Here is a 143,657-nt window from a genome sequence, read left to right as displayed (position 1 = left end):
TTCCTGCTTCTCCCCTGAGTATTCCAATTTTTTTTTTTTTTTTAATCTATCATATGGTTCCAAAAATATGAGCCTTTTTATCTTCACAAATTGTTATGGTCTTTACCAAAGAGCTGGTGCTCACAGGGTAATTACGCAGAGCATCCTAAAGACTTGCTCCAGATAATCTTGTGAGCCATGCCCCATTGGAAAAGACCATAAAAATTAGCACTAAATAACAATTCCCATATCTCTGGAATCGAATGGTGGATTAAAAAAAAAATCAGCAGAATTAAAAAAGACCAAAAACGGATAACTTTTTACTTGGTGACAGGGGTTCTTTAAGTAGTGCGTCTACGTTAAAAGGCAGCACCAAAACTGGAATGCAGTTATTATGAACAATTTTTTTTAACTGTTATTACTATTTTAACTTTTTTCTTTCAAAAAATGTGTTTTCAGTAAAACTTGATGTATTTTCTTCATAATGAAGGATATTTTGATAAAAAAATGTTTTGTGCTCGAAAATGGTACCAGTAAAAACGTTAACTCGTGCCGCAAAAAGCAAGCCGTCACGTCTCTGTCAACCAAAATATGAAAAAATTATAGGTCTCAAAATATGATGATATAAAAAACTTTGTTTTGTAAAAAAATTACTTCAGTGTGTGATAGAAGCTAAACATAAAAAAAACTATATAAATCTGGTATCGCTGTAATCACACACCACCAGAAGAATAAAGTCACCTAATCACTTATACCGCACAAGGAACGGCGTAAAAACTAAATAAAATTAATTATTCACTTGCTGTTGATTTATTCATTCCTCCTAAAGATAGCAGGAAGACTCGGCTGACATTTATCCTGCGTTCTACACTGAGCACTTACACTGGGGTTTCTGTGTAAATCTCCGAAAAACATGATTCGGACAGAACCCTTCGGTGGAAGCTTCCCTATAATGCGGCAGATGGAGGCACTGTCGACGAAGTCTTGCCTATGATTCGGCAGTGTGCACCTCCAAAAGATAGGACACCACAGAACAGAGACCAGATGTAGTCCAGAGTAACTCTGCAGCCTCACTATAGAGAATGGATTTCTCAGGGCTTTCATCTGAATCACGTCACTCAGAGATTTAGATGGAAGCCCCGATATAAGTGCTCAGCGTAGAGCGCCAGATAAAAGTGATGAAAAATTTTATGTAAAATGTTCCCAATAAAAGCTTCAAATCAATCCACAATAAAATGCAAGTCCCCACTCAGGTCTGTCATCTGTTAACGGAAATATAGGGGGCTTCCACATTACTGTTAGTAAAAAGGTTCTAGAAAAATGCTATGGCTCCTCACCCTACAAACGAAATTCAGCGAATACTGCGCTTCCAAATCACTTCTGAGCCCCAATATGCCTTATCCATATTAAGAGTCCACATGTTTGGCATTTCTGTAGCGATAAGCTTAATTTTAAGGTGTGTCTCTCCAGAAGCACCAGCTGTGCATAATATACTGGGTACTACAATGTATTGGGAACGAAAATGTATTTGGCACTAAAACGGCAGATTTATCATTTTCATTTGGGAACATCCACTGCTGCTTGTTTCTGGAAAACACCCATGTAGTCAAAATCTGCGGATTTAAAATCATCACTACACCTTTTTATAAATTCCCAGAGGGGTGTAGTTTCCAAAATGGGGTCACTAGAGGGGTGATTCTGCTCTTGTGACACTTAGAGGCTCTGTATATGGAGTCCACAAACTATTCTAATACAGGCCTGCAAGGGTAAAATTGTTTTAAAAGTAAGAGGTGATTTTTATATACCGTATATACTTGAGTATAAGCCGAGATTTTCAGCCAAAAAAAATGGGCTGAAAGTGCCCCTCTCGGCTTATACCGGAGTCATGGAAGGCGGGGGGGTCGGCGGGTGAGGGGGAGCGACGCCTGTCACATACTCACCTGCTCCCAGCGCTCCTGGCGTGGTCCCTGCATGTCCCATGTCTCCGGGAGCGGCAGCTTCTTCCCCTGTTCAGCGGTCACTGGTTGTTGTGAATTCCGCTCTTGGGCTCCCTCCGGTTGTTGTAAGTAGCACTTTTGTGAATTCTGCTCTTGGGCTCCCTCCTGTGGTTTTGAGTGGTATAGCTGCTTCTTGGATTTAGCATCAGCAGCTGCTTCCACTGATCATCTTTCTGGCTCGGCTATTTTAGTCTGGCCTTATCCCTCAATCAATGCCAGTTGCCAATTGTTCCTGCTTGGAGTCACTGCTCTTTTGGATTTCTGTTGTGATCCGCTTTTTGGGCTCCCCTAGTGGTGGCTGGTGGTACTGGAGACTTGTGTGTTCTTTTCTGCCTCAGCTCACCTGCTTCCATCAGTTTTGGGAGTTCCCTATTTAGCCTTGCTCTCCAGTCATTTCCTTGCCGGTCATCATTGTAACCTGAGTCTTTCAGTTGCATGTTCCTGCTACCAGTCTGCTGATCAGCTAAGTGGACTCTTGTCCTTTTTGTTTTGTATTTTTTGTCCAGTTTACAGTTTGTCATTTCCTGTTACTGGAAGCTCTTGTGGACTGAAATTGCCACTCCTGTGTCATGAGTTGACACAGGAGTCTTAAAGTAATTTCAGGATGGGTTTTTGAAAGGGTTTTTCAGCTGACCGTGAAGTCCTCTTTTGTATCCTTCCTCTATCTAGTAAGTGGACCTCGCTTTGCTAAATCTACCTTCATACTGTGTATGTATTTTCCTCTGAACTCACTGTTAATATATGTGGGGGCTACTATCATCTTTGGGGAATTTCACTAGAGGTAAGCCAGGTCTGTTCCTTCCTCTTCCAGGCGTAGTTAGTTCTCCGGCTGGCGCATGGCATCTAGGCAGCCGTAGGAATGCTTCCTGGCTACTGTTAGTTGTGTGGTAGATTTAGGTCACGGTCAGCTTGAGTTTCCATCACCCGAGGGCTAGTCTGTTATTTTGTGTTTCTGATGTTCCCATGCCATTGGGGAATCATGACAGATTTCCCTGACACTCTGTCCAGTTCAGCAAAGATAAGTCCTTGCTTGTCCTTTTGCAGTCCACTTGTTGTGGACTTTATTGTTCAGCACATTCTATGTTTTGCTCATTTGTCCAGCTTATCAGTATGGATCTATTCAGCTAAGCTGGAAGCTCTGGGCTGCAGATTTTGCCCTCCACACCTTTAGTCAGGTGTGGAGATTTTTGCATATCTCTGCGGAGGACTTTTTCTAGTTTTTATTACTGACCGCACAGTGTTCTTTCCTGTACTATCTATCTAGCTAGAAGTGGCCTCCTTTGCTAAATCTTGTTTCATACTACGTATGTCATTTCCTTCTCCTCTCACAGTCATTATTTGTGGGGGGCTGTCCTATCCTTTGGGGATTTTCTCTGAGGCAAGATAGCTTTCCTATTTCTACCTTTAGGGGTAGCTAGTTCTCCGGCTGTGACGAGGTGTCCAGGGAGTGACAGGAACATCCCACGGCTACTGCTAGTGTTGTGTTAAGATCAGGAACTGCGGTCTGTATAGTTACCACCTGCTCAGAGCTAGTCGCATGTCGCTCCTAATTTACCAGTCCATAACAGTGCAACTGGCCAAAAATGAGTTGAATGCATCTCAAAAGAAGGAAAAGAAAAAGAGCTCTGAGCCATTTTTTTTTTCTTTAGTCTGTTTTGTCTTTTTCCTTCCTCTTAATCTCTGGGTGGATTTGGGCGCGGACATGGATGTTCAGGGTTTGTTTTCTCGTGTGGATCAGCTTGCTGCAAGAGTTCAGAGTATCCAAGATTATGTTGTTCAGACTCCAGCCTTAGAGCCTAGAATTCCTATTCCAGATTTGTTTTATGGGGATAGATCTAAGTTTTTGAACTTTAAAAATAACTGCAAATTGTTTTTTGCTCTGAAACCCCGTTCCTCTGGTGACCCCACTCAGCAAGTTAAAATAGTTATTTCTCTGCTGCGTGGTGACCCTCAGGACTGGGCATTCTCCCTTGAGTCAGGGGATCCGGCATTGCTTAATGTAGATGCATTTTTTCAATCGCTCGGATTATTGTATGACGAACCTAACTCTGTGGATCATGCAGAAAAAAACTTGTTGGCCCTGTGCCAGGGTCAGGAAGCGGCAGAATTATACTACCAGAAATTTAGAAAATGGTCTGTGCTCACTAAATGGAATGAGGACGCTCTGGCAGCAATTTTCAGAAAGGGTCTTTCTGAAGCCCTTAAAGATGTTATGGTGGGGTTCCCCACGCCTGTTGGTCTGAGCGAATCTATGTCTCTAGCCATTCAGATTGATCGGCGCCTGCGCGAGCGCAAAGTGGTGCACCATATGGCAGCATCCTCTGAACAGAGTCCTGAGCCTATGCAAAGGATAGGACAGCCCCCCACAAATAATGACTGTGAGAGGAGAAGGAAATGACATACGTAGTATGAGACAGGATTTAGCAAAGGAGGCCACTTCTAGCTAGATAGATAGTACAGGAAAGAACACTGTGCGGTCAGTAATAAAAACTAGAAAAAGTCCACCGCAGAGATATGCAAAAATCTCCACACCTGACTAAAGGTGTGGAGGGCAAAATCTGCAGCCCAGAGCTTCCAGCTTAGCTGAATAGATCCATACTGATAAGCTGGACAAATGAGCAAAACATAGAATGTGCTGAACAATAAAGTCCACAACAAGTGGACTGCAAAAGGACAAGCAAGGACTTATCTTTGCTGAACTGGACAGAGTGTCAGGGAAATCCAAAAGAGCAGTGACTCCAAGCAGGAACAATTGGCAACTGGCATTGATTGAGGGATAAGGCCAGACTAAAATAGCCGAGCCAGAAAGACGATCAGTGGAAGCAGCTGCTGATGCTAAATCCAAGAAGCAGCTATACCACTCAAAACCACAGGAGGGAGCCCAAGAGCAGAATTCACAAAAGTGCTACTTACAACAACCGGAGGGAGCCCAAGAGCGGAATCCACAACACTGATACCGCTCATTAAAGTTATGAATATGGACTCCACTCCCATAGGGGTGGAGCCGCATATTCATTACTGTAATGAGCGGTACCATGTGTCCGCTCACTACAGGAAGAAGCTGCCGCTCCCGGAGACGTGGGACATGCAGGGACCGCGTCAGGAGCAGGTGAGTATATCATATTCACCTTTCCGCGTTCCACCGCCGCCTCGTCTTCCACATCCTCTGCAGTGACTGTTCAGGTCAGAGGGCGCGATTACATATTAGTGTGCGCGCCGCCCTCTGCCTGAACAGTCAGTGCGGAGAGACGGGACGCTGAGGAGCAGCGGGCAGCGACGAGAGGTATGTCTTTTTTTTTTTTAGTGCAGCAGCAGCAGCATTTCATGTGGCACAATGCTATATGGAGCGTCTATGGGGCCATAAAGAACTGCATGGAGCATTATATGGGGCATTATATGGGGCATCTATGTGATGCACAAAATAATAAGTTTTCATGTCTCCTTTAATAAGATGTGTAGTAGAGGGGTGACAAGGACACTAAACTTCAGGAGGGCAAATTTCCAACGGATGAGAGAGGATCTTGGTGCAATTAACTGGGACGATATCCTGAGACATAAAAGTACACAAAGAAAATGGGAGACTTTATTAGCATCCTGGATAGGACCTGTGCACAGTATATACCGTATGGGAATAAACATACTAGAAATAGGAGGAAACCAATATGGCTAAATAGAGCTGTAAGGGGCGCAATAAGTGACAAAAAGAAAGCATTTAGAGAATTAAAGGAAGTAGGTAGTGAGGAGGCATTAAATAAATACAAAAAATTAAATAAATTCTGTAAAAAGCAAATCAAGGCAGCAAAGATTGAGACAGAGAGACTCATTGCCAGAGAGAGCAAAAATAACCCCAAAATATTCTTTAACTACATAAATAGTAAGAAACTAAAAAATGATAGTGTTGGCCCCCTTAAAAATAGTCTGGGTGAAATGGTGGATGAGGATGAGGAAAAAGCCAATATGCTAAATGACTTTTTTTCATCAGTATTTACAAAAGAAAATCCCATGGCAGCCAATATGACTAGTGATAAAAATTCCCAATTAAATGTTACCTGCTTAACCCAGCAGGAAGTACGGCGGCGTCTAAAAATCACAAAAATTGGCAAATCTCCGGGCCCGGATGGAATACACCCCCGAGTACTGCAGAAATTAAGTACAGTCATTGATAGACCATTATTTTTAATCTTTAAAGAGTCCATAATAAAAGGGTCTGTACCACAGGACTGGCGTATAGCAAATGTGGTGCCAATATTCAAAAAGGGGACAAAAACTGAACTCGGAAATTATAGGCCAGTAAGCTTAACCTCTTCTGTGGGTAAAATCCTGGAGGGCATTCTAAGGGATGCTATACTGGAGTATCTGAAGAGGAATAACCTCATGACCCAATATCAACATGGGTTTACTAGGGACCGTTCATGTCAGACTAATTTGATCAGCTTCTATGAAGAGGTAAGTTCCGGACTGGACCAAGGGAACCCAGTAGATGTAGTGTATATGGACTTTTCAAAAGCTTTTGATACGGTGCCACACAAAAGGTTGATACATAAAATGAGAATAATGAGGATAGGGGAAAATATGTGCAAGTGGGTTGAGAGCTGGCTCAGGGATAGGAAACAAAGGGTGGTTATTAATGGAGCACACTCAGACTGGGTCGCGGTTAGTAGTGGGGTTACCACAGGGGTCAGTATTGGGCCCTCTTCTTTTTAACATATTTATTAATGACCTTGTAGGGGGCATTCAGAGTAGAATTTCAATATTTGCAGATGACACTAAACTCTGCAGGGTAATCAATACAGAGGAGGACAATTTTATATTACAGGATGATTTATGTAAACTAGAAGCTTGGGCTGATAAATGGCAAATGAGCTTTAATGGGGATAAATGTAAGGTCATGCACTTGGGTAGAAGTAATAAGATGTATAACTATGTGCTTAATTCTAAAACTCTGGGCAAAACCGTCAATGAAAAAGACCTGGGTGTATGGGTGGATGACAAACTCATATTCAGTGGCCAGTGTCAGGCAGCTGCTACAAAGGCAAATAAAATAATGGGATGCATTAAAAGAGGCATAGGTGCTCATGAGGAGAACATAATTTTACCTCTATACAAGTCACTAGTGCGACCACACTTAGAATACTGTGCACAGTTCTGGTCTCCGGTGTATAAGAAAGACATAGCTGAACTGGAGCAGGTGCAGAGAAGAGCGACCAAGGTTATTAGAGGACTGGGGGGTCTGCAATACCAAGATAGGTTATTACACTTGGGGCTATTTAGTTTGGAAAAACGAAGGCTAAGGGGTGATCTTATGTTAATGTATAAATATATGAGGGGACAGTACAAAGGCCTTTCTGATGATCTTTTTAATCATAGACCTGAGACATGGACAAGGGGGCATCCTCTACGTCTGGAGGAAAAAAGGTTTAAGCATAATAACAGACGCGGATTCTTTACTGTAAGAGCTGTGAGACTATGGAACTCTCTGCCGTATGATGTTGTAATGAGTGATTCATTACTTAAATTTAAGAGGGGACTGGATACCTTTCTGGAAAAGAATAATGTTACAGGGTATATACACTAGATTCCTTGATAAGGCGTTGATCCAGGGAACTAGTCTGATTGCCGTATGTGGAGTCGGGAAGGAATTTTTTTCCCCATGGTGGAGCTTACTCTTACCACATGGGTTTTTTTTGCCTTCCCCTGGATCAACATGTTAGGGCATGTTAGGTTAGGCTTTGGGTTGAACTAGATGGACTTAAAGTCTTCCTTCAACCTTAATAACTATATAACTATGTAGCCATAAAGGACTGCATGGAGCATTATATGGGGCATCTATGGGGCCAGAACTGCATGGAGCAATATATGGGGCATCTATGGGGCCATAACTGCATGGAGCATTATATGGGGCATCTATGGGGCCATAACTGCATGGAGCATTATATGGGGCCATAACTGCATGGAGCATTATATGGGGCATCTATGGGGCCAGAACTGCATGGAGCAATATATGGGGCATCTATGGGGCCATAACTGCATGGAGCATTATATGGGGCATCTATGGGGCCATAACTGCATGGAGCATTATATGGGGCCATAACTGCATGGAGCATTATATGGGTTATCTATGGGGCCATAACTGCATGGAGCATTATATGGGGCATCTATGGGGCCATAACTGCATGGAGCATTATATGGGCTATCTATGGGCCCATAACTGCATGGAGCATTATATGGGGCATCTAAGGGGACATAACTGAATGGAGTATTATATGGGGCATCTATGGGGACATAACTGCATGGAGCATTATATGGAGCATCTATGGGGCCATAACTGCATGGAACATTATATGGAGCATCTATGGGGACATAACTGCATGGAGCATTATATGGGGCATCTATGGGGCCATAATGAACTGCGTGGAGCATTATATGGAGCATTACATGGGGCCATAAAGAACTGCATGGAGCATTATATGGAGCATCTATGGGGCCATAAAGAACTGCATGGAGCATTATATGGGGCATCTTATGGGGCCATAATGAACTGTATTGAGCTTTATATGGGGCCTATTTCGTATGGAGCATCTTATGGGGCCATAATGAACTGTATGGAGCATTATATGGGGCTCCTGATTCAATATGGATATTCAAAACCACTTAACCTACTGATGTCTCAATTAATTTTACTTTTATTGGTATCTATTTTTATTTTTGACATTTACCGGTAACTGCTGCATTTTCCACCCTAGGCTTATACTCGAGTCAATAAGTTTTCCCAGTTTTTTGTTGCAAAATTAGGGGGGTCGGCTTATACTCGGGTCGGCTTATACTCGAGTATATACGGTACTTTTGATTGCAGAACTCAGTAAAAAATATAGAAAAAAATTCCATCATGTACAGTTTTTTTTAGCAAACACTGACTCCATAGGCTTTTTCTTTTGAACCCTTTGCGTCACCTTTGGTAGATGATTTTGGTGTCATTAGATTGGTTAGAAATTGATGGACACACTTCTGTGATTAGCTGCGGTGGGCAGAGAAGATGTTCTTAACCCAGCTTCCAAAGAGTGGGGTGGCGTCCATAGCCTCCATTCATACAAATCTTTAATTTTACCTCAACAGTACAAGAAATTAAAACTTTTAGGCCTTAGACTAAACCAAAAGAACCTGCTAGTTCCTGGTATCTGTTTTTCAGAATACAGAAGCAAAGAAAATTAATTCCTTCCATACTTTTCTCAAGACAGTGCGCTAGTGTATTGCAGTGATGTTTCTGGGCTGAACATTGATACAATGTGAGCGAGTGGAGACTATTAATGCATAAAAAGTCTGAAAGCTGTGCTACTGCACAATGGCAGCAAGTATACTTCAGTGCCTGTAGAACATTCTGTGCACTTGAAGGAAATCTATGAGAATTTAGACTTTATTCTCAAGAAACTTAAATACGAGGATCAAGGATGGTCAATATGTAGTGAACTGAAAATCCTCTCTTTACTCCTTGGGCAGCAATTAATATACACAAAGTACCCATGCTTTTTGTGTGAATGGGACATCCCAGATAGGACTTATCACTGAAGCCAAAAAATTGGCCAACGAGAACATATTTGCAACCTGGACTCAAGAATATAGATATGGAAAATTTAGTTGATCCAACTAAAGTTTTCCACATTAAACTTGGACTGATGAAGCAGTTTGTGAAAGTTCTACTGAAAGAAGGAAAGACTTTTAAGTACTGTCTGAAGCAAAACTGAAGGAAGGCATTTTTGTGGGTCCAGATTTTTGGAAACTCATGAAGGACGATGTGTTTGAAACAAAAAATTAAAGGTTTTAAGAAAAAGGCTTGGGATTCCTTTAACCCCTTCACCCCCAAGGGTGGTTTGCACGTTAATGACCGGGCCAATTTTTACAATTCTGACCACTGTCCCTTTATGAGGTTATAACTCTGGAACGCTTCAACGGATCTTGGCGATTCTGACAATGTTTTCTCGTGACATATTGTACTTCATGATAGTGGTAAAATTTCTTCGATATAACTTGCGTTTATTTGTGAAAAAAACGAATATTTGGCGAAAATTTTGAAAATGTCGCAATTTTCCAACTTTGAATTTTTATGCCCTTAAATCACAGACATATGTCACGCAAAATACTTAATAAGTAACATTTCCCACATGTCTACTTTACATCAGCACAATTTTGGAACCAAAATTTTTTTTTGTGACGGAGTTATAAGGGTTAAAAGTTGACCAGCAATTTCTCATTTTTACAACACCATTTTTTTTTAGGGACCACATCTCATTTGAAGTCATTTTGAGGGGTCTATATGATAGAAAATACCCAAGTGTGACACCATTCTAAAAACTGCACCCCACAAGGTACTCAAAACCACTTTCAAGAAGTTTATTAACCCTTCAGGTGTTTCACAGGAATTTTTGGAATGTTTAAATAAAAATAAACATTTAACTTTTTTTCACACAAAATTTGTTTCAGCTCCAATTTGTTTTATTTTACCAAGGGTAACAGGAGAAAATAGACCCCAAAATTTGTTGTACAATTCGTCCTGAGTACGCTGATACCCCATATGTGGGTGTAAACCATTGTTTGGGCGCAGGGCAGAGCTCGGAAGGAAAGGAGCGCCATTTGACTTTTCAATGCAAAATTGACTGGAATTGAGATGGGACGCCATGTTGCATTTGGAGAGCCCCTGATGTGCCTAAACATTGAAACCCCCCACAAGTGACACCATTTTGGAAAGTAGACCCCCTAAGGATCTTATCTAGATGTGTGGTGAGCACTTTGACCCAACAAGTGCTTCACAGAAGTTTATAATGCAGAGCCGTAAAAATAAAAAATCATATTTTTTCACAAAAATGATCTTTTCGCCCCCAATTTTTTATTTTCCCAAGGGTAAGAGAAGAAATTAGACCACAAAAGTTGTTGTGCAATTTGTCCTGAGTACGACGATACCCCATATGTGGGGGTAAACCACTGTTTGGGCGCATAGCAGAGCTCGGAAGGGAAGGAGCGCTATTTTACTTTTCAATGCAAAATTGACTGGAATTAAGATGGGATGCCATGTTGCGTTTGGAGAGCCCCTGATGTGCCTAAACATTAAAAACCCCCACAAGTGACACCATTTTGGAAAGTAGACCCCCTAAGGAACTTATCTAGATGTGTGGTGAGCACTTTGACCCAACAAGTGCTTCACAGAAGTTTATAATGCAGAGCCGTAAAAATAAAAAATCATATTTTTTCACAAAAATGATCTTTTCGCCCCCAATTTTTTATTTTCCCAAGGGTAAGAGAAGAAATTGGACCCCAAAAATTGTTGTGCAATTTGTCCTGAGTATGCTGATACCCCATATGTGGGTGTAAACCATTGTTTGGGCGCAGGGCAGAGCTCGGAAGTGAAGGAGCGCCATTTGACTTTTCAATGCAAAATTGACTGGAATTGAGATGGGACGCCATGTTGCGTTTGGAGAGCCCCTGATGTGCCTAAACATTGAAACCCCCCACAAATGACACCATTTTGGAAAGTAGACCCCTTAGGGACTTATCTAGATGTGTGTTGAGCACTTTGACCCTACAAGTGCTTCACAGAAGTTTATAACGCAGAGCCGTAAAAATAAAAATCATATTTTTTCACAAAAATGATCTTTTCGCCCCCATTTTTTTATTTCCCCAAGGGTAAGAGAAGAAATTAGACCACAAAAGTTGTTGTGCAATTTGTCCTGAGTACGACGATACCCCATATGTGGGGGTAAACCACTGTTTGGGCGCATAGCAGAGCTCGGAAGGGAAGGAGCGCTATTTTACTTTTCAATGCAAAATTGACTGGAATTAAGATGGGATGCCATGTTGCGTTTGGAGAGCCCCTGATGTGCCTAACCATTAAAAACCCCCACAAGTGACACCATTTTGGAAAGTAGACTCCCTAAGGAACTTATCTAGATGTGTTTTGATAGCTTTGAACCCCCAAGTGTTTCACTACAGTTTATAACGCAGAGCCGTGAAAATAAAAATTCCTTTTTTTTTTTCACAAAAATGATTTTTAGCCCCCAGTTTTGTATTTTCACAAGGGTATCAGGATAAATTGGACCCCAAACTTTGTTGTCCAATTTGTCCTGAGTACGCTGATACCCCATATGTGGGGGGGAACCACTATTTGGGCGCATGACAGAGCTCGGAAGGGAAGGAGCGCCATTTGGAATGCAGACTTAAATGGATTGGTCTGCAGGCGTCACGTTGCATTTGCAGAGCCCCTGATGTACCCAAACAGTACAAACCCCCTCACAAGTGACCCCATATTGGAAACTAGACCCCCCAAGGAACTTATCTAGATGTGTTGTGAGAACTTTGAACCCCCAAGTGTTTCACTACAGTTTATAACGCAGAGCCGTGAAAATAAAAATTCCTTTTTTTTCACAAAAATGATTTTTTTAGCCCCCAGTTTTGTATTTTCACAAGGGTATCAGGATAAATTGGGCTCCAAAAGTTGTTGTCCAATTTGTCCTGAGTACGTTGATACCCCATATGTGGGGGGGAACCACTGTTTGGGTGCATGACAGAGCTCGGAAGGGAAGGAGCGTCATTTGGAATGCAGACTTAAATGGATTGATCTGCAGGCATCACGTTGCATTTGCAGAGCCCCTGATGTACCCAAACAGTACAAACCCCCCACAAGTGACCCCATATCGGAAACTAGACCCCCCAAGGAACTTATCTAGATGTGTTGTGAGAACTTTGAACCCCCAAGTGTTTCACTACAGTTTACAACGCAGAGCCGTGAAAATAAAAAATCTTTTTTTTCCCACAAAACTTATTTTTTGGCCCCCAGTTTTGTATTTTCCCAAGGGTAGCAGGAGAAATTGGACCCCAAACGATGATGTCCAATTTGTCCTGAGTACGCTGATACCCCATATGTTGGGGTAAACCCCTGTTTGGGCACACGGGAGAGCTCTGAAGGGAAGGAGCACTGTTTTACTTTTTCAACGCAGAATTGGCTGGAATTCAGATCGGATGCCATGTCCCGTTTGGAGAGCCCCTGATGTGCCTAAACAGTGGAAACCCCCCAATTATAACTGAAACCCTAATCCAAACACATCCCTAACCCTAATCCCAACGGTAACCCTAACCACTCCTCTAACCCAGACACACCCAACCCTATTCCCAACCGTAAATGTAATCCAAACCCTAACCCTATCTTTAGCCCCAACCCTAACTGTAGCTCCAACCCTAGCCCCAACCCTAGCCCTAACCCTAGCAATAACCCTAGCCCTATCACTAGCCCTAACACTAGCCGTAACACTAGCCCTAGCCCTAACCCTAGCCCTAACCCTAGCCCCAACCCTAGCCCCAACCCTAGCCCTAACCCTAGCCCTAACCCTAGCCCCAACCCTAGCCCTAACCCTAGTCCTAACCCTTGCCCTAACCCTAACCCTAGCCCTAACTCTAGTCCTAACTCTAGCCCTAACCCTAGCCCCAACCCTAGCCCTAACCCTAGCCCTAACCCTTGCCCTAACCCTAGCCCTAACTCTAGTCCTAACTCTAGCCCTAACCCTAACCCTAACCCTAATGGGAAAATGGAAATAAATACATTTTTTAATTTTTTAATTTTTCCCTAACTAAGGGGGTGATGAAGGGGGGTTTGATTTACTTTTATAGCGGGTTATTTAGCGGATTTTTATGATTGGCAGCTGTCACACACTGAAAGACGCTTTTCATTGCAAAAAATATTTTTTGCGTTACCACATTTTGAGAGCTGTAATTTTTCCATATTTGAGTCCACAGAGTTATGTGAGATCTTGTTTTTTGCGGGACGCGTTGACATTTTTATTGGTAACAATTTCAGACACGTGACATTTTTTGATCGCTTTTTATTCCGATTTTTGTGAGGCAGAGTGATCAAAAACCAGCTATTCATGAATTTCTTTTGGGGGAGGCGTTTATACCGTTCCGCGTTTGGTAAAATTGATAAAGCAGTTTTATTCGTCGGGTCAGTACAATTACAGCGATATCTCATTTATATCATTTTTTTATGTTTTGGCACTTTTATACGATAAAAACTATTTTATAGAAAAAATAATTATTTTGGTATCGCTTTATTCTCAGGACTATAACTTTTTTATTTTTTTGCTGATGATGCTGTTTGGCAGCTCGTTTTTTGCGGGACAAGATGACGTTTTCAGCGGTACCATGGTTATTTATATCAGTCTTTTTGATCGCGTGTTATTCCACTTTTTGTTCGGCGGTATGGTAATAAAGCGTTGTTTTTTGCCTCGTTTTTTTTTTTTTTTTCTTACGGTGTTTACTGAAGGGGTTAACTAGTGGGGCAGTTTTATAGGTTGGGTCGTTACGGACGCGGCGATACTAAATATGTGTACTTTTATTGTTTTTTTTATTTTATTTAGCTAAAGAAATGTATTTATGGGAATATTTTTTTTTTTTTTTTCTTTATTTAGGATATTTTTTTTATTTTTTTTTTACACACATGTGGGGAATTTTTTTTTTAACTTTTTTACTTTGTCCCAGGGGGGGACATCACAGATCATTGATCTGGCAGTGTGCACAGCACTCTGCCAGATCGACGATCTGCTGTGCAGGGCTGCAGGCTTACCAAGTGTCTGCTCTGAGCAGACACTCGGTAAGCCACCTCCCTCCCTGCAGGACCCGGATGCCGCGGCCATTTTGAATCCGGGACCTGCGGCGAGGAGGGAGGTAGGAGACCCTCAGAGCAACGCGATCACATCGCGTTGCTCCGGGGGTCTCAGGGAAGCCCGCAGGGAGCCCCCTCCCTGCGCGATGCTTCCCTATACCGCCGGTACACCGCGATCATGTTTGATCGCGGTGTGCCGGGGGTTAATGTGCCGGGGGCGGTCTGTGACCGCTCCTGGCACATAGTGCCGGATGTCAGCTGCGATATGCAGCTGACACCCGGCCGCGATCGGCCGCGCTCCCCCCGTGAGCGCGGCCGATCGGCTATGACGTACTATCCCGTCGAGGGTCAGATAGGCCCAGGTCACCTCGACGGGATAGTACGTCTAAGGTCACAGAGGGGTTAAAGAATTCATGAAGAAATTTCTTTGTAACAACAAAGATACAAAATTTAAGTCTATCATGGAGAACATGCTGAAACATTTCAAAGCCTTGGGTTGTCTGATGAATTTGAAGTTAGATTTTTTACATTCCCATTTGGGCTACTTTCCTGAAAACCTTGGTGCTGTTAGCGAAGAAAAAGGAGAAAGATTTCATCAGGATATCAAGGAGATGTAACAGCGATACCAAGGTAGATGGAACATGAACATGATGGTGGATTACTGCTGGATGCGTCACAGAGAAGATTTACATGCCTTCTATAAGAGAAAAGGTATCAAGAGATGCTTTGAAGAGAAGGCGCAAGAATTAATTTCCTGTAAAGTTGCAGAATGAGTGTTCAATTTATTTTTATATATAATATTGTGTACATTTATAAAGATTTTTCATGTTCATCTCATTTGTACAAAATTTCACTCGCATTTTTTGCAAAATCCATATGTGATGGTTAAAAATAGATTTTTTTTTTAAATCAGGGCCTAAGAAAACATAGGAATCAGCCATCGGATTTAAAAAAAAAATCATAAACTCAAATTTTGCATACCTGTGTTATTTGTTCTTCAAGAGTCAAATTAAATTACGCTACTTCCATCCTGAGTCTCACCATGTGGCTAAGCAGTACTGTACAGCCACATGTGGGGTATTACCATGTTCAGTAGGTATCGTGTAACACATTTTGGTATGATTTACCCATTTACTCCTTTGAAAATGTAAAATCTGAGGCTAAAACAAAATTTTTGTCGTAAAATTGTAATTATTTTTTCTCTGCTGCCCAATGGTATATAAGTTTGTGACAAATCAATTCTGTGGTGTCAATATGATCACTACACTCTTATATGAATTGATTGAGAGGTGTAGTTTGTAATATGAGGTCACTTATAAGAAGCTTCTTTTGCACAGTTTGGTGGCAGAAGAAACTTGTGAGAGTAGATTATATGGGGTAATTCAACTTTTATCTACACAGAACATGAGTTACATGCATCAGCTTCTTAATACAGCATAATAGGAAGTTTTAAGGATCTTTTACCAGAGAGAAAGTGAAACCAAAGTACAACAAGTATATGCATTACATTCAACTAAGCATATAACAGTAATAACATCGCAATCTACTGTCAGAAAAGTGTAAACTCCTCCTATGCAAAAATAAGTCTGTATCTGTTGCATATCTGCCAACAGCTTCCACTGATTTAGGCTCTCAGGAGGCTCTGCTAATTTGACGTGGCACCCTCAAGTCATTCCAGCAAAATCTGAACTCCAATATGGCGATTTTAACTTCTGAGCTTTGTATTGTTCATTTTCTCCTATTATCCCTTTTGAAAATTAAAAACTTGTAGCAGAAGCAACATTTTAGTGTAAACATTTTAATTTTCCATTTACTCAGCCCAATATTATACAATTCTGTGAGTCGCCTGAGGGTTAAAAATGTTCACTACACCCTTAGATGAATTCCCCGAGAGGTGTAATTTTCAACATCACATCAGCTGTGAGGGTTTCTGCTGTTTCGGCAAGTCAGGGGCTCTTCAAACGGGTCATGGCATCCACTATCTATTTCAGCCAAAATTGCACTCCAGAATTTAATTGGCTCTCCTTTCCTTTCAAGCCCTGCCGTGCGCCCAAACATTAGTTTTCCACCACATATGGGGTATCGGCATACTGAGGAGAAATTGCACAACAAATTGTATGGTCCATTTTCACCTGATACCCTTGTGAAAATGAAAAATGTGGGACTAAAGCAACATTTTTGCGGGAAAAAATTATTTTTTCATTTTCACGGCTCAACCTTATAAAATTCTGTTAAGCATCTGGGGATTCAAAGTGCTCACCACACATCTATATATCTAGCTTCCAAAATGAGGTCACTTGTGTGGGTTATCCACTGTTTAGGTGCATCAGGGGCTCTGCAAAAGCAACATGGTGTCTGCTATCTATTCCAGAGAATTTTGCGAACTATAAGTAAAATGGTGCTCTTTCCCTTCAATGCTCTGCCGTGTGCCCAAACAGTAGTTTTCTACCTCATACGGGATATGGACGTAATCGGGAGGAATTGCACAACAAATTGTATGGTTCATTTTCTACTGATATATTTGTGAAAATGAAACATTTGGGCTAAAGCAATACATTTGTGGGAAAAAAGAAAAATGTTCGTTTTTACCTTCCACATGTGAAGCACCTAAACTTCTTGAAAGTGGTTTTGAGCACTTTGAGGGTGCAGTTTTTAAAATAGTGTCACTTCTGTCATATAGGCCCCCAAAGTCACTTAAAATGTGATGAAGTCCCTGAGAAAAATGGGTTTGTACATTTTGTTGGAAAAATTAGAAATTGCTGCTAAACGTTTAACCTTTCTAACTTCCTAACAAAAAAATTATGTTTAAAAAATAATACAGATGCTAAGTAGACATGATAAATGTTATTTATTATCTATTTTGTTTAGTATAACTATTTGGTTTAACCCCTTCACGACACGCCCCGTACTAGTCGGCACATGTCGTGTCTCCCCTTTGATGTGGGCACCGGCGCTGAGCCCACATCACAGTCGTGACATGTCAGCTGTTATGTACAGCTGACATGTGCGCGCAATAGTGGCAGGTGGAATCGCGATCCACCTGCCGCTATTAAACTGTTAAATGCCGCTGTCAAGCATTTAACTACCGCTTCCGGCCGCGCGGCCGGAAATGATCGCATTGCTGACCCCCGTCACATGATCGGGGGTCGGCGATGCATCAGGATGGTAACCATAGAGGTCCTTGAGACCTATATGGTTACTGATGCCGGCCTGCTGTGAGCGCCACCCTGTGGTCGGCGCTCATAGCAAGCCTGCAATTCAGCTACATAGCAGCGATCTGATGATCGCTGCTATGTAGCTGAGCCGATCGAGTTGTGCCAGCTTCTAGCCTTCAATGGAGGCTATTGGAGAATGGCAAAAGTTAAAAAAAAGTTTTAAAAAATATGAAAAAAAAAATAAAAAATAAAAGTTTAACCCCTTCCCGACCTTTGACGCAGCGTATGCGTCATGAAAACCCGTGCCAATCCGACCTGTGACGCAGCATATGCGTCATGGCCGGATCGCGTCCCTGCAGGCCGGGTGAAAGGGTTAACTCCAATTTCACCCGACATGCAGGGACAGGGGGAGTGGTACTACAGCCCAGGGGGCCTTTTACCTGCGGATTTTTCAAAAATGGTGCGGAAAAATCCCACACGAATCCGCAACGTGGGCACATAGCCTTAGGGTTGGAATTAGAGTTAGGGTTAGAATTAGGGCTAGGGTTGAAAATAGGGTTAAGAATAGGCTTGTCGTTAGGGTTATGGTTAGGGGTGTGTTGGGGTTAAAGTTGTGGTTAGGGTTGGGGTTAGGGTTGGGATTAGGGTTAGGGTTGGGATTAGGAATAGGGTTGTGGTTAGGAGTGCGTTGGGGTTAGGGTTGTGATTAGGGTTATGGCTAGAGTTGGTATTAGGGTTAGGGGTGTGTTGGGGTTAGTGTTGGAGTTAGAATTGAGGGGTTTCCACTGTTTAGGCACATCAGGGGTCTCCAAACGCAACATGGCGCCACCATTGATTCCAGCCAATCTTGCGTTCAAAAAGTCAAATGGTGCTCCCTCCCTTCCGAGCCCTGACGTGCGCCCAAACAGTGGTTTACCCCCACATATGGGGTACGAGCATACTCAGGACAAACTGGGCAACAACTACTGGGGTCCAATTTCTCCTGTTACCCTTGCGAAAATAAAAAATTGCTTGCTAATACATAATTTTTGAGTAAAGAAAAATTATTTTTTATTTTCACGGCTCTGCGTTATAAACTTCTGTGAAGCACTTGGGGGTTCAAAGTGCTCACCACACATCTAGATAAGTTCCTTGGGGGGTCTAGTTTCCAAACTGAGGTCACTTTTGGGGGGTTTCTAATGTTTAGGCACATCAGGGGCTCCGCAAACGCAACGTGGCGCCCGCAGACCATTCTATCAAAGTCTGCATTTCAAAACGTCACTACTTCCTTTCCGAGCCCCGACGTGTGCCCAAGCAGTGGTTTACCCCCACATATGGGGTATCAGTGTACTCAGGACAAACTGGGCAACAAATATTGGGGTCCACTGCTCCTGTTACCCTTGTGAAAATAAAAAATTGTTTGCTAAAACATCATTTTTGAGGAAAGAAAAATGATTTTTTATTTTCACGGCTCTGCATTGTAAACTTGTGTGAAGCACTTGGGGGTTCAAAGTGCTCACCACATATCTAGATAAGTTCCTTGGGGGGTCTAGTTTCCAAAATGGGGTCACTTTTGGGGGGTTTCTACTGTTTAGGCACATCAGGGGCTCCGCAAACGCAACGTGATGCCCGCAGACCATTCCATCAAAGTCTGCATTTCAAAACAAAAATTTGAGAAAAGAAAAATTATTTTTTATTTTCATGGCTCTGCGTTATAAACTTCTGTGAAGCACATGGGGGTTCAAAGTGCTCACCACACATCTAGATTAGTTCCTTGGGAGGTCTAGTTTACAAAATGGGGTCACTTGTGGGGGCGCTCCAATGTTTAGGCACACAGGGGCTCTCCAAACGTGACATGGTGTCCGCTAATGATTGGAGCTAATTTTCCATTCAAAAAGCCAAATGGCGTGCCTTCCCTTCCGAGCCCTGCCTTGCGCCCAAACAGTGGTTTACCCCCACATATGGGGTATCATCGTACTCAGGACAAACTGGACAACAACATTTGGGGTCCAATTTCTCCTGTTACCCTTGGGAAAATAAAAAATTCCGGGCTAAAAATCATTTTTGAGGAAAGAAAAATTATTTTTTATTTTCACGGCTCTGCGTTATAAACTTCTGTGAAGCACCTGGGGGTTTAAAGTGCTCACTATGCTTCTAGATAAGTTCCTTGGGGGGTCTAGTTTCCAAAATAGGGTCACTTGTGGGGGAGCTCCAATGTTTAGGCAAACAGGGGCTTTCCAAACGCGACATGGTGTCCGCTAACGATGGAGATAATTTTTCATTCAAAAAGTCAAATGGCGCTCCTTCCCTTCCGAGCCTTACCATGTGCCCAAACAGTGGTTTACCCCCACATGTGAGGTATCGGTGTACTCAGGAGAAATTGCTCAACAAATTTTAGGATCCATTTTATCCTGTTGCCCATGTGAAAATGAAAAAATTGAGGCTAAAAGAAATTTTGTGTGAAAAAAAAGTACTTTTTCATTTTTACGGATCAATTTGTGAAGCACCTGAGGGTTTAAAGTGCTCACTATGCTTCTAGATAAGTTCCTTGGGGGGTCTGTTATGACCTGGTGGTTAAGGAGCAACATGGGACGTGCTCTGGAGAAGGTGGTACCTGTACTGACCGCAGTTCCTGAGCTTAACACAACACTAGAAGTAGCCGTGGGATGTTCCTGTCACTCCCTAGACACCTCGTCACAGCCGGAGGACTAACTACCCCTAAAGATAGAAACAGGAAAGCTATCTTGCCTCAGAGAAAATCCCCAAAGGATAGGACAGCCCCCCACAAATATTGACTGTGAGTGGAGAGGGAAATGACATACGCAGAATGAAACCAGGATGTAGCAAAGGAGGCCAGTCTAGCTAGATAGATAGAACAGGACAGAATACTGTGCGGTCAGTATTAAAAACTAGACAAATCCACCACAGAGTTTACAAAAATCTCCACACCTGACTAAAGGTTTGGAGGGTAAATCTGCTTCCCAGAGCTTCCAGCTTAACTGAATAAATCCATACTGACAAGCTGGACTAGAAAAAACATAGAAAGTGCAGAAAGATTAAGTCCACAACAAGTGGACTGCAAAAGAACAAAGCAAGGACTTATCTTTGCTGAACTGGTCATAATATCAGGGAAATCCAAGCAGAGATGTGAATCCAACCAGGAACCATTGACAACTGGCACAGGCTGAAGGATAGAACCAGGCTAAATAGCCGAGCCAGAAAGACAAACAGTGGAAGCAGCTGCTGACTACTAAATCCAAGGAGCCGCAGTACCACTTAAAACCACCGGAGGGAGCCCAAGAGCAGAACTCACAAAAGTGCCACTTACAACCACTGGAGGGAGCCCAAGAGCGGAATTCACAACAGGGGTCTAGTTTCCAAAATGGGGTCACTTGTGGGGGAGCTCCAATGTTTAGGCACACGGGGGCTTTCCAAACGCAACATGGTGTCCGCTAAAGATTGGAGCCAATTTTTCATTCAAAAAGTCAAATGGCGCTCCTTCCCTTCCGAGCCCTGCCGTGCGCCCAAACAGTGGTTTATCCCCACATATGAGGTATCAGCGTACTCAGGACAAATTGGACAGCAATGTTCATGGTCCAGTTTCTCCTTTTACCCTTGGGAAAATAAAAAAATTGTTGCAAAAAATCATTTTTGTGACTAAAAAGTTAAATGTTCATTTTTTCCTTCCATGTTGCTTCTGCTGCTGGGAAACACCTGAAGGGTTAATAAACTTCTTGAATGTGGTTTTGAGCACCTTGAGGGGTGCAGTTTTTAGAATGGTGTCACTTTTGGGTATTTTCAGCCGTATAGAACCCTGAAACTGACTTCAAATGTGAGGTGGTCCCTAAAAAAAATGGTTTTGTAAATTTTGTTGTAAAAATGAGAAATCACTGGTCAAATTTTAACCCTTGTAACTTCCTAGCAAAAAAAAAATTTGTTTCCAAAATTGTGCTGATGTAAAGTAGACATATGGGAAATGTTATTTATTAACTATTTTGTGTCACATAACTCTCTGGTTTAACAGAATAAAAATTCAAAATGTGAAAATTGCGAAATTTTCAAAATTTTCGCCAAATTTCCGTTTTTTTCACAAATAAACTAAAAAATTATCGACCTAAATTTACCACTAACATGAAACCCAATATGTCACGAAAAAACAATCTCAGAACCGCTAGGATCCGTTGAAGCGTTCCTGAGTTATTACCTCATAAAGGGACACTGGTCAGAATTGCAAAAAACGGCCAGGTCATTAAGGTCAAAATAGGCTGGGTCATGAAGGGGTTAAATCACCCCCAATTAACAGCAAAGTCAGCCCTTTAAATCCTAGTAAAACTTAGCATTTATTAATACACCTAAAAATAAAAACATAATTCAAAATTGTATACATAAAGTGCTCATGATTAACAGTGCACTAGATAAAAAATGGCACAATCTCACCCAAATTGTTAGCTGGCCCTCAGATACTGCTCCATATACCAAGAGACCAGATGATGGGGAGAAAGGACATCAAGACCAAATAAATGACATAGGGGGGGGAGTGGGGAACACGGGGGCCTCTTTTACCCTGTCGTGCCCTCTGCAATCAGCTCCCGCCCTTACAAGGGCAGTACCCAAGTGTGAGCCTATTTTTCAGTGCCCCTGGTCAGATATAGCCTCCCTGAACAAAAGTGTGTATCTTCCCTACGCGTTTCCCCACCCGTTTGGGGGGTTCATCAGGGGAAGTTTAACCGGGCTAAAGAAAACCGAACGAAGTCACCTGCAGTGGCAGGGTATGACCTCTCTGTATGCCGAGATACTGTGTATAAGAAAAAATGGTCTCGGGTGGGGAAACGCGTAGGGAAGATACACACTTTTGTTCAGGGAGGCTATATCTGACCAGGGGCACTGAAAAATAGGCTCACACTTGGGTACTGCCCTTGTAAGGGCGGGAGCTGATTGCAGAGGGCACGACAGGGTAAAAGAGGCCCCCGTGTCCCCCACTCCCCCCCCTATGTCGTTTATTTGGTCTTGATGTCCTTTCTCCCCATCATCTGGTCTCTTGGTATATGGAGCAGTATCTGAGGGCCAGCTAACAATTTGGGTGAGATTGCGCCATTTTTTATCTAGTGCACTGTTAATCATGAGCACTTTATGTATACAATTTTGAATTATGTTTTTATTTTTAGGTGTATTAATAAATGCTAAGTTTTACTAGGATTTAAAGGGCTGACTTTGCTGTTAATTGTTTGATATTTAGTCAGAGACATTCAGAGTAGATCTTCTGGGTGATTACATTGCTTATTCTGTTAAATCACCCTCCTTTCACCCCATCCAAAATAAAACAATAAAAAAAAATCAAACCTACACATATTTGGTATTGCCGCATTCAGAATCGCCCGATCTATCAATTAAAAAAAAAGCATCAACCTGATTGCTAAACAGCGTAGCGAAAAAAAAATTTGAAAAGCCAGAATTACGTTTTTTTGGTCGCCGCGACATTGCATTAAAATGCAATAACGGGCGACCAAAAGAACGTATCTGCACAAAAGTGGTATCATTAAAAACATCAGCTCGGCATGCAAAAAATAAGCCCGCACCCGACCCCAGATCACGAAAAATAGAGGCGCTACGGGTATCGGAAAATGGCGCAATTTTTTTTTAAGCAAAGTTTTGAATTTTTTTTCACCACTTAGAAAAAAATAACCTAGACATGTTAGGTGTCTATGAACTCATAATGACCTGGAGAATCACAATGGCAGGTTAGTTTTAGCATTTAGCGAACCTAGCAAAAAAGCCAAACAAAAAATAAGTGTGGGATTGCACTTTTTTTGCAATTTCACCACACTTGGAATTATTTTCCCGCTTTCTAGTACAAGGCATGGTAAAACCAATGGTGTCGTTCAAAAGTACAACTTGTCTCGCAAAAAATAAGCCCTCACATGACCATATTGACGGAAAAATAAAAAAAGTTATGGCTCTGGGAAAAAGGGGAGCGAAAAACGAAATCGCAAAAATGAAAAAGGGCCGCGGCGTGAAGGGGTTAAGGGCATAAAAATTCAAAGTTTGAAAATTGCAAAAAAATGTTGTCAAATTCTCAATATTTTCATAAATAAATGCAAATCATATCAACCAAAATGTACCACAAAAATGAGGTACAACATTTCACAAAAAAGAAAAACAGTCTCAGAATCACTGGGATATGTTGAAGCGTTCCAGTGTTATTACCACATAAAGTAACACTGGTCAGAACTGTCAAATTTGGCCTTGACAGTAACGTGAAATTAGGCTCGGGGCTGAAGGTGATAACCAACGCAGATTAGGCTTTCAACAGTACCACATTTCTGTTTTGTATTCAACTGGTAAGATGTATTCTTTAAGATGTAGGTCAAGGCGAGCAGCACAAGAAGCACGAACAGAGGTGATGATGCAATGGAACTAGACTGGACAGCATGTGGATCAGCGAGGTCAGCAGGGTATGCAGCAAAGCTGGAAACACTAGATGCAGCTGAGCTAGATGTATGGATTGTACATAAAATAGCTAAGATGTATAGGCAAACTTGTTTCCTGCAGCAGAGAGCGGTTACACACACAGGAACAGCAGAGTGATAAGTTTGGGAAGCACCAGAATAGTTAAAATGAGTTGTTTATTAGGCAAGCAGTACTGTACAGAACAGAACAGCAGAATCAAACAAATAAACAGGCACCTTGATAGCAGTGATGAAGGTGTGCACAGTACCAAGAACAGTTAGCTATATGGTACCTTGATAGCAGAGATTAAGGTGTGAATAATAGCAAGAATAGTTGAGAGAAGTTGGTAATCTGTAATGTTGATTCAGCAGGGTTGTGGGTGTGGACAACACTTACAGGAGATGGACTGAGCTTGGTAGTAAATGCAAGTAGCTGGACAAAAGTCAGGAGTAGCTAAGGAGATAATTAGACCCCTGGCTGAAGATGAGCCAAGTAGAAGCTAAAGCTAAATCCTGAAAAACATGTGGCAGATGACTATACTACCTCAATACTCGACTCCACATATGGCAATCAGACTAGTTCCCTGGATCAACGCCCTATCAAGGAATCTAGTATATATACCCTGTAACATTATACTTTTCCAGAAAGGTATCCAGTCCCCTCTTAAATTTAAGTAATGAATCACTCATTACAACATCATACGGCAGAGAGTTCCATAGTCTCACTGCTCTTACAGTAAAGAATCCGCGTCTGTTATTATGCTTAAACCTTCTTTCCTCCAGACGTAGAGAATGCCCCCTTGTCCCTGTCTCAGGTCTATGATTAAAAGATCATCAGAAAGGTCTTTGTACTGTCCCCTCATATATTTATACATTAAAATAAGATCACCCCTTAGTCTTCGTTTTTCCAAACTAAATAGCCCCAAGTGTAATAACCTATCTTGGTATTGCAGACCCCCCAGTCCTCTAATAACCTTGGTCGCTCTTCTCTGCACCTGCTCTAGTTCAGCTATGTCTGAGGTATGTGAGGTAAAATTATGTTCTCATGAGCATCTATGCCTCTTTTAATGCATCGCATTATTTTATTTGCCTTTGTAGCAGCTGCCTGACACTGGCCACTGAATATGAGTTTGTCATCCACCCATACACCCAGGTCTTTTTCATTGACGGTTTTGCCCAGAGTTTTATAATTAAGCACATAGTTATTCATTTTATTACTTCTACCCAAGTGCATGACCTTACATTTATCCCCATTAAAGCTCATTTGCCATTTATCAGCCCAAGCTTCTAGTTTACATAAATCATCCTGTAATATAAAATTGTCCTCCCCTGTATTGATTACCCTGCAGAGTTTACTGTCATCTGCAAATATTGAAATTCTGCTCCGTATGCCCCCTACAAGGTCATTAATAAATATGTTAAAAAAAAGAGGGCCCAATACTGACCCCTGTGGTACCCCACTACTAACCGCGACCCAGTCCGAGTGTGCTCCAGTAATAACCACCCTTTGTTTCCTATCCCTGAGCCAGCTCTTAACCCACTTACACATATTTTCCCCTATCCCCATTATTCTCATTTTATGTATCAACCTTTTGTGTGGCACCGTATCAAAAGCTTTTGAAAAGTCCATATATACTACATCCACTGGGTTCCCTTGGTCCAGTCCGGAACTTACCTCTTCTTAGAAATTGATCAAATTAGTCTGACATGAACGGTCCCTAGTAAACCCGTGCTGATACTGGGTCATGAGGTTATTCCTCTTCAGATACTCCAGCATAGCATCCCTTAGAATGCCCTCCAGGATTTTACCCACAGTAGAGGTTAAGCTTACTGGCCTATAATTTCCGAGTTCAGTTTTTGTCCCCTTTTTGAATATTGGCACCACATTTGTTATACGCCAGTCTTGTGGTACAGACCCTTTTATTATGGACTCTTTAAAGATTACAAATAATGGTCTATCAATGACTGTACTTAGTTCCTGCAGTACTCGGGGGTGTATCCCATCCGGGCCTGGAGATTTGTCAATTTTAGTGATTTTTAGATACCGCCGTACTACCTGCTGGGTTAAGCAGGTGACATTTAATGGGGAATTTTTGTTATCACTGATCATTTTGTCTGCCATGGGATTTTCTTGTGTAAATACTGATGAAAAAAAAGTCATTTAGCTTATTGGCTTTTTCCTCATCCTCATCCACCATTTCACCCAGACTATTTTTAAAGGGGCCAACACTATCATTTTTTAGTTTATTACTATTTACATAGTTAAAGAATATTTTGGGATTATTTTTACTCTCTCTGGCAATGAGTCTCTCTGTCTCAATCTTTGCTGCCTTGATTTGCTTTTTACAGAATTTATTTAATTTTCTGTATTTATTTAAAGCCTCCTCACTACCCACTTCCTTTAATTCTCTAAATGCTTTCTTTTTGTCCCTTATTGCGCCCCTTACAGCTCTATTTAGCCATATTGGTTTCCTCCTATTTCTAGTATGTTTATTCCCATACGGTATATACTGTGCACAGGTCCTATCCAGGATGCTAATAAACGTCTCCCATTTTCTTTGTGTATTTTTATGTCTCAGGGTCTTTTTTTCTTTGTTCTTGCTGTCCAACTGCATTCACTCATAAAAAAGAACCATGCAAGTCATTGGACATTTGCAGGAGCATTGCATGCTGGCAACTAAAGGAAAGGAAGTTCAAGAACCTGTAGTGCTTGCCGAATGCTAGTGTAAATAAACCAGCCACTTAAAAAGAGTGCATGGCGAATTGCAGAGCAAAATAATTGGGATAGTTCCCTAACATATTAAACTGATGTGTGCACGTAGCACTGTTTTATCATGTTGTAGGATGAGGGAGGCAAGTCCATGCTTAGCTACATGTTTTGTTTGATTGTATACTTTAAGATATCATTACACCGTTGTGTTAGCACAATTCAGGGAAAATAAGTGAAGCTCTAGAATTTTATATTGCAATCTCATCTGTAAACACCAGATGGCGGCATAGAATTAATTTACATAATGACATTACAGGAAACATTGTGTGCCATTGAAGGGAAAGTGGGTGTAAGATAACACCCCTCATCTTCAGTTTCCACATTCTCACCCCTTTAAGGCAATGAGAGTCTGGTTTTCTTAACCCCTACATATGACTCATGCAAAGTCAGAATTAAATACCTCAGACCCACGTCCCTAAGGATTGAAGACCATCTATTTGGGGTCTATGAGCTTAATTCAGCATTTTAGGAGTTTTGTAAGTCACTCTTCTTTTTTTATCTTGCTGTATTCGCTGTTGTTTTTTATGGCAAATCAACAAAATGGATTGTGTGCAAAGTCAAGAGTGGTATTTTTTCTGTTTTCAACTCCTTCACTTCCATACTGTTTTCACCTTCTTGACCAGGCCAATTTTTACAATTCTGACTAGTGTCACTTTATGTAGTAATAACTCTGGAACGCTTTAATGGATCCCAGTCATACTGAGATTGTTTTTTTTTTCCATGACATGTTGTACTTTATATCAGTGATAAATTTAGGTCTATATGACTTGTGTTTATTTATGAAAATATCTAAAATTTGACAACAAAAAAAGTGAAAATCTTGCAATTTTCAAACTTTAAATGCTTATGCCCTTAACCCAGATAGTTCTACCACACAAAATATTTCATAAATAACATTCCCCACATGTCTACTTCACATCTGCATCATTTTTTAAACATTTTTTTTGTTAGGAAGTTAGAAGGGTTACAAGTAAAAGCGATTTCTCATTTTCCAACAAAATTTAGAAAACCATTTTTTTAGCACCACATTACATTTGTAGTGACTTTGAGGGGCCTATATGACAGAAAATACCCAAAATATATACCATTCTAAAACCTCAAAATCACATTCAATAAGTTTATTAACACTTTTGGCGCTTCACCGGAATTAAAACCATGTCGAAGGATAAACTGAAAATTGTTCTTTTTCCCACCAAAATATTGACTTAGCCTCAAATTTTTCATTGTCAAAATGGACCATAAAATTTGTTGTGCCGTTTCTACTGAGTACACCGATATCCCATATGCTGTGGAAAACTACTGTTTGGTACACGACAGGGCTCGGAAGGGAAGGAGCACCCTTCAACATTTTGAGCACAAACTTGGCTGGAATAGAAAGATGATGTGATGTCGAATTTCCAACGACTGATGTGCCTAAACCCCCCACAAGTGACCCCATTTTGGAAACTACACCCCTCAGGGAACTTGTGTTGTACAATATCTCCATATGTGGTGGAAAACTACTGTTTGGGTGCATGACAGGGCTTGGAATAGAAGGAGAATCTATTGAATTCTGGAGCACAATTCTGGCTGGAATAGATTGTGCATGCCATGTCATATTTAAAGAGCTCCTCAAATGCTAAAACAGCAGAAACCCCCACAGGGGACCCCATTTTAGAAAGTACACTTCTTGGGGAATTCATCTAGGGGTGTAGTGAGCATTATTAACCCACAGGTGGTTCACAGAATTGTATTATATTGGGCTGAGTTAATGAAAAATTACTATTTTTTCCACTAAAATGTTGCTATGGCACTAAATTTTTAATTTTCAAAAGGGATAATAGAAGTAAATGGACCACACTATTTCTTACACAACTTCTCTGAGTACGCCAATTTCTCATATATGGTCGAAAACTACTTTTGAGGCACAGTTCAAAGCTTAGAAGTGAAGGAGTGCCATTTTGGAGTTCAGATTTTGATGGAGTGTTTTGCTGGTGACATGTCACATTGGCAGAGCCCCTGAGGTGCCAGAACACCAGAAACCCACCATAAGTGAACTCATTTTACAAACTGCACCCCCTAGTAAATTAATCTAGAGGTGCAGTGAGCATGTTGACACCACATGTGCCTCACAGAATTTTATACCATTGGGCAGTGAAGAAAGAATAATTACAATTTTACCACTAATTTGTTGTTTTAGCCCCAAGTTTCTAATTTTTATAAATGGACTTCTCAGTTTGTTGTGCAGAATCTACTGAATGCGCCAATACCCTCCATGTAATCGGGAAATACTTTTCAGGCACAATTAAAAGCACAGAAGGGAAGGAGCGTCATATTATAATGCAGATTTGGCGGTTATGGTTTGCGGGTGCAATGACCAACTGTAAGAGCCCCTGATGTGCCAGAACAGCAGAAACCTTCCCCCCATAAGTGACCCCATTTTACATACTAAACCTCTCAATTAATTAATCTACGGGTCAAGTGATCATATTGACACCACAGGTGTATCACAGAATTTTATACCATTGGGCTGTAAAGAAAAAATAATCACATTTTTACCACAAAAATTTAGTTTTAGCACCAAATTTTACATTGTCACATGGGAAAATTAGTAAAATTGGCACCAACATTTGTCACACAATTTCTGGTGAAAGTGGCAATAATGTGGCTGTACAGTACTGCTTAGCCACACGGCGAGACTCAGGAGGGAAGGAGCGCTTTTTAACTCTTGAAGAACAAATTATCGTAGAATAGTTTGCGGTCTTCATATACAAAGCCCTTAAGTGCTAAAAGAGCAGAATTCTCAAGTGACCCCATTTTGGAGATTACACACCTCTGGGAATTTATCTACACGTGGTGATTTTGACTCTATGGGTATCTTCCAGAAACCAGCAGCAGTGGATGTTGCTGAGTGAAAATTGCAAATCTGCCAGGGTAGTGCCCAATACATTGTAGTGCCCAGTACTTTGTAGTGCTCAGTGTGGTGTAGTGTACATACGCTGTGGTGACCATATACTGTGCCAGCTAGTACTTATGGAAACATGGACACTGTAAATTAAGCGGGCTTTCATTGCTACATAAATGCCAAACAAGTGAATGCTAAAGGAGGGAGAGAGGGGCATTTGGATTTGGGAGGCTGAATTCATGGGATTTCTTTTAGGCCTTCTTCACAAGTCCGTGTTTTGTGTCCATATGCGATCCATTTTTTTAAGGGCTGAAAATACGGACAGAAGCACACCTATTGTATTCAATGGTGGTGTGCACATGTCAGGTTTTTCATAAGGACCATGTGTGTCCATGTGAAAAACCTGCATGTCAGGGTTTTTTTGCGCAGCACGGACAAAATGTATGCTGCACACCTACACACTGATGACACACGGATGACATGCATGTGTCATCAGCAGGACATGTATCGGTACCTGGGAAGAAGCAGTACAGTTTGCGCTGTTCCCAGGTGCCGGCAAGCTGCTGAAGGCAGCTCCCATCATTGTCTTCTGCTTGCGCGGAAATCAGAGCGACCAGGAGACAATGATGGGAGTTGTATTCAGCAGCAGTGTAAAATAAAGAATTAAAAACAGACATGGGCTCTCGCGCAATTTTCATAACCATCAGATGAAAAGCCCACGGCTGGCGGTTGATGTTAATAATCTGGGAAAAGGGGCAATATAACATAAGGTTCCCAGGCTATTAATAACAGCTCACAGCTATCAGGTTAGCCTTTCCTTGTAAACTTACTGGGACCCCAGAACAAAAATCTCTCTATAAATTCAAACCAGCAAAGGTTAAACAGGCAGCGGTGGGTTGATATTAATAGGCCGGGAAGGGGTCAGAGATATTGTCCCTCCCCCAAGCTACCAACATCAGTCTTCAGTCACTGCAGAAATGGTGCATTCTTAAGATGTGCCAAATCTGGCACTTAGCTTCCCTCTTCCCACTTGTCCTGAGGCGTTGGCAATTGTGGTAAAAGGGTTGGGGATGATGTCACCTTTGTATTGTCAGGTGAAATCAAGTAAGGTGTTAGTAATGGAGAGGCATCTATAAGACTCCTCCATAACTAACTCCATAGTAAGTTTGGAAATAAACACACAGCAAGAATAAAATCCTTTATTTGAAATAAAGCAAAACACCCTGTTTTACACATTTATTTTAAAATAAAAAAGCACACTTATAATCACATTATGCCTATTTCATTGAAGCCCATGTCCCTTGTAAAAAAACAAACAGAAAATAATAAACAAAAATCCTCACCTTACGCCTAATCCACCAATGCCCATGTCCCCTGTAAAAAAAAACCAAAGATAATAAACAACCATATCCCTCACCTTTCCTAAGTGAAGATAAGCCATACTGTCCCATGGCGTAATCCAGCTCCGCGATATCTGTTTTTCAACATGATCTGGCGAGCGCAGTTCACTGTGAGCGGCTGGATGAACTTTCTCTAAGGACGGTGTCATATTTGCATGTGCAAAGCGAGAAACTCGCATCAATTCCTGGCACTGCCGCCAGCACTCGTGACCGGAGCGTTCAGCTGCATAGAAATACATGCAGCCGCACACTTCATATTACACCGGCCTAAGATGTACACCCCATTTAAGTAGAATCTATTGCCAGATATTAGAGGGTGCGTATCCTGCACATATCTGGGGGCAGCTCCATGCGTTTACATACAGACATATATACTGTAGATATATTGTCTGCTCATATGCCGGATAAAGGTTTGTTTGTCTTTCCATAAATCCTGTTAGAATACTGGGGCTCACATCAGGGAAAACTTCAAAGGAAACTTTTTTCCCTTACTGAAATAGCTGATAACAATATCACAAATGCAAAGTTCCAGAATGAAAGATCAAAGGAGCTGAACACAGGTTTGGGGCCGGTTCGTGTTACCTTCATATTTGTCTTCATCTGAACACTTGTGACTTGTCCAGGAAATATCACCTGGGTCCTGTGCATAGTGACAATGTCTGCGAAGGGAGGAGACGCCACGCAGGAAACAGCTCCTCTCTGTCACTGATCTTCACAGGCAGAGTCACCTGAGACACCTGGGAGCAAGGTAAACTCTGCAGTCTTATGTCCCATCCTCAGGGCTTTCCATTATTACCTGATCGGATGGATTTATTACCCAGGTTTATACAAATCTCTATGTAATCTATATACTAACCTCTGATCAATGGCTTCTATATGAGCAGGACAACAATGTATCTAGTCCTATCCTGTGTGATACTGTCTGCTTAGTTGTGTATCTAATCTTATCATGTGTGATACTGCCTGCTGAGCTGTGTATCTAATCCTATCACGTGTGATACTGTCTGCTGAGCTGTGTATCTAATCCTATCAGGTGTGATACTGTCTGCTGAGCTGTGTATCTAATCCTATCATGTTAGATACTGCCTGCTGAGCTGTGTATTTAATCCTAGCATGTGTGATACTGTCTATTGAGCTGTGTATCTAAGCCTACCATATGTGATATGTGAGTCGGTGTATCTAAGTCTACCATGTGTGTCACTGCCTTGAAAGTTGGTGTATCTAACCCTACCATGTTTTGTACTGCTTTGTGAGTTGATGTATCTAACCTTACCATGTGTGGTACTGCCTTGAAGTTAGTGTATCTAACCCTACCATGTGTGGTACTGCCTTGTGAGTTGGTGTATCTAACCCTACCATGTGTGGTACTGCCTTGTTAGTTTGTGTATCTATCCCAACCATGTGTGGTACCGCCTTGTTAGTTTGTGTATCTATCCCAACCATGTGTGGTACTGCCTTGAGTTAGTGTATCTAAACCTACCATGTGTGATACTGCATTTGTGAGTTGTATCTAACCCTACCATGTTTTGTGGCACTGCCTTGTGAATTGGTGTATCTAACCCTACCATGTGTGATACTGCATTTGTGAGTTGGTGCATCTAACCCTACCATGTGTGGTACTACCTTGTGAGTTGGTGTATATAACCCTACCATGTGTGATACTGCATTTGTGAGTTGGTGTATCTAACCCTACCATGTGTGATACTGCATTTGTGAGTTGGTGCATCTAACCCTACCATGTGTGGTACTACCTTGTGAGCTGGTGTATCTAACCCTACCATGTGTCATACTGCATTTATGAGTTGGTGTATCTAACCCTACTGTGTGTGGTACTGCCTTGTGAGTTGGTAAATCCTACCACGTCTGAAACTGCCTTGTGAGTTGGTGTATCTAACCCTACCACGTGTGGTACTGCCTTGAGTTAGTGCATCTAAACCTACCATGTGTGATACTCCATTTATGAGTTGGTGTCTCTAACCCTACCATGTGTGATACTGCCTTGTGAGTTGTTGTATCTAGTTCTATTATGTGTGGTACTGCCTTGCGAGTTGGTGTCTCTAACCCTACCATGTGTGGTACTGCCTTGAGTTAGTGCATCTAAACCTACCATGTGTGATACTCCATTTATGAGTTGGTGTCTCTAACCCTACCATGTGTGATACTGCCTTGTGAGTTGTTGTATCTAGTTCTATTATGTGTGGTACTGCCTTGTGAGTTGGTGTCTCTAACCCTACCATGTGTGGTACTGCCTTGAGTTAGTGCATCTAAACCTACCATGTGTGATACTCCATTTATGAGTTGGTGTCTCTAACCCTACCATGTGTGATACTGCCTTGTGAGTTGTTGTATCTAGTTCTATTATGTGTGGTACTGCCTTGTGAGTTGGTGTCTCTAACCCTACCATGTGTGATACTGCCTTGTGAGTTGTTGTATCTAGTTCTATTATGTGTGGTACTGCCTTGCGAGTTGGTGTCTCTAACCCTACCATGTGTGGTACTGCCTTGAGTTAGTGCATCTAAACCTACCATGTGTGATACTCCATTTATGAGTTGGTGTCTCTAACCCTACCATGTGTGATACTGCCTTGTGAGTTGTTGTATCTAGTTCTATTATGTGTGGTACTGCCTTGTGAGTTGGTGTCTCTAACCCTACCATGTGTGGTACTGCCTTGAGTTAGTGCATCTAAACCTACCATGTGTGATACTCCATTTATGAGTTGGTGTCTCTAACCCTACCATGTGTGATACTGCCTTGTGAGTTGTTGTATCTAGTTCTATTATGTGTGGTACTGCCTTGTGAGTTGGTGCATCTAACCCTACCATGTGTGGTACTACCTTGTGAGCTGGTGTATCTAACCCTACCATGTGTCATACTGCATTTATGAGTTGGTGTATCTAACCCTACTGTGTGTGGTACTGCCTTGTGAGTTGGTAAATCCTACCACGTCTGAAACTGCCTTGTGAGTTGGTGTATCTAACCCTACCACGTGTGGTACTGCCTTGAGTTAGTGCATCTAAACCTACCATGTGTGATACTCCATTTATGAGTTGGTGTCTCTAACCCTACCATGTGTGATACTGCCTTGTGAGTTGTTGTATCTAGTTCTATTATGTGTGGTACTGCCTTGCGAGTTGGTGTCTCTAACCCTACCATGTGTGGTACTGCCTTGAGTTAGTGCATCTAAACCTACCATGTGTGATACTCCATTTATGAGTTGGTGTCTCTAACCCTACCATGTGTGATACTGCCTTGTGAGTTGTTGTATCTAGTTCTATTATGTGTGGTACTGCCTTGTGAGTTGGTGTCTCTAACCCTACCATGTGTGGTACTGCCTTGAGTTAGTGCATCTAAACCTACCATGTGTGATACTCCATTTATGAGTTGGTGTCTCTAACCCTACCATGTGTGATACTGCCTTGTGAGTTGTTGTATCTAGTTCTATTATGTGTGGTACTGCCTTGTGAGTTGGTGTCTCTAACCCTACCATGTGTGATACTGCCTTGTGAGTTGTTGTATCTAGTTCTATTATGTGTGGTACTGCCTTGCGAGTTGGTGTCTCTAACCCTACCATGTGTGGTACTGCCTTGAGTTAGTGCATCTAAACCTACCATGTGTGATACTCCATTTATGAGTTGGTGTCTCTAACCCTACCATGTGTGATACTGCCTTGTGAGTTGTTGTATCTAGTTCTATTATGTGTGGTACTGCCTTGTGAGTTGGTGTCTCTAACCCTACCATGTGTGGTACTGCCTTGAGTTAGTGCATCTAAACCTACCATGTGTGATACTCCATTTATGAGTTGGTGTCTCTAACCCTACCATGTGTGATACTGCCTTGTGAGTTGTTGTATCTAGTTCTATTATGTGTGGTACTGCCTTGTGAGTTGGTGTCTCTAACCCTACCATGTGTGATACTGCTTTGTGACAGAATGTATCATGTGAAATGTGGCAATACACATGAATGATGAGAGCGCTGGTCGGTGTAGACATGCGGCTGGTGTAATGTCAGTGATCTGTGGCGGCATTATTCGGGCATTCCAGTATTAGTACCATGGTGGTGAATGAATGGTGGGCAGATGGTGAGCTCCAGACCCCAGTAATGTCTATTTTCAAGCAATGGGCTCTGCCACACACATTATTAATATCTGTATATATACACTTACACTACACCCAAAACCACAACACGTTGCAGTACAATTTATCTCAGCTATGTCTTACACAACAATGACATTTCCTCTCATATTAAAGTAAACGAGCTCCCGGACATGTTTTACAGCGACGTAACCTGCAGCCCTTCTTCTCTAATTTACTGAATGCATTGGGATTAGTGATGAGAGAATATACTTGTTACTCAAGATTTCCTGAGCATGCTCGGGTGTCCTCCGAGTATTTTTTAGTGCTCGGAGATTTAGTTTTTCTTGCCGCAGCTGAATGATTTACATCTGTTAGCCAGCATAAGTACATGTGGGGGTTGCCTGGTTGCTAGGGAATCCCCACATGTACTTATGCTGGCTAACAGATGTAAATCATTCAGCTGCGGCAAGAAAAACTAAATCTCTGAGCACTAAAAAATACTCGGAGGACACCAGAGCATGCTCAGGAAATCTCGAGTAACGAGTATATTCTCTCATCACTAATTGGGATCTTTTCACCAAATTATCAGCCTCCGATGGCTGTCATACAGCAGCATCGGTCACAAGGACCAAAGAAAAAAATACTGGCACTACCAACCACACCCAGTTCCAAGGAAAAATAAGACCAAAGAAAATATATCCCGACTAGAAGGTGGCCCGATTCTAACACATCGGGTATTCTAGAATATGCATGTCCACGTAGTATATTGCCCAGCCACGTAGTATATTGCCCAGCCACATAGTATATTACCCAGCCATGTAGTATATTGCCCAGCCACATAGTATATTGCCCAGCCACGTAGTATATTGCCCAGCCTCGTAGTATATTGCCGCCCAGCCACGTAGTATATTGCCCAGTCACGTAGTATATTGCCCAGCCATGTAGTATATTGCCCAGCCACGTAGTATATTGCCCAGTCACGTAGTGTATTGCCCAGCCACGTAGTATATTGCCCAGTCACGTAGTATATTGCCCAGCCATGTAGTATATTGCCCAGTCATGTAGTATATTGCCCAGTCACGTAGTATATTGCCCAGCCATGTAGTATATTGCCCAGTCATGTAGTATATTGCCCAGTCATGTAGTATATTGCCCAGTCACGTAGTATATTGCCCAGCCACGTAGTATATTGCCCAGCCACGTAGTATATTGCCCAGCCACGTAGTATATTGCCCAGCCACGTAGTATATTGCCCAGCCACATAGTATATTACCCAGCCATGTAGTATATTGCCCAGCCACATAGTATATTGCCCAGCCACGTAGTATATTGCCCAGCCTCGTAGTATATTGCCGCCCAGCCACGTAGTATATTGCCCAGTCACGTAGTATATTGCCCAGCCATGTAGTATATTGCCCAGCCACATAGTATATTGCCCAGTCACGTAGTGTATTGCCCAGCCACGTAGTATATTGCCCAGTCACGTAGTATATTGCCCAGCCATGTAGTATATTGCCCAGTCATGTAGTATATTGCCCAGTCACATAGTATATTGCCCAGCCATGTAGTATATTGCCCAGCCACGTAGTATATTGCCCAGTAACGTAGTGTATTGCCCAGCCACGTAGTATATTGCCCAGTCATGTAGTATATTGCCCAGTCATGTAGTATATTGCCCAGTCACGTAGTATATTGCCCAGCCACGTAGTATATTGCCCAGCCACGTAGGTATATTGCCCAGCCACATAGTATATTACCCAGCCATGTAGTATATTGCCCAGCCACATAGTATATTGCCCAGCCACGTAGTATATTGCCCAGCCTCGTAGTATATTGCCGCCCAGCCACGTAGTATATTGCCCAGTCACGTAGTATATTGCCCAGCCATGTAGTATATTGCCCAGCCACCTAGTATATTGCCCAGCCACGTAGTATATTGCCCAGTCACGTAGTGTATTGCCCAGCCACGTAGTATATTGCCCAGTCACGTAGTGTATTGCCGAGCCACGTAGTATATTGCCCAGTCATGTAGTATATTGCCCAGTCATGTAGTATATTGCCCAGTCACGTAGTATATTGCCCAGCCACGTAGTATATTGCCCAGCCACGTAGTATATTGCCCAGCCACGTAGTATATTGCCCAGCCACATAGTATATTACCCAGCCATGTAGTATATTGCCCAGCCACATAGTATATTGCCCAGCCACGTAGTATATTGCCCAGCCTCGTAGTATATTGCCGCCCAGCCATGTAGTATATTGCCCAGTCACGTAGTATATTGCCCAGCCATGTAGTATATTGCCCAGCCACCTAGTATATTGCCCAGCCACGTAGTATATTGCCCAGTCACGTAGTGTATTGCCCAGCCACGTAGTATATTGCCCAGTCACGTAGTATATTGCCCAGCCATGTAGTATATTGCCCAGTCATGTAGTATATTGCCCAGTCACGTAGTATGTTGCCCAGCCATGTAGTATATTGCCCAGCCACGTAGTATATTGCCCAGCCACGTAGTATATTGCCCAGTCACATAGTGTATTGCCCAGCCACGTAGTATATTGCCCAGTCACGTAGTGTATTGCCCAGCCACGTAGTATATTGCCCAGTCACGTAGTATATTGCCCAGCCATGTAGTATATTGCCCAGTCATGTAGTATATTGCCCAGTCACGTAGTATGTTGCCCAGCCATGTAGTATATTGCCCAGCCACGTAGTATATTGCCCAGTCACATAGTGTATTGCCCAGCCACGTAGTATATTGCCCAGTCACGTAGTATATTGCCCAGCCACGTAGTATATTGCCCAGCCACGTAGTATATTGCCCAGCCACGTAGTGTTGTGAATTTGCTTTTTGCTCCCTCTAGTGGTTACTAGTTTTTTGACTCTGGTTTTTCTGTCATTCCTTTTATCCGCACCTGGGTCGTTAGTTAGGGGTGTTGCTATATAAGCTCCCTGGACCTTCAGTTCAATGCCTGGCAACGTAGTTATCAGAGCTAGTCTGCTGTGCTCTTGTCTACTGATCCTGGTTCCAGTTATATCAGCTAAGTCTGCCTTTTGCTTTTTGCTATTTGTTTTGGTTTTGTATTTTTGTCCAGCTTGTTCCAAATCTATATCCTGACCTTTGCTGGAAGCTCTAGGGGGCTGGTGTTCTCCCCCCGGACCGTTAGACGGTTCGGGGGTTCTTGAATTTCCAGTGTGGATTTTGATAGGGTTTTTGTTGACCATATAAGTTACCTTTCTTTATTCTGCTATCAGTAAGCGGGCCTCTCTGTGCTAAACCTGGTTCATTTCTGTGTTTGTCATTTCCTCTTACCTCACCGTCATTATTTGTGGGGGGCTTCTATCCAGCTTTGGGGTCCCCTTCTCTGGAGGCAAGAAAGGTCTTTGTTTTCCTCTACTAGGGGTAGCTAGATTCTCCGGCTGGCGCGTGTCATCTAGAATCAACGTAGGAATGATCCCCGGCTACTTCTAGTGTTGGCGTTAGGAGTAGATATATGGTCAACCCAGTTACCACTGCCCTATGAGCTGGATTTTTGTATTCTGCAGACTTCCACGTTCCTCTGAGACCCTCGCCATTGGGGTCATAACAGTACTGTTATGACCCCAATGGCGAGGGTCTCAGAGGAACGTGGAAGTCTGCAGAATACAAAAATCCAGCTCATAGGGCAGTGGTAACTGGGTTGACCATATATCTACTCCTAACGCCAACACTAGAAGTAGCCGGGGATCATTCCTACGTTGATTCTAGATGACACGCGCCAGCCGGAGAATCTAGCTACCCCTAGTAGAGGAAAACAAAGACCTTTCTTGCCTCCAGAGAAGGGGACCCCAAAGCTGGATAGAAGCCCCCCACAAATAATGACGGTGAGGTAAGAGGACATGACAAACACAGAAATGAACCAGGTTTAGCACAGAGAGGCCCGCTTACTGATAGCAGAATAAAGAAAGGTAACTTATATGGTCAACAAAAACCCTATCAAAATCCACACTGGAAATTCAAGAACCCCCGAACCGTCTAACGGTCCGGGGGGAGAACACCAGCCCCCTAGAGCTTCCAGCAAAGGTCAGGATATAGATTTGGAACAAGATGGACAAAAATACAAAACCAAAACAAATAGCAAAAAGCAAAAGGCAGACTTAGCTGATATAACTGGAACCAGGATCAGTAGACAAGAGCACAGCAGACTAGCTCTGATAACTACGTTGCCAGGCATTGAACTGAAGGTCCAGGGAGCTTATATAGCAACACCCCTAACTAACGACCCAGGTGCGGATAAAAGGAATGACAGAAAAACCAGAGTCAAAAAACTAGTAACCACTAGAGGGAGCAAAAAGCAAATTCACAACAACGTAGTATATTGCCCAGCCACGTAGTATATTGCCCAGTCACGTAGTATATTGCCCAGCCACGTAGTATATGTAGTATATTGCCCAGCCACGTAGTATATTGCCCAGTCATGTAGTATATTGCCCAGCCACGTAGTATATTGCCCAGTCACGTAGTATATTGCCCAGCCATAATAATAATAATCTTTATTTTTATATAGCGCTAACATATTCCGCAGCGCTTGACAGTTTGCACACATTATCATCACTGTCCCCGATGGGGCTCACAATCTAAATTCTCTATCAGTATGTCTTTGGAATGTGGGAGGAAACCGGAGTACCCGGAGGAAACCCACGCAAACACGGGGAGAACATACAAACTCCTTGCAGATGTTGTCCAAGGTGGGATTAGAACCCTGGACTCCAGCACTGCAATGCTATCCACTGCCCCACCGTGCTGCCCAGCATGTAGTATATTGCACAGCGACATAGTATACATCACAGACACGAAGTATACTGCCCAGTCAAGTAGTATATTGCCCAGACACGTAGTATATTGCCTAGTCACGTAGTATATTGGACAGTCACATTGTATATTGCACAGTCCCGTTGTATATTGCCCAGCTACATAGTATGTAGCACAGAGATGTAGTATATAACAGAGCCCACGCAGTATGTAACACAGCCCACGTAGTATATAGCAATGTGGCCACTATATGCATGGTTAAAAAACACTTAAAATAAAAATAAACATATACTCACCTTCCGAAGGCCCCTTGAAGTCCTGGAGCCTGTGTGCGGAGCACGCGGCAGCTTCCAGTCCCAGGGTTAGTATGAGCGCAGGACCTGTGATGACGTCGCGGTCACATGACCACGACGTCATGGAAGGTCCTTCTCGCATAGCATCCTTGGCACCGGAACCTGCCACTTGCACTGCCGAGGACAGCGGGCAACGTCGGAGGGTGGGAATAACCTTTTTTTTTTATTATTATTCTTATTTGTAACATTAGATCTTTTTACTATTGATGCTGCATACACAGCATCAATAGTAAAAAGTTGGTCACACAGGGTTAATAGCTGCATAACCGGAGTGCGTTACACCGCGCTCTGGTAACGCTGGCATTAACCCTGTGTGAGGGCTGACTGGAGGGGAGTATGGAGCGGGCACTGACTGAGGGGAGGAAAGAGCGGCCATTTTGTCGCCGGACTGTGCCCGTCGCTGATTGGTCGTGGACGTTTTGCCACGACCAATCAGCAACTTGGATTTCCATGAGAGACAGAAAGACAGACAGACAGACGGAAGTGACCCTTAGACAATTATATAGTAGATAATAGCCATGTCTTGTGGTGCTCAGCTTGATACTTGTAAATGATCATGAAAATTCAGAAGAAAGCATGAGAAGCGGCACAGAAACATCAGTGAAATGAGATTGTGCTTATTGTGGTATCCTTCCTCCACCAAATCGAAAAACTTGCACAAAGCAGTCAGGCGGGTAACGTTCTCCTTGTATTCACCAACCCCAGACTCGTTCATCAGATGCCAGAGAAGTGTGATCCATCTCTGCACAGAACACGTTTGCTCCAGAGTCCAGTGGTGGCGGCTTTGTACCACTCCATCCAACGCTCAGCATTGTGCTTGGTGATGTAAGGCTGCATGCAGCTACTAGGCCATGAAGCTCCGGCCGAGGAGCAGTGTTGCACTGATTGTAATACCAGAGGAGGTCTGAACTCTGCAGTTATGGGATCTTCAACGGAGTGATCTCGACTTTTCTGTCTTCTGCTCCTCAGCATTCGGCCCCCCGCTCTGTAACATTACGGGGTCTCCACTTCAGGGCTGAGTTGCTGCGGTTCCTTCCACTTCTCAATAATATCACTCACAGGTGATGGGGGAAGATTTAGGAGGAAGAAATGTCATGAATAGTGATGAGCGAGTGTACTCGTTGCTCGGGTTTTTCCGAGCATGCTCGGGTGACCTCCGAGTATTTATGACTGCTCAGAGATTAAGTTTTCATCTCAGCAGCTGAATGATTTATAGCTACTAGCCAGCTTGATTACATGTGGGGATTCCCTAGCAACCAGGCAACCCCCACATGTACTTAGGCTGGCTACTAGCTGTAAATCATTCAGCTGCTGCTGATGAAAACTAAATCTCCGGAGGTCACCCGAGCGTGCTTGGAAAACCCGAGTAACGAGTACACTCGCTCATCACTAGTAATTAATATTAGTGTATCAATTACATAGTCCTGGGAAGTACTGCTTGCTAACCAATACAAAACAAATATATTAAAGTACAAGTGGTATTATATAAAGTACACCATAACTTAATTTCACATAAGATATATCCATGTATATAATAAGGATCTGTTGTAGTAAGATACAATGTCATGTGGTCCAAACCATTATTATAGTACAGGTAATAAACCCAGGCATTAACAATGTTTACTGATCAAATGAACCATTGCATATTTACTTCACACTAATGGTAATCCAGGTGCCCACTACACCCGACGCGCGTTTCGCCCAGAAAGCTTTGTCCAGGGGTGATGGGCAACTGGCTAAGGTACTTTTTAAAGCATCATTGGCCAATGAGGCAGAAGCAAATGATCTTCTGTTGATTGATTACCTAAACGCGCAAAATCGACACCCAGCTTCCCGGTCACGGTGTGTGACATAACGCATAAGTCACTTGACACAGTCACGTGTCTGCAGCATCATGGGGTACATTCATGCAGCCGCGACATGCATACCGAGAGACAACATACCTAATACACAAAGAAATCCCACCTGTACAGCACCGGACTTCCTGGTCACGGTGAATGTACTATAATAATGGTTTGGACCACATGACATTGTATCTTACTACAACAAGTCCTTATTATATACTGTACATGGATATATCTTATGTGAAATTAAGTTATGATGTACGTTATATAAGACCACTTGCACTTTAATATATTTGTTTTGTATCTGTTAGCAAGCAGTACTTCCCAGGACTATGCAATTGATACACTAATATTAATTACCCATTGCTCTCTGTATCCAGGTGTTCCCACCTTTGGTTTCTTGTACCTGTTTATGTGTTTCCTCCTGCTGTTATTCATTGGAAATGAAAAGAAAATAAAACCAAATGTTCACAATTGCAGGCTTGAGCTTTACATGAACTGATACAACCCTCAAAAAACACAGTGAAATTCCAGGTTGTGAGGTAGCAAAACATGAAAAATGCCAAGGGGGTGAATGCTTTCGCAAGCCACTGTATGGCATTTGCAATTAACAGTGATGAAGCCCATCTTATGGCAACCACAGAACAGCTCTTGTGTGTCTGTGATTTCATCATTCTTGGGGGAACTGTTGTAGTGAGAGGGGGTTGTCAAAACTGAATACTGTAATCCCTTTAAAAGTGCCCATAAATGCCACCTATCTTTTCAAATATCAATGGAAGTTACTTTATGACCAGTGGCATAACTTGAAGCTCATGGGTCCCAGTGCAAAAGCTCCAATGAGGCCCCCAATTATTGCAGGCTTTTAATAGTAATGGTCTTTTCAAATGGGCCAAAAGGACCTATTGGGCCTCCTAGGCTACAGGGCCCAGGAGCAATTGCAATCCCTTTACACATTATATTTACGCCCCTGTCTATGACATTCGCCAAAGGCTTCCATTGGAGGTATACAGCAGGAAATCTTCCAGACATACTGTATACTGCTGATGATGTAATATGCACAGAGACTGTACAGAAGCATAGGCGCAAAGGCTTGGTGACAACTCTTTAGGGAACAGTACTGATCAGTGGTTGTCACCCAGCTTCTGTTAGGCATGTAAAAAATAAAAGCGGATGTCTAACATAACATATGAAAAATACAAAGCCCCATCCCCACAAAGGATTTCCATACTTTATAAAAAGACTAAAAGAGTAAATAAAACAGGAACAGATACTTAAAATCTTACCAATAAAAAGAGAAGTGATACCGTGCGTTTAGCTTTGCAAGCGCTAAACATATAACCAAAAGACAAACTATGAATGGATGATTTATAGAAAACAAGATGAAAATTATAAAAACGAGTTTGTGGACACGACTTACCCCATACACTTGAGCGTATTATGGACGCATTTACGCACCCATATTAAGGCTGTTTTTACGGCTATTACCCTAATTTGACAATTTTCTGTCCTGGGTGTGTTAGTTATCAGAATTTTACTACTGTAACTTGACGTTAATTTGCTAAAACCTGATCACACACCAATGAAAATCACATTAACATATATGTCTGCTGCCAAAGTGAACACCCAAAACCAGAACACTCAACCACTTCTAAAACTTGTCTTCATGGAGTCCCTCTATTTGTCTCAACTTCTGCTGTCAGCCATATTGGCACTTATGGAGCTAATGTCTCTGTCACAGGGTCACCGAAAACCCCCCTTAGGCTCAATCACAATCATATCATCCTGCAGTCCACCCCTAAAGACATGCCAAACTAAATATGGTACCTAAATGTCACGATTGGTCACGATTCTGCCAGCGATTCTGCTGCTTCATGCCACAAGAGTAACTATTCCTATTGTGGGCTGCTCTGTCTACAGGGCGTGACTGACAACGTCATGCTGATTGACAGCTGTCTTCCCGCAGTTAGGTAGCTGGGAAGTGGCTGTGACGTTGGCAGTCACGCCTCGTCAACAGAGCAGCCCGGAAGAGGATGAGCTGCTCTTACCGCGTGAAGCAGCAGAATTGCCAGCAGAGCGGAAGAGAAGGAACTGCTCTGTTGACAGGAAATCAGCTGAAGCCATAGAGTTGACTGCAGGAGCGGTCTGTGACCACTCTGAGGTTACAGAGATCAGCGGCAGGTAAAACAGGCAGGAAGTTAAGCAACTACCTACCTGTTAGTAAAGAAATAAAAAATTGTCCTGGATAACCCCTTTAAGTCTTATTCACATGTCAGGGATCCTTTTTCTTTTCGCTCGCACCAAAAAAACACAGTTTTTCATCAGTGAGCTCAATCCATTTTTTTAAACTGTTTTGGGCCATGTGTCTGTTTTTAACATCTGATTCTCAGCAATTTAAGAAAGATGAAGGTCTACCAAGCTAATCTTAGCAACCAGTCAGTGAAAAATGGACAGCAGGAGGATTACACCTGTGTGCTGCCTTTTCTGATTACTTACTTATTCACTTGAATGTACGTGATCTGTCTACAAAATGGACCAGAGTAGGAGAAACACTGACATGTGTACCCTTCGCTGAGCTCTGTGGCCTGACCATTAATAACGTAGGCCCTCGACACTTCTATTAGACATACAGTACATGGCTTCTTCTGTTTTCCTTTCCACTTATTCTTTTCATTGGTCTCCATAACACTTACACATGTAGTGTTTCTGAGCTTGACAACCATGGTGTGAAACAATTACAGTGCGACTAAACAATCTGAATAGTACGGGCACTCATTTACTTTGTATTGTTGTGCCCACATTACGCATATAGCATATGAACCATCGGTGCTCGAAATCTTTGTGTAATGTTGATCATTCAGGTTAGGAATGTTACATCTGTAGATTACTTGGGTATTTGGATCACCCCCTTCTACAATGACCAATTAACCTACACATCATTCACCACTTGTCATACTAGTCACCAATAACTATTTCTTGGCAAAATTGACATCACTGAAATGACTCCCAATATCCAGAATGCTCCAAAAAGTTCCTTTACCTCATTTTCACTTTACCTAGCGCTGCCCTATAATACTGTTATATCTCTTTTAGAAGCGCCTCCTATCTTATATCTGGAGGGAACACCGCCCCCGATACCTCTCTGTACTGAACTACATACAAGCAGAAATGGCGTCTTGGGGTCCCAAACCTTTCCTACTCCTACTCCTATTACCAATCAGTTATTATAGTGCAACTCACTAGATTAAAGGAAACCCATCAAGGGGATTTACCCTTATAATGTATAAGAAGCGCTTTATCATTCTTCATGCCTTATTGCACCCACACTGTGTGCAGAATTATTAAGATAGTGAGTATTTTGACCATATCATCACTTTTATGCAATTTTTCCAACTCTGAGCTGTATAAACTTGACTGCTCATTGGATGGAGCAGATCAGATTATGTGCATTTGTGTAATGAGGGAGGGTGTGAATTAAGGATACAAAGAGCTTTATCAGGATGTGCAGAATTATTAGGCAAAATGGTTCAAAGAAGATTTAATTGACTCTGAAAAGAATGAAATTATTACCAGTCTTACATTGGAGGCAGCACTCTTCACACTGCTCAGATATTGGTGCCATCATAGAACCATCAAAAGTTTTGTTGCAAATAGTCACTAGGATCGCAAGAAAAATGTTGAGAAAAAATATGAGATTAACTGCCAAAGATTTGAGAAGAATCAACTGTGAAGGCAACAGAAAGCCATTATCCTCAAGTGCTGTCATATTCCAGAACTGCAACTTCCCTGGAGGCCAGAAGTACAGTGATCAGTGCTCAGAGACATGACCAAGGTGAGGAGGCTGAGCCCGACCACTACTGAGCAAGACACAGAAGTACAAGGTGTTCAGTGCTAAGAGACATGGCCAAGGTTAGGGAGGCTGAACCCGAAAACCACTGAGCAAGAGACAGAAGTACAAGGTGTTCAGTGCTCAGAGGCATGACCAAGGTGAGGAGGCTGAGCCCGACCACCACTGATCAAGACACAGAAGTACAATGTGTTCAGTGCTAAGAGACATGGCCAAGGTTAGGGAGGCTGAACCTGACCATCACATAGCAAGAGACAGAAGTACAAGGTGTTCAGTGCTAAGAGACATGACCAAGGTGAGGAGGCTGAACCTGACCACTACTGAGCAAGACACAGAAGTACAGTGATCAGTGCTAAGAGACATGGCCGATGTAAGGAGGCTGAAACTGACCACCAGCGAGCAACACAGAGAAGTGCAAGGTGTTCAGTGCTAAGAAACATGACCAAGGTGAGGAGGCTGAACCTGACCATCACTTAGCAAGAGACAGAAGTACAAGGTGTTCAGTTCTAAGAGACATGGCCAAGGTGAGGAGGCTTAACGCGACCACCACTGAGCAAGACACAGAAGTACAAGGTGTTCAGTGCTCAGAGACATGACCGAGGTGAGGAGGCTGAACCCGACCACCACTGAGCAAGAGACAGAAGTACAAGGTGTTCAGTGCTCAGAGACATGTCCGAGGTGAGGAGGCTGAACCCGACCACCACTGAGCAAGACACAGAAGTGAAAGTTATTCACTACTCAGAAACATGGCTGAAGTAAGGGAGGCTGAACCTGACCACTACTGAGCAAGACTCAAAAGTACAAGATGTTCACTACTCAGAGATATGGCCGAGGTAAGAGAGGCTGAACCTGACCATCTCTGGGCAAGAGACAGAAGTACAAGGTGTTCAGTACTCAGAGACAAGACCAAGGTGAGGAGGCTGAGCCCGACCGCTACTGAGCAAGACACAGAAGTACAAGGTGATCAGTACTCAGAGACATAGCCGAGGTGAGGAGGCTAGACTCGACTATCACTGAGCAAGAAACATAAGCTTGGCTGCCAGCAACGGCCTAAAAGATGAAGGAACAATAACATGCCTCCTTCTTCACCTGACCTAAACTTTATTAGAAATTTGGGGTCCTTCTTAAACGGGAGATTTATAGTGAAGAAAATCAGTCACCTCTCTGATCAGTGTCTGGGGTCTGTGGTTGGCGCTGCCCAAAAGGTTGATCGTCAACAGATGAAGAAACTGACAAACTGGAGCTTATGACTCTTATTGAAAAGAAGGGCAACTATATTACTATATTGGTCATTCATATTTTTTTGCAAATGTCAGAAAAGTATTTTTGTACATTTTGAGTTGTTTGGTTCATAGTCTCACTATAACATGATAATAAACCATTGAAGTGGAAAATTTACGTTTATTGACCTTTTGGATTGACCGACAGCACTGGAGTTGTTCAATAATAAAATTAATCTTCAAAAATACTAATTCTCTAGTAGCTGTGCACACAAAGTACAGTAAGTTAGTACAGTGTGTGTAAACACGTTTAATCCCTGCTCTTGTGTATCCAGACTAGTCCACGAGCGCCATCATATCCCTGCATTGCACTTGTATTACGTCCACAGTCACGTGATTGACAAACTGGGTAATTGACCAGAGCTCAATGGGTATAAAACTTTCTTAATCCTCTAAACTTTGCATGCAAAGCATTTTGTGCAGTGTATATAAAGAACAAACCATATGGGATTCCTAGGGAACGCTTGCACTTGTGTTACGGAATGAGGAAGCTTAAATTGTTCTGTATCATTGTGTAATTCGTAATCCCTATAATAGCCTGATTGCATGTGGGAAACTTCTATGGGGCGATACTCTCGAGACGGAAGTTGGGATAGTTAATAAAGGACAAATGTGCGTGTCATAACTTGTCATGACTCCATTGTACATTGGGACAAGTTGAGTCAATATTGTTAAAGGCAAAAACAAACCAGACAACAGACGCTTCGTAGAAAACTGCATATTAACTAAAATAAGAGTAATAACAGTTTTAAGTTTTGCTACTGCTGGACCTTGCCATTGGTTACTATGAGAAGAACTTGCCCTAGTGGTCATGAAAAGTGGAAGCGTACGCAATTTAAAAGTCCTTTCCGCTATCAAACTTTTGTTGCCCAATTATCTCACAGTGTCCTATAATGTCATTTGCTGATATTAGAAAGGAAAACCCGTCACCTCCCGGCAGGAGTCATGAGACTCGAGCACCATTATTGTGGTCCAGCAGCGATGGCTTCTTCTCTACCAGCCACACATCCCATAGGCTACTAACTCAATGCCTAGTGCTTCATTAAAGACTGTGGATGAAGCTAATGCAATTTTTATAGGCGGACCCAACGCACAGTAGCCGAGAATGTGTAGAGGAGAAGAGCAGTGGATCCCAATCTACAGGACTGATAGATCAGCACAGAAGCCCAGCCAAGTTGGCTTCTGAGTCACTGAGGCCATAAAGGAGACCATGACCAGACCTGACAGCAGGGGGGTAGAGTATCACAGAACATTCAGCCAAAACTACAGACACAACCTACCACATAAACCCCAGAATGTCAACCAACGTCATTGGGAAGCTTCCGAATAATGGCAGAAAAATAATTTTCAACAATAAAAGTTAGGAGCAAATCAAGTAGAAATGCTATTGCTCTGTGATTTAGTTATTTTTTACCTTTAAATATCAATTCCATTTACAGGAACATCCATCCCAAAAGAGCTAGGGCCTCTCATTTTCATCAACAATTTTTTAGTTTCTTGACGATGAATATTTTCAATTTCAATTCATCATAGCACGAATAAAAAAAAACAACGCATTTCCTTTAATAGTGGTCACATCGGAATTAATCGCATAAAGATCTGGGAAATATTATCAATATTGCTATTGTAATTAGTGCTTTTATTTGCTTTTCATACATGTCTGTAATAACGGATATGATAAGCAAATTGCTCTAGATGGGATACAGTATTGAGAATGGTGGGGGAGTCTCGCACAGGCCTGAGCATAAACACGCATCACATGGTGAAGAATTAAGACTTTTTGAAGTTTTTATTCAAGCTCTTTCAATTAACATGACAAAACTGAATTATCGGGGTTTCAGAAGATCTGCTTAAAGTGTGCTGTGTTTGAGAAGCTCAGGGTCATAGGATTCCCACTGTAAGGCTATGTGCACACGTTGCGGATTTGCCTGTGGAATTATGGTCTCTGAATGCTCCAAATCTGAAAGCCAAATTCATTGGTCTGTTGGGAGCAGATTTGCCTCTTCAGCTATGATGTTCCCACGATCTGTATTTGCTGAGTTTTTGATATTGTAGGTTTTCTACAGTGCTTCTGTACCAATTAAGTAAATTAGGTTACTTTTTTGTTTTGGTTTTTTTTTGTGTGTGTGTGTTTTTTTATTATTTGTTTTTGATGTTGTGTTTTTTGTCTCTTTTTGATATGTTATGTTTTACATAAATCTACTTTGTTTTTGATACTTCCTGGTATTTGGCATTGACAAAACTTTACCTATACTATCATGTGCAAATTACATGGGTTTTTATTGCTTTTCTGCAGCAGAAACACAGTATATGTGCTTTTTACCTAAGGTTTTCCTTCACCTAATAAAATTCTATGGAGAAAATCTGCACATAAATCTCTGTGCACCTGCAAGAGAAATTGATATGAACAATAGGAAAGAAACAAGTATTTTGTACAATGCAATACAATAGAAACATGATAATCTGATGACAGTAAGCACTTGTTCACACAATTCATCGAGACTGGCGTAGTGCACAATGGCATTATCCAAGTTGTGCAGATGTAGAAGGCACCAAATTTATTAAGAGGCACATGTTGCTTAATAAATTTGGCGCCTCTCCTACATAATAGTTTTTATTTCTATAGCGCCAACATAAGGGGCATGCGCCTCTGGGTGCTACTCCAGAAATGCTACTCCAGTTGGGGTGCAGGATGTCAGAATCACCCCCAGATCTGCTTTGATGTGTACTGCCTCCCACCCTCATAGATCTTTTGCTTGATGATACTCCAAAGGTTCTCTATAGGGTTGAGGCCAGGGGAGATTGATGGCCACACCATGAGTTTATCTCCTTTTATGACCAGACTCAGAGGTATTCTTTGCAGCGTGAGATGGTGCATTGTCAGCATGAAGATGATTTTGCTAAGGATGGCACGGTTCTTATTGTGGAAGAACATGGCAGTCAAAAACTCTACATACGAGTTCGTACTTTGCCAAGGTCATATTCACACCTTCAGTGGTTCTACAGCTCTCTCCCCATTATCCCAACCCTAAACATAACTCCGCCATCTCCTTGCTGACGTTGTAGCTTTGTTGGTATCTGGTGGCAATCCACCAACCATCCATTACTCCATCCATCCAGGGTGGCACAGATCTCATGAGTAAACAAGACTGTTTTTAAATTAGTCTTCTTGTATGTCAGGCCCCACTGCAATCATTTCTGCTTGTGAGCACTGTTTACGGGTGGCTGAATACCGTGTTTCCCCGAAAATAAGCCACCCCCGATAATAAGCCGTAGTGGGGGGTAGAGAAGGGGCGGCTAATATAAGCCATACCCCGAAAATAAGCCGTAGTGGGAAACACGTGGAAAATATAAGCCATGGTACCTTTTGACTGCCTCGGTCCCCTCTGTCCTCTCTCTAGTGGCCCCGAGTGCAGGGTTAACTTTCTGTGTGCCCCGGTCGGCGGGTGAGGGGGAGAGGGCGCCGAGGCATACTCACCTAGTCCTGGCGTTCCTGTCGCTCCCCCTGCCTGTCACACTGTCTTCGGTGCCGCAGCCTCTTCCCCTGAGCGGTCACGTGGGACCGCTCATTAGAGAAATGAATAGGCTGCTCCACCTCCCATAGGGGCGGAGCCGCATAATTCATTTCTCTAATCAGCGGTGCCGGTGACCGCTGACAGAGGAAGAGGCTGCGGCACCGAAGACCAGCTGTCCGGGGGAAGGAGCGGGACGCCGGGAGCAGGTAAGTATGACATATTCACCTGTCCGCGTTCCACACGCCGGGCGTCGCGCCATCTTCCCGGCGTCTCTCCTCACTGACTGTGCAGGTCAGAGGGCGCGATGACGGATATAGTGTGCGCGCCGCCCTCTGCCTGATCAGTCAGTGCGGAGGGACGCCGGGAAGATGGCGCCGAGGAGCTGCAAGAGAGGTGAGTATGTGTTTTATTATTTTTATTGCAGCAGCAGCAGCACAGCTATGGGGCAATAATGGACGGTGCAGAGCACTATATGGCACAGCTATGGGGCAATAATGGTGCAGAGCACTATATGGCACAGCTATGGGGCAATAATGGACGGTGCAGAGCACTGTATGGCACAGCTATGGGGCAATAATGGACGGTGCAGAGCACTGTATGGCACAGCTATGGGGCAATAATGGACGGTGCAGAGCACTGTATGGCACAGCTATGGGGCAATAAGGGACGGTGCAGAGCACTATATGGCACAGCTATGGGGCAATAATGGTGCAGAGCACTGTATGGCACAGCTATGGGGCAATAATGGACGGTGCAGAGCACTATATGGCACAGCTATGGGGCAATAATGGTGCAGAGCACTGTATGGCACAGCTATGGGGCAATAATGGTGCAGAGCACTGTATGGCACAGCTATGGGGCAATAATGGTGCAGAGCACTAACTTTTTGGTTTTTTTGGCTAATATAAGCCATACCCCGAAAATAAGCCATAGTGGGACTTTTGGGGGTAAAAAGAATATAAGACACTGGATTATATTCGGGGAAACACGGTAGTAGGTTTATGCACAACTGCAGCCTCTGTAGGATCCTTCATCTTGAGGTTTGTAGGAATGCAGAGGCATCAGCAGCTTTGAATACCTGAATACCTGTTTGTTGCTTTGTATTTTAGTAGCTGCTCTCTTAATCTGATGAATTTGACAGGCAGAGACCTTCCTCATTATGCCTTTATCTGCATGAACCCATCTGTGCTCTGTATCAGCCACAAATCTCTTCACATTATGATGATCATGCTTACGTTTTTGTGAAATAGCTTATGTATGGCTACTGGTGTCATGCTGATTGACAGCAATCTCTCTGTGGCCTAATTGAGGGAAGCCAGCTTTCAATCAGCATGACACCAGTAGTCCCGCCCTGTCAATAGGAAGAGAAACTGCTGCTCTATTGACAGGGAGCAGCTGAATCTGTGGTAGGAGTGGTCAGTGACTGGCACGGCATACAACAAGCAGGTAGTTGCCTCTGTTAGCAACTACTACATGTTTTTTTGTTTGTTTTTTTTGTATTTCCGGATATCCCCTTTAGGTAGTTTTCTTTTAATTTGCTTACCTGGCAAACTAATTATCACATGTATTTTAGATTGATTTTAGTGATCCAAAGAGCCCTGAGACACAAACAATCCATGAGTTTATATGAAAAACCCAAAAATATGAAACTTAAATGCAATTTGCTTAATAATTTGGAAAGCAGTGTAAGAGAGAATACAGGTAGAAATTGGAAGCATATTAAAATATACGTCACTTTCACATCAATATAGATAATCGTCAGTCAAGTACTATCACACATTCGTCTTCCATAGAAAATCTCTAAATAATATGTAAACTGATTGGAACAATCCTACACCATACATAAACTTCTATCTCTCTTGCATTATGGCATCCCATATCTACAGATCAACAAATACATATTTATCCATACAGGGCTTATCAGAAAAACTTCCACCAATCTGACCAAACTAAGCTAGAAAATAAGGGATTAAACCATTGAAATTTTCCACTTTCCCACAGTGCCAGCAATATCTTCATGTAGACACCATCCCATATTCTGAAAGGGTTTAACAACGTCCACGATCTCAGATTTATTAGGAAGTGGCACATAAAAGGACTTCTATTTGATAAAGAATCTTTTGGCTTGAGAAGTTTATACTTTTTTGGTTTCCTATTGATCCATCCGCAAGTAATATTTAACTTGGTTAAGAACATCCGAATCCCGAGGAGTGCGCAGCTATAACCAGTGCACCACAAGGCATCTTATAGCAGCTAATGGTAGAATATGTAATGCTTGTGAAATACGTACTTCGCTCATGAAAAAGCAAAATGTGGTTTCGTAGCCTTTAGTTCCATGTTTTTTTTGTGTGCAGAATGTAGATTATTTTCAGCATTTTTTATTGATGTTTTCCCCATTGAGATGAAATAGAGTTAACATAAAAAAGCATAAAAAAATCTCAACAAAATACATAGAAAAAAGAGGCAGAACCCCAACCCCCCCCCCCCCCTCCCCCTCCCACAACAAACATGTTTAATTTCCATTGTGGTTTTCTAGTTATTTTTCATGCAGAAAAAAAGCTAGGTGTGAACATACTCTTAAAGTGGTAGATTTTTTTTGTTTTTCTTGATTGCTAGATATTTTAAGAGCATTCCCAGGTACTCACAGAATTGGAGCACAATGAGGCATTGTCTGTTGGAGCAAACATACTTCCGTACCTCTGTGTTCTTTTCCCGGTCCAACTTCTTAATTAAAAATCAACTGAAATTGAATGTGTAACCAGATTTTACAATAAAAAAATTCAGGAATTATTAAATAGATCTCTTAACCCTGATGAGGCCGTTATACTTACTATGAAAATCCTCATATTACAATGACCATTTTATGAGTCCAGCCAAGGCATATTTTAAAATCAGGCAGATTTCAAAACTTTCAAAACGTATACAGCCGTTCTGAGATTAATTTTCTAATAAGTGCAACAGCCTCATCAGGTCTAAGAGATCCATTTAATAATGTATGGAGTTTGCTTTGTCAAAGCTGGTAACAGATCATCTTTTAAAAAACAATTTCAGCAATAATTAGGCTGTACATATGAACGGTGATGAGGGGTAAGGAGGAAGGGGTTATGTACTATCATCTGCTCTCACTTCCCCTTCCATACACGAGTGAAAGGGTGTAGGTGTTTTGAATGATGGGCCTTACCTCATAGCATTATTAGGAAAAAGGGCTTTTGGGAAACCAAATTTAAGGGGTTTTCTGTTTTTGTTATTTTTGTCTTGTTTCTAATTATTTTTATGCATACTTGACCAGTGTTAAAGTAACTAGTCCCATATCTGCAAGGACCACAGAAAGAAGCAGCACTGTAGCCCGAGGGATTTAAGGCGTAAGCGATGTTTAATTCTTTATTTTATAAGATGGCCAAATTTTAATAAATAGAAAACCCCTTTAATGACAGAATGTAAAAATACAATAATTTTCAGAATAATCATCAAAAATAATACACAGAAAACTTAAGAAAATCTACGATTGAAATAAAAAAAAGTCTAGGCACTTCTTCCTTATAAGTGTAAACGGTTGGTTTCTTTGCAGGTTTGGTACCGATCCAAAATAAATTACGTGATACAAAGCTTTACTTAGGTTGGGCAAGAATCTCGTGTGATGAAAGCCTCTGGAAACAAGGGAGGGTTTTGGATCTTAAAGTGAACGGCGGCAGGTAGTGGATCTTCTACAGCTGGACTAAAGTGTCTACAAGAGTCGCCTTAAAGGGAATCTGTCAGTAGGATAATCCCTCTAAGCCGTCTATATGGGCATGTAGATCCTAGGAAGTGGAATGTGGGAGACATGTAGATCATCAGATGGTTTAATATACTCTGGATGTTGAGCTTTTTCAGTGCCCGTATTTATATTCTACTATTTAGTGCTGATACATCACACACAAGTCGGATTACAAAAATATTTAAACATTGATTGTAATGTAACAAAATAGGAAAAAAAAGCAAAGGGGGTGAATACTTTTGCAAGCCACTGTAGGGCTGTAAATGTCACTTAGGTCATGACAGAGGAACGTCCGCAATGGAAAAGCTATGTGGGAATCTACAAAAAAGGGCTTAACTTTGTTTGCCCAAAGTATGTACAAGTATAAACTAATGTCTATCATCAACTAACCATAAAGATACTAATGACCAAAGTCCCATAAAAAAATATTTTCGGTCATCTGTTGCTGTTGCTCTCGTTCATTCATCCAGATGACTAATTCTATCTTCCACAGTGGGCTGCGATGGGCCACAGCCTTCTGTTGTGTGTTTTTTTATGTGGCACGTCTCACATTTGTCTGCACTTTGGGAGGACTTCTTCAGGCTGATGTACATGCCTGGAGCCAGTTTACTGTGTTTTATATGAAACAGTATGGTAGCTGGGCTTGGAAAGCTGCAGACCGATCAAACTGCACTGCCATCTCAACAAGTGGGCAGAGAACGGAGCATTTTCTGTCATTGACATACAGTTGTGTGAAAAAGTGATTGCCCCCCTCCCGCCAAACATAAAATAACTCTGGTTAATCACATGTTGGGAAGCTGAGTTCAAATTCCCTAGCCACATCCAGACCCCATTGCTGCCACACCTGCTCGCAATCAAAAAATCACGTAAATAGGACCTGCCCAACAAAGTGAAGTAGACCAAAAGGTCCTCAACAGCTAGGCATCATGCCGCAAAACTGCATTTTGTGTTTACTTGTGTTATCTTTGTCTAATATTTACATTTGTTTGGTTATTAGAAACATTAAAGTGTGACAAACATGCAAAGGAATAGGAAATGAGGAAGGGGTAAACACTTTTTCACGCAACTGTATATAAATTTAGCTGTTGGTAATAAAACTAAATTTTTTCTTAGCCACAATCCCTTTAAGTGTTGGACAGTGAACAACACTGTAATGTAAAGAGTCGTCAGGCAGATATGTAAGGAATCCAGGCAAAGCTTCAACAATAAGGAGGGGAACCAGACTTGAAGCAAAACAGGAGCCAAAGCTGGCTGGATCTAAATTTGATGCAAAGGTCAAAAACAGAAACCAAGTAACAGTACCTATATTTGGCAGCACAGTAGAATCCTCGGGGAGGAGGATTTAAATAATGGATTGCAGCACACAAAGGGTTAAAGGGAATCTGTCACCAGGTTTGTGCCCCCCAATCTGAGAGCACCATGATGTAGAAGCAGATATCCTGATTCCAGCAATGTGTCACTTACTGTCATTTTGATAAAATCAGTTTTCTTTGCTGCAGATCTAGTTCTCTGAAAGCTCTGTACAACCCCACCCACACAACTAATTGGCAGCTTTCTGTGTGCACTGTGCATAGCCAGAAATCTGCTAATCAGTGCTGGGGTGGGGTTACACAGAGATAATGAATATGGCAGATTACATAACAGCAGATTTTTTAGTCCTCTAGTGATAATCACCTGCCAGTAAAACAGGGATTTTATCAAAACTACAGCAATCAGCCCAGTAAGTGACACATCGCTGGAATTAGGGTCTCTGCCCCTACATTATACTGCTGTTAGATTATGTGGCAAAACCTGCTGACAGATTCTCTAATAATAATGAGGCTAAACTGCAATACTAGACATAGCGCCCAGACAAAAGCGGAGCCTTTTTACGAAAGAAAGTAGACATGTTTATCCAATCTCATAAAACCATGTTAGAATAAGGAGGGGGAATAAACAACTATATTCCTCACCTGTCCAACGAGAAGAAAATAATCCATAATGTCCCACGATCCTAATGACTTTGACCAGCAGAGGCACAGCTGGCTACACACTGCGTAGTTAATCGCTCCTGCAGTGTCTAGCGCTGAGAAAATTCAACAGAGTTCATCATCTGATGAGCCCCAGTGATCTCACTGACGGCACTGCTGCATGATAACTTTCTCATGCAGCTGATGAACTCCGGTGAACTTTATCACCACAGCTCAGTGCTACATACTGCAGAAGTGATTACACGCTCCTGTCAGTGTGTAGTCGGCTGCCAGGTAGAGCAGTTGTAGCGCCCCCACTGCCGCAGGGCCGAGGGGTACCCGGTACCGGGCCTCTGAGTCTCTGCTCTGGGGTTGTCACGGTGGCTAGGCCCGGTCCGTGACCCTGCTGAGGGGCGTACAGTGAATGATAGTTGTGGAGGGTGGTGGTGGAGCGGTGTAGTGCCGGTCGCAGTAAATAACGAGGACACCAAGTAGCAGTCTCTTTACCTCTTTACTGAAGATCTCTGGGTCCTCAGTCCGGAATACGGTTCACCAGGCTGCGCAAGTCCGGCCGGTCCAATGGCACTTCCAGAGTTCTCTTCACAGGTGGAAATCTGTGCCTTCCTGCTTGCGCTATGTGTTGTGGTCCTTCCCTGCTGTGCTTACAGAAAGTCCCCACAACTGTTGTGTCTGTTTCTTAAGTTCCCTCACAACTCGATTAGATGATGTTCTGCTAATCCTCCGTCCCTCCCTGATGTTCTGGTTGGGACGGCACCCGTTTGACGGGTAGGCTCGGAGCTCTTCCGGGACCCTAGAGTCGCCCCTCTCCACAAGTTGCCCCCCAAGACTGCATAGGTGATTTAAGTTAGACAGCCCGCCTTAGACTGACTGTCCTGCCGCTGTTTAGAGTATTGCTTGAAGCTGGATATTATGATACTCTCTCGGCGTTCCGGCCACCGGTTGTGCGCCTCAGTAGGATGTTGCCTCGGTCTTACAGCACGACTCCTACTGGTGTTCTCCTATTGCGTTGATCTCGTTTCTCACTCAGCACAATCTATCTCGCTTCTGATCCTTCCTTGGGCACCGCCGCTATCCTGAGCAGGCACGGTCCCGTTACGTTCACTCAAGTTGCCAAGCCTCTGTCAGGATCCCACCCCTGACAGAGACCCTACTGTATCTTCCCCTACAACACCCTCTGCCACAAGGTGTTGCCTGGTTCCAACCCAGTCAGCTTCTCATCTAACTTCCTGCCTGACCCCCAGTTTACCCACTATGGTGGGGAGTGGCCTAGTGAATAGAACCCTTAGCTCCCCCCGGAGGCCCAGCTGTGAAATGTATTGGTGTCTGTGATACCTGGTCAGATGAACTCCTTCAGTGCCATCAGACGTGCCATAGCTCCCCTTAGTGGCGGAGCCACAGTACTGCAACGACCAGGACTCTGGGGCGCTGCACTCCCCCCTAGTTAAACACAGTACTCCGGGACTGGGAAGAAAACAACAATACAAGTTAGCAAAAAGACATACAATTTTGTTGAGTGCAATAACAATAAGTAAGCTTGAACAGAGCTTCCCTTTATGGGAGGTGAGGACGCTTGAACGTTACAAACATGGTTAACATGATAAATTACAGGCTACAAATAACTCCTGTTACCCAACCGGGTATTCTACTTAGTGCAAACGTTTGCATAATAAGTTAACATTGTCCTTAAGGATGTACACTCTAAATCCGCTAAAGACCTTCTTATAATCACATTATAAGGCAATTTAACTTTTACATTCTCCTTCTTTAAATCTGCAGGGCCGCCTGTCCTAACGGCACCAGACCTACTGCCTCTCCTTTCTTACAGGACCGCTCCTTTCAGCCCGAGCCTTCTGTCTTTTCAACTACTATACACAGTATAGAACATAACATTACTTTCAATTTAAGAGCACTGAGCCATCTCTATATGGCTCCTATGAGGACTCAGGGTTTACCTTCTATCCTCATTATCTATCCACATTATCAAACATTTTCTATAGAACATTAAACCTTCTCATTATCTTTCTCACTAACATGCACGCTGGACACTTCACTGCGTCCTTTTTTTCTAGCTTTCTCTTTCTCTCAGGGAACATCATCAGCATTTCTTTACAATTAACTAGTTGGATACATATAACTTTTTCTCGCAAACATTATCATCGCTTTCTTTTTGTCAAGACGTTATCGCTATCTCTCAGTCTTAAAGCAATACCATTCTTTAAATGCAACAAGTGAACATCCCCTTTAAGAGGGGACCAAGTCTCTATGAGGTAGTATATCTTCTCAAGCTACCAGTCCATACTCAGCAAAGGCTCCGGTACGGTAACTTCACAAAGAGTCCTTCTTTAAGTAAAACCAGTAGGGAGCACCTTTAAGAAGGTGCAAACTATTTACAAGCAGTTTGTATCATGCACTGTTCATGATTGCGGCAGTTCTGGAAACTTGTGCAAAAACTTAGAAAAAAGCAAACAAAACAATAGGGATCCCGGGTCAACAAAGGGATCCCTTTAAGAGTTAACCCTGGACAGGTTTTAGTAGCAAAAAGCAGGGAAACAAACAGTTAACTATGTACAGTTTCAGGTTTCCGAGGTTTAGTTGGACGGCTTCCAGGGCTGCACCTGGCACTTAACCCTTCCTGGCCTGGGAAAGGTGAGGTCCAGGGTTACACCCAGTGCTGGACAAACGCCGTTAATCCGTCTTTCATGTACGGTTAAATCATGCGCAGCGATGGAGGTCTGCACAGCTTGAGTAGGGGCATTTGCTGCAGCAGAGGTAGCGGCTGCTGCAAGATCAGTCACTGGAACGGAGTCAGCAGCTGTGGCACTAGCAGTCACTGGAGGGGTGTCGGTCGTCAGGGCAGGGTCGTCCTTCATACCTGCTTCAGATGCGGTTCCTCCGGTGCCGGTCTGCTCTGCCTCTGCTGGGGTCTGGAATGCTGGCTGCAGGGCCTCGTGCTGCGACGTTGTCATCTCTGCTTGCAGCATCTCGCTTTCCGGCAGGGCCTTGCTTTCTGGCTTCGGAGCGCTGGAGCTTCTCTCATGCTCCGGACCAGATGAGGCTGCCGACAGGCGCCTGATGAGGTTCCCGATGAAGGTCTTCTTCCACCCGGCCTCAGTGCTCAGCGGCGTCCGCCGGGGTCGGTCGCTGAGCTCGTCCACTCCGGCCTGCAGGAATTCGGCATCGGCGGTGGAGGCCTGGTTGCGGTGCCCCTCCGGGTGGCTGGGGGAGTCCTCTGCTCCTACCCCACGCTCCGACTCCGGGTGGCTCGCCATGGCATCCTCCATGTCGCTGACTCCTTCTTCCTGGTCCTTTTCCCGCTCTCTCCTTCGGGGGCGGTTTCGTTTTCTCTGTCTCTGCCCACCATTGAGGATCAGGAGGCGGATCTTGGCTGCTGACGGACACGTCCTCAAGGGGCCGAGATATTTAGACTGGGCGGCCATTGTCTTTCGCGCTCTTCAGCTTGTTCACGCCCACTTCCACGCCCTTCTTCTTCTTCGGTGTAGCAATGGCGGCGGTTTTTGGCGGGAACTTTTGGCGGCAAACGGCACAGCACAGTCTTTATAATAAAGTACCGTCCAAGCACAATAAATCACAGTTCCAAGGCACACATGACCTGATTCTTCAGGCTTAAGTAGATCCTGTTCGTGACGCCAAGTTTGTAGCGCCCCCACTGCCGCAGGGCCGAGGGGTACCCGGTACCGGGCCTCTGAGTCTCTGCTCTGGGGTTGTCACGGTGGCTAGGCCCGGTCCGTGACCCTGCTGAGGGGTGTACAGTGAATGATAGTTGTGGAGGGTGGTGGTGGAGCGGTGTAGTGCCGGTCGCAGTAAATAACGAGGACACCAAGTAGCAGTCTCTTTACCTCTTTACTGAAGATCTCTGGGTCCTCAGTCCGGAATACGGTTCACCAGGCTGCGGAAGTCTGGCCGGTCCAATGGCACTTCCAGAGTTCTCTTCACAGGTGGAAATCTGTGCCTTCCTGCTTGCGCTATGTGTTGTGGTCCTTCCCTGCTGTGCTTACAGAAAGTCCCCACAACTGTTGTGTCTGTTTCTTAAGTTCCCTCACAACTCGATTAGATGATGTTCTGCTAATCCTCCGTCCCTCCCTGATGTTCTGGTTGGGACGGCACCCGTTTGACGGGTAGGCTCGGAGCTCTTCCGGGACCCTAGAGTCGCCCCTCTCCACAAGTTGCCCCCCAAGACTGCATAGGTGATTTAAGTTAGACAGCCCGCCTTAGACTGACTGTCCTGCCGCTGTTTAGAGTATTGCTTGAAGCTGGATATTATGATACTCTCTCGGCGTTCCGGCCACCGGTTGTGCGCCTCAGTAGGATGTTGCCTCGGTCTTACAGCACGACTCCTACTGGTGTTCTCCTATTGCGTTGATCTCGTTTCTCACTCAGCACAATCTATCTCGCTTCTGATCCTTCCTTGGGCACCGCCGCTATCCTGAGCAGGCACGGTCCCGTTACGTTCACTCAAGTTGCCAAGCCTCTGTCAGGATCCCACCCCTGACAGAGACCCTACTGTATCTTCCCCTACAACACCCTCTGCCACAAGGTGTTGCCTGGTTCCAACCCAGTCAGCTTCTCATCTAACTTCCTGCCTGACCCCCAGTTTACCCACTATGGTGGGGAGTGGCCTAGTGAATTGAACCCTTAGCTCTCCCCGGAGGCCCAGCTGTGAAATGTATTGGTGTCTGTGATACCTGGTCAGATGAACTCCTTCAGTGCCATCAGACGTGCCATAGCTCCCCTTAGTGGCGGAGCCACAGTACTGCAACGACCAGGACTCTGGGGCGCTGCACAGTCGCATCAGCTGATATGACTGCTCTACAAATCATCTGAATCATCACGGGACAGTATGGATTATGGCAGATAGGTGAGGGATATGGTGGTTTATTATTTTTTCCCTTTTCCAGGTAACTATCTTACAGGCGGTAATGTTACCACTGATCAGAACCGCCGTGCCGATGTTTCTCGCGGTGTCACAGAGATGACAGCGTGGGAAACACCCAATATGAAGTTCATAAAAATGCAAGTAAAAACTCAGCAAAATCCACAAACAGTTTTATGCCTGTGTTGTTACTGCATATCTGACTGAAGTCAATGGGTAAAAACGAGGCAAAAGCGTACAAAAGATTGACATGCTGCAGATTTAAAAGCAGCACAAATTCTGAAATGAATATTACTGATCGTGTGCACAGAACTTCAGGATAATCATTGACTTTGTCGGCATAAGGATTCCCTAGCGTTTTTGGGCCATTTCAGTGCAGAAAAAAAAACGCTGCAAAAACGCACTGTATGCACACAGCCTAAAACTGACTGACATCAAATTAATAAGATCTTTTCTCACATGCGTCACCTGCAGTCTTATTATTGCCGGTTGACCTTTTTGACATCTTCAGATATCACGTGTCTTTTGGAATTGTCCCTCAACCCTCTTATATTCCAAGGTACAAAATTAACAGTCACACCCATTTACTAAAATAGTGAATAAATGCAACTCTCCTTGTCAATGTTACCCATTCCAGATATTTTACCCACCATATAATCCAGACTTCAGCAGGTTTGTGCAGCAGCTAGTCTCCCCCAACCCAGCTAACAAACACCCCTTTCCCTCCCCTCCTCCGAACAGTATGGACCCACGCTTACCAGTAAGGAATGGGGCCTGAAGCAGCTCACAACCATTGGGTGCATGCTCCACCATAAAAAAAAAACCAGAAATAAAAATATTCTGTATCAACTCTCTCCAACATAGAGCCCACCGCACTAAAGATAAACCAGATAGCTTGCATATATGTGTCATTAATAGTGATCAGCGCAAGTGCTTGTTACTAGAGTTGGTTCATGAGAGTCCAGCCATATCAGGGCGTCCTTAGGGGAATCAAAGACAGAAGTGGAACCCAGTATGATCACTCGCAGTTTCGCTGGGTAAATCATGGAATATTGATCTGGACCCATGGAAGCGTGTATAACGTGAAACGGCCGTCGTCCTGTTTCTCCGCCTGTACCATCTGCCCTGTACCTGCTTGCATTACCTTGTCCATGCAATTCGCTTGAAATAAAGGACTAAGGTTTTTTCGTCACTGGATTTTGAAGTGTTGCTGCATTTTTTCTTTCTTCCAATGGAAATCATGGAATTTTGCAGCCCAAGTGTCCTCAGTCTTCTTTTAATATATACTGGACGTACAGGGATCTCTTACTCTGGATTTCCACAGAAGTCTGGAAAAAAGGATACTGACCTCCAAGTGATATGTCCTGCTTCTCCGGTGCCATCCTTAGTACGATATTCCGGTATTTGTAATGCATGATTTTTATTAGGATAAGCCAGGGAGGTCTGCCCACTCGGCCGGGCCTCGTAGGAATCCTGTGGGCCCCCATTCACTCTAGGATCGAGCGCTATCTGTCACAAAATAAGGCCGTACCCAAGACGTAAAATTCACTGTTGCATGAATGTTGTTGCACCCAGCTCATGGCCATATTATGGGTGTGTTATTTTCACAGTACCAGTAACAACGCTAGTATGAATTTTAGAGAGGGGTCAGTGTCGGACTGGGATGCCAAGAGCCCAACAGTAACCAACTCCAGGGCCCCACTTTTCAGATACATCCAAATGTGACATTATCCTCAATCACAAATTTATATAACAATGAATGGGGTAGATTGTTAAATAAGATGCTGCCTTTGTCTGTATATAGTAACTCAAGTATATAGTGCCAAGCACTGCTCATATAAGAGGGTGGTGGCCCACCGGTGGATTCTCCTGTTCTCCGCTGGTCCAGTCTGAGCCTGGGTAAAGTAACTGTATAGTTAGTCTAAAATGCATTTTGGGTGTCAAAGACTCTCTTTACTAGATATGTTTAGAGTCTTTCCTGGAAACATATACAGCCATTAGTTACTTTGGCCTCTCACGCCTTTATTCTTATTTTTATGAATCAGAGTAGAGATATTTTTAATTTCTTCATGTGATCAGCCCGGGAGCTGCCCTCCTCTTCCTTCCTGTGCCTTGGGGGACTAGCAGACGTTCATAAACAGCAGTATACTTCCTTACAGTGTCTTAGCCTTCTGACGGCGCGTGGATACACTTCTGCTTCAATCCCGCATTCTTTATACGTCTCCACATTCCAGGCTGTTTGTGCCCAAAAAAAGTTTTCGTAGTGAGGAAAGTTGCCAGGCTGGGCTCAGGCTGTGCAGGATGTGTCAGACAGCAACAGGTGAGAGATGTGCTCCTAATCATATGTGGCAGAGTTTGACAGGGGGATGAAGTTTTCGATTTCAACATGTAGAAAACAAATATAATGCACCGCAAAAGTTAAAAAAGAAAGTGTATTTTTTATGAGGTACATATATAAAGATGTGTGTTTGTAGCAAGCTACTAAGTGGAAAAGCTGACACTTGGCAGCTGCTCATCTGTACACATTGGATAACACTTGTCAATGTAGGAAGTGTCAGAGTGGAAGAACGTGAGATGGGGCAGGAAGGTGGAGTAGATTATTAATAATGAAGGTCAGGGTGGACGAGGCTTCTTACACTCGGGCTAATGTACAACCTCCCTGGATAGTGCGCTGCACCGTTCTGGTACTTGGAATTCCATCTCACTTCTCCTTAGGCAAATACTTTAAAAATACTTCTAAATAGGAATGACTTTGTTGGTTGTCAGCGCAAGTGTTCATCAAACTCAGAACGTGTTTTTTTTAGAGTCTATTAGACTATATAAAAGATATAAGGAATTTTTATTTTTACATAAATTCCAAATAATTTTTTACAATAGGATTTTCTTACGGAGACTGCCTCTCGTGACCACTTACACACTCATCTACTCGCCTATTGCAATAGTAGGGTAACAATGAGCTGAGCCACTTCACACATCCACACCACGCTTCTTGCTGCCACTACTCACCATTTTGATAGTCCACCGTGACGCCTGCCCTGGGTGACACACTAATACACACACCCTAGCACCAAACAAGGTTAACTACTTACACTCCGGTATAAACATGGTAACACAACCAGGTTATACGTTCCCTCTTTGAGGTTGTGGGTACTTTTAGAGCAGCAAGAAACAAACATATCAGATTTTAGATTTCATATATGAAAAAAGCACAGTTCTTTTAAAGCTACAAAAAGATGAACTTTTCGAGGTAAATTACATGAAATTCTCACCATTTGTCAGTAAGAATCCATTCAGTTCGCACAGGCAAAGAGATCCAAACATAGATGTCCCTAAATGAAGTTATGTGTAATAATGAGAAATGACCAGGGGAAAAAGTATTGAGCAAGCTTACTGAAATGTAATGTACAAAAGCCTTTGCTGGTGATGACAGCTTCAAGATGCCTCCTCTATGGAGAAACTAGTCACAGGCATTGCTCAGGTGTGATTTTGGCCCATTCTTCCACACAAACACTCTTCATGTCCTGAAGGTTTCATGGGTTCCTTCTGTGGACTCTGAGCTGTAGTTACTTCCATAAATGTGGCACAGAGGTTGTAGAAATATTTCAATATTTTTAATGAAATCTGTTGGGTTATGGATTAGATAAATAAAAATCCGACATCACTGGACAAATGGCCGCATCTCCTCTGTGAGCTTATGACCTGTAGTGGCAGAAAGTACAAAAGTTTTCTGCATATTTTTCTTGTTAGAAAAGGAGTGCTAAAATATGAGGAAGAAAAATAACGGCCCCTTAGGTAGATATGGTATGTCTCTTGCATACCAGGGACATCACATGGAAAAGCAATATTTTGATGCCATATCGTTAACAATCTGATATCAACACCATAGATGTATCTGCAATCGAGGGACATCATCACTTTTATGGATTCAAGTGCCAGGTTTTTTGGAACACAGAAAAGTAATAGCGTGAATTATGGATACATCATAGTTGTGTTTGGTGCCTAGGATGGTGATGGTGAAAGTATGCTCAGAATTATGGTGGTCATATTATTCCACTAAGAGGTTCCTGTGGGAAAATATGCTGTAAATTAGAATCATATCCTTGCAATTATCTTTCTGTGCATATAATTTGCCATCCTCCTCTCATCCGACCACAAGGAAGGGTGAACGGTCTTGATGACTCACCTTGTAATATCTCATCCAGAAAAAATCATGGTCAGACTCAGGAGAGACCCTTAAATTGTAGATCTGTCCCAATTTCAGCAGCAATCTCCTCTGACAAAAGGTCTCACAGATTCCATCTGTATTGTATCTCTTATTTTTGTACTGTTTTTGCCTCGTGTGTACAGCCAGTGAAATAAGTATTGAACACGTCACCAAATTTCTAAGTAAATATATTTCTAAAGGTGCTATTGACATGAAATTCTCACCAGATGTCAGTAACAACTCATCCAATCCATACAGGCAAATAAATCATACCATAGATGTCCGTATTTTTTGGATTATAAGATGCACTTTTTTCCCCCTCAAATTAAGAAGAAAATGGGATGCATTTTATAATCCAATAATAGCTTACCAGGGAATGGAGGCGGTGGAGTTGGGTCACAGGAAGCAGGGTCATTGCTTAAGGAGGCTGCCGGTGGCAGGCGTGGGGCCATGCTGCCGGCCCTGGCCTGGGAGGAGGAGGTGTCTCGACACTGTGAGGCTGCGGGCCCTGGACTCTCCTAAGATGTTGATGCTGAGTGGAGTCCTCCTTCCCATTGATTTCCCTAGACCTTGGGAAAATGGAGGCAGAGCATGCGCAGATTAAGTTCTTGAGAGACGCCCACCACAGGAAAAATAAATGGCAAGGTGGACTCCTCTCAGCACCGATACCTTAGGAAAGTCCATGGCCAGCAGTCTAGTAGCGCCAAGACATTCCCTCCAACCAACCTGAAATTCGCAGCATCGCCCCACTCCTGCTGCCACCGGCCTCCTGACTGAAGCAGTGACCCTGCCTCTTGTGACCCCGTTCTACTGCAGCCGACCCCTGGTAAGCTACCGTAAAATGGGACTATAATACGCACCACAATTTATTTAAAAAACATTTTTTCAGATTTTCCTCAACAAAATTTGGGGTGCATCTTATGGTCCTGTGCGTCTTATAGTTCACAAAACATGGTAGCTGGCTGCAGAAAGACTTAACTGTGAATCTGCCACAGAGTTTATGAACCTAATGTTACTTCTTCTGAACTTTTTTCTCAGCTGATTTATAACCACATCAAAGTTATACCATGATAAACAAAGGTTGTAAATGCTGAACGCTTATTTTTTTTTTTTGCAAATAAAACCCTATTGCAAAAATGACAACCACAATGTATGCATTTAGGTAAAAAAAAAAGTTGTCTACATCCTTTAACGTCAATGAAATTCTGATTTTACATAAAGTTTGGCTACTTCTAGGCGAAAGAGAAGACCATACACAATGACGGCACTGTAACATGTTATCAGGATTAGTTCTGGCATTTCCACCATTTCTTTCCAGCATTGGATCATTGTATTTCCACATTTTTTTTCTTTGTCATGTAAATATAAGGGGAATTTATCAGGACTGGTATTTCATATGCCAGTCTTAAAGGGAACCTGTCAGCAGATTTTGACGCTATAAGATGTGGCCACTGCCTTTCAGGGCTTATCTACAGCATTCTATAATGCTGTAGATAAGCCCCCGATCCGACCTGAAAGATAAGAAAAACATGTTATATTATACTCACCCGGGGGGCGGTCTGGTCCAATGGGTGACGCAGATCAGGGTCCAGCGCCTCCCATCTTCTTGCAACGCCGCCCTCCTGCTTCTTCCTCGCTCCCTGGCATCGCGCTACGGCACAGGCGTACTTCCCCGTCCCGTTGAGGGCAGAGTTAAGTACTGCAGTGCGCAGGCGCCGGGAAAGGTCAGAGAAGCCCAGTGCCTGCGCACTGCAGTACTTTACTCTGCCCTCAACAGGACAGATAAGTACGCCTGCGCAGGAGCGCTGATGCCGGAGAGCGAGGAAGAAGCAGGAGGGTGGCGTCACAAGAAGATGGGAGGCGCTGGACCCGGACCTGCGACACCCATCGGACCGGACTGCCCTGCAGGTGAGTATAATAAAACTTTTTTCTTATCTTTCAGGTCGGACCGGGGGCTTATCTACAGCATTAAAGAATGCTGTAGATAAGCCCTGAAAGGCAGTGGCCGAATCTTATAGCGGCAAAGTCTGCTGAGAGGTTTCCATTAAATCCAAAGGCCCACCAGTATCCAACTCCAGGGCTGTTGTGAATTCTGCTCTAGGGCTCCCTCCAGTGGTTGTAAGTGGTAGCGCTGCTGTCTCTGAATCTCAGCATTTATCAGGTGTGTTCACTTTTTGCAATTGTGACTGGGCTATTTAGTCTTGCTTCACCCTTTAGTCAGTGCCAGTTGTCCATTGTTCCTGGAGGATTCACATCTCTGCCTGGTCTCTCCTGCTTTGCAGTTCTTTTCAACAAAGATAAGTTCTAGCCTTGATTTTTTGCTGTCCACATGCCGTGGCCTTATTGTTCAGTTCTTTTCCATGTTTTTGTCTTGTCCAGCTTGGTTTGTATAAGGATTTGTTTAGCCAAGCTGGTATCTCTGGAGATGCAGATATACCCTCCATATCTTTAGTTAGCTGTGGAGTTTTGGTATTTTCTGTGGTGGATATTTTCTAGTGTTTTAATACTGACCGCATAGTACTCTGTCCTATCCTTTCTATTTAGCTAGAAGTGGCCTCCTTTGCTAAATTCTGATTTCAGTCTGTGTATGTTTTTTCCCTCTCCTCTCATAGTCAATATTTGTGGGGGGCTGTCTGTCCTTTGGGAATTTTCTCTGAGGCAACATAGTTTTCCCTTTTCTATCTCTAGGGGTAATTAGTCCTCTGGCTGTGTCGAGATGTCCAGGGAGTGCTAGGTACATTCCACGGCTACTTCTAGTTGCGGTGTTAAGTTCAGGGTCTGCGGTCAGTACAGGTACCACCTTCTCCAGAGTACGTCTCATGCTGCTCTTAGGCCACCAGCTCATAACAGTACAACTGGCCAACAATGAGTTAACCGCATCTCAGAAGAAGGGAAGGAAAGTCCTGAGCCATTTTTTTTTCTGTAGTCTGTTGTGTTTTTTTTTTTTTTCTTCCCTCTTTACCTCTGGGTGGCTCAGGAGTTCGGCGCTGGTATGGATGTTCAGGGATTGGCTTCTCGTGTGGATCAACTTGCTGCTAGAGTACAGGGTATTTCCGATTATATCGTTCAGACTCCGGTTTTAGAGCCTAGAATTCCAACTCCTGGTTTGTTTTTTGGGATAGGTAAAAATTTCTGAGCTTTAAAAATAACTGTAAACTGTTTTTTGCTCTGAAACCCTGTTCCTCTGGTGATCCCATCCAGCAGGTTAAAATTGTTATATCTCTGCTGCGTGGTGACCCCCAGGATTGGGCATTTGCCCTGGAACCTGGGAATCCAGTGTTGCTTAATGTAGACACCTTTTTTCAGGCGCTTGGGTTATTGTATGACGAACCTAATTCAGTGGATCATGCTGAGAAGACCTTGTTGGCCCTGTCTCAGGGTCAAGAAGCGGCATAATCATATTGCCAGAAGTTTAGAAAATGGTATGTACTGACTAAATGGAATGAGGATGCCTTGGCGGCAATCTTCAGAAAGGGTCTTCCTGAATCCGTTAAAGATGTTATGGTGGGGTTCCCCACGCCTGCTGGTCTGAGTGATTCTATGTCTCTGGCCATTCAGACTGATCGGCGCTTGCGCGAGCGCAGAGTTGTGCACACTATGGCATTGTCTTCCGAGTGGAGTCCTGAGCCTATGCAGTGTGATAGGATTGTGTCTAGAGCTGAACGACAAGGATTCAGACGTCAGAATAGGTTGTGTTTTTACTGCGGCGATTCTGCTCATGTTATTTCTGATTGCCCTAAGCGTACCAAGAGAATCGCTAGTTCTGTTACCATCAGTACTGTACAACCTAAATTTCTGTTATCTGTGACCCTGATCGGCTCATTATCGTCATTTTCTGTCATGGCATTTGTGGATTCAGGCGCCGCTCTAAACTTAATGGACTTAGAATTTGCCAGACGTTGTGGTTTCCCCTTGCAGCCTTTGCAGAGTCCTATTCCTTTGAGGGGCATTGATGCTACTCCGTTGGCTAAAAATAAACCTCAGTTTTGGACACAGCTGACCATGTGCATGGCGCCAGCCCATCAGGAAGATTGTCGTTTTCTGGTGTTGCATAATTTGCATGATGCTATTGTGCTGGGTTTCCCATGGTTACAGGTGCATAATCCGGTATTAGATTGGAAATCTATGTCTGTGACTAGTTGGGGTTGTCAGGGGGTTCATGGTGACGTTCCTTTGATGTCAATTGCCTCCTCCCCCTCTTCTGAAATTCCTGAGTTTTTGTCAGATTTCCAGGATGTATTCAATGAGCCCAAGTCCAATTCCCTTCCACCGCATAGGGACTGTGATTGTGCTATTGACTTGATTCCAGGCTGTAAGTTCCCTAAGGGCCGACTTTTCAACCTGTCTGTGCCAGAACATACCGCCATGCGGAGCTATGTTAAGGAGTCCTTGGAGAAGGGGCATATTCGGCCATCTTCTTCACCATTGGGAGCAGGTTTTTTTTTTGTTGCCAAAAAAGATGGCTCCTTGAGACCCTGTATTGATTATCGCCTCTTGAATAAGATCACGGTCAAATTCCAATACCCTTTGCCTTTGCTTTCTGATCTGTTTGCTAGGATTAAGGGGGCTAGTTGGTTTACTAAGATTGACCTTCGAGGGGCATATAATCTTGTTCGTATTAAGCAGGGTGACGAATGGAAAACTGCCTTTAATACGCCCGAAGGCCATTTTGAATACCTTGTGATGCCATTCGGACTCTCTAATGCTCCATCTGTGTTTCAGTCCTTCATGCATGATATATTTCGGAATTATCTTGATAAATTCATGATTGTATATTTGGATGATATTTTGATTTTTTCAGATGATTGGGGGTCTCATGTGAAACAAGTCAGGATGGTATTTCAGATCCTTCGTGATAATGCCTTGTTTGTGAAGGGGTCTAAGTGCCTCTTTGGAGTACAGAAGATTTCTTTTTTGGGCTTCATTTTTTCTCCCTCATCTATAGAAATGGATCCGGTTAAGGTTCAGGCCATTCATGATTGGATCCAGCCCACATCCGTGAAGAGCCTTCAGAAATTTTTGGGCTTTGCTAATTTTTATCGCCGTTTCATTGCCAACTTCTCCAGTGTGGTTAAACCCCTGACCGATTTGAGGAAGAAAGGCGCTGATGTGACGAATTGGTCTTCTGCGGCTGTTTCTGCCTTTCAGGAGCTTAAACACCGATTTACTTCTGCCCCTGTGTTGCGTCAGCCGGATGTTTCTCTTCCTTTTCAGGTTGAGGTTGACGCTTCTGAGATTGGGGCAGGGGCCGTTTTGTCTCAGAGGAATTCTGATGGTTCCTTGATGAAACCGTGTGCCTTCTGTTCTCGAAAGTTTTCGCCTGCGGAACGCAATTATGATGTCGGCAATCGTGAGTTGTTGGCTATGAAGTGGGCATTTGAGGAGTGGCGACATTGGCTTGAGGGGGCCAAGCACCGTATTGTGGTCTTGACCGATCATAAGAATCTGATTTATCTCGAGTCTGCCAAACTGCTGAATCCTAGACAGGCCCGATGGTCCCTGTTTTTCTCCCGTTTTGATTTTGTGGTCTCGTATCTTCCGGGTTCTAAGAATGTTAAGGCTGATGCCCTCTCTAGGAGATTTTTGCCTGATTCTCCTGGGGTCCTTGAGCCGATCGGTATTCTGAAAGAAGGGGTGATTCTTTCTGCCATCTCCCCTGATTTACGACGGGTTCTTCAGGAATTTCAGGCTGATAAACCTGACCGCTGTCCAGTGGGGAAATTGTTTGTTCCTGACAGATGGACTAGTAAAGTGATTTCGGAGGTTCATTGTTCTGTGTTAGCTGGTCATCCGGGGATTTTTGGTACCAGAGATTTGGTTGGTAGGTCCTTTTGGTGGCCTTCTTTGTCACGGGATGTGCGTTCTTTTGTGCAGTCCTGTGGGACTTGTGCGCGGGCCAAGCCTTGCTGTTCCCGCGCTAGTGGGTTGCTTTTGCCTTTGCCGGTCCCTGAGAGGCCTTGGACGCATATTTCTATGGATTTTATTCCGGATCTTCCGGTTTCCCAGAGGATGTCAGTTATCTGGGTGGTTTGTGACCGGTTTTCTAAGATGGTTCATTGGGTACCTTTGCCTAAGTTGCCTTCCTCTTCTGATTTGGTTCCGTTGTTTTTTCAGCATGTGGTTTGTTTGCATGGCATTCCGGAGAATATTGTGTCCGATAGAGGTTCCCAGTTTGTTTCTAGGTTTTGGCGGGCCTTTTGTGCTAGGCTGGGCATTGATTTGTCTTTTTCTTCCGCATTTCATCCTCAGACAAATGGCCAAACCGAGCGAACTAATCAGACTTTGGAAACTTATTTGAGATGCTTTGTGTCTGCTGATCAGGATGATTGGGTGGCTTTCTTGCCATTGGCCGAGTTTGCCCTTAATAATCGGGCTAGTTCTGCTACCTTGGTTTCACCCTTCTTTTGTAACTCTGGTTTTCGTCCTCGTTTTTCTTCGGGGTAGGTTGAGCCTTCTGATTGTCCTGGGGTGGACTCTGTGGTTGACAGGTTGCACCAAATTTGGGCTCATGTTGTTGACAATTTGGTGTTGTCTCAGGAGGGGGCTCAGCGTTTTGCTAACCGTCGTCGGTGTGTTGGTTCCCGGCTTCGGGTTGGGGATTTGGTCTGGTTGTCTTCCCGTCATGTCCCTATGAAGGTTTTTTCCCCTAAGTTTAAGCCTCGGTTTATTGGCCCTTGTAGGATTATCAATCCAGTGTCTTTTCGTTTGGCCCTTCCAGCCTCTTTTTCCATCCATAATGTTTTTCATAGATCTTTGTTGCGGAAATATGTGGTGCCCGTTGTTCCCTCTGTTGATCCTCCTGCCCCGGTGTTGATTGATGGGGAGTTGGAGTATGTGGTTGAGAAGATTTTGGATTCTCGTTTTTCGAGGCGGAAGCTTCAGTATCTTGTCAAATGGAAGGGTTATGGCCAGGAGGATAATTCTTGGGTTGTTGCCTCCGATGTTCATGCTGATTTGGTTCGTGCCTTTCATTTGGCTCGTCCGGATCGGCCTGGGGGCTCTGGTGAGGGTTCGGTGACCCCTCCTCAAGGGGGGGGTACTGTTGTGAATTCTGCTCTTGGGCTCCCTCCGGTGGTTGTAAGTGGTAGCGCTGCTGTCTCTGAATCTCAGCATTTATCAGGTGTGTTCACTTTTTGCAATTGTGACTGGGCTATTTAGTCTTGCTTCACCCTTTAGTCAGTGCCAGTTGTCCATTGTTCCTGGAGGATTCACATCTCTGCCTGGTCTCTCCTGCTTTGCAGTTCTTTTCAACAAAGATAAGTTCTGGCCTTGATTTTTTGCTGTCCACATGCTGTGGCCTTATTGTTCAGTTCTTTTCCATGTTTTTGTCTTGTCCAGCTTGGTTTGTATAAGGATTTGTTTAGCCAAGCTGGTATCTCTGGAGATGCAGATATACCCTCCATATCTTTAGTTAGCTGTGGAGTTTTGGTATTTTCTGTGGTGGATATTTTCTAGTGTTTTAATACTGACCGCTTAGTACTCTGTCCTATCCTTTCTATTTAGCTAGAAGTGGCCTCCTTTGCTAAATTCTGATTTCAGTCTGTGTATGTGTTTTCCCTCTCCTCTCATAGTCAATATTTGTGGGGGGCTGTCTGTCCTTTGGGAATTTTCTCTGAGGCAAGATAGTTTTCCCTTTTCTATCTCTAGGGGTAATTAGTCCTCCGGCTGTGTCGAGATGTCCAGGGAGTGCTAGGTACATTCCACGGCTACTTCTAGTTGCGGTGTTAAGTTCAGGGTCTGCGGTCAGTACAGGTATCACCTTCTCCAGAGTACGTCTCATGCTGCTCTTAGGCCACCAGCTCATAACACAGGGCCCACCTTTTCAGCTACAAGTAAATGTAACATTATCCTCAATCACAAATCTATATAACAATGAACGAGGTAGATTGTTAAATTAATAAGATGCCGCCTTTGTCTGTACATAGGGATTCAAGTGTATTGTGCTCACATAAGCGTGTTGTGGCCCCCCAGAGGATTCTCCTGTTCTCCTGTGGAGCAGTCCAAGTCTGAATACAAAAGATCACAACTGTATTCGAGTTTTCCTGTCACCTTTTAAGTTTTGGGATCTCAGATTCTGCAGATGGTACTACACGTAGGACCACCATGTCGTCAAACCAAGTAAATTGGGGCCTTTTAGCACAGTGACCATACCAGTAGCCTGTTATGGGAGAAACATCAAATAGAGAGACTGGAAGCTTATATAGCCATAAAATCACAAACCTTTATTAAAGACATACATACAAAATCAATTTAAAAAGGAGGCAGAGAATATGCAAATGAGAACCACCAAAGAGGTAAGATGATACAATGATGTTTTTATATGAACAAAACTCTATACAAAAAATGCGCAGAAATCAGATATAACTGAGTTCATGAAAATATACTTCCCTTCATAGAATTAATTAGGGGTACTATACGCATATAAGAGTAAATATAATACACATCCAAGCTTATTACTTAATATTGCATCTTGCCACAAAGTGACTATGTGCATTAGTATACAGAAAGCCTTATCCTATATAGCATAGTGTGGTAACCTTCATAAAGAGGATATAATCCTTCACATTACTTAATATTGCATCCTGCCATAAAGTGACTATGTGCATTAATATACAAAAAGCCTTATCCTATATAGCATAGTGTGGTAACCTTCATAAAGAGGATATAATCCTTCATATACCATAATTATATTTCATAGGGAATAAATATCAGGCTCAAAGTGCAAAATTAGTGGCCTATAGAAAAGTGCATCGCTAGTGCACATATAAGACTTTGCCAAGTGGCAATATATAATAAGAAAGATAGCTTGGGGTATTACCTCTATGGCGGTAGCAGCAGCCCGACGTGCGTTTCGCGTGTTGCTTCGTCCAAGGGAAAGTGCTGACTACTAGGTGTGTTACTAGTTGCTTATATAGCCCAAATTACATCCACATTAATGATATTCTGATGGCAGCGCTTCCGCCGGCAGACCCGCATGACGCCGCTAATGGTCAGCACCACGTGACGCCTGACCACTCCCCAGCCCGACGCGTCAGAGCAAGGGGGCGGACCAGGCGCCAACAGCGACGCGTCTCCACAGCAACATCAAATCAGGAAACCTACGCAAGCGCACACTACGCTAGTAAGTATCGGTGGAGCATTCTCAAGATAAACAAATAAATGAAGACTGTAGCTCAATATATATTTTTCAGGGTGAGGGATATATCTATCGAAAGAAAGACGAATACTATATAAATAATAATACTGTTAATAATTACCCACTAAGGATTAAAAAAACAGAACAAGAAAGTGCTATCAGTGGTAGGAATACTGCCATAAAGATGCCATATATATAATAATAAAGAGTGCTGTGATATAATAATATATCTAAATACATTACAAATATATATATATTTTAAACAAATTATAAGTAAATATAATTGATTATAATACATTGTGTTAACAATAAATAAACACTTATAGACATCAAAAAACATATATTAAGAAAAAAAAGCAACATATAAAAATCCTCACTGTAGACACGCATAAAATCTCAGAGGCAACATAAGATAACACTTATTAGCCTATATTACAAAATAGCAATAACTTATGGGAGAAAGTTGGCGATGGGTTAAAAAACAATATTTTTCATTTTAAATCAGCCTCTGGCCGACTAAAGAATCAGGAATTTTCAGCAGTGAGGGTAAATATTAGTTTATTTATTTTATTCATATATAATCAACATACTGTGCAACGCTGTACAAAATTTGATATAGCCAGAAAAAATGATATATAATAGAAATAGATATGAAAAAGATAGAAACAGCATTTCAAATGAATTAAGGTCAAGAAATTGACTAAGCCACGACAAAGTCTTAATTTTGATTTTCTTAAGACATTCAGAGGTGGACTTGCTGATGTGTTTTGGATCATTGTCCTGCTGCTGCATAACCCAAGTGTGCTTCAGCTTGAGGTCATGAACAGCTGAACGGACATTCTCCAGGATTTTTCTGGTGGACAGCAAAATTCATGGTTCCATTTACCACAGCAAGTCTTCCAGGTCCTGAAGCAGCAAAGCAGCCCCAGACCATCACCCTACCACCACCATATTTTACTGCTGGTATGATGTTCCTTTTCTGAAATGCTGTGTTACTTTTACATCAGATGTAATAGAAATAGGTCGTGAATGGGTTAATATCCAGTTACTGTTTTCTACTAAGGGCAAAGCCAGCAGAAATCCTGCTTCATAGCAAAAGTTATCCTGACTGTAGGAAAATAAATGGTAATAATGTTACAAGAGCAAAAGCTCTGCTTTTCTTGCTGACTATTCTGTGAACAACAGGTCTGAAACTGGATAATACTGTATGCTCATTTCCACATGACTTCTAAGCTTTGTTTGTCAAGGGCTGTGACCTTTCTGTCGTCAAAGACTAAAACTGAGTTACTATTATTTTTACTTGCATTTTTGTTGACCAGACTCCTATAAAGGCCTTATTCTGACGTCAGTTGTTTTTTTTAACCATAGAATTTTTATTTTATTAAACATTGTAAAACAAAACAGGGTCTTACAAGTATTTAGTTTCTGTATAGTATGCATGAACAATAAACGATAGAAACGATGTAAATGATGTAAGGCTATAAATGACCTTAATTCTACAAAGGCGTAAATAACAAAGACAAGACAAGACAATAAGGGGTAGAAGGAAGGGAGGAAAAAAGGGGGGAAAAACCTCAGTTAAATCGACTAATCAAATCCGAACTCAGCTGCACTACAGGTCGGATCCCGCTGCATAATAATCCCACGGGGACCATATTGACTGGAAGCGCGCCACCGAGTAAGGTTTAATAAGGCTGTAAGGTGTTCCATCCTTCTGACATCCATGATTCGTCTAATGAGAATCTGAAGCGAAGGGGGACTCGGCTGCCTCCAAAGACGCGCAATCAGGCATCTGGCCGCCGTAAGGATATGTTGCAATAATCTAGTGGAGAGTTTGCCCATACCCGGCGCCCCGTGACCCAGGAGAAGCACCAGCGGGTTTAGTTCTATATCTGTATGCAATACCTTGTCAATGAGGGACTTAGCTTGACCCCAAAAGGGCACAATTTTTGGGCATGACCAGAATATGTGCATGAGGGACCCAGTGCTTCCCCCACATCTCCAACAGGAGGGAGGGACAGAGGGATTCAGTCCGTGCAGAAACTCTGGAGTGTGATACCAGTGCATTAGTATCTTATATATATTTTCTCTATAGAGAGTACACACTGATGATTTTGCGGCATTCCTCCAAATGATAGACCACTCTCGGGGAGAAATACGCCGCTCCAGGGCGGCCTCCACTTGCGCATATATAGAAAAGATTCACCAGACCCATCCCGTGGATCCGATAAAAGGTTGTAAATTTCTGAGATCAGACCCCTGGTGTCCACGCCCCTCCTGCAAATTTTCTCAAAATCCGTAGGGATCGAAGCTCCCGCTTTACCATATAGGGAGTTAGCAAAATCTCTGATTTGTAGGTATTGAAAGAATTCCCTGTTGGAAATCAAGAAATGTTGCTTAAGATAATCAAAGGAGTGAATCTCCATGGTCTCCCCATCTATAATATCCGCAAATCTAAATAGGCCCGCTTTAAGCCAGACGTCAGTTTTTGATGTATGCATTGTAGCTGTGTTTTGTTTTCACAGAATATGTATTCATTATAGTATATGGTGCTGTTCACATGTAATTGTTTTGTTGCAGAACTTATCTCCAGAAAAAAAAAAATTGACATACATCCATTTTTGATCCAAGTCACTGATTAAAATCACATACTGTATACAATGCTATCATTGTGCTGTTCATTTTTAACTTTGCAATAGATAGATATTTGCCTTTTTTGCATATGAGAAAATCACTAATGGTAAAAACACTGACCAAACACAGAAGGTATGCTTTTTTTCACTTATGAGAAATATACGGATGTCTGAATGAGGTCTTACATGAAGATTTAACATTAGATCTATCAGATAGACAAGGTGAACAGCAGTGTGAGCAGACTCTTCTAACTGCAGGTCCCCTAGTATCTCCAGTATTAGATCAGATAGACAGGGAGGACAAAAGTGTGAGCAGCCTCTTCTTACATCAGCACTCCTAGTATCTCCAGTATTAGATCAGATAGACAGGGAGGACAAAAGTGTGAGCAGCTTCTTCTTACCTCAGCACTCCTAGTATCTCCAGCATTAGATCAGACAGACAGGCAGGACAGCAGTGTGAGCAGCCTCTTCTTACCTCAGCACTCCTAGTATCTCCAGCATTAGACCAAAGACAGGTTGGACAGCAGTGTGAGCAGTCTCTTTTACATCAGCACTCCTTGTATCTCCAGCATTAGATCAAATAGACAGGTATGACAGCAGTGTGAGCAGCCTCTTCTTACATCAGCACTCCTAGTATCTCCAGCATTAGATCAGATAGACAGGTTGGACAGAAGTAGGAGCAGCCTCTAACCTCAGCAACCCTAGCATCTCAAATAGTAGATCAGATAGACAGGGTGGACAGCAGTGTGAGCAGCCTCTTCTTACCTCAGCACCTCTCGTATCTCTAGTATTATAACAGAGACATGGTGGACAACAGTGTAGGCAGCCTCTTCTTATCTCAGCAGTGTGAGGAGACTGCTCTAACTGCAGGTCCCCTAGTATCTCCAGTATTAGATCAGATAGACATGGTGGACAATAGTGTGAGCGGCCTCTTCTTATCTCATCAGTGTGAGGAGACTGTTCTAACTGCAGGTCCCTTAGTATCTCCAGTATTAGATCAGATAGACATGGTGGACAGCAGTGTGAGCAGCCTCTTCTTACCTCAGCACCTCTCATATCTCTAGTATTATAACAGAGACATGGTGGACAACAGTGTGAGCAGCCTCTTCTCTCAGCACCTATGGTATCTCCAATTAGGTCAAAATTTTCATTGGGAGTAGATATGTCTATAGGTAGAGCTCCTTGCTGCACATGCTCACAGGCTTGTGTCTTATTAACATTTTAGAATGGGTTTCCGTCAAGGCAACAGGAATTCTAATTTTATAGAGGTACAAACAAGTGAGATTTGCTAATAAAAGGTACCGTATTTAGGCATTTACAATAACATGTTTTGTGTTATTTTTTTCAATATCCCTTTATACTTCCAATTTCTTTGACAGCCAGTTGATTTATTCAATGGTGCCAACTGTGTAGTGTTGTTCAATAAAAGACATATACTGTTGCTTTATATGCCTGTGTAAATGAAGCAGCAAGGCATAAAAATGAGCACCACTATTATGTTATCTTCTTACACTGGTACTGTTTTGGACAAAAATGGCATCATGCTTTCCATGTTGTGTGACTCAATGTTATGATATACAAAAGAAAAAGAAGGATCCTGAACTTTAATCTTGGAAAAGCAAATATGCAACATTTTATCAAAGTAATCTTCATAAGGAGTGAAACGTATTAAAAAAGGCTTTGTGTGTAGGATGGAGGGTGGCGGGAGACGTCAAGAAAACTTGTTTAATGTCAACAACTTCCTGGAATTCTTTAAAGGAATTTCTTATAGTGAGATTTGTAAATTCTAACGTCGAGTAGCAACTTCCTTTCAAGGATTTCCGAGACTGATGCCTTTCTGTACGAAAGATATTCTCTCCATCTACTTGTTGACTCCTTAATTATTACTATTATTGCATAAAATCTGTAGAATGGGCTAATACCATGTTGCAGTTTTGGAATATAACTTTCTTGACAAATTTATGCTCAAAAACTAAAAATGTAGTCCTGATGGTAAAAGAGAATTCTAACGACTACTGAGTCATTTTAACCAGTTTTTACACATAAGGATGGTTTGCACTTTGATAATGGGTGATGTTGCCCATGATGTTCACAGTTGCCAAGAATTGGCTTTTGTAAAACACTAAGTGGCGGGGTAAAGGAGTCCTGGGCAAATGTTTTCCTATATGAGTATCACAATGAAATATTAGTTACTCCTACAATCAAGAGCCCAACTGTTTGTAGAGAAATCATCTTGTTAACTATCCAAAACAGCTTCCGCAAAATGCACCTGTAAGGCTCATTATAATCCATGGGGCTCCATAACCCAGATTTAGCATGTGAAAAAGCAGAAAAGACATATCATATATTTTCAAATAATGTTGACGTGCAGAAAACAATCCATAATGCATAAAAAACATTAACATGCCATAAATAATTCAGGAAAAATACTGAAGAGCAGTGTATTATCAATTAGCGGCCAATCCAACTTTCAGTGGGTTATGGACTATGGAAAAAAAGAGCTGGCATGCATCATCATCAGGTCTGGCCATAGATATTTCATACGAATCACTTTTTAATAAAGATGCATGTATGATTGGGGCTAAAAAGAATCTGTCAGCAGAATTCCATACCCCAAACTATTTAAATGTGCATGTAGCTCTTTCAAAGACAAGTCCAGCAATACTTGTATATGACCAGTCCATTTGTCCATTACTCAGAAATCAGCTTTTGAGTTGATATACAAATGGTTATGGTAGATTGGGAGCCTATGTCACTCCAGCTCTATTCCCCGTCCCAGGCCTCCTCCTCCTGATTGGCCGACAGCCTCTCTGCTGTGTGACTTGAGGCAAAGGAACTATCAGACAAGCAGGAGGGGGGAATAGAGCTGGAGTGACAGAGGCTTCAGACCTATCATACATTTGTATATCAATTCAAAACATGATTTCTCAGTAATGGAGGAACGAACTGGTCATTTAAAAGGTATTGCTGGACTTGTCTTTAAAAGAGGTACAAACGATGATAAATAGTTTTGGGTGTGAAATGCCGCTGACAGATTTCCTTTAATATACTTGTTGATGCCAGTGCATAATAAAAGACTGATCAAACAGCAAAGGTGCAGTCTTTTGGACAACAATACAATTGAGCTAAAGAAATAGTAAATAAATAAATAATATTCAAAATGGCACTAAAAACTTCTGGAATAGAAAAAAGTCCAGCTCACCATAGTAGACATCCTTAGGTGTTCTGAGCAGGGAGAACACTGTGTCACAGCGTGGGGCAATCAAAACATGAGAAACCCAGCTCACCGAACTTGTGAACAAACTCCTTCTTCATCACCAAGAGGTGCTAAAAAACTGCCTACTTTACAAGCAGCAAATAATGCGGAAAATGTTGCCGTGTATATACATAAAGTCAATATGTATAATTGCACTAATTGAGATAGACAGGATATTTGCAGCACCCCAGGTTACCGGTTGCTGCAGTGATGTTACTTTTCCTTCGGGGAAAGTGATGTCATGCTCAGAGGCAAAGGAGTTCTCTTCACCAGCTAAGGCACACACATGCAATACATTCTGAATCCAGGCCAGGAGGGGGAGCTCAAGACCCGGATTCAGGGGAGCTTCCCTGTATATGAATCCTGACCTGGAGAAGGAGCTAGGCAGTTGGTCCTGGGAGACCAGGCAGTGAGTTGGAGGGAAAGAGAGAAGGAGAAGGACGTCTGGAGCAGACATGAGAGGCCTGGCAGCCACGTGGAGCTGCAGCCTCTGGAAAGGAGTAACCTGTTGGGTTGCATGTGGAGCAGCCGGAAGGGAAGGAGCACAGGAGAGAAGCAGAGCTCAGAGGGGAACTGTGTAAGGGCACCCTCAGAGCTGAAGCGCAGTAATCTGGGAACCGGGAGCCCGAGGCTTTTGTGGACTCTAGGACACAGAGCAGAACCGGAGGGCACTACACTATACGTTACCTGCCCGCACCACGCCTGAGACGCAGCAGCACCTGAGGAGCCCGGGGCATCTGAGAGTCCCTGTAAAAAGGCTCAAGCTGCCCGTCGCGCAGGTACCTGTCTCAGGACAGGGGGAAACTGGAGGACCTTGTAGGAAGCTTAAAGCAGCAGGGACCTCACTTAGAAAGGCGCAAGTAGGAAAGGCTCATGGGAAAAGAACTCTCACTTGCCTCTGAGTCGGCCAGACTACCATCATCCGTGCCTGGTACCCTGGACTGTGGCCTGTCACCCACAAGTAAACCAGGTAAAGGCTTATCACTTGTCTCCTCCATTTATTCATCGGCTACACCATCTATGCCACACACCATCTGGACCTCTGGGGACCCCGCTTCACCTGTGGGAAGTGTAACATCTGAGCTGCTGCAACATCTCCCAGGGGACACCTTTAGTGCAGCGTCAGTCCCAATACTGACCGAACTCCACAGGTGGCGTCACGACAAACTTTGAACATTTAACCCCTTTTAGCGTTGATGCCCAGGGCCACGGACCGGGTCGCAGCCACCGTGACTTCCCTCTTTGCGACCGGACCCGGTATCAAGTACCCCACCGCCCTGTGGGCGCGTTATATTAACTATACAATATGTGTCAGGTATGGTCTGAACTTCACATACGGTATAACCATAAGATCAGGCTACAGAGTCCAACACTAGTAGTATCTATATTATCCTGCTATACTGTCAGGTGCTATAATTAAATTTGGTAGTTGGCATAAAGTCCGGTTGATATACTATGTTGTCACCTGAGGCGGCAGCACTCGCCCGGAGACAGAGCTAATGACTGAACAGCGGTGAGTATCTTGTGCTGTTGGAGCGAGGTGTAGCATGCTGTCACGTCTCCAGTACGGATTGCAGGTCAAAATTCTACCAACATTGGTTTCCTTCTTCAGGGATGATTCCAATAGGTGAGTTCAGCCCTTTTAACGCACCGAAAGTATGACAACACCAGAATGAGTTGTACCTGTCATTGTCCAATGGCTGACTAACACACCCAATGATGGCCAGAACTAACTGAGGGTGTCCTTTCTCCTCTCTTCCACCCTCAGTCAGTTCAGATGTGTAAGAAGAGCAGGCCTGCAAGTTAGCATGCCCTCATAGAAAGAAAGTAACAGTGATTGGAGTCTCTCCTCCTAACAAGGTAATCCATCTCTAATTGTGAGACACAAGACAGATAACAGGAAGTGGAGGCCAGTCTTTATCTCTCAGCTCCTACTCCAAGCAGGCATAAGAGTGGTAGGCTTTTAGTTTAGAGCAAGGAAGCCATTGAACAATGACAGTTACAACACATTCTGGTGTTGTCATACTGTTGGAGATATAAAAGGGCTGAACTCACCTATAGGAATCGTCCCTGAAGCAGGAAACTGTCTTTCCAAAACGCGTTGATAGAATATTGGCCTGTTCTGTGATCCGTACTGGAAACATGACGTTACGGTACACCTCGCTACAACAGCAGATGATACTCTCTACTGTTTGCTCATCAGCTCTCTCCCCAGGCGTGCACTGCTGGCCAAGACGCCACCTTAGGTGAAAGCATACACAGGACTTTACCTACGGACTATTGGACTCTGGTTCATACCACCAAGTACTTACCTTAAAGCAATAGTATATCAACTGGACTTTAATGCCAAACATATAACTATTTGCAACTGTCAATATATACATGCATTTAATTCACAATATACACGCTATCTTGTTATTACGCTATGTATGGTTAATAACCCGTCTATCTCAATTATCGCAAGTATACATATTGGTTTATTCTGAGCTAAAGAATTAATTTTTATCGTTATCCACCACAAAGATCTGCCTGTGCTCTTAGATATCTCCACTCCTCTTGATTAGCATTCCATTTTCGATGATTGTCCTGTACATCCAATCTGCCTTGTTACTAATAACTCTAATTCACAGATAATCACCGCTGAATATTTCCTGTCAATACTGCGGTATTGATTTTAGTAAAATCTTTAAATAATTCCATTAGATGGATGTGCTAACTATTTATCTATTCAAGAAAGGCTCGGTTGAAAAAAAGATAATAGAACTTGACATTGCCTTTACCCATGATGGTGAAATAGTTAAACATTATTAGATAATGTGGCAGCGTGCATGGGAATGTGCACCCCCACCCTTCTGCATCACTGCCCCAACCATGCACAGCTTGAGATGCTCTCTGTGAAGACAATCCCCCTTATTAAGGTTTTCAAAAGTCCTTTATCCATCGTGTAACAGTAGACAACCCGCTTATTATTCAGTGACTCAGTCGGAGCCCAGATGCACAGCTCTGCCTTGGCTCAGTATGTTTGGGTTTATTGTGAATTGGAGCTCATGACTGGGAGGATCTGGTATCGGAAAGGTTCAGGTAGGATAGAATAATATCTGCAAATATATCATTTTTGCACCTGCAAACTTTTCTGTCCATGTCACCCACCCTTGTTACCTATCCATGACGCCCACTCCGGTCACCCACTGTGCCATGCTCCCAGCTGAAATTCTTATATTTTGAAACTGCACCTTCCTACGAATTACAACTAGTTTTTCTCGTTGACAAGAACCATCAGTTCTGCTTCTGGATTAAGTCCTACAGGTTTGTTTTCTTTTAGTATTGGATGTTTCTTCCTTATCTTTGCTGTTTGTACTATAAACTTATTGTTTGTTACCACTTATATAGTCAGTAGCGAATTTGCAACAAGATGGTTACTATATTGGCAACGATGTAACCTTTATGTATCAAAGGCTGGACAGACATCTCTCTGAGATGATTTAGTGAATCCTGCTTTGAGCAGGGGGTTGGACACGATGACCCCGGAGGTCACTTCCAACTCTACCATTCTATGATTCTGTGTAAATGGATTTATGCTTTTCTGCGCCAGTAATAATGCTCAGGAGAATAAATGAGTTCCTCCCTTTGAACAGTCTGTACTGGGTACAAGGGTCCCTTGACAATTACCTGATATAGTTGTGTCTCCAGCTGGGGTGCTCAGCAATCAGTTGTAATATGTAAGGAAATCTGGCATTTAGTGTTACATTTCCCTGTACCACGACGGGATAACTGAAGCTTGGCAATAGGTCTGTCTCTAGAGATTTCCACTTGTCTCTAGCAAAAAGATGAGGATCAAAGGACTCCCCTCTGTTAACGCAAAATTTTCTTATAGGGTGCAAGGTTTTCTTTATTTATACTGGACAATCCCGTTTATGAACAACCACTGGGCTATAGTCAGCAGTCTTTGATCACAGTCACAAGCTTTTCTTATAAGTATTTAAAGGAGTTTTCCAGGCAAAAACTACCGTATATTTCAGCAGTGCCTTTATCATACTGCAGGTAGCCAAATCCTGACAGTGTGCAAATATGTACACTGTCAATATTACGCTCTGTTGCTTGCTTGAGCAGTCGACAGATGACCCGAAATCTGCGCTTTGTGTAGTTCCGGTCACGTACTGACTATCAGATTTTCCTACTTCTCTTGTTCTAGTGAGGAGCTAATTTATCCCAATGGTGGTCAATGATCATGGCTGTGCGACCAGGCAGGTTTTCTACACCAAACTCACCCAACTCTGCCTTTAACAGAACAAAGAAGGGCCTTGCACAAACTTTCCACAAAGTTGGAAGCTACAATTGTCCAAAATGTCTTATGCTGAAGAATTAAAATGTCCCTTCACTGGAACTAAGAGGCCGAGGCCGACCCCTGAAAAAAAGCCAAAAAAGCCCAAAGTATTATCCTTTCTCCACCAAACCCTACAGCGGATACAATGCAGTTATGCAGGTAATGTGCTACTGGTATTCACCAAACCCAGACACGTCCAACAGACACCATATAGAAAAGCGTGATCCGTCGCTGCACAGAACACGTTTCCTCCAGAGTCCAATAGTGGGTGGTTTACACCTCTCCATCCGATGCTCGGCATTGCGCTTGGTTATTTAAGGCTGCAATCATCTGCTCGGTCATGGATACCCAAGCGATCAAGCTTTTGGCACGGTGTTTGTGCTGATGTTAATACCAGAGGAGGTCTGGACTCTGCAGTTATGGAGTCAGCAGAGCGCTGGTGACTTTTATGTCCTCTGCTCCTCAGCACTCACTCTGTAGTTCTATGTGGTTTCCTCTTCGTGGCTGAGATGCTGCGGTTCCTTCCACTTCTCAATAATATCACTCACAGGTGAAGGGGAATTTTCTTTTTTTTTTTTTTAGTTATACTATTTTTATTGTAAAATGTACTACAGAAAACACAACATACAAAACAACATTGTCAGAGCATTATACAGTTACTCCAGAAATACCGTATTTTTCTGACTAGAAGACGCACCCCACATTTTGGGGTGGAAAATAGCAACAAAAAATTTTTTTTTTTATAAGACGGGGGTCCGAGGTATTTTACCTGAGTGCCGGCGGTGGTAGAGCGGGGTCACAGGAGGCATGGTCCCTTCCTCAGGAAGCCGGTGGCAGCACAAGTGGGGCAATGCTGCAGTTCCGGGGTATCCCAGCGGTGCGATGCTGCGGGTTCAGTGTCAGCTGTGAGGCAGAGCTGAGTGTATTGCGCATGGGGCAGTGTCCCTTCTCAAGATGCCGGCGGTAGAAATTTGACGATGCTGAGGCCCATTGTCCATGGTGAGTAGAGCCGAGTGCATCATTGGTTTCTTGGTGGCCATTTTCCTGGAGCCGAGCGCCGCCGAGATCTCAATCTGTGCACGCGCGGCCTTCGGCGGCCATTTTCCAGGAGCTGAGAGCAGCCGAGATCTCAATCTGCGCAAGTGTGACCTCCGGCAGCCATAGCCTCAGGAAAATGGAGAGCGAGAGGCCCAGCTGACATCTCAATCTGTGCATGCGCCGCCTCTGGTGGCCCACGGCTTCAGGAAGATGGCCGCAGGGAAATCAACTCTCCGCACTGCTCAGCGCCGACACTGATCTTCAGCATCGCCACACTTCTGCCACCACCGGGTCCCTGAGGAAGGTACGCTGCTACACCACTGTCACAACCCCCGGTAAGCCTGTGTTCGGACTATAAGACACACCCCCCCATTTTCCTCCCAAATATTTTGGGGAAAAAGTGCATCTTATAGTCTGAAAAATACAGTATTTAGTACAATAGGCTCAAGTACCATGGCGATTAGAGAGCACACTTTGTAGGTATGGAAAGTATCAAAAATATCAAAAAGTCACATACATTTCATAATCAAAAGGCAGTGTGCAAGGGTCGCTCACAAGTGCTAACATAAGCAGTTATGCAGTTGATAAAGTCTCTGATTCAATCAGACTAAAAAGAAAGAAAAAAAAAAAAAGACTGAAGTGATGCGGTTGCATAAGCCAGTGTCACATATCTGGAGGAACGGAGAGGAGTAGCTGCAGAGTACTGGGTCAAAGATGACCCACAACAAGCATCAGAGATTTCATTACATTTGTTATGATCCTTACAATTTTTGTACACAATATGTTCATATAACGTTATCTGATTGACCATTTGTTTGCAGTTGTGTAGGCTAGCAGCCATCTATTGCAAGGCTACAACTTTTCAGGTCAAGAATAAAGTTTGGTGTATAAAAATGCTTCGGTAATATGACCAGAGGTCCGAGACGAGTAGGCCTAATAAAGAAAATGGTGGAGTTAAGGTCAATGGAGTTTCCAAAATTAAGGATATTAGAATGACTACTTCCTTCTCATAGCCCATAAAAGACACACTCCTCCTCCCATCAAATAATAATAATCTATATTTTTATATAGCGCTCACATATTCCGCAGCGCTTTACAGCTTGCACACATTATCAACGCTGTCCCCAATGGGGCTCACAATCTAAATTCCCTATCAGTATATCTTTAGAATAGTTTTTATCCTCTTAATATATTGCAGTCATCATATTATACAGCACTGTGTACTTACAATTGCTCATTTTGTCTTTCTACCCAGATAATCTTTCCATTAGGTCTATGACATCATGTGATTAAAAACAGACTAGGTGAATCCTTCTGTGATCTATGTAGAAAGAGGGGGTCAATTTTCTCTGCACAAGACATGAGACACTGCAAAGGTCTATGGCAAGGAAAGGAGTGGAGGAGCTGGGTCTGGAGTTGAAGAAGGGAATGATAAATGCAGGGAGAAGAGACTTCATGCTTCTACATAGAACAGAGAAAAGAGAAGAAATTACCTGGGTAGAAAGGCAAAATGGAAAATTGTAAGTACACAGTGCTATATAATATAATGATTGCAATATAATAAGAGGATAAAACTTTGATGGGAGGAGGAGTGCTTCCTTAAGTAAGAGCATCATATAAACAAATTCTGTTTTAGGTGAATATCATCTACCACACCTTGATTATTCCCATGTGATAAAACAAAATAGGGGTTAAGTAGGATTAGTATTAGTTGCAGGGGATACACACAGGGAAGATTCCATAGCCTCCCACAATTGGGAACAGGGGATGGTGGAATATTTAAGAAGAAATGTCATGACTTGTTACACCAGTGGCTCCTATTGCAGGACTGCACTGGTATCAGGGAGCCCAGCACCACCACCCAATCTGTTACGTTTGTAAAGACGGACGGCATGGGGCGAGAGGCAAACACTACACTAGTGCCAATGGGACTGGCTGAAAATCCTAAATTCATTGATTAAGTCACGTGTCCCAAACAACCACTTTGCTAACCGTCTTGCACAACTCATTTATCCCAACAGATCATAATTTAAGGACACTGTATAGAGAAAACAAGTATGGCAATTTCTGATGTGCAGATAATACAATCTGTCATATGGCCTACGGGAAACTTTGATACGGACCCTATGAGCTTCATAGGGATTTGAGACGATCGCACTTGCACAAGTGCAATTAGTTCTGTCTTTATTGTTACCCCATTAATTGTACCAGAACCTCAGGCTTTGTGGTCAATAAATAAAAAACGTAAGTAACATTGTTTTAGCACTTTTTATCATAAAGAAATGTGATCTTCTCCATGACTAAGGTTGCACACAGCACCACAAACAAGACAGTGTCTTTTTCTATCATTAGTATGTGGATTTTAATGGATACTTATGGAATAAAATCTGAAGATTTTATCCATTTTTTGAATGTGTCAATCAACTGATGTACAATAAGTGTACAAACACTGGAAATTGGTCATCATACCAACATTACCTAGTCCTTAGCTAGCTTTTTCCAAAACAGCACCACAGCACTAATCTTGTGATGTGCTGATGATGCCTCTAGCAATACATAGTTTCCAGTGTGGGAATTAATTCTTAATCTTGCAGGTGTTTGTTTTCTGTGCTTTTTTTCTTGGTTGCAGTTATTTTTAGCTAATGGCGGTTGAGTTTCCTCCTCCTTGTTGCAAATCTTGTGACAGACCATAAAGCTACTAATCTGTCTGTTGCTTTTTTGTTTTGCAGCCGATAAGGAAACTAACATTTGTAACCAACTACAGATGTGATGCTGTCAAAGATCGCAGCCAGGGGGGTCATAACTGAACCCACCACGTGGTTATCTTCTCGTCAAAAAAAGCACTCTGCTGTCCCCTATCATCCAGACAATTACAAGATTAATAATCTTTTAATAATAATAATCTTTATTTTTATATAGCGCTAACATATTCCGCAGCACTTTACAGTTTGCACACATTATCATCGCTGTCCCCGATGGGGCTCACAATCTAAATTCCCTATGAGTATGTCTCTGGAGTGTGGTAGGAAACCGGAGCGCCCGGAGGAAACCCACGCAAACAAGGGAGAACATACAAACTCCTTGTAGATGTTGTCCAAGGTGGGATTAGAACCCAGGACTCCAAGGCTGCAGTGCTAACCACTGAGCTACCATGCTGCCCATTGCCCAATGATTAACAGAGGAGGCTGCAGCCGTTTCCTCTAACGCCGGTTATTTGGAAATTAACAGTGAGCATATGGTATAAACATCTCCGATTCCCATGCACAGGATATATTTATATACCCGGATATGGTCACTGATAACACCACAGTAATCCAAGTACTATGCGCTGCCGCCACTAATCGTTTTTTTTATACAGGCTGACTGGAGACCTGATTCTGGTAGCGTATGGCTTCGGGGTGCGGTTTACAGAACAAAAAGAATAGATCTATTACATTTTATATTTAATCCTGAAAGATGGGTAGTATTTATAAAAAAATATACAAAAGATTTTACAAAGTGGACAAAACAATACAGCATATACTTTTACAAAAAAATAAAAGGATGAACAAAAGAAACTTATTAAACCTATAATCACTGCAATTGCTTCAGATTTATGGAACGAGGCACTCCAGGAAAACGGACAGCACCCACAGTGAACTGTACCTCCAAACACCAAAAGTTGGCATTTGCCTTTTATTAGATCCTAAGTTACACCCACACACCTCCCCTTGATGACTCCTATGAGGGTTGGACATGGAATGCGGCTCCATTTTCAGAAAATTATGAGATTCCCTACATTGACTATATCTTTGCTCCGGAGAATCGCAGGTGCTTGATATCGATGTCATATTTTTTATCATGATTTTATCTTTACAAAGAGACCAAATATGATAAGTGTAGCCTCATCTATCAGGTCTGTATTGAATTCAAAGGATTCTGGTCATCGCTCAGTAACTTGAAACCATGATTTGTATTCGCCACCCAAAAATATGATTTTCCTATCTATTGGGTCGACGCAGTTCATGCAAATCTGCCTACTTAATTTCTAGTAAGCTGAGAAGGAGATCCTATATCTTTCCGTTTTTCAAACTCTTATCTCAGTCTTAAATCTGTTCCACATTCTTGAAGCAGGACCTCACATCTGTTAGCCTTTGGGAGTTTCCTTGGCTACCTAATTACAAGGGAGTGGGTGCATAGAGTGAAATTTAAAAACAGCCTGCCTAGAGAAAGCTGTTTTATCTTTTATGATGGATTTTAATTTTCTTCATGACAGATATTTCCAGACTTAAGCCCATATCTGGCTATGGCTCCTCACCAGTGTCGGACTGGGGTGCCAATGGCCCACCAGTAACACTGACTTTGGAGGGGCCCACTTTTCACCTGCATGCAAATATTACATTACCCCCGTTTACAAATGTACCTATATCTCTATGTAATAATAAACTGGGTAGTTGGGTTAATGAATGATGAGATGATGCTTTTTTCTGTACAGAGTGAATCAAGTGAATTATGCCAAGTACTGCCCATATAATGAGTTTGGGGACCCACATCAGCACAGAGGCCCACCGGGGGATTCCCCTGTTACACTATGGGCCAGTTCGAGCCTGATCCTCACTGAGAACATAGGAGCCGCTCAGCCAAATGAGTGCTCCTGTGTATGAGGTAGACTGTCAAGATAGTTCGGCTGACAGTCATCTAATGGCCGGCTTTAGTTCACATACAGTGGCTTGAGAAAGTATACACCCCTTTGGAATTTTTCGTGTTTTGCTACCTGGAATTTCACTGCTTTTTTGACAGTTTGCATCAGTTCATGTAAAGAATATTCCTGTATTTTGCATCATCAATCTTTCTCTCGAGTCGGACCATTTTCCCTGTCTCTGTAGCCGACAGACATCCCCACAGCATGATGCTGCCACCTGTGAAAATGGTGTTGGTGTGATGAGTTGTGTTGGTTTGGCACCAGACATAGCGTTTATCTTGGTGGCCAAAAAGTCAAATTTTAGTGTAAGCTGACCCCCGTAACTTCCTTCATACATTTGGCTAGTCTTCCACGTCTTTTGGGCAAACTCAAAATGAGCCTTACAATTTTTGTGTGTAAGTGAAGGCTTTTTTCTGCCCTCTCTTCCATAAAGGCTACCTCTATGGAGTGTATGGTTTATTGTGGTCGTATGGTCATGTGGTCAGGGTTACCTTCGGTCTCTGTGCTGCCTCTCTGATTAATGCCCTTCTTGCCCGAGCTGAGAGTTTAGGAGGGCTGCCTTCTCTTTTTGGAGATCTCCTTGGTATTCATGCTTGTGTTTGATTAGTGGTGCCTCTTCCTTAATGGTGTTGCAGCCTCTGTGGCCTTTCAGAAAAGGTGTGTATATACTGACAGACCATGTAACACTTAGATTGCACACATGTGGGCTTCCTCTCACTAAGCATGTGACTTATGAAGCAAATTGCTTGCACCAGAAATTTTTAGGGGCTTCATCACAAACACGGTGGATACACATGCACATGTCAATTTATAGTTATTTGATCTCATAAATTATTTACCGTATTTTTCAGACTATAAGATGCACTTTTTTCCTCCACAAGTGTGGAGGAAAATGGGGGGGTGCATCTTATAGTCCAAATGTACTGGCTCTGGCTTTGGTGGGGAGGTGGTAGAGCAGCATCGGTGGAGCAGCGGGTCACAGAGGCAGGAGCCGGCGGCTGCGGCTATCTCCTGTGCCCGCTGCTGAAAAGAAAAGAATATTCACTGCATTCAATGCCCATGGGCATGGAGGGCAATGAATATCCATTTCTCTTTAACAATAGCATCTTGGTATGATTGGCCCCAACCCAGATCCTGGTATGCATGTCCCATCCTTATGATTGGCCTCCACCCCCATCGTGGTATGCATGGCCCCATCAGAAAACATAAAAAAAAAATTACACTTACCATCCCGACACTCCCTTGCAGCATTCTACTCCGCTGCTAGCAGCTGCTTTATGCTTGTAAGCAGTGCATGGCTGGGACTTCATGGGACGCTTATGAGCAGAGCATAACATCCCTGCCATGCGCTGCTTACAAGCATAAATCAGCTGCTGGCATCAGAACAAGATGCTGCGAGGGAGCGCAGGAAGGTAAGTGATATTTTTTGTTTTATGTTTTCTGATGGGTCCATGCATACGAGGATTGGGGTGGTAAGCCAATTATAAGGATGGGGCATGCATACTAGGACCGGGATGGGGCCCTGCATACCAGGTTAGTGATGGGGACATGCATACTAGAACGAGATGGGAGCCCTGCATACCAGGATAAGGATGAGGGCCATGCATACTAGGACATGATGGGGGCCATGCAAACCAGGATAGGGATGTGGCCATGCATACCAGGATAGAGATGGGGCCATGCATACTAGTATAGGAATGAGGGCGATCATTCCTGCCAGGATAGGGATGACGGGGACCATTCCAACAAGGATGGGGATGAGGGGGCCATGCACACAGGGATAGGGATGAGGGATTCATGCTTACCAGGTTAGGGATGAGGGGGCCATGTGTATCAGGAAGGGTATGAGGGGATCATATATACTAGGATAGGGGATATTAAGTACAGAATTGACCACATTTTTTTCTTAAATTTTTTTTTCCTAATTTCCTCCTCTAAAACCTAGGTGTGTCTTATGGTCCGATGCATCATATAGTCTGAAAAAATACGGTAATTTATGTCTATATTTTTTCACTTCACTTCATCAACTTACTCTATTTAGTGCTGATGCATCACACACAAATCGGATTACAAAAATATTTAAACACAGGTTGTAATGTAACAAACTAGCTAAACAAGGCAAGGGGTGAATACTCTCTAAAGACACTGTATATCACTCGAGCTAGGCTACGTTCACATTAACGCAATACTGTCCGTCAAGCACTATGTGGAGATTTCTGTCGAATTCCCTACAGAGCCCTTTTGGAGTCATTCACTTGAATGTGGCCGACGGAGTGACTGTGGAACATTTTTATGTATGTGTGAAAAAGACAAATAATGCCAAGAGGGAGGCCAAACGGTGTCAATAGTAACTCCGTTGACTTAATTCAAGTGAATGGCTCTGTTGGGTTTCCCGTTGGAACACAGGTTGCTGTTGGGATCTCCAAGGTAGTGCTCAATGGAGAGCACAGTATTAATGGGAACCCAGTCTCCAAGAGAACATGAGACTCTGTACCAACTGTGGCTAAACTCTAAAACTCCTGTAAATTTTATATCCATTTTGCATTGTGATAGGTTTGCAAGGTAGAAAGACTGTAAATTGGATTTGACATGTAAGATTTGACTGCTTGTCTATAAATGTTTCAGGATATCTAAGGTCAAGTTCATGGACGGGGGATGGAAAAGGATGTTGTGCAGTTCCACAGGAAGCTCTGCTGCGTAAAAAGCCTTGTTGCCATTTAACTCTTTTATTGCTGAATGACATTACGCCTGCCTGAGTGATGCCTAAACTTATTCTCATCTAACGTTTCCACCTTTATTTTAGGGAGAGTTCAAGCACTTTTGCTAGGTTTACACCCTTATCTCCTTAACTCCTTCATGCCCTTGGACGTATCCATATGTCCAGGTCGCCTGGTACTTAGCGTCCTTGGATGTATGGATACATCCAGGCGATTTTGGGGCACAGAGGCTGTGTGCGCAATCGCCACCGGCACTTTAACCCCCTAAAATGCTGCGAGCAGGCAGAGGCAAAAAATCCCCTCTGTCCTTTGATCAGAGACCCAGTGACGTCATTGTGGGGTCCTGATTGTTGCCATGGTGACTTGATGTCGTCATGACAACATCGGGACATCAAGCATTAACAAGCTAGTTAGATCATGCACAATGCATGATCTAACTAACTTGTGTCTGCAGGGCTGACAAGCTATCAGGTATAGCAATGCTCCTGCATTGCTATACCTTATAACTGTGATTAGACTGCAGAAAGTGAAAGACCCATAGTGGAAATTAAAGAAAAAAAAAAGTGTACAAATATTTTTTTAAATATCGCAAACTAATAATAAAAAAATAAAAAAGGGGCAAAAAATTATACTTTGTAATTCTATCGCCGAACAAGAAGTAGAATAAAATGCGATAATAAGGACAAATGTAAATTAAAATGGTATTGCTGAAAACATCATCTTGTCCTGCAAAAAAAAAAACTGCCATACAGCTCAATCAGCGGAAACATAAAAAAAGTAATATCTCTCAGAATAAAGCGATGCAAAAAAAAAATTATGTTTTCTATAAAATAGTATTTATTGTGTAAAAGTGCCAAAACATAAAAAATGAACAGATCCTGATGAAGTGTCACTGGATGTGCTGATAATAATTGAATAAAACAAATATTTTCCTTAGCAACTTTATTTTAACAGGTTTACAAAGTCAACGCGTTTTGAGGTCAATGCAGGACCTTTTCATCATGACAAAAACCCAAAAACATAAAAAATATATAAATGTGGTATCACTGTAATTGTACTGACCAGAATAATAAACCTGCCTTATCAATTTTATCACACGTGGAATGGCATAAAAACAAAAACAAAAAAACAATTCCTGAGTTCCTGGTGTTTGTTCATTCTGCCTTCCAAAAATTGGAATAGAAAGTGATCAAAAATTGTCATCTTTCCAAAAATGGTACCAATAAATAAAAATGTCAGCCTGTCCCACAAAAAAAACAAGCCATCACACGACTTTGTTTTCAGAAATATGGAAAAATTATAGCTCTCATAATATGGTGATGCAAAAACTCGTTTTTGCAACAAAAAAAAGCATCTTTTAATGTGCGACAGCAGCCAAACATAAAAACCAGATACAAATCTGGTATTGCTGTAATCGCACCGACCCGAAGAATAAAGTCGTCTAATCGCTTATATCGCACAAGGAATGACGTACAAAATAAATAAAAACAATTCTTCAACTGCTGTTCATTTGTTAATTCTGCCTCCCAAAAATCGCAGTAAGGCTCGGCTCACATTTATCCTATGCTTTGTGTTGAGCGCTTACACCGGGTTTTCCATGTAAGTCTCCGAAATACGCGATTCAGACGGTACCCCTGGTGGAAGATTCCCTATAATGAGGCAGTCGGAGGCACTGTGGACGCAGTCTGACCTGTGACCGTCTTTTTTTCTTAAATCAGATAATTTTTATTGATTATTTGATTTTATAAATAATAACATATATTATATCTTATAGTACAAACACAATAAACTTAATAAACTAGTTTAACACTTAAGGTTTATATAGTCCTATACCTGCCAGTGTCTGTCTTTTTAGGTGTGCATAGAAGCGCGGTCTGCCACAGTTTTGTGCACTTCTAAAAAGAAGAACAACGCTGAACAGAGGCCAGATGGAGTCCAGAGTAACTCTTCTGCTTCATTATCGTGAATGGATCCCTCAGGAGTTTCATCTGAATCACGTCAATTGTAGATTTAGATGGAAACCCCAAAGTACATGCTCAGTGTACAGAACCGGATAAATGTGATCCCAAACGTTATGTAAAATGTTTGTAATAAAAGCTTCAAATCAATCCACGAAAAAATGCAAGTTCCCACTCAGGTCTATCACCTGTCATTGGAAACATAGGGGACTTCCACGGTACTGGTAATACAAAGTCTCTGGAAAAACAAAATGGCTCCTCGCACCCCAAAAGTAATCCAGCGAATTCTGCACTCCTAAATACAAATACCCCTCTCTGCCCCACAGTGTGCCTAAACCACATTTAGCAGCCACAAGTTTGGCATTTCTGTACTGGTGAGAACTTACCTAATTTACAGATGCATGTCACCAGAAGCATGAGGTGGGTACAACGTACTGGTCACTAAAACCTACTGGTAAATACAGGGTACTGGTCACTACAACAGCAGTTTGCAAACTATTTTAGGAAAATCTGCGCTACAGGAGGCAAATAGTGCTCCATCCTTCTCGAGTCCTGCCGTATGGCTAACCAGTACTGTATAGTCACAAATGGGGTATTTCCACATTCAGTAGAAATTGTGGGACAAATTTCAGTGCCATTTTTACCCATTTCCCAGTGTGAAAATGAAAAATCTGGGGCTAAAACAAAATTTTGGTGGTAAAAATGTAATTATTTTTTTCTTTTTCAGAACCCAATTGTATACAATTCTGTGACCTTCCTAACCACTGCACCCCTAGATGAATTCATTAAGAGGTGTACTTTGTAAAATGGGGCCTCTTTTAGGGGGGTTCTGCTGTTTTGGCACCCTAGCTCCTCTGCCAATATGACATGGCACCCTCAAACCAGTCCAGCAAAATCTGAACTCCAATATGGCGCTTCTTCCATTCTGAGCTCTGCACTGTGCCTCAAAAGTATTTTTCAATCACATATGGTGTATCGGCATACTCAGGAGAAATTGCACAACAAATTTCCCAGTCCATTTTCTCCTGATATCCTTGTAAAAAATGTAAATGAAAACATTTGGGGCTAAAACAACATTTTTAGGTGAAAAATATGTTTTCATTTCCACAGATCAACGTAAAATTTGGTGATGCACCTATGGGTTCAAGATGCTCACCACACATCTAGATAGATTCCTTGAGGTGTCTAGTTTCCAAAATGGTGTCACTTTTTGGGGGTTTCCACTGTTTAGGCACAGCAGGGGCTCTCCAAATGCGACATGATATCTGTGAAACATTCCATCAAAATCGGCGTTTCAAAACATCACTTCTTCCATTCTGAGCCCTGCTGTGCTCAAACAGTAGTTTATCACAACATACGGGGTATTTGCATACTCAGGAGAAATTGTAAAACAAAATTTGGGGTCTGTTTTCTCCTGTTACCTTATGAAAATAAAAAAAAAGGGACTAAAATTTGTATGGGAAAAATTAGATTATTTTTAATTTTCACTGGTCTATGTTATAAACTTCTGTGAAGCATGTGGGAGTTCAAGGTGCTCACCACACATCTAGATAAGTTCCCTGGGGCGGGGTTAGTTTCCAAAGTTGTGTCACTTTTGGGGGGTTTCCACTGTTTAGGTACATCAGGGGGTCTACAAATGCAACAAGACGGAAAAAGCGGACCGTCGTGAGCAAAAAACGTTACATGTAGCGTTTTTTGGTCCCGACGGTCCGCCACAACACGGCGCAACTGTTGCACGACGGTTGCGACGTGTGTCAATCCGTCGCAATACGTCGCTTAATGTAAGTCTATGGGGAAAAACGCATCCTGCAAGCACTTTTGCAGGATGCGTTTTTTCGGCAAAACGACGCATTGTGGCGGATTGCAGTTAACGCTAGTGTGAAAGTAGCCTTACCCTTGTGATAATAAAAAAATTGTTTCATAGTTGTGGTCATTAGTGTTGAGCGATACCGTCCGATACTTGAAAGTAGAATGAGGAATTTAGGCCCTGAGAATGACGTCGCGGCTTGTGATTGGTCGCGTGGCGGTCACATGAGCGGCACGCGACCAATCAGAAGCCGTGACGTCATGGAAGGTGCTGAACGCGCTCATTTTAAGCAAAGCAGGCTGCCGGTTACTACCAGGGCGCGTCAGAGGGTGAGTATATCCCTATTTTTTATTTTAATTCTTTATTTTTTACATGGATATGGATCCCAGGGCCTGAAGGAGAGTTTCCTCTCCTTCAGACCCTGGGAACCATACACTGGGAACTTCCGATTCCGATTCCCGATACCACAAAAGTATCGGATCTCGGTATCGGAATTCCGATACCGCAAGTATCGGCCGATACCCGATACTTGCGGTATCGGAATGCTCAACACTAGTGGTCATATTGTCAGTCTCATGCCTCGAAGTGGCCACCGTTACTGGATCATCAATAGGCTTAGTTTTGAAGTTACTGTATAGAGATTGATGATACTGGATAGTTATATGTCCATTGTGATATATTATGTTATATGCATTTTATTTATAGTTTACTTCCAAAATAAAGCAAAGAGATCAAAATGTATTTAAATTTTTTACTTTTTATTTTTTTCTTTATAAGTTTTATAGATTTCTTTATTTTTTGTCTTGCTTCAACACAGAAAAAGGCCTCTTAATGACTGCTTAAGTAATGTTATTGGTAGCTGTTACAATGGGTTAGGAGTCTACTCCTAAGGGCGTAGACAGATGGCCGTAATTCTCGTGCGAGGATGGAGGATCGCATCGTAGTGTACGGACTGACTTGGTACCTCTCTGACCTAAGCGTGACAGCGTGATGTATTTCTATGCAGCTGTCATGCTCAGGTCAGTAGAGCCAACAGTAAGGATCAGTCTGAGAATTACGATGCGATCCGTGCATGAGAAATACTTTCGTTTGTCTGCGTCCTAACTTCTGGCATCCCCAGACCAGTAAGGATCAGTCTGAGAATTACGATGCGATCCGTGCATGAGAAATACTTTCGTTTGTCTGCGTCCTAACTTCTGGCATCCCCAGACCAGAGTGCTGCAAACTTTTTGCTCAACTAATGGTTAGACTATAAGGGCGCATTCACATGCACACTTGTTTCACCATAATTCTGCAATGCAAACAGGCTGCCGATCAACCCACCAAGGAGCTGGATGCTGCTAGGTAGACGGGGGTGGGGGGGGGGGGGTGGGGGGGTTTGTAGGGTTCTGGTCCAGTGGCCACAGACTAATGACAAGGGTCCTGCAAATCTTTCTGCTCTATTCTGCTGGCCAATAAATTATTTTCTAACTCCTTCTGTGTCTGAGAAGAACCTAACAAAAAAATTGATGAAAAAAAGTTATAAAATAAATCAATAAAGTTTATAGAGAAAAAATTAAAATTTTCAAGTATGCTGGTTTCATCATAATTTTGCAGTTTAATCCGGTGAACAAGTAAAATGCGGTGTGAAATTATCTGAGCTGCACAAAGATCATTGTTCTCGGCAGCGCAATGTTCTGTGTAAACAAGATGTGTGCTGCTGAGAGCAATGGCAGACTATTTAGTTCGGATCCTGCAGTTATGTATTACTCCATTTGTTTGATCCACTATTCTTGCTAGAAAGCAGAATAGAGAGCAGATGGAGTAACACAGTACTTCAGAGTACAAAGTTTGTTTATGGTCTGTTACGTACAAAAAACATAGGTCTGTATAAGGATTCATTTACAATGCAAGATTATCGTTAACCAGTGTTCTTAGGAAGGGTTATTTCTTGATTCTCTTGCCTTCTATATAGGTTGCCGATCACCCGGTGAATGACCAAAAATGCTCGTTTGCTGGGTGAAATGATCTTTTGCGCTGCATTCTGTATAAACTGGACAGGGGCTGCCGAGAAAAATGGCAGTCTATGCACACCGATCTTCTACAGATTGTTCAGTGTGCATCTGAAGATCAGTCTGCTTGTGTAAACAGACTATGAAACAACCAACAATGCGCAAAAAAGTTGCTGATCTGTGGCGGCTTAATGCCACCGGTTGGTTTGTGTACACGAACACACAAAATGGTAGGAATTCTTTTTCCGATCAAAACTATTAGTAAACTTGTTTCAAAGTGCCCAGTGCTTTGTCTAATTTATCTAAATGAGAGGTGTAGGCTTTTGGAGGTGATGATACTAGTAAAGGAACTCAATATAGATGTTAGAAATTTCACAGTAATCTTCAAGAACTTCTCTACCACTTTACCCGTTATGTAAGACACCACCTGATACAACAGTTTATACTTCCCCATTTCAATCCTTGCAGGGTCCCTAACCAAAAACAACACTTACCAAAGAAACTTTTTGGTCTAAAAGAAGTGAACATTCACTACAGAAGTATTTTTTGAATCAGGATATAAAGAAAAATGGTAATTAAAATAATTTAATGTTTGCTGCGTTAACGCGATGCAAGTGCAGTATCTATAGCACTGAGTTCCTCTACAAACCAGCATTTATATGCATGGATATATTTTTAGATGAAAAACAGGAACCTGAACCACTTGTTGAGATATCTTTAGTTGATGATTTGTTTTTCAGAAGAAAAAAACAAACCTTCCTCATTCCCCCCCACGCCTTTGATCAAAAGTTTTCTTTTCTTGGCACAATGTTAGAAACGATATTTGCTTTCCGGCAACCTAGTATTGTTTGTGCGAGCTTCCTATGTCAGAAAAATTTGTCTCAAGTATTTTCAATAAAATACAGGAAGATTGTCACTCTCTTGTGTATGTGTATCGGTCTGGGAGCCTGGACAGGAAAGCAAAAGTTTAGGTTTTTATATAATGTGAAGATTGCTCAAAAGAAGATGTGTCATCAGCAAATCCTGAAAACCTGCAGTTTTCACACGGGTCACTGAGACTCAGATTCGGCTGACACTACCTGTTCTGTAGAGATCACTTCTCACCAATCATCTCATAATCATCACAGGAAGACAGTTGTAACACCTTTATTATAGAGCTGGGGGCAGATAACACAGGAAACACTATGGATACAGTTCATCTCCCCCCTCCCTGTGACCTACGCATAGATGCCCACAATACTCTCCAGAAAAAGTCAGTGATAATATGAGAAAAAAAGGAAAAAAAACGTATTAGTATGTGTAGCGCCCCCACTGCCGCAGGGCCGAGGGGTACCCGGTACCGGGCCTCTGAGTCTCTGCTCTGGGGTTGTCACGGTGGCTAGGCCTGGTCCGTGACCCTGCTGAGGGGTGTACAGTGATAGATAGATGTGGATGGTGGTGGTGGTGCGGTGCAGTAAATAACGAGGACACCAGGTTGCAGTCTCTTTACCTTTTTACTGAAGGTCTCTGGGTCCTCAGTCCGGAATACGGTTCACCAGGCTGCGCAAGTCCGGCCGGTCCGATGGCACCTCCAGACTTCCCTTTGCAGGTGGAAATCTGTGCCTTCCTGCTAGCGCTATGTGTTGTGGTCCTCCCCTGCTGTGCTTACGGGATAGTCCCCACAACTGTTGTGTCTGTTTCTCGTGTTCCCTCACAACAACTCGATTAGATGATGTTCTGCTAATCCTCCGTCCCTCCCGGTGTTATGGTTGGGACGCACCCGTATGACGGGTAGGCTCGGAGCTCTTCCGGGACCCTAGAGTCGCCCCTCTCCACAGGTTGCCCCCCAAGTCTGCATAGGTGATTTAGGTGAGACAGCCCGCCTATGACTGACTGTCCTGCCGTTGGTTTGAAGTATTGCCTGAAGCTGAATATAGTAATACTCCCTCGGCGTTCCGGCCGCCGGTTGTGCGCCTCAGTAGGATGTTGCCTCGGTCTTACAGCACGACTCCTACTGGTATTCTCCTTCTTGCTTTGATCTCGTTTCTTACTCAGCACAATATATCTCGCTTCTGTTCCTTTCTTAGGGCACCGCCGCTATGCTGAGCAGGCACGGTCCCGTGACGTTCTTTCTTGTTGCCAGGCCTCTGTCAGGGTCCCAAACCTGACAGGGGCCCTACCGAATCTTCCCCTACAACACCCTCTGCCACCAGGTGTTGTCTGGTTCCAACCCAGTCAGCTTTCTCGCTAACTTCCTGCCTGACCCCCAGTTTACCCACACGGTGAGGAGTGGCCTAATAAATAGCACCCTTAGCTCCCCCTGGAGGCCCGACTGTGAAATGTATTGGTGTATGTGATACCTGGTCAGATGAACTCCTTCAGTGCCATCGGACGTACCATAGCCCCCCTTAGCGGCGGAGCCACAGTACTGCAACGACCAGGACCCTGGGGCGCTGCACTCCCCCCCGGTTAAATCCAGTACTCCGGGACTGGGAAGAAAACAACAATACATGTCAGCAAAAAGACATACAATTTTTGTGAGTGCAATAACAATAAGCATATTTGAATAGAGCTTCCCTTTATGGGAGGTGAGGACACTTAAACGTTACAAACATGGTTAAATACTTTTAAATAACTTTTCTTACCCAACCGGGTATTCTACTAAGTGCAAAATTTTCAAACATTAATTCAACATTGCCTTTAAGGATGTACACTCTAAATCCACTAAAGACCTTCTTATAACACATTATAAGGCTTGAGCAACTGTGCTACATTCTCCTACTTTACGTCTGCAGGACCGCCTGTCCTAACGGCTCCAGACCTACTGCCTCTCCTTTCTATTACAGGACCGCTCCTTTCAGCCCGAGCCTTCTGTCCTTCCACTACTATACACAGTATAGAACATGTTTTTCTTTCAGTTTGAGATCACTGAGCCATCTCTATATGGCTCCTAAGAGGACTCACCACTAACCCCTACGGGTTCACTTCCTGTCCTCATTCTTCTATTAACATTATTGAACATTTCTTACAATTAACTACTTGGTTACATTTAACTTTCACATATCAACATTATTACTTCTTCTTTCAAAACATCATCATTCCTTTAAGTGCTATCGATGGACATCCCTTTTAAGAGGGGACCAAGTCTCTATGAGGTAGTGCAACTTTTCAAGCTGCAAGTCCGTATGCAGCTAGGACTCCAGTACAAGTTCCAAGAATCGTATCTTCGCAAAGAGTCCGTCTTGTATATAAAACCAGTAGGGAGCACCTTTAAGAAGGTGCAAACTATGTACAAGAAGTTTGTATCATGCACTGTTCATGATTCCAGCAGTTTTTAGTAACAGAGCAAAAGGTAGAAAACAAACAAAAACAAGAAACAATAGGGATCCCGGGTCAACAAAGGGATCCCCTTAAGAGTTAACCCTGGACGGGTTTTAGCAGCAACATAACGGGAAACAAACAGTTAGAATAACTATTTACATGTTCTGCAGAATTTTAAGATCTTACTCTTGTGGTGCAGAAGGTGGTTTCCTTCCGGGCCTCACCAGACCAACGGGCCGCGCTGCCGATCCAAGGAGCGGTTCCTGCCCCAGCAATGACAGGATCCCTCGCCGTGATGCCCTTCTCACTGATGGACCAGCACGCCCCCAAGGTACATGGTGGGTCCGGGTTCCCCGCTGCTCCGCAGGGACAGGTTCCGATGCCTTTTCAGCAGGAGGTTCATCTTCTGATGGTCCGGCAGCGGCCTGGAGTGCGACGCACCGCTGGATGCCCTGAGCTATCCAGCCAGCTTCACCTGTTTCCCTCCTCCACCTGGTGTAGGTCGCAGCGTCACCTGGCTCCAGGTCGTGAGCAAACCTTCCTCCGCAGGGCTCCATTTCCTCCCGGTCCACACAGACCTGTAGCGGCTCCCCAATCTCCTGTATAACTCCCCTTCCGTGTCAGGAGTTAAAGGACACCACTACACCCCAGTGTGACGGCGGGGTTTCTTCTACGCTGGTCAGGTCAATCTGGGCTGCAGGCTGGGGCCGGCTCCACCACGCCGTCATCAAGCGCCGCAGGTGTTCGGCCTCCGGCAAGATCCTCATGCCCTGTGTCTGCAGCGTACCTTCAGCCACGGCCGGGTTGGGAGGAGCAGGGGACACCGGAGAAAGGCGGACCTCCGTGGGCTGGCCCAGCCGAGCGAGCACGCGGGCATCAGCCTCCAAGCGGCGTGCTATCTGTCGGGCCTCGGCTGCGGCCACACACTCCTCGGACATTTGCCAGTTGGGTCGACCCATCGGTGGTTCCATGAGGGCCAGTCCCCGCAACGATGGCGTCTCCGAGGCTGCGTCCGGTGATGCGGCCCCATGCCGGGTTGGGTCATCCCCACGCGGTGCTCCCTGCGTCGCCATCTTTATCTCCTCCTCAGCGTCTTCTTCCCGCGGTCTCTTTCGTGGGCGGCCCCGTCTCCATGGTCTCCACCCTCCAAACAGGATCAGGAGGCGGACCTCGGCTGTTGACGGACACGTCCTCAGGACACAGAAATATTTAGACTGGGCGGCCATTGTCGTTCGCGCTCTCCAGCTTGTCCACGCCTACTCCACGCCCCTCTTCTTCTCCTGCGCTCTCCTCAGCGCTGTAATGGCGGCGGATTTTGGCGGTAAATGGCAACACGCAGTCTTTGCAATAAAGTACAGTCTAAGCACAATAAATCACAGTTCCAAGGCACACATGACCTGATTCTTCAGGCTTAAGTAGATCCTGTTCGTGACGCTAAGATGTAGCGCCCCCACTGCCGCAGAGCCGAGGGGTACCCGGTACCGGGCCTCTGAGTCTCTGCTCTGGGGTTGTCACGGTGGCTAGGCCCGGTCCGTGACCCTGCTGAGGGGCATACAGTGATAGATAGATGTGGATGGTGGTGGTGGTGCGGTGCAGTAAATAACGAGGACACCAGGTTGCAGTCTCTTTACCTTTTTACTGAAGGTCTCTGGGTCCTCAGTCCGGAATACGGTTCACCAGGCTGCGCAAGTCCGGCCGGTCCGATGGCACCTCCAGAGTTCCCTTTGCAGGTGGAAATCTGTGCCTTCCTGCTAGCGCTATGTGTTGTGGTCCTCCCCTGCTGTGCTTACGGGATAGTCCCCACAACTGTTGTGTCTGTTTCTCGTGTTCCCTCACAACAACTCGATTAGATGATGTTCTGCTAATCCTCCGTCCCTCCCGGTGTTATGGTTGGGACGCACCCGTATGACGGGTAGGCTCGGAGCTCTTCCGGGACCCTAGAGTCGCCCCTCTCCACAGGTTGCCCCCCAAGTCTGCATAGGTGATTTAGGTGAGACAGCCCGCCTATGACTGACTGTCCTGCCGTTGGTTTGAAGTATTGCCTGAAGCTGAATATAGTAATACTCCCTCGGCGTTCCGGCCGCCGGTTGTGCGCCTCAGTAGGATGTTGCCTCGGTCTTACAGCACGACTCCTACTGGTATTCTCCTTCTTGCTTTGATCTCGTTTCTCACTCAGCACAATATATCTCGCTTCTGTTCCTTTCTTAGGGCACCGCCGCTATGCTGAGCAGGCACGGTCCCGTGACGTTCTTTCTTGTTGCCAGGCCTCTGTCAGGGTCCCAAACCTGACAGGGGCCCTACCGAATCTTCCCCTACAACACCCTCTGCCACCAGGTGTTGTCTGGTTCCAACCCAGTCAGCTTTCTCGCTAACTTCCTGCCTGACCCCCAGTTTACCCACACGGTGAGGAGTGGCCTAATAAATAGCACCCTTAGCTCCCCCTGGAGGCCCGACTGTGAAATGTATAGGTGTATGTGATACCTGGTCAGAAGAACTCCTTCAGTGCCATCGGACGTACCATAGCCCCCCTTAGCGGCGGAGCCACAGTACTGCAACGACCAGGACTCTGGGGCGCTGCATATGTGGTTTAAATTAGTAAGAAAAAATATAGCTGATACTTTCCTTTTAAATTGAACATGAAGGTATAGTCTAAAATTGATGAATGCCACTTCCTTTTGCAGGCTACATTCAATACTCTGAACAGACACTAGCTTTATTTAATACCATCAGTGAGATAGAACTGAAATATAGGCAACAGTGTTGAGATATGTGTCTTAATAACTCAATTCAGGTTTTCATTCAGGTGTATAACATTAGGCCCCACTGCTCCCTGAGTATAACATCCAGCCCCTTGGTGTATGACATTCAGCCCCTCAGTAAATAACATCCAGCCCCTCGGTGTATGACATCTAGCCCCCCGGTGTATAAGATCCAGCCCCCCGGTGTATAACATCCAGCCCCCCGGTGTATAATATCCAGCCCTTCGGTGTATAAGATCCAGCCCCTCGGTGTATGACATCCAGCCCCCCAGTGTATGACATCTAGCCCCTCGGTGTATGACATCCAGCCCCTCAGTGTATAACATTCAGCCCCTCGGTGTATAACATCCAGCCCCTCGGTGTGTAACATCCAGCCCCTCAGTGTATGACATCCTGCCCCTCGATAAATGACATTCAGCCTCTTGGTAAATGACATCCAGCCCCCCGGTGTATAACATTTAGCCCCCCAGTGTATGACATCTAGACCCTCGGTGTATGACATCCAGCCCTTCGGTGTATAACATTCAGCCCCTCGGTAAATTACATCCAGCCCGTCGGTGTGTAACATCCAGCCCCTCAGTGTATGACATCCTGCCCCTCGGTAAATGACATCCAGCCTCTTGGTAAATGACATCCAGCCCCTCGGTGTGTAACATCCAGCCCCTCGGTGTATGACATCCAGCCCCTCGGTAAATCACATCCAGCCCCTCGGTAAATCACATCCAGCCCCTCAGTAAATGGCATCCGGCCTCTCGGTAAATGACATCCAGCCTCTCAGTAAATGACATCCAGCCCCTCGGTGTATGACATCCAGCCCCTCAGTAAATGACATCCAGCCTCTCGGCAAATGACAACCAGCCCCTCGGTGTATGACATCCAGCCCCTCAGTAAATGACATCCTGCCTCTCGGTAAATGACATCCAGCCCCGCAGTGTATGACATCCAGACCCTCAGTAAATGACATCCAGCCGCTCGGTAAATGACAAACAGCCCCTCGGTGTGTAACATCCAGCCCCTCGGTGTATGACATCCTGCCCCTCGGTAAATGACATCCAGCCTCTTGGTAAATGACATCCAGCCCCTCGGAAAATGACATCCAGCCTCTCGGTAAATGACATCCAGCTCCTCGGTGTATAACATCCAGCCCCTCGGTGTATGACATCCTGCTCCTCGGTAAATGACATCCAGCCTCTCGGTAAATTATATCCAGCCCCTCGGTAAATGACATCCAGCCTCTCGGTGTATAACATCCAGCCCCTCGGTGTATGACATCCAGCCCCTCCGTAAATGACATCCAGCCTCTCGGTAAATGACATCCAGCCCCTTGGTGTATAACATCCAGTCCCTCGGTGTATGACATGCAGCCCCTCGGTAAATGACATCCAGCCTCTCGGTAAATGACATCCAGCCCCTCGGTGTTTGACATCCTGCCCCTCGGTGTATAACATCCAGCCCCTCAGTAAATGACATCCAGCCTCTTGGTAAATGACATCCAGCCCCTCGGTAAATTACATCCAGCCCCTCGGTGTATAACATCCAGCACCTCGGTGTATGACATCCAGCCCCTCAGTAAATGACATCCAGCCTCTCAGTAAATGACAACCAGCCCCTCGGTGTGTAACATCCAGCCCCTCGGTGTATGACATCCTGCCCCTTGGTAAATGACATCCAGCCCCTCGGTAAATGACATCCAGCCCCTCGGTAAATGACATCCTGCTCCTCGGTAAATGACATCCAGCCTCTCGGTAAATTATATCCAGCCCCTCGGTAAATGACATCCAGCCTCTCGGTGTATAACATCCAGCCCCTCGGTGTATGACATCCAGCCCCTCCGTAAATGACATCCAGCCTCTCGGTAAATGACATCCAGCCCCTCGGTGTTTGAACATCCTGCCCCTCGGTGTATAACATCCAGCCCCTCGGTAAATGACATCCAGCCTCTTGGTAAATGACATCCAGCCCCTCGGTAAATTACATCCAGCCCCTCGGTGTATAACATCCAGCACCTCGGTGTATGACATCCAGTCCCTCAGTAAATGACATCCAGCCTCTCAGTAAATGACAACCAGCCCCTCGGTGTGTAACATCCAGCCCCTCGGTGTATGACATCCTGCCCCTTGGTAAATGACATCCAGCCTCTTGGTAAATAACATCCAGCCCCTCGGTGTATAACATCCCATCCAGCCCCTCGGTGTATAACATCCAGCCCCTCGGTGTATGACATCCTGCCCCTCGGTAAATGACATCCAGCCTCTCAGTAAATAACATCCAGCCCCTCGGTAAATGACATCCAGCCTCTCGGTAAATGACATCCAGCCCCTCGGTGTGTAACATCAAGCCCCTCGGTGTATAACATCCTGCCCCTCGGTAAATGACATCCAGCCTCTTGGCAAATGACATCCAGCCCCTCGGTAAATGACATCCAGCCTCTCGGTAAATGACATCCAGCCCCTCGGTGTATAACATCCAGCCCCTCTGTGTATGACATCCAGCCCCTCAGTAAATGACATCTAGCCCCTCGGTGTATGACATCCAGCCTCTCGGTAAATGACATCCAGCCCCTCAGTGTATAACATCCAGCCCCTCGGTGTATGACATCCAGCCCCTCGGTAAATGACATCCAGCCTCTCGGTAAATGACATCCAGCCTCTCGGTAAATGACATCCAGCCCCTCGGTGTATGACATTCAGCCCGTTGGTAAATAACATCAAGCCCTTCGGTGTGTAACACCCAGCCTCTCGGTGTATGACATCTAGCCCCTCAGTGTATGACATCCAGCATCTCGGTGAATGACATTCAGCCCCCTCAGTGTATGACATCCAGCCCCTCGGTGTATGACATCCAGCCCCTCGGTTTATGACATCCAGCCCATCGGTATATAACATCCAGCCCATTGGTAAATAACATCCAGCCCTTCGGTGTATAACATCCAACCACCAGTATCCGGTCCCATTGCCCCGGTGTATAACATCAGGTTCCTCTCCCCTGGTGTATAACATCCAACCCCTCACACCCAATGTATAACATTCGGTGCCATTGCCCCCAGCATATAACATCCTGCCTCTCGCACCCGGTGTATACCATCTGATCCCATTGCCTCAGTGAATAACATCTGGCCCCATTTCTCCTGGCGCACAATATCTTGCCCCATTTCCCCCAGTGTATAACTTCAGGTCACATTTTCCCCGGTGTTTAACATCCAACCCCATTGCACCCGGTGAATAATATCAAGCCCCACTGCCCTCAATGTATAACATATGGCCCCGTCGTCTCAGATGTATGACATCTGGCCCCTTGCCTCCCCCCATATATAACATCTGGCCCCGTCGCCCATGGTGTATAACAACGGGTCCCTCGCCAACCCGTGTACAACATCTGCCCCCTTGGCCTCAGTGTATAACATCCAGCCTCCCCCGCCATACCAAATGCCTTTACTAATTTGTGACAGAACGGCTGGTGATGCAGAGCGCATTGATACCAGCGTGTACTGTAATAGGAGACACCGGGGTAACAAGTCCATTCATGACATTTCTTCCCTCCTAAAATCTTTCCCATCACCTGTGAGTAATTATTGAGAAGTGGAAGGAATCGCAGCAACTCAGCCCCGAAGTGGAGATCTCGTAATGTTAGATAGTGGGGGGCTGAGTGCTGAGGAGCAGAGAGCAGAAAAATCATCCTGATTTGTTGCCCATGACTGTGCCCAGTGCACAAGCTCCATACAGACATTGTTGGAGGAGTTTGGTGGAAAAATATGAAAGGCCGCACAACCCCATCCAACAAGTTTAGAATATACTAGAAAGGAGATTGTGAGCTTGGCCTCTCCTCCAACATCAGAGTCTGACCTCACAAATGCTCTTTTGGATGAAGGGGCAAAAATTCCCACAGACACCACCAAAATCTAGTAGAAAGTCTTCCCACAAAAGTGGAAGCTGTTATATCTGCTAGGGACCAACTCCATATTAATATCTATGGATGTAGAGCGATAGGTGAGAAAAGCTCCTGTAGTGTAATGTGGTGGGGGCACATACTGTCCTCCATATCTACTATATAATCGTCTAATTCTGTCTGTCTGTAACGGAAATCCCGCGTCGCTGATAGGTCGCGCCAGCTGCCCGCGACAAATCAGCGAGAGGAGCAGTTCTGTCAGTCACAGTGCCACGTAGTTCAGTCACGTTTACTGAACAAGTTCTGTCAGTCAGTGCCATGTAGTTCAGTCATGTTTACTGAACAAGTTCTGTCAGTCACAGTGTCACGTAGTTCAGTCACGTTTACTGAACAAGTTCTGTCAGTCACAGTGCCACGTAGTTCAGTCACGTTTATTGAACAAGTTCTGTCAGTCACAGTGTCACGTAGTTCAGTCACGTTTACTGAACAGGTTCTGTCAGTCACGTCACAGTGCCACGTAGTTCAGTCACGTTTACTGAACAAGTTCTGTCAGTCAGTGCCATGTAGTTCAGTCACGTTTACTGAACAAGTTCTGTCAGTCACAGTGTCACGTAGTTCAGTCACGTTTACTGAACAAGTTCTGTCAATCACAATGCCACGTAGTTCAGTCACATTTACTAAACAAGTTCTGTCAGTCACAGTGCAACATAGTTCCCTCATGTTTACTGAACAAGTTCTGTCAGTCACAGTGCCACGTAGTTCAGTCACGTTTACTGAATAAGTTCTGTCAGTCACAGTGCCACGTAGTTCACTCACGTTTACTGAACAAGTTCTGTCAGTCACAGTGCTGCATAGCTCCCTCATGTTTACTGAACAAGTTCTGTCAGTCACAGTGCCACGCACAAATATATTATAGTGTCGATGTACTTCTTTCGTCTGATGATTTATTTAAATACAGTTATTCATGTAATGGTTTATATATTTTGATGATCTGTTTAATAATTTCGTTCAGTTGTATTAAGTTCTATGGTTCTATCAGGGGCGTAACGACCGCGGTCGCAGCGGTCGCCATTGCGACCGGGCCCCGCAGGTCAGGGGCCCCGGGCCGGCAGGTCAGGGCAGGGCCGGGCTGGACATCGGGCACTTCTGGCAAATGCCAGAAGAGCCGATGCCAGTAGTGGGCCGCTGCACTGTTCCTCCCCCCCCGCCGCCGCCGCCGCATTTAACTATACCGGCGTCTATGACACCGGTATAGTTCAATGCAATGATGGAGGAGAGCGTCACCTGACGCTCCCTCTCCCATCATTCCCCGCTCTGCCTCTGACAGTACACTGCGGGTGCGCGATGACGTCATATCATCGCGCACCTGCAGTGTCCTGGGCAGACTGAAGCCACCAGGAGCAGCGCGGGCAAAAGGAAAGGTGAGGAGAGTTTTTTTTTTTCTTTTTCACCGGACTGTGGGGCCATTATCGGGGGGGGGGGGAGATGAGATGCGGGCTGTGCTCTATATACCCCTGTGCTGGCTGTGCTCTATATACCCCTGTGCGGGCTGTGCTGTATATACCCCTGTGCGGGCTGTGCTGTATATACCCCTGTGCTGGCTGTGGTCTATATACCCCTGTGCTGGCTGTGCTGCATATACCCCTGTGCGGGCTCTGCTGTATATACCCCTGTGCGGGCTCTGCTGTATATACCCCTGTGCGGGCTGTGCTGTATATACCCCTGTGGGGGCTGTGCTGTATATACCCCTGTGTGGGCTGTGCTGTATATACCCCTGTGCGGGCTGTGCTGTATATACCCCTGTGCGGGCTGTGCTGTATATACCCCTGTGCGGGCTGTGCTGTATATACCCCTGTGTGGGCTGTGCTGTATATACCCCTGTGCGGGCTGTGCTGTATATACCCCTGTGCGGGCTGTGCTGGATATACCCCTGTGCGGGCTGTGCTGTATATACCCCTGTGCGGGCTGTGCTGTATATACCCCTGTGCGGGCTGTGCTGTATATACCCCTGTGCGGGCTGTGCTGTATATACCCCTGTGCGGGCTGTGCTGTATATACCCCTGTGCGGGCTGTGCTGTATATACCCCTGTGTGGGCTGTGCTGTATATACCCCTGTGCGGGCTGTGCTGTATATACCCCTGTGCGGGCTGTGCTGTATATACCCCTGTGCGGGCTGTGCTGTATATACCCCTGTGCGGGCTGTGCTGTATATACCCCTGTGCGGGCTGTGCTGTATTTACCCCTGTGCGGGCTGTGCTGTATATACCACTGTGCGGGCTGTGCTGTATATACCACTGTGCGGGCTGTGCTGTACATACCACTGTGCGGGCTGTGCTGTATATACCACTGTGCGGGCTGTGCTGGATATACCACTGTGCGGGCTGTGCTGGATATACCACTGTGCGGGCTGTGCTGGATATACCACTGTGCGGGCTGTGCTGGATATACCACTGTGCGGGCTGTGCTGGCACCCAACACCATGTTGCAGTGCAGGAGATTCCTGCAACAGTCCGAGGCGTATCTAGGGGAAGGGGGTGGGGGGGCGTCACGGAGGTAGGGGGGGGGGCCCCATTTGGAAGTTCGCACCGGGGCCCATAACTTTGTAGTTACGCCACTGGGTTCTATGATCAATAAAATTTAATGATAATGTATATATTTTACCTGGAAAATCTTGTGTATTCATTGCATTATTCTTAAATCTTCATAAATAAACTACATACATCTTCTAGAATACCCGATGTGTTAGAATCGGGCCACCATCTAGTTGTGTATAATTATACAGAAAGACAATATACTGTAGTAACTTCCAATCAGGGTCATAAAAAATATTTCTGAATTAATAGCTTTTAAAGTGGTGAGTAATTATACGTATATATAAATAGAATGAAAGTCTATGTAGGACACTTAGAAAGTTCATCCATTAAAGGGTGTGTCCACCTCTGGGGACTTTTTTGTAATTAAATGCCTGTATTGTATGGTAAATATAATTTTGTAATTGTGTTTCACTCAAAATTTTGCACTATTAGTCTTTGATAGCCTCTTTGTTGCTTGTTACATAATAAGTTAACTGAAAACCTATCAGAGACCTCATTCTCATGGTCTAATGGGAGCATTTATAATGCTATTATCTGTCTTTTTTTAGCTCATTTCAGTCATTTTATGACCACAGACCACAACAAAGTTGAATGTGCAACGAAACAAAGAACAACAGTGCAGCATTTTTTAATGAAACTTGAATAAGAAAAATATTTTTTGTTGTCCCAAATACATGTATTTAAGTAAGCTTAAAAAAATAAAAAATAATAATAATAAAATAGACCCCAGGGGTACACAACCACTTTAATCTTCCTTTTATCTTTTATTAAGCATGGCCCTAGGGAACATTAGTATGGGAAGTCCCATCACAGGGAAAATGATGTTCTTGGGTCATCGCTGTCCTAAATTGTGGTCCTGAACTTGCAGTGTGGCATTTTGGGATGAATGGAAATCGTGATATGCATTATCAAGCGTTAATAACCGTTTATGCTTTATGTATGCAGGCTCCTACTGAAAACATACAAAAAGTTTCACCCTCGTGACAAGAGACGCGGAGGACATTCTGGAACACTGACTGTTCATTCACAACCACTGGCCGATAAATGCCTTCTCTATGGACCTCTCAGGTAAGACAGTCTATATTGTAAAATGATTGTAAGGGACCAGGGTAAAATACAACCTTAACACGTGTACATTGCTATGGTAGATGCCACACATCTGAGCAGCATCTGAGCAGTAGTGAAAGCTCTTCCAGAAGTCATATCATGTTGGGTCATCAACCGTATGCCACCTTGGTAATTGGATGATGCCAATAGCAGCCCAGACAGGTATAAATACTCAGAAACTATCCTACCACTTAGTTGAACAGAGAAAGCCGCTAAGTGACCAATTCATCAAGATGGAAAGATAATCAAGTCTCGTTGATTTCTGTTGTTCTTACTAAATATAACGTTGGTGGTTTTCTCTAAGACGTTCGTTCATTTGCATTGCATTTTTTGTACACCCTTTCCGAGATTATGGGAGATGCAGAGTTTTTCCTTAATAATGTAAAATCAATCTAAAATGGCTTAAGCTTGTTTTTTATTTTATGTGTTGAATTATTTTTATAATATACTGTACATGATAGAATGTGGGTGCAAGTGGCCCAGCAGAGTTGATGTGCAAGGCCAGATTTAGAGGTGTTGTGATGAACGAGCTCGGAGAATCAATGCATCACCAGGAAGGTACAGATAAATTGTAAGAAAGTGTCTTACCTTGCTGATTGTAAGCGGACGCTTTATCTGTCCATTCCAGGAGACATCAATTAAAGTACTCCGGATGGAAGTAGTTGCTGTGCGGTCCCTGTACAATGAACATTATTTTTTGTCTTCCTCAGCGACCGAAGCAGACATGGTTTATCAAAAGGTTCAAGCGATTCTTCGAGGTCTTGACATTCAACATCCAGCACAGCGGTCTGACCCAGGTAAACTGGGGTTTGAAGGAGAAAAATTTGGGGGAAAGTAAAATAATGATCAAAAAGCCAACTAAAAATAAACAGGTAGATAGTGAAATGGTAAAAAAAAGATATAATTTTCTATGGGATTTCTATGTATGGAGTAGCATAGTCTGCGATTAAATTCCAAATAACATACAAAAGGTTTACTCCACTCTTAACAGTGGCTTGATGGACACTCTTTTGGCCTTGTTTAGTAGCATTGGAGTCTATGCTTGACATTTGTGCTGGGAACGTTCCAAGTGAAGAACTGCAAAATGCAGCATGAAAAGAGGCAAATGTGCTTGTAGTTAACATTTTGGGTGTAAATACTTTACTGTTTTGACTTGATCTTTACCGGTTCTTCTCTAAGTAGCTTTCCAGTGTTTTAAAACATGTTGATTAGTTGCAGTGCCTGGAATGGGTCAGTAAAAGTCAAAATTGTCTAGTTTTGTAAAGTGGTCCATACACAAGATAGCTGTCATACAAACGTTCGTTCAGCAGACAGCCTGCTCTCCCGACACAAATACGATACAAATGAGCATTCTACTTGTAGGACCAGATATGTGTTTTCATTGTGGAGAAAGGAGAAATCTGCGGTCAGACACTTCAAAATAATTAGACACTGGGTAGAAATATGAGAACTTATCTACTGGACTCTGGTTCAGGTCAGTATTCATTGGCCCAGCAAACAGCCTCTTACTTGCTGTCATCATCGGCTTCTCTTTTAATTAGCAGGCCTGGGGGGCTAGGAAAAAGTGGAGCCACAGATGCCAACAGGTAGGAGGCGGTCAGAAGGGCTTCCGTCCAGTGGCCAATGAGAACTGACCTGGACCAGGGTCTGTTAATCATTTTGCTCATCTCTAGCATTGAGATTCTATCTGCCCGATCCTTCCCTTCCCCAACATCATGTCAGGGAGAGTCAGGAAGTCCCCTGTACACATGAGATGGTCAACTGATCCCACTAAAATTGGCATGCTTGGATGACTTTAATTTAATTTGTACTGTGCCCTAAAGTTTTATTCTCACTTTTAAAGCTAGGTGGAGAACTGTACATAGTGAGAAAATAAGCAAGCTTGCAATTCATTTTCCATTTCTTCCTGCCACCTTTCTCCTCCTATACCTGATTTTTTATTTTATTTTTTACTGCTTGTTGCCTTGGATGCCAACCACCTTCGCAATCCACCCACGGTGGCCACCTCCTAGGCAGGGAGCGCAGTGCTCACAGGGTCTTTTCTTTAGAGCTTCTAATGAGTGCTTTGAAGATGGCCAGGATTGCTGAATAATGCTATATGCCCCTGATCCAAGCCAGATTCAGTACCACTGCGCATACTTTCAGGTCAGCAGCATGGCCATGCTGCTGACCTGAACTGTCAATTACTCAGGAGCGCACTGCCAGCCAGCAGGAAGGGGTAAGGGAGCGTTGTGCTCATGAAAATAGATCATGAGACACGGCCTTCAAGTCTCTGTGAGAACAAAGCTCAGTTTTGGAGCAGCAGAGAGGATCCCAAGTCGAATTCCACATTGTGTCCGCTCATAATGACTGGTTGGTAAAAGATGTCAAGAGATAGCTGGAACATAAAACTTTACAGAAATGTGAAGCACATTCTTATAATGTTCTGTGACAGGAATGCTGAGATGGACTCTGCACAAGAGCTTGGATCGGAATCCGAACAGTGGAAACATTATGGTGGGAGTCATCATTAAAGAGTTGGAGAAGGTATGGACATTCGATAATAACACCATTAGATTCCAGAGAACCATTCATTATGATACACATAGTAAACCACGAATGCCAACCACACCATGTCTAGTTCCAGTAATGATCCAGGAACTGAAATTCCGATGTGGTTTGTGCTTATAATATGTATTACAAAGATGCCTTTCCCAAAAGCCAACATGTTACTTCTCACGTCTCCAGAGGAAGAGAGTAAGTATGGAAGACACATGGGCTCTAAAGGGAAAGGGGAACAAGCTATTGCACAGTATTTTGGGAATTTAGAAACAGCCCAAACCTTTTTTGCACTCAACATTTAACAGTCAATTAATTCCCATTCAGGAACATATTAGATGGTCACCTGTTCTGACTAGCAATAAAATTATGTGAATAGCTACTTCTAGACAAATAGTGTCAAGAACCAGGAAGTCAGAATTAACCCATTATCAGTACCATATCTAATCCAGCTCCCTGTGATCATGTGGCAAGCAGCTAATCTCCAGTGATTCATCAACAGCAAGTTCTCTGTAGCTACACAATAGATTATCATCCTATAGGTACCAACAGAGCGGAGTGACTCAGGGGGATGATGGTATGACCACTAACAATTACCGTACATGTCATACAGACAGGACAATAGATGTAGTATTTCCACACACGTAAGATGTAGAATGTCTTTTGGGGTTTTGCTAACTAAATAGCATTTCCTGAAAGCTCGGAGTTTGTGGAAGCAAAAGCTCCCAGATAACTTAGTTTACAGGACAGACTATATGACTTTTGGTCACTAAGAAGATATCTGCTTGAAAACAGGAAGAAAGATTAAAGAAAAATGATGTCTTAATACAGTAACTTCCAGAGACCATCTAAGTCCGGCTTTGCTAAACAAAGCAACTCTCTTGTCCGGTAACTGTATTTTAGTAGCTACCGATAAGACCTGTATGAACAACCAATAAAAGCATGGCAGCTCAAAATATTTAGAATATTATTTAAAAAACAAACACGATTTACTCACAGTCCGCGGGTCGCTGATTGGCCGACGCGCTCTCGGTGTGACATCAACGCCACAGACAATACCTAAAACCAGGACCAGAGACTCAAAGCCAGACCTCGGGAGGTTGACAAAAGCATGCTTTTTTATAACAAACTGCAACCAGGAACCAAGATTTTGTGAAGGGGGACAACCCCTTTAAAGGGAATTTGTTAGCTGATACATGCTGGACAAACCAATCATGCAGACCATGCTCATGGTTTGGGCAGTGTGAATCAGCTGATAAGGTCCATTTTAACAGTTACCTCTACCTTGAAATGAATAAAAAGATTTTTATATGTTTGTAATTTTATTCATTAATTTTCAGATATGCAGCTTGCAGCAAGAACTAAGTTTAAGATTTTTTGTCTCCTCGAGGAATATAGGCTGGATGTGAGGTCTGTGTGTCTCTCCCAGTAATATAGGCTGGATGTCAGGTCTGCATGTCTCTCCCAGTAATATAGGCTGGATGTGAAGTCTGTGTGTCCTTCCCAGTAATATAGGCTGGATGTCAGGTCTGCATGTCTCTCCCAGTAATATAGGCTGGATGTAAGGTCTGTGTGCCCTTCCCAGTAATATAGGCTGGATGTCAGGTCTGCATGTCTCTCCCAGTAATATAGGCTGGATGTGAGGTCTGTGTGTCCTTCCCAGTAATATAGGCTGGATGTCAGGTCTGCATGTCTCTCCCAGTAATATAGGCTGGATGTCAGGTCTGCATGTCTCTCCCAGTAATATAGGCTGGATGTGAAGTCTGTGTGTCCTTCCCAGTAATATAGGCTGGATGTCAGGTCTGCATGTCTCTCCCAGTAATATAGGCTGGATGTAAGGTCTGTGTGCCCTTCCCAGTAATATAGGCTGGATGTCAGGTCTGCATGTCACTCCCAGTAATATAGGCTGGATGTGAGGTCTGTGTGTCCTTCCCAGTAATATAGGCTGGATGTCAGGTCTGCATGTCTCTCCCAGTAATATAGGCTGGATGTGAAGTCTGTGTTTTTTTGCCAGTAATATAGGCTGGATATGAGGTATGTGTATCTCTCCTAGTAATATAGGTTGGATGTGAGGTCTACATGTCTCTATCAGTAATATAGGTTGGACGTAAGGGCTGCATGTTCCTCACAGTAAGGTAGGCTGGATGTGAGCTATGTGTTTCTCTCCCACTAATATAGGTTGGGTGTGAGCTGCTGTTTTTCTTCCAATAATTTAGGCTGGATGTGAGGTCTGTGTGTCTCTCCCAGTAATACAGGCTGGATATGAGGTTTGCATGTCTCTCCCAGACATATATAAACAACCGATGCTAAGTAAGCAAATCACTTAGAAGTATCACTATAGATAATATGCAGACACTATGCATTAGTTTCTATATGCTAGAAGGGATGGATGTGAGCTCTGAGTTTCTCTCCCAGGAATGTAAGCTGCATGTGAGGTCTGCATGTATGTCCCAGTAATATGGAGACAACAACACATTCTTGCTTTGCATCATATCCGAGTTCCCCACGCTTTTACTCTGTCACTCTGTTTTCCTCTGGATCCTACCAATGTGCACCTACCTGAATTCCTGAATGCCAAACATGTGTTCTTCTCCAAGTAATATGGGTTGGATAGGAGCTCTTTATATCTCTACCCCACACATACAAACTAATACAGGTTGGATGTGAGATCTATATGTCTCTGTATGTAATATAGGCTGAATGTGATGTCTATATATCTCCCCAGTAATAAAGGCTGGATGTGAGGTCTCTGTGTCTCACTCCAGTAATAGATGCTGGATGTGAGGGCTGTGTGTCTCTCGCAGTAAAGTAGGCAAGATGTAAGCGTCGTGGTCTTCCTCTCTACACTCTACAGTAATAGATGTTGGATGAGACGTCTGTGTGTTCCTCCCAGTAATATTAGAAGGATGCAAGTTCTTTATCCAGAGGGCTGCTGTCTTCAACTGCTTTCCTGTATCAGCACAGCTCTGTGGCTGGTTTTCTCTGCCCTCTCTGAGATACTATCTCTCCTCTCTGCAGTTATGCATAAACTCCTTCCTGCTGTTATATCTAACAGAGAGAAGGGAAGAGGGAGGGGAGCAGAGAGAGCCATGAGAACCAGGATCTCTGATGGATTTGTATCAGTTAAGCAAAAGCACTCATCTAGATAAGGCTACGTTCACATTTGCGGTCTGCGCCGCAGCGTCGGGCGCCGCAGCGTCGCCGCATGCGTCATGCGCCCCTATATTTAACATGGGGGCGCATGGACATGCGTCGCACTTGCGTTTTGCGCCGCATGCGTCCCTGCGGCGCCCGCGTCCGGGCGCAGAGGACGCAGCAAGTTGCATTTTTGCTGCGTCCAAAATCAATGAAAAAAAGGACGCATGCGGCGCAAAACGCAGCGTTGTGCATGCGTTTTGCTGCGTTTTTGTTTGCGTTGTGCGTTGCGGCGCCGACGCTGCGGCGCACAACGCAAATGTGAACGTAGCCTAAAGGACTTGCGGACACTATAACTTTAGGGATGAGATGGGCCCCTTGAATGGATGTACCGATTTTTCACAGAGGATAACTAACTTCTAACAATGACATGCCAAAATGGGGCAAGTGGAAACATGAAAAAGTAAAGCAATAAGAAAACATAAATAGATTATCCTAGACATATTGTCAAAAGTGATGCAACAGTGGATAAACAAATGCCAACGAAACCAAATCACCCTATATCCACCTGCATAAAGAAGTTATAGGAAAAAAAACTTTACACATGCTCACGCTAAGTCAAGTTTTGTCACAATAGAAAATGGTGAAATTCTAGGACTCACATGAAATAAAGTGGCTTTAACTAATTTGACTAAACATCCTAAGTATTCAAGGGTGTATAAAACACTTGATGTTATGATTTATAAAGCACATTATTATGGCAAAAGCATGGATTTATGCCAAATGTGAAGAAATAAAAACACAAAAGCTAGTCAGCTCAAATAATGTTATTTTTGTATGTTTTGAAGAAATACCAATCACAATATTTGTACTTTCACTTTAGGCAGAACTAGAAGACAACCTGCATTATATCATCCCTTTACTGCACACTTTGATGTATGCCATCATAAAGGTACCGTTCATTGTGACAGGAAATACATGAAACTAACCACTAACAAATGTTTTTGCTACATTCACCATGTAAAATCTAAAAAAAAAAAAAAAAAACACACAACCTTTACATGTATTGTCATTTACATTTCAGGCTGCATATATCTCTGATGAATTGTATGAACGAGTTTATGTCTTCTGCAAAAAGATACTTACTCTTCCCAAACCGTATTGTACGATTGGTCTAGACTACGCACAGAGACTGAAGACTGAGAAGAAAGTTCCAGGTACATATGTGCTAATCTCAACATACTAGTTTAAATCTTGCATGTCTATATTACTGTTATGCATAGTAAATACTAGTTTTTGTGATATTTTAGGTTTTTCATATCAAAAGATGGTTGTTTTGGAACAAAACCTCAAAAGGGATGCCAATCATCATCAAGACAAGTAAGTTAATTTCTTACCAAAAACTCCTAATATGTAAGTGTGGTGACCCTTTGCCTATAGTCATCTCATTTATCACAGCTCACTCTCGAGATACTCGAAAATTTACAGCAATCTTCCTATCAGGCTAGGAAAAATTTCCATGATCTCACTCATGCAAATCGCCTGCTCGGAGATCCATCTGGGCTTTCACAAAGTACACTGCTCAAAAAAATAAAGGGAACACTTAAACAACAGAATATAACTCCGAGTAAATCAAACTTCTGTGAAATCAAACTGACCACTTAGGAAGCAACACTGTTTGACAATCAATTTCACATGCTGTTGTGCAAATGGAATAGACAACAGATGGAAATTATTGGCAATTATCAAGACACACTCAATAAAGGACATCTCAGTGCCAATGGTTTCTGGCTGATGTTTTGGTCACTTTTGAATGTTGGTTGGGCTTTCACACTCGTGGTAGCATGAGACGGACTCTACAACCCAGACAAGTGGCTCAAGTAGTGCAGCTCATCCAGCATGGCACATCAGTGCGAGCTGTGACAAGAAGGTTTGCTGTGTCTGTCAGCGTAGTGTCCAGAGACTGGAGGCGCTACCAGGAGACGTGGAGGGGGCTGTAGGAGGGCAACAACCCAGCAGCAGGACTGCTACCTCAGCCTTTGTGCAAAGAGGAACAGGAGGAGCACTGCCAGAGCCCTGCAAAATGACCTCCAGCAGGCCACAAATGTGCATGTGTCTGCACAAATAGTTAGAAACTGACTCCATGAGGATGGTCTGAGTGCCAAAGTCCACAGATGGAAATTGTGCTCACAGCCCAACATCATGCAGGTCGCTTGGCATTTGCCACAGATCACCAGGATTGGCAAATTCACCACTGGCGCCCTGTGCTCTTCACAGATGAAAGCAGGTTCACACTGAGCACATGTGACAGGCGTGATAGAGTCTGGAGATGCCATGGAGAGCGATCTGCTGCCTGTAACATCCTTCATCATGACCAGTTTGGCAGTGGGTCAGTAATGGTGTGGGGTGGCATTTCTTTGGAGGGCTGCACAGCCCTCCATATGCTCACCAGAGGTAGCCTGACTGCCATTAGGTACCGGGATGAGATCCTCAGACCCCTTGTGAGACCATATGCTGGTGCGTTTGGCCCTGGGTTCCTCCTAATGCAGGACAATGCCAGACCTCATGTGGCTGGAGTGTGTCAGCAGTTCCTGCAAGATGAAGTCATTGAAGCTATGGACTGGCCCACCCATTCCCCAGACCTGAATCTGATTGAACACATCTGGGACGTCATGTCTCGCACCATCAACCAACGTCATGTCGCACCACAGACTGTCCAGAAGTTGGCGGATGCTTTAGGAGATCCCTCAGGAGACCATTTTGCACTTTGATTTTGAGCATCATTCCAACTCCAGACCTCCGTGGGATATTAGTTGTGATTTACGTTGATCATTTTTAGGTCTTATTGTTCTCAACACATACCACTATGTAATGAATAAAGATTTACAACTGGCATACTTCATTCAGTGATATCTAGGATGTAGGATTTTAGTGTTCCCTTTATTTTTTTGAGCAGTGTAAATAAGGAAAAGTGCAATCACAGATTAATTATTTTCTATAATGAAAGTCATCATCCTTACTGATAGTTCATCACAGAAAGGTAATAGGTTATCTCACTCCCATTTTTTGCAAATTTTTAGTAATTTTTTTTATGTTTGGGTGTACAGTTAAAGTTGTATCCCATTTAACCTACCTCTCTTCTTGCTACTCCTCTGCTTCTTTGCAAATCCCTTCATTGGCTCCCAATTCCCCAACGTATCCTGTTCAAACTAAAAACCTATCCATAATTTGTCTCCTCCATATATCTCTAAACGAATCTCTTGATATCTTCCCACACATAATCTCTGGTCCTTTTAAGACCGTCTTCTCTCCTCCACCATCGTACGTTCCTCACCCAATCGCCTCCAAGACTCCCGAGTATCCCCCGTCCTCTGTAATTCTGTGAGCCAACATGTCCGCTTATCCACCAAATTTGGAACTTTCCAATGGAACCTGAAAAACCGTCTCATTGAAACAGTTTACAACCTGCAATAAACCCCGCTGTCATCTCACCACCGAAGCTGTCACCTCACCACCACGGGAGCTGCTGAAACCAACCATCCTACTGTCTCTTTTCCCATTATCCTGTAGACAGTAAGGCTAAGTTCACATTTGTGTATGTGTCCCCAGCGTATCGTCTGCATGCGCAAACACATGCCAAAATGCATGCAAAAGCATGCTTACGCCTGCGCATCATCTTGCGCATGACGCAAACAAAAACGCTGCGTGTGCATGCGTTTAAATGCATTTTGGCATGCGTTTGCGTTTTTTATGCGCATGGCGGAGGCGGTGACATCATTTTCTGGACATGCGCAGTCTAAAGTACGCATGCCTATTGTGATGCAGTGACCCCTGTTACAGGTAGGGGGCGCTGCATGGTCTCCCCAAAATACGCATAGAGAGGCCATAGGAATGCATGGCAGTCTCAGGCATAACTATGGTGATGAGACAAAGTCCAGCATTATTGTGAATGGCCAGTATGTGGGTCGCAGAGGAAGATACTCTGCGCTGTAAGCTTGAAGTAAGGTTGTTCTGAGACCTGTAGTCCCACAAGTAATTGTGTTTAGAGGGAGGCTGGTAGGGCTAGTTTGAGAGCTGGGTGGGTCGAACTAGCCACACACACACACACACACGCCACCCATCTATGGGAGTGGTTACAGCTTGATAATGTGACCAGGGTGTGGGTCACATGGTGTCTGTGTATGGACCTGAATGGTTCTGGGCAGGAAGGTCCTGTGAGAGGAAAGGCATGAGTGTTGGAGGTCCAGAGTGTGGACCGGATCCCTGAAGAGCACCTGGTGAGGCCGTGATCCTGAGTGCTGGGAGGTCCTGTGTGTGGAGCGGATCCCTGAAGAGCACGAGGTGAGATCATGGATCTGCAGAGCCAGCGACGGCTACTGTGTGGGGGAAGCTACCATCCTTCGGTGGGTCTGGAACCGACTAGTGTATGTCTGTCAGGCAAGGTGGTGGTCCCCGTTAGGTAGCTTCTCCAGTGGATATAATGAACTGTTCAGCATGTGGTCTCCTGCGGAAACTGGGTAGAGAAGTCTGGCGTATTTAGAGACTCCGTATTAAAGCCGAGTACTAAGAAGTGTTATGAACTGTGCGGTCACACATGGTAACTGGAGGTCCAGCATGTTTCGTGACCGCAACTTAATGTGATGTCCTGATACTGTGTGTAATGGACTGTTCATGGTACGGTTTATGATTCTTTAATAAAATGCATAGACTGTTATGTGCAAAAAGTGTTCCTGTGTACCTTGAATCCCATTGCTAAGCGAGTATTCCCCTACCCGTTAGTGAGCGCTATCTCATAGTATTGAATGCATGTGTACGCATGTCTTTGCGTACCAATGCGTTCCCATAGACAGTAATGCATTTTTTGGACGCAATCATCTGCATGCGCATGATTGCCCAATATTTGACACCTCAAAAAATGCAACATGTTGCGTTTGCCGGACACCTCCGCACACCGCAAAACGACGCATGCGTACGCATTCTCATGCAAACACATGAAAAAGCATGTCCCTGCGTACACCATGTTAAAGATATGTACACATGACGCATGCGGATCGTACGCTGCGCATACATAAACAAATGTGAACCCGGCCTTAGTCAACATAGGCAGGGCTCTCTACCCTCTGTACCAGTCTATCATTCTTAGTTTATTCATTGCAATTAAATTTAGTATGGAATCAATGGTGCTCTAAAAATAAATAATTGTATAAAAGAATAGGATTATCATAGTAAAGAAATATGTTGCTTGCAGGGTGCTACTGTTTTTGGATCCAGCATTGGTTTCGGAGGCTGTTTGTAATACACTTCTACGTGAGACTCAAGCCAGTCAGATGTCTCACTCGCCCGTATCGTGTATGACTTATGTCATTATCAATTGTATTCAGGCTGCACATGGGAAAGACTGTGACATAGCATTGCTACAACAGGTGCTGAAGGTAAGCATTCGGGGCATTCACGTTAGGGATTAAAGGGTTATTCCCAACATCGAAGGTGGATCCCAAGAGTATGGCTTTGAAATTTTCTATGCAAGAGATAGTTGAGTGAACTGGTGAAGAAACCTGTTCTGATCGGTTGTAGGTCACAGGTGTCTGACGTCCACTGATCTCCAAGATATCACCTATCTGATAGTTGAGAATAACTCTTTAAATTAAGACGATTTGTTGGACTTTCATAATAGTAGAATCCATTCACTTTGTTATTTTTTTCACCAGGATAAATCCACTGATGAGGTGGAACTTTGGTTTCAAGAAGTTCTATCGGTGGTGGAGCGTGGCGAGCAGGAGAGTGCCGGCACCAGGCAGAGACACAATGAACGGTTGCAGGAACTTTATAAGAAAATAATTTCATCTCAAGAAGGTAGGCTGGATATTCTTCAGTATTCGACTGCATCCTTGTCGAATTGGCTTACCCATAATGCCATTTAGACAAATGTCTGGGGTATTATAAAGCTCTAAATTAGTTCAAGTTGTTCTATCTCATATCAGATATTTTTTCACTACTTTTTGACACCAATAATATTTTTAGAATCTTATTGTACCCTAAAGTATTTCCCGACTCTTTCATATAGCTTGTAGTAATTGGTAAAACCTATAATTTAGCAATCATTTTTCTAAAGCAACTTAACAAATGCGAGCTGTGACCTGACTGATTGCTCTAGGCCGCATTTCCAAGTCCACTTTTTTTTTCATTCTTTTGTAGAATCAGCTACGTCAAAGCTTCAGAGGATCCCGCTGCCCAGCCCAAAATTCAGTGTTCATCTCTGGACTGACGACGATCAACTATGTAATGGAGGTTTTCTTACTGTCTAGTTTATAATGTGCATTATACTCTGGCCTCTAACTTCTGTAAATTAGAAGATAGGTGCAATCCGTCCATATCAGAGACATGTACCCTGTCCCAAGAGTAACTCCTTTTACAGAGGTAGGGAACTAGTTCATTGCCAACTACATACAGTAAATGCCAGCTATGCTGTCCCTAGAAGTGCTGTCCAGATTACCACAACAATTCATGGTCACATTATGACTCCATTCTGCCATTGAGAACAGTCAGTTGTCAGACTGACTTATTTTTACCTAATTTTGGGTAGAAATTTTGGCCTTCAGTCATAGAGATTTTGTCTTTACTTATGATCCGCTTATCCATAGTCTCCTTTATTGCTACATCGAAATACGATGGACACATGTATAATAGTAACAATATTATTATTTGCTTCTAAATACCAGGGAAAGAGCTGATGCTGTTCATGAGGGAGACCCTAACCACAGATGGAGAGACGGAATACGTCAAGGAGACAGAACTCTCCTTGGACCCAGAAGGCAATGAACAGCACCGCATCTCTGTGTGGTCCAATGATAGTGGGATAGAAAGAGACTTGCCAGGGGCAGAAGAGAAAGAATCGGCCAAGTTACATAGAAAACCTTGCATTAAGAAAAAAGGCGCAGACGTGGACTCTGCTGTCCTTCTTCAAAGCCTCACCAAGGCACCCAAAGGAAGCCGGGCAGCCACACTACAGAGGCTCTCAGGGCAGAGTACAGAGGTCCCAACTGGACCAGATAGGCTGCCCACCGCTCGAGTGGTGATTCTGGGAGACGACAGAGCTTTGGGAAGATTGGCAAAGGCATACTACTCTTTCAGGTACTGAAATCACAAGGAAATCATACACGAGTCTGACTTTAACCACTTGTGTGGTCCTTTAACATTGTTTGAAATCAGGACACATGTCTGTAATATTATAGAATTAACAGGTAAATGTGACACTGGAGCGCCCCCACTGCCGCAGGGCCGAGGGGCACCCGGTACCGGGCCTCTGTGTCTCGGTTCTGGGGTTGTCACGGTGGCTGGGCCCGGTCCGTGACCCTGCTGAGGGGCGTCCAGTGAAAGTTGAGAATGTGATGAGGTTATGGTGCAGTGCAGGTCGCAGTAAATAACGAGGACACCAGGTTGCAGTCTCTTTACCTCTTTACTGAAGGCTTCATGATCCTCAGTCCGGAATACGGTTAACCGGGCTGCGTGAGTCCGGCCGGTCCGATGGCACCTCCAGAGTTCCCTTTGCAGGTGGAAATCTGTGCCTACCTTCTAGCGCTTGTGTGTTGTGGTCCTCCCCTGCTGTGCTTACGGGATAGTCCCCACAACTGTTGTGTCTGTTTCTGAAGTTCCCTCACAACTCGATTTTGATGTTCTTCGTCCCCCCAGATGATATGGCTAGGACGCACCCGTATGACGGGTAGGCTCAGAGCTCTTCTGGGACCTAGTGTCGCCCCTCTCCAACTGTTGCCCCCTATGTCTTCTTAGGTGATTTGAGTGAGACAGCCCGCCTATAACTGACTGTCCTGCCGTAGGTTTGAAGTAAGGCCTGGAGCTCAATACTTCCTCGGCGTTCCGGCCACCGGCTGCGCGCCTCAGTAGGATGTTGCCTCGTCTTACAGCACGACTCCTACTGGTGTTTCTCCTTGTTGCGTTGATCTCGTTTCTCACTCAGCACAATAAACCTCGCTTCTTGTCCTTTCTTGGGGTACCGCCGCGATGAAGTGCAGGCGCGGTCCCGTAACGTTCTTTCCTGTTCGCTAGGCCTCTGTCAGGATCCCACCCCTGACAGGGACCCCCCTGAATCTTCCCCTGCAACACCCTCTGCCACAGGATGTTGCCTGGTTCCAACCCAGTCAGCTTCTGACTAACTTCCTGTCTAACCCCCAGTTTTACCAGATTGTGAGGAGTGGCCTAATACATAGCACCCTTAGCTCCCCCTGGAGGCCAGACTGTGAAGTGTATTGGTGTCTGTGATACCTGGTCAGGTGAACTCCTTCAGTGCCATCAGACGTACCATAGCCCCCCTTAGTGGCGGAGCATCAGTACTGCAACGACCAGGACTCTGGGGCGCTGCACGACCATGCATTAAAAATCCAGGGCTGCAAAGAATGGTATTGTGGTGATCTTGACTCTACTGAACAAATGAAAAGTGGAAATATAGAATACATACAATCCTAGAACTTTTAGTACCACGTTAAAGGTGTTGCCTGGTCACAATATCAGGTCATCAACATCAGATCAGTGAGAAGTCAGACAACCGAAACTCTAAAGGTCCATTGTTACGAGCACCAGCGACCACTGGGTGTAAACATATTGATTGGAGCTGCAATTCGCAATTCCATTAAATGTGTAGTGGCTGTGCTGTGTACTACAGAACAGCTCCTACTCTGCCATTCTCCTATCTTAAATAGAAGCTGTTCTGCAGTACTGGGAAGTGGCTGCTATACAATGAATAAAGCTATGCAGTGCAGCTCCGATCCATATTTACATCTGGCTGCCACCAGAGCTTATAACAGTTGATCAATGAGGATTTTCGGGTGTCGGACCCCATTGATCTAAAAATGATGACTTATCCTGATGACCGGTCAACAATATTTTGTGACAGGTCAACCAATTTAGGGTACAAGTAGCAAACTTCTAGATGGATTGGTTAACTGGTTGTAGTCCACTAACATTATAAACCAAAGGGTGTTAGGTTAGTTGTATTAGCTGTGAGGGTCATACGTTGTCACAGATATGAAGCTTTAATTGGTCTGGTTAACAATAACTGTATGGAATTTAAGGATTCTGTAGCACCATTTGGCCAAGAAAATGCATTGAAATATGTCCGTATGTAATGAAAAAAGTTGAACCAAAGTGAATAATAATATTTATTTGTAGAAAGAGAGAAGCCAGGAGGCCTCATCGGACCCTGAAAGCCAATCTTCAATTTTATTGTATTCCTATCCAAGGAGAACGGACTGATTCCTCAGACGAAATGGTAAAAGTGAGTTATATTAATTTAGCAAAGTATATAGGTTGAATACCACCTCCAGCTATTTGTTTTAAAGTGGAGACTGAAGACTCATAATCCTTTCAGAATCCAATGGAAAACTCCGTTTTCTGCTTGTCATGCAGTTTTTTAACTAATCCCTTGTGACACTACTTATCTAATGCATGGCTAAGGCTTCTTTCACACTAGCGTCGGGCTCGGCCAGTCGCAGTGCGTCGGGCCGAGGTTACCGACGCTAGCGTTGTATACGCCGCACAACGGGGGCAGCGGATGCATTTTTCCAGCGCATCCACTGCCCCATTGTGTTGTGCGGGGAGGTGGGGGCGGAGTTCCGGCCGCGCATGTGCGGTCGGAAAAAGCGGACCGTCGGCAGCAAAAAACGTTACATGTAGCGTTTTTTTGTGCCGACGGTCCGCCAAAGCACAACGCATCCGTCGCAAGACGGATGCGACATGTGGCAATCCGTCGCAATGCGTCGCTAATGCAAGTCAATGGAGAAAAAACGCATCCTGCAAGCACTTTTGCAGGATGCGTTTTTTGTCCAAAATGACGCATTGCGACGGAGGACAAAAAACGCCAGTGTGAAAGTAGCCTAAGAGGCTACAGTTGCATATGTAGCAATTTAAGGATTTACAGTGGGGCAAAAAAGTATTTAGTCAGTCAGCAATAGTGCAAGTTCCACCACTTAAAAAGATGAGAGGCGTCTGTAATTTACATCATAGGTAGACCTCAACTATGGGAGACAAACTGAGAAAAAAAAATCCAGAAAATCACATTGTCTGTTTTTTTATCATTTTATTTGCATATTATGGTGGAAAATAAGTATTTGGTCAGAAACAAAATTTCATCTCAATACTTTGTAATATATCCTTTGTTGGCAATGACAGAGGTCAAACGTTTTCTGTAAGTCTTCACAAGGTTGCCACACACTGTTGTTGGTATGTTGGCCCATTCCTCCATGCAGATCTCCTCTAGAGCAGTGATGTTTTTGGCTTTTCGCTTGGCAACACGGACTTTCAACTCCCTCCAAAGGTTTTCTATAGGGTTGAGATCTGGAGACTGGCTAGGCCACTCCAGGACCTTGAAATGCTTCGTTGCCCTGGCGGTGTGCTTTGGATCATTGTCATGTTGAAAGACCCAGCCACGTTTCATCTTCAATGCCCTTGCTGATGGAAGGAGGTTTGCACTCAAAATCTCATGATACATGGCCCCATTCATTCTTTCATGTACCCGGATCAGTCGTCCTGGCCCCTTTGCAGAGAAACAGCCCCAAAGCATGATGTTTCCACCACCATGCTTTACAGTAGGTATGGTGTTTGATGGATGCAACTCAGTATTCTTTTTCCTCCAAACACGACAAGTTGTGTTTCTACCAAACAGTTCCAGTTTGGTTTCATCAGACCATAGGACATTCTCCCAAAACTCCTCTGGATCATCCAAATGCTCTCTAGCAAACTTCAGACGGGCCCGGACATGTACTGGCTTAAGCAGTGGGACACGTCTGGCACTGCAGGATCTGAGTCCATGGTGGCGTAGTGTGTTACTTATGGTAGGCCTTGTTACATTGGTCCCAGCTCTCTGCAGTTCATTCACTAGGTCCCCCCGCGTAGTTCTGGGATTTTTGCTCACCGTTCTTGTGATCATTCTGACCCCACGGGGTGGGATTTTGCGTGGAGCCCCAGATCGAGGGAGATTATCAGTGGTCTTGAATGTCTTCCATTTTCTAATTATTGCTCCCACTGTTGATTTCTTCACTCCAAGCTGGTTGGCTATTGCAGATTCAGTCTTCCCAGCCTGGTGCAGGGCTACAATTTTGTTTCTGGTGTCCTTTGACAGCTCTTTGGTCTTCACCATAGTGGAGTTTGGAGTCAGACTGTTTGAGGGTGTGCACAGGTGTCTTTTTATACTGATAACAAGTTTAAACAGGTGCCATTACTACAGGTAATGAGTGGAGGAAAGAGGAGACTCTTAAAGAAGAAGTTACAGGTCTGTGAGAGCCAGAAATCTTGATTGTTTGTTTCTGACCAAATACTTATTTTCCACCATAATATGCAAATAAAATGATAAAAAAAACAGACAATGTGATTTTCTGGATTTTTTTTGCTCAGTTTGTCTCCCATAGTTGAGGTCTACCTATGATCTAAATTACAGACGCCTCTCATCTTTTTAAGTGGTGGAACTTGCACTATTGCTGACTGACTAAATACTTTTTTGCCCCACTGTATGTGTTCCTTGCTTTGCTTCTGGTTTGGTGCACAATAATGAGAGTCCTACCATAAAAAATATTTTTCTTCATAGGAAGAGATGGCCGCCATGAGCGACATGTGTGAGCTCAGCACTTATCTGGGTCAGGTCGATCCGTGGTATGACAAAAACATTAACACGCTCTATGACAGAATCACCAAACTTGCACTTATGGTAAGATAATCTGACATATTAGCTCTACTAGTTCTCACGTGACAGGAAGGAGACAACTGCTGATGTATCTATTAATATAAGGACATTAGTAGAATTCTTACAAGAATTTACAAATACAGAGAAGAGCTTTCTTTTCAGCCTTGGTTTGATACTTTTGGTAGCAGCTTGATAGACATAACCCCCTAGTATAAATCTATTAATTTATCATACTGTCCTAATAATGATGAATCTGTCATAGTAACATCTGCTGACACCCAATTTGCTATTTAAATCTTCACAAAATATCACATCTTTCTGCTCATTCATTAAAAGTGTCAGTAGGATCAACCGTCCTAATCCGTCGATATGGGAATGTAAGTCATAGGAAGAGGAATAAAATGATACTTTGATATCTGCAACCAGAAGTCTTATTCCAAAGAAATCCACATTTTTCTTAATAAGTAAATGTGCTGTTAAGATCTACGGACCGGACATAGATCTCCCTAAGAATCTGCCTACAGAGCTTATTATAAGTGAAAGGTGGCGTTACCAGTGTGAGAAATGTAGATTAGGAGAGCAGTCTGTCAGTCATTACATGTCTCACACTGGTAACTCCCCCTGTCATGTAAAATAAGCTCTGGAGGCAGATTGTCAGGGAGCTCTATGTCCCACCCTGATATCTTCTGTCCCTCTTTAACACTTTCTGTTTGATATATTCCCAATGTTCTAGCTTTATTGTGCACTATCCCATAATATGTCCTACCGTCTTTACAGCCACCGTGTCCATCCAAAGACTCCACTTCGGACCCTTTTATCTTGGATGTGGCCTCCTACTACCTGCGCTTTGGATTACAACCGGTGTTTTTTCAGATTTACTCTGCCAAAGTAAGTTCTATCCGTAAAGCCAGCCTGGCTACATACCTTTTAGTATACTGAAAATCCCATCCATCATTTCTCAAGGTCAAGTGCAGATTTCTTCTTACCCTGGTAGAAATGTTCTTCTTTTACTGTGACTCCCTAATGAGTAATATTATATTCATTTATTATATAACGACTCAATGGGCAAAGAACGTATCTATTAAAGTCTTGATTAATATAACCTCAAGATGTAAAAGTAGAAAATAAAAACCTTAAAGGGTTTGTTCACTACTTGGACAACCCTTCTTCACTAGTTACTATATTCCCCCAAATAAAATAAAATCAGCCTGTACTGACTTTCGGTGCTGGCACCGTTCTAGCTATGTGGGTGCCTGGTCTCCCAGGACTCGTATTACATTGATATGTCATGTGATCCCTGCAGCCAATTAATTGACCACTAATAGTTCGATTCACTCTCACTTCCTTCGGATGAGGCTGACATCTAAAAGATATGAGACCTCTGCTGCTCTCACCACCTCCGGATGTCTGTTACGTCCAACCATTAGCGACTGCTGATTGGCTGCAGTGCTCATGTGACATGAGCCCCGGAGACCAAGCTCCCAAATAGCTGGAACGGTGTCGGGACCAGAGATGAGTACAGACTGTTTTTATTTTATATGGGAGATGATAGTGATTGAAGTAGTGAACCTAACATGAAATCTGCAAGATAAAAGGCTAAATGACCACACAAAAAAACTGGCATTGGGAGTGCATAGCTTCCATTTTTTAGAAAAGAAGGAAAACTGCTCAGTAGTGTATAACTGTAGAATGGGTAATGGATGATATGTACATAACCTATGGAGTTGTGCAAATGTGGGAACAACACTGGATGAAGCACAAGAGAAGTGAAACACGGCTGCTGCACTGCTGAAAGCAATCAACTCTGAAACCGAAAACAATAGGAAACTGTGTACATGGAAAAATGCAGAATAAGTATAGGTGCCACTGCGGGGAAGATAAAATACGTATATCACAAAGGTTTTATTGAATAAAACAAACACAGAGGTTCTTTCCTCAAGTCAATTCTTGTCAGAGAAGAGGCGGCTTTTGAAACCTTCAATAGAAACAGTCACTATTCTAGAATGGTCTCCAGTAGGAGCCCTGTGGGGGACATCTACATGCAATGATACATATGAAGACTGAATGTTCTTCTCCCTTTCAGATCCACTTCAGGGATTTAAGTGTAGAGCCGGTGGAAGACGTGTTCCTAAGCGAGCTCAGAATCGACCTGCAAGACTGTTCATTTACAAAGAGTAAGTAGGACTGACTATGAAATCTGGTTTCTAGGAAAGGGTGTTCCTTGTTTTTTCTCCCTTTCTACAAACTCCAGTAACCCATCAAAGGACAAAACTAGTCCCATGGCAGATTATTGTGAAGTCGACTTGTCCTTTGACACTGGCACTCCAATGTCTGATGAAAGATAGCTCAAAATGCTATCCTTATATGTACTCCTCTGGGAGAAGCTTCAAATTGTAAAAGAAAAACAAAGTAAGGCCTCATTCAGACATGAGATTTTCACAAAAAAATGAGAAATACGGACCAATTACTTTGAGCAGAGTTTGGTCTGATGGGCATCTTTTTTTCTCGTACGTGGAGAGAGAAAAATGTTTTCCATCTTTTTCTTTCTGACAGTCTGTGAAAATATAACTATACTCGGGTGTTATCCAAGTGTGCAGTCTGTTAGACAGACCCATAGACTTACATGGTCGATTTTGATCTGACCCTTTTTCATGGTCAGCGAAAAATCACATTTACTAGTGCTATCTGTGAGTGCCACTTGTAAGCAAAAAAAAAAAAATCTGACGTCGCAATGAGGCCTAATGCAAAAGAGAGGGACCCGTCTTTCAGCGCCTAATGCAAAAGAAAGGGACCTTTCTTTCAGCGCTGTTGTGGCTAGTTCATTAAGGCTACGTTGCCATGATGAGCTTTTGGTGAGTTTTTACCTATTAAGTAAATTAGGTTACTTGCGTTTTTGACGCTACGAAGACACACAAAAACACATCAAAAACTCATGGAGGACACAAAATGAAATATCACTTGCTGATAGGTAGGGACCTGACCTTTGGGACCCCCGTTGACTCAAAGAACAGGAATCTGAAATTTCACATCAGCCTACATAATGACAGAAACTTAACCGACCCCAATATTATTAGTGAGATCTATTAGGCGCCATTGGTATTTTTCATGAGACAGATCTGTATCTGCTGTCAATGGAAATGAAGAATATAGATGTTAGAAAGTCTTCAAATACAGGGTGTTCACATTTTTAAGGTGGTCTGGAGTCTGTCATTTTTAGGGGGTCTGCACTTGCTGATTGTGAATATTAGGGGGTCTGATCAAGTTTGCTATTCTTAGGGGTGTGGGAATATACAACGCAGGGTCCACAGTTGGGTTCATCAAGGCTTTGGTGTGGTTTCCATCCTAACGATGAGAGAAATAACACTGTATGTTGCATTATTCTTCCTGCCAAGAACTGCTCATATAAGCTCCATCAGAGGGCTCTTATAGAGATAACCCTTTAATCCAACAACGTTTAATTTTTTGTTCAGTGAACACAATAACTAGAAAGAAGACGGTGGTGGATTCTCGAGGCGCAGGGATCCAAGTGCATTATCAAAAGGTATCCAAAAAATAAGGCTGATGAAAACATCTGAGTATACAGATGCAAAATATGTGAAAATATGATACATTTCTTAATGTTCCAGGCTTTAGCCAGTAACAGAGAGAAGGAGGGATCACTTGTGCTAAAAACATCTGGGGCAATTATTAAAACAATACCAAGCAACGAAATGGATGGTGAGAATAGTTACTGTTTTACCAGTAGGGGGCATACACAGATATGCAAAGGTCTCATTACCGACACTTTATTTTACAGATCTTGTCTGTTTGAATGTCTACATTGATGAAATAGGGAAATCGTCATTATCATCCGGGCGCTCTGCGTTGGTGAGTTCAACTCTAGCAAAAAAATTCCTCCATGATAATGTCATACACTGAGCCTGATAAATGACATAGTTTTGTTGCTTTACAGTACAAACCTAATGGACTAAAGGCATCGAACATCCAAATGAGGAGTCTGGATCTCAGGACACTGAGTCTACAGTTGGACAAAGACAGCCGAAGGGTATACAATAATGTGTCCAGGTGGGTTTTAATGAAACATATATAATGCTACCCCTATGAAAAGAATATAACTACTATAATACTGCCCCCTATGTACAAGAATATAACTACTATAATACTGCCCCTATGTACAAGAATATAACTACTATAATACTGTCCCTATATACAAGAATATAACTACTATAATATTGTCCCCTATGTACAAGAATATAACTACTATAATACTACCCCCTATGTACAAGAATATACCTACTATAATACTGTCCTCTATGTACAAGACTATAACTACTATAATACTCCCCCTATGTACAAGAATATAACTACTATAATACTGCTTTTATGTACAAGAATATAACTACTATAATACTGTCCCTATGTACAAGAATATAACTACTATAATATTTGTCCCCTATGTACAAGAATATAACTAAAATAATACTGCTCTTATGTGCAAGAATATAACTACTATAATACTGTCCCTATGTACAAGAATATAACTACTATAATACTGCCCCCTATGTACAAGAATATAACTACTATAATACTGCCCCCCTATGTACAAGAATATGACTAAAACTGTCCCTATATACATGAATATAACTACTATAATACTGGTCCCTATGTACAAGAATATAACTACTATAATACTGCCCCTATGTACAAGAATATAACTACTATAATACTGTCCCCTATGTACAAGAATATAACTACTATAATACTGCTCCTATGTACAAGAATATAACTACTATAATACTGCCCCTATGTACAAGAATATACACTCACCGGCCACTTTATTAGGTACACCTGTCCAACTTCTTGTTAACACTTAATTTCTAATCAGCCAATCACATGGCGGCAACTCAGTGCATTTAGGCATGTAGACATGGTCAAGACAATCTCCTGCAGTTCAAACCGAGCATCAGTATGGGGAAGAAAGGTGATTTGAGTGCCTTTGAACGTGGCATGGTTGTTGGTGCCAGAAGGGCTGGTCTGAGTATTTCAGAAACTGCTGATCTACTGGGATTTTCACGCACAACCATCTCTAGGGTTTACAGAGAATGGTCCGAAAAAGAAAAAAAATCCAGTGAGCGGCAGTTCTGTGGGCGGAAATGCCTTGTTGATGCCAGAGGTCAGAGGAGAATGGGCAGACTGGTTCGAGCTGATAGAAAGGCAACAATGACTCAAATCGCCACCCGTTACAACCAAGGTAGGCCTAAGAGCATCTCTGAACGCACAGTGCGTCGAACTTTGAGGCAGATGGGCTACAGCAGCAGAAGACCACACCGGGTACCACTCCTTTCAGCTAAGAACAGGAAACTGAGGCTACAATTTGTACAAGCTCATCGAAATTGGACAGTAGAAGATTGGAAAAACGTTGCTTGGTCTGATGAGTCTCGATTTCTGCTGCGACATTCGGATGGTAGGGTCAGAATTTGGCGTAAACAACATGAAAGCATGGATCCATCCTGCCTTGTATGGAGCATATTTGGGATGTGCAGCCGACAAATCTGCGGCAACTGTGTGATGCCATCATGTCAATATGGACCAAAATCTCTGAGGAATGCTTCCAGCACCTTGTTGAATCTATGCCACGAAGAATTGAGGCAGTTCTGAAGGCAAAAGGGGGTCCAACCCGTTACTAGCATGGTGTACCTAATAAAGTGGCCGGTGACTGTAACTACTATAATACTACCACTATGTACAAGAATATAACTACTATAATACTGTTTCGATGTACAAGAATATAACTATTAGAATACTGCCCCTATGTACAAGAATATAACTACTATAATACTGTCCCCTATGTACAAGAATATAACTACTATAATACTGCCCCTATGTACAAGAATTTAACTATTATAATACTGATCCTATGTACATGAATATAACTACTATAATACTGCCCCTATGTACAAGAACATAACTACTATAATACTGCTCCCTATGTACAAGAATATATCTACTATAATACTGCCCCCTATTTATAACAATATAACTAATATAATACCACTCTCTATGTACAACAATATGTTATAACTCTGCACCTATCTGAACAACTTTTATGCAATGGAATAGACACACTATAAAGAATAATAGTTGAGGCCTCTAAATTAGGAAACGTTTTAACATGAAATTTCTTTTTGCAGTTTTGAGGTTTTTCCCTGCCAGGAGCCTGGATACAGCCTACAGAAAATAAGGGCATCACGAGTTCATGGCGAGGGTAAAGAAGACTGTGGCCTAAGCCGATACATGACAAAATCGCTCCTCCTGCCCATTAACACATTTGCAGGAATCATTCAGTGACAGCATGGACCCTGTATGAACTGTGACCTACACACTAACGTGATATGGAGCGGTGGTTTTATGATCACAACATGTATACACTGGAAACAATTTCATATTCACTATCTATATATCTAAGTTTGTCAATTGAGGAGGGGACTACAGTTCCCAGCATTATCTGCCACAGGTAGAAGCGCTCCGAGGTGCCTGTTCCTGCTGCACATAGACCTTGGATTGTTTTATTCTTGGGATGATCAAAATTATTTCTGCTGTTTAAACAGGGAAAGGCGATAATATACTGTATATTTATTTATTAAAGTTGCTTTGCCAAATAAACTTACAATGAGGGCTGATTAGTGAGCAGTAGAGGAGTAGTTATTCCTAAAGACTAATGTCATGGCGCCACCTTGTGTCACAATTTGTGTACTTAAACCAGACTACTACTAAATATGTTGAAAAGGTCATTTTTGCGTGGTGTGATACCTGATATCTGACATCTGCCTGTAACGGTAACGATCGGCGCTAGCCGCCATTACTTAACTATTTAAATGCGGCTGTCAATCATTGATCACCAGAGTGCCCCACCATGGCAGCGGAGGGGATGCTGACAGCCACCGGTCGCCATTACCTTGATGCTCTCTGCTTCAAAAGACCACGATATTTTACTATATACTACAAAACTGGGGTATTATGGTATATAATATTAGAGCTCAAATGCCGAAACAAATTAAGTAAAAATAAAACAAAAATATTTTAAAAATATAAGCTTAAGCTAGGAGGTCCATCTTGCTCCTTTGACTTCACTTCTCCTTCCTTTAGAAAGTGATCCCTGAGTTTTCTGTGTGGAAACACATGTAAAACACATAAAAAAGCAACGTAAACATTTTTTTGCTGGTACTTTATTCCGATTTCTTTCCCTGCACAAAAAAAACATGCAGAAAAAATATGCATCAAAAAGAGTTAGATGTTACTTTCCCACCCCCCCGGGGTTATTGACCTTTGATGCATTTTTTTGACACCTTTAAGACCAAGCAATTTTTCATTCTTTTGCTCTTTCGTTTTTTCTTCCCCTTTTTCCAGGAGCCATAGTTTTTTTTATGTCTCTGGTGACACGCCTGTATGAGGACTTGTTTTTTGAGTTACAGTTGGCTTTTCATATAATGTACTGAAAAATGGGGAAGGAAAATTCCAAGTGATGTAAAATGGTGAAAATTGCACTTCCGCTATTGTTTTTATGGGGGTTATGTATATCAATGTTCATTGTGCGGCAGAGGCGTAGCTAGGGTGGAGTGGGCCCCCAACCAGGTAAGGCTACTTTCACACTAGCTTCGTGCGCTGCACGTCGCTATGCGACGTTGCGGCGCTCCGACGCTAGCTGTGGAAGCGCCGCATGAGGGCAGTGGATGCTGTATTTCAACGCATCCGCTGCCCCATTGTGAGGTGCGGGGAGGCGGGGGCGGAGTTCCAGCCGCGCATGCGCGGTCGGAAAAGACGGGAACGACGCACCAAAAAACGTTACAAGCAACATTTTTTGGTGGCGACGGTCCGACGCAACACGACGCAACCGTCGAACGACGGTTGTGACGTGTGGCAATGCGTCGCACTGCGTCGTTAATAAAAGTCTATGGAGAAAAAACGCATCCTGCAAGCACTTTTGCAGGATGCGTTTTTTCTCCAAAACGACGCATAGCGACGTGCAGTGCACGACGCTAGTGTGAAAGTAGCCTTACCTTCATTACGACTCGGTGCCACACCCTAACAGAGGATGTAGGAGAATCTCAGCAGATGACCACGGTGTTGCTGAAAATAATCTCTCTATAAAAACCAGCAGTGATATTACCGCCATATGGTCAGTGGTAGATACCAGTCCTACAGAACATAAGTGATTACTGCACAGTTATAGTTGGTGACTTACAGCTGACGTTCTTTCTGACGGAATAGCTCACTTTTCCCGTCTTTTCCATCTGGCCCAGACCGACATGACAACTTCTTCCAACCGGGACTCGGCTGCAGAGAATACAACAAAGACACATTTCACTTCTCATATTTTCAGCATCGTTCCCATCTATCCCCAACCTGCACAAACTCCTCATCCTACTGATACCCCAATACTGAGCTGCTGCTGACGTATGTGTCAGTATTACTGCACCTGTTACCCCGAAATTGAGCCGCTGCTGCCATATGTGTCCCTATTACTGCACCTGATACCCCAATACTGAGCCGCTGCTGCCGTATGTGTCCCTATTACTGCACCTGATACTCCAATACTGAGCCGCTGCTGCCGTGTGACCCTATTACTGCCCCTGAAACCCCAATACTAAGCCGCTGCTGCCGTATGTGTCCCTATTACTGTACCTGAAACCCCAATACTGAGCCGCTGCTGCCGTGTGTGTCCTTATTACTGCACCTGATACCCCAATACTGAGCCGTTGCTGCCATGTGTCCCTATTACTACACCTGATACCCCAATACTGGGCCGCTGCTGCCGTATGTGTCCCTATTACTGCCCCTGATACCCCAATACTGAGCCGCTGCTGCCGTATGTGTCACTATTACTGCCCCTGACACCCCAATACTGAGCCGCTGCTGCCGTATGTGTCCCTATTACTGCCCCTGATACCCCAATACTGAGCCGCTGCTGCCGTATGTGTCCCTATTACTGCCCCTGACACCCCAATACTGAGCCGCTGCTGCCGTATGTGTCCCTATTACTGCCCCTGATACCCCAATACTGAGCCGCTGCTGCCGTATGTGTCCCTATTACTGCCCCTAATACCTCAATACTGAACCGCTGCTGCCATGTGTCCCTATTACTGCACCTGATACCCCAATACTGAGCCGCTGCTGCCGTATGTGTCCCTATTACTGTACCTGATACCCCAATACTGAGCCGCTGCTGCCGTATGTGTCCTTATTACTGCACCTGATACCCCAATACTGAGCCGCTGCTGCCAGGTGTCCCTATTACTGCTCCTGATACCTCAATACTGAGCCGCTGCTGCCATATAAGTCCCTATTACTGCACCTGATACCCCAGTACTGAGCCGCTGCTGCCATATGTGTCCCTATTACTGCCCCTGATACCCCAATACTGAGCCGCTGCAGCCGTATGTGACCCTATTACTGTACCTGATACCCCAATACTGAGCCGCTGCTGCCGTATGTGTCCTTATTACTGCACCTGATACCCCAATACTGAGCCGCTGCTGCCATGTGTCCCTATTACTGCACCTGATACCCCAATACTGAGCCGCTGCTGCCATGTGTCCCTATTACTGCACCTGATACCCCAATACTGAGCTGCTGCTGCCGTATGTGTCCCTATTACTGCACCTGATACCCCAATACTGAGCCGCTGCTGCCGTATGTGTCCCTATTACTGCCCCTGATACCCCAATACTGTGCCGCTGCTGCCGTATGTGTCCCTATTACTGCCCCTGACACCCCAATACTGAGCCGCTGCTGCCGTATGTGTCCCTATTACTGCCCCTGATACCCCAATACTGAGCCGCTGCTGCCGTATGTGTCCCTATTACTGCCCCTAATACCTCAATACTGAACCGCTGCTGCCATGTGTCCCTATTACTGCACCTGATACCTCAATACTGAGCCGCTGCTGCCGTATGTGTCCCTATTACTGTACCTGATACCCCAATACTGAGCCGCTGCTGCCGTATGTGTCCTTATTACTGCACCTGATACCCCAATACTGAGCCGCTGCTGCCGTATGTGTCCTTATTACTGCCCCTGATACCCCAATACTGAGCCGCTGCTGCCGTATGTGTCCCTATTACTGCCCCTAATATCTCAATACTGAACCGCTGCAGCCGTATGTGACCCTATTACTGTACCTGATACCCCAATACTGAGCCGCTGCTGCCGTATGTGTCCTTATTACTGCACCTGATACCCCAATACTGAGCTGCTGCTGCCGTATGTGTCCCTATTACTGCCCCTGATACCCCAATACTGAGCCGCTGCTGCCATGTGTCCCTATTACTGCACCTGATACCACAATACTGAGCCGCTGCTGCCGTATGTGTCCCTATTACTACACCTGATACCCCAGTACTGAGCCGCTGCTGCCGTATGTGTCCCTATTACTACACCTGATACCCCAATACTGAGCCGCTGCTGCCGTGTGTCCCTATTACTGTACCTGATACCCCAATACTGAGCCGCTGCTGCCGTATGTGTCCTTATTACTGCCCCTGATACCCCAATATTGAGCCGCTGCTGCCGTATGTGTCCCTACTGCTACACCTGATACCCCAATACTGAGCCGCTGCTGCCATATGTGTCCCTATTACTGCACCCGATACCCCAATACTGAGCTGCTGCTGCCGTATGTGTCCCCATTACTGCCCCTGATACCCCAATACTGAGCCGCTGCTGCCGTATGTGTCCCTATTACTGCACCTGATACCACAATACTGAACCGCTGCTGCCGTATGTGTCCCTATTACTACACCTGATACCCCAATACTGAGCCACTGCTGCCGTATGTGTCCCTACTGCTACACCTGATACCCCAATACTGAGCCGCTGCTGCCGTATGTGTCCCTATTACTGCACCTGATACCCCAATACTGAGCCGCTGCTGCCATGTGTCCCTATTACTGCACCTGATACCCCAATACTGAGCCGCTGCTGCCATGTGTCCCTATTACTGCACCTGATACCCCAATACTGAGCTGCTGCTGCCGTATGTGTCCCTTTTACTGCCCCTGATACCCCAATACTGAGAAGCTGCTGCCGTATGTGTCCCTATTACTTCACCTGATACCACAATACTGAGCCGCTGCTGCCGTATGTGTCCCTATTACTACACCTGATACCCCAGTACTGAGCCGCTGCTGCCGTATGTGTCCCTATTACTGCCCCTGATACCCCAATACTGAGCCGCTGCTGCCATATGTGTCCCTATTATTTCACCTGATACCCCAATACTGAGCTGCTGCTGCCGTATGTGTCCCTATTACTGTACCTGATACCCCAATACTGAGTCGCTGCTGCCGTATGTGTCCCTATTACTGTACCTGATACCCCAATACTGAGTCGCTGCTGCCGTATGTGTCCCTATTACTGCCCCTGATACCCCAATACTGAGCCGCTGCTGCCGTATGTGTCCCTACTGCTACACCTGATACCCCAATACTGAGACGCTGCTGCCGTATGTGTCCCTATTACTGCACCTGATACCCCAATACTGAGCCGCTGCTGCCATGTGTCCCTATTACTGCACCTGATACCCCAATACTGAGCCGCTGCTGCCATGTGTCTCTATTACTGCTCCTGATACCCCAATACTGAGCCGCTGCTGCCATATGTTTCCCTATTACTGCCCCTGATACCCCAATACTGAGCCGCTGCTGCCGTATGTGTCCCTATTACTACACCTGACACCCAAATACTGAGCCGCTGCTGCCGTATGTGTCCCTATTACTGCACCTGATACCCAAATACTGAGCCACTGCTGCCGTATGTGTCCCTATTACTGTACCTGATACCCCAATACTGAGCCGCTGCTGCCGTATGTGTCCCTATTACTGCCCCTCATACCCCAATACTGAGCCACTGCTGCCGTATGTGTCCCTATTACTACACCTGATACCCCAATACTGAGCCGCTGCTGCCGTATGTGTCCCTATTACTGTACCTGATACCCCAATACTGAGCCGCTGCTGCCGTATGTGTCCCTATTACTGCCCCTGATACCCCAATACTGAGCCGCTGCTGCCGTATGTGTCCCTATTACTACACCTGATACCCCAATACTGAGCCGCTGCTGCCGTATGTGTCCCTATTACTGCACCTGATACCCCAATACTCAGCTGCTGCTGTCGTATGTGTCCCTATTACTGTACCTGATACCCCAATACTGAGCCGCTGCTGCCGTATGTGTCCCTATTACTGCCCCTGATACCCCAATACTGAGCCGCTGCTGCCGTATGTGTCCCTATTACTACACCTGATACCCCAATTCTGAGCCGCTGCTGCTGCCGTATGTGTCCCTATTACTGCACCTGATACCCCAATACTGAGCCGCTGCTGCCGTATGTGTCCCTATTACTGCACCTGGTACCCCAATACTGAGCCGCTGCTGCCACATGTGTCCCTATTACTACACCTGATACCCCAATACTGAGCCGCTGCTGCCGTATGTAACCCTATTACTGCACCTGATACCCCAATACTGAGCCGCTGCTGCCGTATGTGTCCCTATTACTGTACCTGATACCCCAATACTGAGCCGCTGCTGCCGTATGTGTCCCTATTACTGCCACTGATACCCCAATACTGAGCCGCTGCTGCCATATGTGTCCCTATTACTGCACCTGATACCCCAATACTGAGCCGCTGCTGCCGTATGTGTCCCTATTACTGCCCCTGATACCCCAATACTGAGCCACTGCTGCCGTATGTGTCCCTATTACTACACCTGATACCCCAATACTGAGCCGCTGCTGCCGTATGTGTCCCTATTACTGCACCTGATACCCCAATACTCAGCTGCTGCTGTCGTATGTGTCCCTATTACTGTACCTGATACCCCAATACTGAGCCGCTGCTGCCGTATGTGTCCCTATTACTACACCTGACACCCCAATACTGAGCCACTGCTGCCGTATGTGTCCCTATTACTGTACCTGATACCCCAATACTGAGCCGCTGCTGCCGTATGTGTCCTTATTACTGCACCTGATACCCTAATACTGAGCTGCTGCTGCCATATGTGTCCGTATTACTGCACCTGTTACCCCGAAATTGAGCCGCTGCTGCCGTATGTGTCCCTATTACTGCCCCTGATACCCCAATACTGAGCCGCTGCTGCCGTATGTGTCCCTATTACTACACCTGACACCCAAATACTGAGCCGCTGCTGCCGTATGTGTCCCTATTACTGCACCTGATACCCAAATACTGAGCCGCTGCTGCCATGTGTCCCTATTACTGCCACTGATACCCCAATACTGAGCCGCTGCTGCCATGTGTCCCTATTATTACACC

The 143,657-nt window shown here is 43.8% G+C and overlaps 1 protein-coding gene across 6 annotated transcripts; it reads left to right on the top strand.

Moving 5' to 3' along the window:
• Positions 1-31,919: 31,919 nt before the first annotated feature.
• Positions 31,920-137,109, top strand: PIK3R6 (phosphoinositide-3-kinase regulatory subunit 6). Of its 6 annotated transcripts, none has more exons than XM_077253541.1 (20): positions 31,920-31,998; positions 112,796-112,918; positions 113,668-113,754; positions 115,392-115,483; positions 119,514-119,582; positions 119,715-119,847; positions 119,941-120,010; positions 123,879-124,062; positions 124,339-124,483; positions 124,826-124,909; positions 125,350-125,761; positions 127,814-127,913; positions 130,224-130,343; positions 131,097-131,207; positions 132,403-132,493; positions 133,790-133,860; positions 133,946-134,036; positions 134,116-134,186; positions 134,272-134,384; positions 136,511-137,109. In XM_077253541.1, the coding sequence occupies exons 2-20, from the start codon at positions 112,906-112,908 to the stop codon at positions 136,665-136,667; spliced, it is 2,214 nt and encodes a 737-aa protein (XP_077109656.1). In that variant the 5' UTR covers positions 31,920-31,998; positions 112,796-112,905; the 3' UTR covers positions 136,668-137,109. The 6 variants fall into 6 exon arrangements, with proteins under 6 accessions (XP_077109656.1, XP_077109654.1, XP_077109652.1 ...); XM_077253539.1 differs by having other exon boundaries at positions 127,814-127,919; positions 136,511-137,000; XM_077253537.1 differs by lacking the exon at positions 31,920-31,998 and adding an exon at positions 63,728-63,887 and having other exon boundaries at positions 127,814-127,919; positions 136,511-137,000.
• The last annotated feature ends 6,548 nt before the right edge of the window (positions 137,110-143,657 follow it).

The sequence above is a fragment of the Ranitomeya variabilis genome, chromosome 4, assembly GCF_051348905.1.
Source record: "Ranitomeya variabilis isolate aRanVar5 chromosome 4, aRanVar5.hap1, whole genome shotgun sequence".
In the NCBI taxonomy this organism is placed as follows: Eukaryota; Metazoa; Chordata; class Amphibia; order Anura; family Dendrobatidae; genus Ranitomeya; species Ranitomeya variabilis.
This window is presented reverse-complemented; position numbering and strand designations above follow the sequence as displayed.

What these genes read in the sequence shown, in the direction of transcription:
- PIK3R6 (XM_077253538.1), top strand. An exon ending in TGCTACAACAGGTGCTGAAG is followed by an intron (nt 124,063 to 124,338) that starts GTAAGCATTCGG and finishes TTTTTTCACCAG; the next exon opens with GATAAATCCACTGATGAGGT. An exon ending in AATAATTTCATCTCAAGAAG is followed by an intron (nt 124,484 to 124,825) that starts GTAGGCTGGATA and finishes ATTCTTTTGTAG; the next exon opens with AATCAGCTACGTCAAAGCTT.